Source organism: Tachysurus vachellii, chromosome 19, assembly GCF_030014155.1.
Source record: "Tachysurus vachellii isolate PV-2020 chromosome 19, HZAU_Pvac_v1, whole genome shotgun sequence".
Taxonomy (NCBI): Eukaryota; Metazoa; Chordata; class Actinopteri; order Siluriformes; family Bagridae; genus Tachysurus; species Tachysurus vachellii.
Window position 1 is genome coordinate 13,945,021 of NC_083478.1, and position 119,980 is coordinate 14,065,000.

General features: G+C 37.2%; 4 protein-coding genes across 6 annotated transcripts in view; 1 reads left to right on the plus strand and 3 right to left on the minus strand.

Moving 5' to 3' along the window:
- Positions 1-1,038: 1,038 nt before the first annotated feature.
- On the minus strand, positions 1,039-38,448 carry slc2a4rg (SLC2A4 regulator). 2 transcript variants are annotated; one of them, XM_060893468.1, is made up of 10 exons: positions 37,937-38,448; positions 31,151-31,365; positions 7,410-7,510; positions 5,090-5,334; positions 3,821-3,921; positions 2,369-2,621; positions 2,114-2,221; positions 1,937-2,005; positions 1,505-1,617; positions 1,039-1,399 (listed from the first exon to the last, which is right to left on the minus strand). In XM_060893468.1, exons 1-10 carry the CDS (start codon positions 38,210-38,212, stop codon positions 1,288-1,290), a joined length of 1,593 nt encoding a protein of 530 aa, XP_060749451.1. In that variant the 5' UTR covers positions 38,213-38,448; the 3' UTR covers positions 1,039-1,287. The 2 variants fall into 2 exon arrangements, with proteins under 2 accessions (XP_060749451.1, XP_060749452.1); XM_060893469.1 differs by lacking the exon at positions 1,937-2,005 and having other exon boundaries at positions 37,937-38,447.
- A 507-nt stretch (positions 38,449-38,955) lies between these two features.
- On the minus strand, positions 38,956-73,270 carry LOC132862323 (uncharacterized). Of its 2 annotated transcripts, none has more exons than XM_060894289.1 (7): positions 73,080-73,270; positions 59,828-60,001; positions 53,544-53,589; positions 53,367-53,454; positions 48,962-49,422; positions 46,678-46,797; positions 38,956-41,187 (listed from the first exon to the last, which is right to left on the minus strand). In XM_060894289.1, exons 2-7 carry the CDS (start codon positions 59,938-59,940, stop codon positions 40,777-40,779), a joined length of 1,239 nt encoding a protein of 412 aa, XP_060750272.1. In that variant the 5' UTR covers positions 59,941-60,001; positions 73,080-73,270; the 3' UTR covers positions 38,956-40,776. The 2 variants fall into 2 exon arrangements, with proteins under 2 accessions (XP_060750272.1, XP_060750271.1); XM_060894288.1 differs by having other exon boundaries at positions 53,535-53,589.
- A 4,835-nt stretch (positions 73,271-78,105) lies between these two features.
- On the minus strand, positions 78,106-92,464 carry birc7 (baculoviral IAP repeat containing 7). Its single transcript, XM_060894567.1, has 8 exons — positions 91,949-92,464; positions 87,889-87,988; positions 86,403-86,484; positions 86,270-86,315; positions 85,762-85,974; positions 85,519-85,584; positions 85,264-85,325; positions 78,106-78,183 (listed from the first exon to the last, which is right to left on the minus strand). Exons 1-8 carry the CDS (start codon positions 92,280-92,282, stop codon positions 78,106-78,108), a joined length of 981 nt encoding a protein of 326 aa, XP_060750550.1. The 5' UTR covers positions 92,283-92,464.
- Positions 92,465-100,110: 7,646 nt separating this feature from the next.
- Positions 100,111-119,980, plus strand: part of ddx23 (DEAD (Asp-Glu-Ala-Asp) box polypeptide 23) — a 29,543-nt gene continuing 9,673 nt past the window's right edge. Inside the window, exons 1-12 of the mRNA XM_060894049.1 lie at positions 100,111-100,200; positions 100,895-101,061; positions 104,774-104,881; positions 105,005-105,098; positions 105,184-105,249; positions 105,450-105,588; positions 107,489-107,622; positions 110,312-110,424; positions 112,569-112,712; positions 112,842-113,067; positions 114,106-114,251; positions 115,349-115,526. Coding sequence (XP_060750032.1) covers positions 100,895-101,061; positions 104,774-104,881; positions 105,005-105,098; positions 105,184-105,249; positions 105,450-105,588; positions 107,489-107,622; positions 110,312-110,424; positions 112,569-112,712; positions 112,842-113,067; positions 114,106-114,251; positions 115,349-115,526 — 1,515 coding nt within the window. The 5' untranslated portion in view covers positions 100,111-100,200. The remainder of the gene's footprint in view (positions 100,201-100,894; positions 101,062-104,773; positions 104,882-105,004; positions 105,099-105,183; positions 105,250-105,449; positions 105,589-107,488; positions 107,623-110,311; positions 110,425-112,568; positions 112,713-112,841; positions 113,068-114,105; positions 114,252-115,348; positions 115,527-119,980) is intronic.

Sequence of the window (119,980 nt, forward strand, 5' to 3'; positions counted from 1 at the left end):
AAATTCTGGACATATTCTGGTTGAAATTCTTCACCTTTGGTTAAAGAAATTAATTTGATAGGTTAAAAAAAAAATTCAGAGTTTAGACAAAATGCATAAAGTTTAGCTCTACTTAAACAGCTGACAATAAAATGGACTGGATATACAATCGATATAAAGTTTACAAACTCCATAAAAAGGCAGGTTTTTGTGATGTAAAAAAAAATTAAATCAAGATATTTATCAGCCATTTTCCCACCATAACTTTGAAATTACAACATATAAAAAGTGAAGAAACTAAGAAACTAGGACAAAATAAAAAAGATAAATAAAAACAATAACCTGGTTGCATAAGTGTGCACATCCATTTAAAACTGGGCATGTGGCTGTGTTCAGAATCCTCTAATCGCATTCTGTCTCATGAAATTATAACCCCAAATAAAGATCAGCTGTTTATGTAGTATTTTCTTCATATCATTCATCTGACTGCTGAAGCCATAGTACAGAAAGAGCTTACAATGCATGCATGGTGTCTACTTGTTGATCACTTAGGAGAGGGATAAAAGGAAATAATATAAAAAGATTTCCAAAATGTTAGATGTAATATAAAACACCATAAAGGTCAACAACAACAAATAAAGAAAATAAAGCACCACAGTGACATCACTAAGAACAGGACATCCCGTCAACATTTTGTACAAGAAAACAATTTACCAAAACATTAAAGGAGCTGCAGTAATATTTGATTACTGATTAATCTTTGCATATTATGAATCTCTCATTCATGTATTGGCTACAAAGCAATATTTTAGGGGTGTGCCCACTTATGCAAATATGCTATTGTAACTTTTTAAATGGGTTCTGATTGTTTTTCACAAAATTTTTACAGGCTGCAATTTCACAAAAGCTGTAACATGATTGATTTTGGTTGCATTTTTTACATCACAAAAAATGCCACTTTAACAAAAGTGTGTATATCCATTATGTTTGTGTATACCTTGTATTGTTCAGAATTTTTTTGTGACTGAGAAGAAAAAAAACAATCTTGCTCCAGAGTAGTGCTGCAAAAGCTAATGCATTCTGTATTTTTTGTAACTTTTTTCCCCAATGTTTCACAAGAGCTAAATGTATTCCACTGTTCACTGTCATGTGGAGGACACAAAACAGCTCACTTAATAGAAAAGCCCCTTACCCAACTGTGAGAGTCCTCAGCAAATGGAATCTGTGCACAAGAGGGGGTCAACAATGAATCAGTGTTTCAGACACTGGTGTTAGAAGAGCTGTTATGTTTGTAAGAAAAGGGTAAAATCAGTCAGTAAAGCGTTGACAAGCTTTTTTCCAGCGGCATGCTGTGCACCACAGATCTTTCTTCTCCATTCCATACACTTTGCGACATTTCTTTGCTTCTCCCCTGGGTTTTCTGGGTAATATGAATTAGAGTAAGAATTAATGGCTTCATTAAATACTCACATTTTAAATTTTTCACTAAAAGATGGCTAAATATACACACACTGCCTCATTGTACCTGGTTCCAGTGCTGGGTTTTGGTGTAGATATGGTGGTGGTATGCGTCTTGCTGATGGCATGTGTGACAGGCTGTCTCTTCTCCCCAGTGCTCAAAATGCCAACATGAGCACCCTGCAAGAAGTAAAACTTAAATATGGCCCAAATATGAAGCTCACTATGTATAGCCCAGCAATATTTACAGAAAAATACATTATTCAGTGTTCAGTTTTTCTATACTCATAGAATGTATTCTACAATAAAATCTTATTTGAACCTCTAATTCTGGAGATTCATAAAGAAATAATTATTTACTTTGTATACTAAACCTAACCCTATACAGTAAGAATTCAGGTTGTGCTTTGATTCAGTTTATTCTCAGTTCTCTGTTCAGAGTTTGCATTTGATATGATCTGTTATAGCTTATCATATGCTATTAGAATTGCTCCAATACCTTCATGATTGGGGTTTGGCAACAGTTTTCTTGGCCTATGCTGTATACTGCTTGTGATTTTTTGGACAACTGTCCATAAAAGGGGCAAACAAAAAAATTGGAATTAAACATTCTAGTAATACATTGGAGATTTATAAGCAGTTTTTAAAAGAAAGGAAAAAATACATGCTTTCTTACTGGTTGGCTTTTAAAGATAATGGAAGGTGATTGCCAGGAAACACTGATTGCACTGTGGCTGTGCAAAGGCTCAGAGGACACGGTAGGAATGCTGACAGGAGCAGTGGCCTAGAACACAACATGCCAAAATGTAAGAATGTCTTTTTTGGTGTTGGACATGTACTGTTGTTTATGACTGATTATGACCAACATGTTCACACTCTTAACGTTGAGCTATAACCAGATTTTTCTAAATGTGAAGGAGAGAGGTGCTACCTGGTAGGCATGGTCAGTACGGATATGGCACAGTGTGGAGGGAGCTGACTGGCTGAGCGGACTGTTGACTACAGTGGCAGACTTGGATCGCGCCAGGTCACTGCCAAGTGGAAAGACAGGAGGGGGGCCAATGGTGGTGGGTGAGGTCGGTGTGAGGTTTGACAGGCCTTCGGTTAGACTGTCCATGTTCACCTCAATCTCTGAGTAGTAGAAGTCCTCCTCACCATCACTGTGGTCAGAATCTCCATTCCGCCTACGCTCAGACACAGTGAAAACACAGAGATGATGTGAAAAAAATACAGTATTAGAAGTAGTGGCTTCTGGGACAACATTATTAGCCACATAAATGCTGAAAGACCAAGCTTTGTTTATTTCAAATTTATGACTTAGTAACAGTGAGACTAACATAACTAGCCAACAACCTAAATGTAGCATAGCACTAATTCTGTATTTGTGGTGTCTTGCGCCACCTTGACATGTTACAAAAATAAATGGATGAAAGCATGAACTGTTAGTGGAGGAGACTACTGGAAAGTTGACAAGCTGAAATTTCAAGTTAAGGGGCTGTTTTGGTGTTTTTTACAGGTTGTTGGCCAAGCCATTACAAGCTGCTGCTTGATCAAAGGCATCATAAAAGTTTACCTAAATATCTAAGTTAGAAAAGCTAATCAGCAAACAGTTAATGTAGAAGCAGTAGTTGTATTTTGTAAAGCTAATGCTGCATTCGAGAAATTCCCTGTTGACAACCAGTAAAAAGAAAAAAAAAGAAAAAGAAAATATCCCCTCAACAACAAATTTTAGCTTGTCAACTCTTAGTAGTCTTCTCATTTACGTTCCTTGACCAGTTACAGACTGATATCCATTCTACATATCCACGAACACTTTAGTAGGGTGTAAAGTGTAATGTATTTTTAAATCAGTTAATATACAAGCACTGTACTTGGTTAAATGTATATCACTCACCACACTACCAGGTGTTTTAGATTTATCTGTTAGCTAGATTGTTACTAACAATACATGCAATAATACTAGCCACTCAGACATGTACAGCAAAAGTTTAGTTAAAGTATCCTTCCTGTTGATGCAAGACTCTTGCAAAATTTTTAGCCAAATATTTTATCAGTCAGAAGGGGGCAGTGGACACCACACTGTAAAATGAGCACTTGATAACTGAATAGGAAAACCTGGGTAGCAACTGGGGCTATAAAAACATGCTGCCTAGTCCACAAAGAATGTTTTCTAGCTTCTGCTTTCCTTAATGAATATGTGTAAGCAGATAGCACACTCAGGTTTCATCACAAAGGGACAAGTGACTCTTCTAATTCAAAAAGGACAATTTATTCACTAAGAAACATATCAATCATTTAAGTGGTTTGTATAGGAGAAATAGCATAGGGACCCTCCCCTATTTCAGGTCAATTCTGGTGGGTCAGCTCACTAATGCATACATACCCCAGGTGTATGGTGCGGATGTGCCGCTGGATCCCTGAGGAAGTGCTAAGGACCTTTTCACAATTCTTCCACAAACATTTGAACATCACCTTCATGGAGTTCTAAACCACAAACAAAGAGAAACAGAAAAGTGCCTAAGACTCCATGATCAGACTATGAATGATCATACACAATTTCCTTAATCCACTGAAACTGTTAATTTATCCTAGTGTTCTACGTTTCTTTTTTCTCCTCCCCCATAGGTGTGGATGATCTCAGATGACAAAGGTACAAGTTTCTGTTTCTATGGATGAACAAACTTATATAAATACTATAGTCTACTACTTATCATATTGTGGACCCATTTCAGTATTTTTTTTCTAATCATTACATTGACAAAGAGTTTATATTAACATAATTTATATAGTTTTATTTTTTGAGACAACTAAAACTAAAACTAAAAAAAGGGGATAGAGAGACCAAGCAAGAGAGAGAGAGAGAAAGAGAATTTTGTTTAGTCAGTCATTGTTAATCATTATGAGAGCATTTGATTATCCCTGTATGCAAAACACATTTCCTTTTAGACCACAGCTTTTAAGCTTCTTGACTATTCAAGGTTATACACAATATATTTTAAAAATATGACACAAACATTAATGATTATGATTACAAAAACCATCATCATTCACTTATTTTTTTCCAGCTGACCAGAAAGAGGAAAGACAGAAGTTAATTCCCCTCTTTTCACACAGAAACAAGTCCTGGCTTGCACTAGTCATAGTGTGTTGGTGTATATCTGAGTTATATTTCAAGAGTAAAAAAAAGAACAAAACAAAAACTGGTTTCACTTGGTCGATCAATTAATAATTACTAAACACATTATTAAGCTAAGCATTCAGGGGGAAAAAAATCTTTATCATAGACTATAAAAGAGTTATACTGCAAACTATGATTTCCCCAAACACATTTTTTATATGGATGACTAGAAAAAGGAAGTATATAATAACATCATAATCAAATAACACCATAATCCAACACAGACATGTCTGATGGACATGTCTGTGTTGGACTATGGTGTTATTTGAGTGTTGAGATGAGATAGATTCCCATGAGTAGATGGCTACTCTGACCAGACTCTGGCTAGGAAGTGCCATACACAGCAAACTGCAAAAGCACTGTGTGCCCTGCCACCTTTCTATCATAGCCAGCACACCAGACAAGCTAGCCTTCAATCCCCACGGGAAAAAAATGCACCTGGTTTACACGACTTAATTAGAATAGCTCTCCTACCTTCCGTTTTCGAGGAATTGGGTCCTCAAACAGAAAGTGGGTGCTCTCTGCCTCCTCAATGTTGTCCTCCCCCTGTGAGTAGATCAGGAAGTTCTTGCTGACATCGGTGGATAGGGGTGGGGATGGTGTGGAGGGCACTGACTGGTCGCTGGCATCCCAGCTCCAGTTGCCACTGGTGGAGCTGCTGTAGCTGGCTGACAGACTCTCCTTCCATCCCCTGCAGGATGTTTCAGATACTCCACCTGCTAGTAGGGCCCAGAGAGCTTTGCATTCAGTATCCACTTGTTTCGAGATACATAGATAGCAGAAATTTTAGCAGGTGCTACACTAAAGGCACGATATAAGATGTAGCCAGATAGCCTTTACTTCATTAAGCAATTTAACACAAAACTGAACCACTGATGTCAATACATTGTACATTCATCACCACTGTTACTACTGTCTGACATTCCTCCTGAATTGCATGGGCATCTCATGCTTAACAGTTTAAGTCTACAGACAACAACACAAATTATTTAGTATATTTCCTCATTACAAATTCCACTGCAAGCACATGACATGCTTCTGAGTCGAAAAGGTGCAGCACACGGGCATTAAACCACATTTTAGACCGCTAAAAAACTGACCTCAGTAGAAACCGAAGTGCACAGCATATTACATAAACTACTCTTCAGATGGCTAAGCTACAAATAAGCAGTGAATTTCAGATAGTGTGAAAACTTTTTAATTGAAGTAATTGAATCAATTACTACAGGCTTTTTTCCAATCATGTTTGAGGTACACACAGGCCAAATTTAACAAGGCTGAAAAAAGGCCATGATTTAAGTTTTTAGACAATTATGTAAGTATGCTTTGTCACAGTTAGATTCCCACTTTCCCACTCGTTTATACCCTGTATTCTTCAGTAGTGGCCTAAAGTTTTGAGAATGAAACAAATATTAATTTTCATAGTCTGCTGCTTCAGTTTTATGATAGCAATTTGCCTATTGCAATTAATTGCAAAGTCCCTCTTTGCGATGAAGATGAACTGCCACAAAAGGACCAGCTGACATCATGTCATCCACCACTGCTACTGCTATTTATCTACAGTAACAGTTGAAAGTTTGTGAACCCTTTAGAAAATTTTATATTTCTGCATAAATATGACCCAAAACATCATCAGATTTTCACACAAGTCCTAAATGCAGACAAAGTGAACCCCATCAAACAGATCAGACAAATACATTATACTTGGTAATTTTTTTTATTCAGGAAAATGTTCCAATATTATATATCTTTGAGAGGCAAATGAATGTGAAACTTTATGAGATAATCAGGTCTCCATGAGTGTCCTATTTTGTATAAAGAACAGAGATCAAATCAAAGTCTCATGTTCATGACGCGTGTTTGTGGAAGGGGATCATTGCAAAAATAATGGAGAATCTGAGGACTTCAGAAAGAGAGTTATTGTTTCTCATCAGGCTGGAAAAGGTTACAAAAATGCTCTCTTAAGAGTTTGGACTCAGTCATATAGATTCTGTACAAATGGAGGAAATTTAAGACCATGGGTACATTCCCAGAAGTGGTCAACCAACAAAGATCACTCCAAAAGCAAGCCAAGTAATAGTCTTTTGGATCAGAAAGGAATACAGTTTAACTTCTAAGCAACTAAAGGCATCTTTTACTTTGACTTATGTTAATGTTCATGAGTCTGTCATCAGGTGAACACTGTACAATCTTGGTGTGCAAGCCAGAGTTGCAAGGAGAAAGCCACTAGTCTCCAATAAGAACATTGTGCTCTTGAAGATCATGTGGACAAGCCAGAGAACTATTGGAAAAATAATTTGTGGAGGAATGAGACTTTTTGTTTTATAATGTTTCTCATTTTCCAATAGTTCTCTGGCTTGTCCACATGATCTTCATGAGCACAATGTCTTGCCATTTTCATTTAGAGATCACTGGTATAATTCTGAATTCATTGTGGCAGGACAGCTTGCCATCATTGATGCAACAATGAATTCAGAGTTATACCAGTGATCTCTAAATGAAAATGGCAAGACATCTGTCCATGAACTGAATCTCTCTGAAAACTCTATTTGTGTTATACAATTTAAGCCTGTTTTTTTTTTTTTTTTTTTTTTTTTTAAACCACATAACTTAGGTTCTGCTGATTTTCAATATCGCATGACATAACACCTGAAACTGGGACCCAACAACAAGCATCTCATGGTCATTATTCCAACAATTTTCTGTTGTTGTACTGTTCATGGTATAAAAAAAACAAAAACAAATGCTAGACGCAATCGTCTTGAACTTTCAGTGATTAATTCAGGGGGGTTACCTGAGGCACCAAGGGAAGGGTTGAGCACCAGAGGGCTTGTGGACAGAGTGGTCAAGACAGTAGCTGCCATCACCTCCTTATCAGCATGGCCTGAGGGCTTCCTATGGATATATATACACAAGAGAGAGAGTGTGAGAGAGAGAAAGGGAGAAAGAGAGAGCGAGAGAGAGGGAGAGAGAGGGAAAGAGGGGGGGGTTAATTAAGAGCTTAAGAGGTTCCAATTCTGTGCTCAAACCACTGAAGTGGCAAGCTTTATTAAGCTGTATTAATACATTGATAATATATAACAATATATATATATATCAATAATTGTTTTATATAATATATTTATTTACTTATAAATGGCACCATAACATTCATTCTTGATTTACAATTCTTCTGTCACAATTCACACTGTTATGTGAATAAAAAAAATCTGGTCACAGAGTGGTTTGCAATGGCCTGACATATAGCATCTGAATTTGCCAACATTTTTATTAGTTAAAGAATGTACATGTCTGTTAATAATTACGTATAATGTTGAGGAACATTTATATGTAACATTGGGGAAACAAGTTATAGATTGAGCTAATTACTGTTACAAAATGCTCTTTCCATGACAGGTAAACAATCCTCTTGTCAGAAACATCACCATAATGAAGATTTTTAAAAATCTATTCTTGTGGAATGTTTACCATACAATGTCCTGTGCATGTTACTACTATAGAAATTATAACGTTACCTCTTAGAGCTCTGTATGTGAATTTAGTATTCTTCATACTATAGAAGATTTTCCTGCATCTTGTACTGCATCATAAATCTATGAGGATTTAATATTTGGCCTAGTTCAGTCAAAATTGAGGATGAGCATATTCACATAGAACACATTTACTGAGTGTTAGAATCTAGGCTTTATAGCACATCCTGCATCCTTGTTTTCTGAACACTTACTTGATGTTAGAGATTTTTTTTTTTTTACACCTACCAAAACATGCAGGCCTAAAGGTAGGTATCTGTCGCTTTATGTGATCATTTTTAGCAAAGACTTCCTCCTTCCTTCTACAGGCACACTGTCCCCTCTTATGCGTTACACACAAAAACACAGTCAAACTCTCTCTTACATGACTTTCGCCTAAAACACACTGTAGCACAGACATAAGCGATTGTGTGTAATGGAAAATTCCATCACAATAAGCATGCAGCCAGATTCAGAGTCACTGGTGTATGTTCATACAGCACAGCCAGATTGTAAGCTTTATTTGTCCAGTAAGTGTTTATCCATGTTAGTAAATCAATAGCAGAGTTTGTGTTACTATGTCCTTTGAATGAATACTGTCCGTTTTTACTACAGGTTTTACAGGGCCCTTTCATACGGTCTCTTGCCCCTGTCATCCCAACACACTCCAACACTGTCTCCAACTCATTCCTGTACACTTCAACACAATCCCCAATTCATCCTCCCATATACAATTCTATGGACTTTTTATTTGTTACAGGCTCAAACCAAGAGTAGATATTCATAGCTATTAACTGTTTAAACAGTCAATCTAACAGGACACACAGAGCACTGAGCTATGCCTGTGTTACATAATCAGAAATCCCCCATCTGCTTTTCTCTCTCCACCCCTCCACTGATCTCTGAAGCTTTTCTCTGCTTTGCTGTCTGGGCCTCAGCTCAAATGAAAAATGTAATAAGAGGGAAGGAAACAAAAGTAGCTGCATATATAACCCATGCAAAACAACTTAATGCACAGCTGCAATATTTTTGGACCACTTTTCAGAATGGCCAAATGTCCCTACAAAATAACATTCCAAATGTTATAGCAAATTTCATCCACACAAAAACCTAAATCAAACATACACACACACCCACACACACTTGTAGAGGGCTGTAGCAGAAGTTCCAACTCCACCCAGCACTCAACTGCATGGCTACATAACCAGCACAAACTGGTTTGATCCTGCTGTACAAGCCAAGCCCATATTGTACTTTTTCACTTAAAATGGGTCAAACAGAGAGAGAGAGAGGAGAGAGAGGGTGGGTGGGGAAGAGAGTTGACAGACCAAGGAGTATAAATAAAATATGAAGAAATCACTTCATATTTCAATTTCAATCAAGGAAAACAGAAACAGGACATTGTGAAAATTCTTGGCAGATGGCATGGATGGAGGTGAACCAGATGGATGTCTGGTTGCCCTCAAATGCAACACTATGGAAATTATGGTATAGATATTTTGTATCATTTCTACCACTACAGACGTGGTTTAAACAGATCAGCCATAAAATAAAAAGCAGTAGTGAATTACACTTATTATCTCAGTACAATCAATAGTTTATATTTTCAACAGGATATATTAGGCATCAAGTGAACAGACAGCTCTCATAGTTGATGTGTTGGAAGTGTGAAAAATGGGCAAGGGTAAAGATCAGAGTGACTTTGACAGGGGCTAAATAAAGTTGTCTAGATGACTGGGCAAGGGAATATCCAAAATAAAAAGTCTTGTGGGATTTTCCTAGTATTCAGTGGTTAGTACCTACCACAAGTAGTACAAAGAAGGATAGCCAGTGAAACTGCGACAGGGTAATGGGCACCCAAAGCTCACTGATGTGCATTCGGAGTGAAGGCTTGCCCGTCTGGTCCAATCCAGCAGAATAGTTACTGTAGCACAAATTTCTGTTAAAATGAATACTGGCTATGATGGAAAGTATATCATAGCTTGCTGCATATTGGGTTGTGTAGCCACAGAACAGTGCCCAAGATAACCCCTGCCCACCACTAATTGCATCTAAAATTGGAATGTGAGCATTAGAACTGATTCATGGAGTGGTGAACAAAGATGATCTGATAAATGAAATTTTCAAATCATGTAGAAGTCTGCACCAGGATGGGAATAAGATATTCCCAGTGATGCCCTGGGCAATGTTCTACTGGGAAACCTTTGGTCCTGGCAGATATGTGGATGTTTTGTAGATCTGTTCCACCTAACTAAACATGCCAAGTGCATCTTCCATAAGGATATTGCTCTGTGCTACGCTGCAAAAAATTGTCCCGGGATCGTTTGTGGAACGTAAGAGAAAGTCCAACATTTAATGTGGGATGTGATGTAAAGGATCTGCTGCTAACCTATTGGTGCAGTTTTACAATTACACATATACAATACAATTTTTAATGACTACATATTAGAGATATGCTTGTGCTTTTGGTAATCTATTACAAACCTTATAAGATGCAACAAACCGATAACCAAGCAAAAAAATAAATAACTGTTTCTAAAAATATATGTTTAGACCAAGTTACACTGTTTGTTTCTCAGGCTGGTATATACTCTGGTAAAACTCTTGCATGGACATTTATAAATGAACAACCCCCAAGTTTCATATTTGGCAATGCAATACTGTCAGTATCGTGGGAAATTTAATGTCAAGATACTGGCCAATTTATGCAAAATCTCAACACACACACGTGCATACACACCCACCCGCCACACAATGCTGCTTACACAATGCTCAGTAACATAAGTAGCAGGGGGCTGGCAACACACATACGCTGATAGCAGATTGAGTAAATAGAACAAGCTGTGGCTGATAGCACTGCAGAGTCCACGTGTGTCTGTGTGTGAGCATACAGAACACTCCACATTATTGTACAGAACATTTGAGGAACAAATAGGATTATCCATCATGACGGTTTATGGAGTAGGGATGTGTATTCTGCCTAATAAGAATAATCCAAAAAAATTAACAGTTAACAGATACGGAATTACAGTGCCTTGCAAAAGTATTCATACCCACTGAACTTTTTCACATTTTGACACGTTACAACCACAAAGAAAAAATTATTTTATTGGGATTTTATGAAATAGACTGAAAGAAAGTGGCACATAATTGTGAAGTGGAATGAAAATTATAAATGGTGTACAATTTTTTTTTTTTATAAATATCTGAAAAGTGTGGTGTGCATTTGTATTCAGCCCCCTTTACTCTGATACCCCTAACTAACATCCAGTGAAACCCACTGCCTTCAGAAGTCACCTAATTAGTAAATAGAGTGCACCTGTGTGTAATTTAATCTCAGTATAAATACAGCTGTTCTGTGAAGCCCTCAGAAGTGTGTTAGGGAACATTAATGAACAAACAGCATCATGAAGACCAAAGAACACACCAGACAGGTCAGGGATAAAGTTGTGGAGACGTTTAAATCAGGATTAGGTTATAAATTAATATCCCAAGCCTTGAATATCTCACGGAACACTGTACAATCCATCATCCGGAAATGGAAAGAGTATGGCACAACCGCAAGCCTACCAAGACATGGCCGTCCACCTAAACTGACAGGCCGTGCAAGGAAAGCATTATTCAGAGAAGCAGCCAAGAGCAGCCAAGCGGCCCATGGTAACCCTGGAGGAGCTGCAGAGATCCACAGCTCAGTTTTGAGTCGTGCACTCCACAAATCTGGTCTTTATGGAGGAGTGGCAAAAAGAAAGCCATTGATGAAAGAAAGCCATAAGAAGTCCCGTTTCAGTTTGCGACAAGCCATGTGAGGGAGACAGCAAGCATGTGGAAGAAGGTGCTCTGGTCAGATGAGACCAAAATTGAACTTTTTGGCCAAAATTCAAAACGTTGTGTGATGGAAAACTAACACTGCACATCACCCTGAACACACCATCCCTACTGTGAAACATGGTGGTGGCAGCATCATGTTGTGGGGATCCTTTTCTTCAGCAGGGACAGGGAAGCTGGTCAGAGTTGATGGAAAGATGGATGGAGCCAAATACAGGGCAATCTTAGATGAAAACCTGTTAGAGTCCACAAAAGACTTGAGACTGAGGTGGAGGTTCACCTTCCAGCAAGACAATGACCCTAAACATACAGTTAGAGCTACAATGGAGTGGTTTAGATCAAAGCATATTCATGTGTTAGAATGTCCAAGTCAAAGTCCAGACCTAAATCCAATTGAGAATCTGTGGCAAGACTTGAAAATCGCTGTTCACAGACGCTCGCCATCCAATCTGACTGAGCTTGAGCTATTTTGCAAAGAAGAATGGGCAAAAATTTCACTCTCTAGATGTGCAAAGCTGGTAGAGACATACCGCAGGCTCTGAACAGGGCTACTCCAAAATGATTTCTTTTTTTTAAGCCAATCTGTATCTGGATTTAAAGTCATTGTCCTGCTGCATCACCCAAATTCTGCTGAGCTTCAGCTGCCACACAGACATTATCCTGTAGGATATCTTGGTATTCTTGGGAATTCAGTTCTCTCGCAAATGATGGCAAATGGTCCAGGCCCTGAAATAGCAAGCAGCCAGAGATCATGCAGCTCCCTCCACCATACTAATCTGCTGGAATGACATTTTCATGTTGATATGCACTGCCTGTTTTTTGCCCAAACAACTCAACCTTAGTTTAACCAGTCCACAAAGTATTTTTCAGGTATTTTGGAATGTCAAGGTGGCAAATTTTAGCCATGCAGAAACGAATGCTTTTTTTTTTTTTTTTTTTGTAAAACAGCAGCTTTCTTTCTGCTGTTCTGTCATGGATACCATGCATATATAACGTTTTTAGTACAGTAGGCTCATGAACAGAAATGCTAACCAGTTGCAATGATTTTTTTTTTAAGTTTTTAGCTGTCACTCTACGGTTTGTTTTCTTTTTTTTTTATTGACAGTTGAGTGCTGTGCCCTTTAGGTCATGTTGGAGAGTAGCTACAGTAATAAAACATTTCCATTTGTAGAAAATCTATCTATAAGGTGTAAATGCCTTGTGCAGCTGCTTATCTATCTATCTATATTTTTATATTTTGTTGTATCTTTCTCTCTGCAGATCCATGCTTTTCTCCTAATAATAGAATGCCCTTCCTCCACCTTCCTTTCACTTACCAACCCTCCCCCAACCAAAGCCACAAACGTTATGTAATCCTGCTTGTTCAGGCCAGATACGAATGTGCACAAAAACACACACAGGCACACGCACACACACAAACACGAGTGGGCTGGATATCCTCACTGTTTACAACAGCAGAGCAGTCTCCAGTGTGCAGCATTAGGATTGATAAATGACTGGCCTTTAATAGTACTCAACATGGACATGTACACAAGCGCCCTTTATGTAAGTCATTTTGAGTCCCCAAAGATCACACGGACCAAAACAACAACACCTGTCCACTTATCTGTACAGACACTGCTTAAAGCAGAACTTTTGGTGTATAATCTTTATACACTGTTCTGTATAAATACAGGTGACTTAAAATATTTGATTAAGGCTAAAACATAAAAATAATAAAGCCTTGCGAACACAAAAGCACTCCTAAATTCTGAAATGTGCATCTGCATAAACATACTTCCTCTGGACATCCAAATCAGGAGGTCAGTAGCATGTCAGGGTCTGGATGCTTGAGAAAAGTAAATCATGCGTGGCAACAATGCTACAACAGAGGACACTGTTCACTGTCGGATCATCAAAAAATCTTTGGCCATGAATTTGACATATTTATATTACTCAAATGCACATACAATGTTAAAAAGTAAGGTTTAGTCTTCAAGCATACTACACCACATTCTGGTTATCCAAATACACCAACAAAAGTGTAAAGCTAGTGACATCCAGTTAAACCTCTGTCTCTGCTGAGTGAATTTAGTGTATTGGGGCAATGACTATATTTGAGAGGACAACATGCTGCTACATACTCCTATTGTGCATTTGGTTCCAACTGGGACTTATTTTTGGTTTGTGCCATTAAATGCTTTTTTAAAGTTACTCTAACAAGTTAGTTTATCAATGTGTGCAACATATAACAAGTCCTCTGTACTGCAACTCCTCACGGAGTGTCTGATGGAACAGGTCACCCTTATGCCAGCTTTACTATAGAAATGGCAAAGCTATCCACTGTAACTCTACTCTATAGTTTATAAAAATGTTTAAATTAATTTTGCTGGGCTGTAATCTCAGTGAAAACTTTCAGTCTGTTTGTGAAAGTGAGTGCATGTTCATTAGTAATAGGACAGAACACTTGTACTGGAGCCAGCCACTAGAGCGCCTCAGATACAGTTTGGCTTCACTTTTAACTTTTCAAAATCCCTGGTGGTTATTATGGGCCCTAATTGGTCAGGTCCACCCATATATGCAATCTTATTTAAAGTCTTGGTTCTGTACACAAGGTTAATCTTAACTTAAACAGAGCCACTATAATTATGTAGGAACTAAATAGCTGTCTCATCTGTGTGTGTTCTATATTAAGGCCTGACATTGATACCATATTTAAACCAAGCCTTTGACCAAACGAGGTAGCAGTCTGGGGTGGCCTGTCTCGGACTTATGAAAAAACTTTATAAATCTGGACATACATATAAATCGCTTTGTTGGTGTCTTGATATTAGGCATAAGCAAACAAAACTTTGGCCCACAATACACTGGAACCAGCTCAATACATAATGTGTCTCTGTGTACATAAGAGAAAAAAATTAATGTTTTTCTAAATAATGCATACATTATTGTTTGCATTATTTGTTTTTCTAAATAATGCATACATTCAATGCTTATTCTGACAACATAGGGATGCAAAAAAAAAAAAAAGCATTTTCTCTACTGCCCAGAGATCAAAAGTTCAAATCCTGGTGATGTCACAGCAATTCATGTCAAATAAAGAAACAAATAAAGAAAAACACCCCATATATCTGCTGTGTGTGATGGTGGTTGTGGGCCAAGATGCTATTCATAGTTCCCAGCATGTGTATTGCCCATTCTAAGACAATACAGTGCACATCAATGTGTGTTCAATAATCTTACTTAAAGGAGACACATACACTGCTGCCACTAATTTAAAACAATGTTTAAATAGAGATGTTACAGAGTAACAAAAATTAAAACACTGTAAATCAGAATTGTTCAGTACTGCCATTTAAATTTGTTTAAGCATATCACATGCCATGTCCTCCTCAACCAAACCTCTCCTGGATAACTGTTTCATGTTTCTGTCCTTGGTAAGGTATGCATTTATGGCCTGGGTCTGTGCAAGTTTCCTCTGGGTTCTCCAGTTTTGCAACACCTCCCAAAAACATTCATGTAGGTGGAATGATTAATTCTAATTGCTCCTAACCTATTCTGTGTGACTGTCAAAGCCTAATGCCCAAGCTTGACTGTATTCCTTCCTCATGGCCAATATTCCTGATACAGGTGCTGTATATATCCACGTGACCCTAACCAGGATAAATCTTTTGCCAAAGATGAATAAATTAACAAATCTTTTTTTATTAAAAAAAATAAAAATGTGGATGAATATTCATATTTTAGAAACTGGACAGTGGCACTTTCTACACCATGCAAATTAATCTCAAGTGAGTATGAATACACAATCATAAGCGTCATAAGGAGAAATACAGCAAAAAACAATGGTACTTTAAATTCAGAATATATCTTAGAGAAAGTTTTTTAATATCCTTTCTTTTTTATTTCATATAGATGCTGCTAATACTACTTTTTGCACAGCTTAGTGAACACTTCTTTCTCAACAGAGTAATTGTGGACCATAACTTTCATGACATGAAATGCCACAATACTTGAGAAGACAATTTGGTGTATTCTTTTCAAATTTGAGAAACATCAAATCATCTAATTGCACACAGCACCAAAATTAAACAAGTAAACATCTTACCTATAACCAGCAATACTTATTAGTACTATTAGTACTATAATACTTATTAGTAATATTTGCACAAGTACTAGCTATAGATAATCAACATACAGACATATACGTGTGTTAAAAGTAAAAGGCTAACAACTATATAGTTCACCGTTTGTGAAAGAAAGTATACATTACTTATCTGAGTTAGATGCCTAGCTTGTTGCTAATAAAATATGAACATTGAGACAGATTTTTCCCCCACTTTATCCTGTACCCATTTCAAACCTGACCATTTTTCCTTGGTATGGTTTTAAATGTTTTCAATAATAATTATATTAATAACAAATAATTTTTGAATGAATTAATATATATATATATAAAAAGAGCAAATAAAATGTATATTGCCATTGTGCAAATATGTGTAAAATCCACTAGCACAAAGTCTACCATCTTAGAACATCTTGATTTAGCAGTTTTGTTTCACCGAGACTGGTGTATTGATTCTGAACCACCCCAATACAGATCTAATTTAACTATGTAGATCTAACTATGAGATACTATCTAAAGTTTGAGGCACTCAGACTGAAACAGACATTGGAGACACATTCTCTCTTCTTTTCGTTCAAATGATCTGCCCTGCCACTAACTCTCATGGGGTTTACTATCTGCCCACAATCCCGTTCGATACAATGAAACAGAAACACCTGGCAGGCAGGTGGGGCTTGCAAAATTTTTTAAAAATATATCCATATCATACAAACAATACAAAATATCAAATAGTGTTTAGCAAACACTAAAGAAAAAAATACAGGCTATGTTTACACACACAGCGATAAGCCATTTACAAATGCTTCAGATGACAGAGGATATAAGCGGGGTCTAATAACACACTGCATTTGCCTCAGAATGTTAGTTTGGTGCCCATCGACCTCACAATTATTTCAAGTAAGTTTAAAGGTGTAACATGATCTGATTTCTTACAAAACACACTTCACCACACTCAGATTTAGATATCATTATTTTTAAATTGACTAGATTGTTAAAAGAAATATCCAACTCTTTCAACTGCAACAACAGATTTTCTCTATTCTGATCGAGGTGTATACATATGTATAAACGTTTTTTCCCCATGATTCAGCTGTCAATTTGTACATTTGCAACAATTTCAGTATGGTATGAAAAATTATTATTAGCATAGGGAGACCCAAACCAATATTAATAGTGTTCCTAATAAAGTGCTCCATGAGGCCATCCTTAAAAATATTTTGGTTTGCAGTAACAGTGGGGAAAAAAAAAAAAAAAAAAAAGGGTCAATAGGTAGGTCTATATTTTTTTTTTCAAGTTTCAATGTAAAAAACTGACGTCTTAACGCAAATTTACAACCGGCAAGTTGGTCGGACTTAAAGCAAAAAAATTAAAAAAGTTTAGTTGGTCCTAAATTGACAGGGTCGGTCGGGTTACGGCAAACAAGAATATTTTTAAGAATGGCCTGAGTGTATGTATGTATGTGTGTATATGTATGTATATATATATATATATATATATATATATATATATATATATATATATATATATATATATATATATATATATATATATATATACACATATACATACATACATACATGCATACACACACACACACACATATACATATATACACATATACATACACACACACACACACACACACAGTGATACCTCGAGATACGTGTGCAACAAGTGAAGACAAACTAGCAATTAAGTTCAGTTAAGTTAAGAGAATTTCAGTTGAGTCAGGACCACTTTGTCAAAAGAGAATTTATTACATGATATGCGTACAGTTAGTGTTGGCGGTATGGTTCTGTTCTGGGCAAAAATCCACGCGCCCGGCCGTGCACATGCGTGGACAGAGCTGGGAGAGCAGTATAACAGAACCACTAATCATGCATAGTATTAGATATGCTCGCTTACGAGTTTTTGGAAAGTAATAAATGAATGAATGGATAAATAAATAATTAGAGAGAGAGGGAGAGAGAGAGAAAAATATGTGGAGATTTATGACGTAAACTGGTACAACAAACACAGGTTCCGGCATGGTGGAGTTGGAGTTGGAGGAGGGAGTTTAGATCGCAGCAGCAGCGAAGTGCTAGAGCGGCTCTATGAATGGGAATTTAAATGGTCGGGTAATATGGATGCCGTAACCGGATTGGTGCGCGTTGTGGACAGCTGATTAACAGCTGATGCACGCTTGACGACGTGGCCTGCCTGAATTAACGCGATGCTTGATTTAAGTTCATTAATTTTAGTGAAGTTTAGTTAAGTTCCATTTAAGTATAAAGTAGCATTAAGAGTGTACAGTAGCGAGTAAGTGAATGAACGCGAAAGTGTAATTCCTTCCTAACTCCTCTGCCTGTTTACTCCTCCCTCAACCTCCATGCGCATCTTCCGTAAAGTAAAACCAGTTTTTTTTTTAACATTCTCTTTTATTACTGTATGTTTTTATACAATATTTGTCATTTATAAATACAGGCACTGTACATTTTTCATATTCAAAACACAAACAAAACAACTGGAGTGGAATTTTGCGAGCTGGAACGGATTAATGGGATTTCAATTAATTTAAATGGGGAAAATTGTTTTGAGATACAAGCAATTTGAGATAGGAGCAAAGTCATGGAACGAATTAAACTCATATCTCAAGGTATTACTGTATATCTACTTTAAATTTATGTTATGTTATCAATTGACTTAAATATAAAAAAGTAATAGAGAGACATCTGTGGCACAGAATAATTTGATTTTTCACACCATCCAATGTCACCCATACTGTATGTGGATGGGCTCGCCTTTGAGTCTGGTTTCTCTCAAGGTTTTTTCCCTTACCGTCTAAGGGAGTTTTTCCTTGCCACTGCTGCCTGAGTCACCTCAGACTTGCTCATTGGGGATAAATACATACACATTGTGAACTAAATATATCTAATATTAATCTTGAATTTTGCATTCTATTAATTTTTATATTATTCTTTATATTAAGCTTTTGTTCTATGTTTATGTTCTGTAAAGCTGCTTTGAGACAATGCCAATTGTAAAAAGCGCTATACAAATAAACTTGAATTGAAAATCATCTTCAATTCCACAAGGTTATAAGAGCCCCTCCGACTAGCAATTTCAAAATCTTGGGTTAAAAAAATATTGGGTTAAACTGTCCTTTAATTTTAATATAGTATAACTATTAGTTTTACTGTAGTTTCCAAATACTGAAATGTTCATTCTTTAGTAGAAAGTATTATTTGGAAATTAGCAAAGTCTAACATTTAAAATGTACGTAAAAATGTAATGATTGTGTGTGTGATATAAAACCGACAAATGGTTAATACAAAAGTGCAGCATTTGCAGATATGGTGAACACTAGAAGGTAAAAGTAGAAAAACCACCCAAACCTGTTCCAAATGTGTCTATGGTCTGTTGCCACAGAGCGAGAATGTTTGAGGCTAAATTAGCACAGAGGTAAACAAATGCAGACCAGCAGAAGCCCTGACAAACTGAAACCAGTTTTTGACTGTACATTGTACATTTTACATGTACATTGTACAGTATTGTACATTTCAGTATTTAACAACAACAGCGTACAGCTTCATAGATGTAAAACAACAGTTTACAGAAGACCCTTGTCCTAGAAAAAAAGGGCAATTTTTAGAAGATATGATTTTTACAGTAATTATAGTGCCCCATATAGGCCAACTGATATGTTCGATGTGGCCAGAGAGTGTCCTATTAATTTATTTTAATGTTTGTAAAAAAACAACAACAAAACAACAAAAAAACTGGCTTTGCATTCAAATGATACAGCAGTTTTAGTACATGCAATGCCCTAAAATTCACTGAACTGTAACTACCAAACCCTTTCGTCAGTCAAAATTGTTTTAGTATGTTTCTGACCTAAATGTCCATACTTGCTATATTTCAAATTTTATGTTGATCAGATGAATGGCTAGTTTGAAAAAGAAGATATTAACTGAAGCAGAAGAAGAGGTATAGAGATGAAGAAAAGACATATACTAAAATCCTTCTAACATATTATCAGTATCAGGTGTTCCTTCTAACATATTTTCCAAGGAGCAGCTGATACTGATACAATTCCCTTTCCACAAGAGTACATATGTTTTTCAATCAAGGTGAATAAGAGACCATGTGGGAACAGAAAACTGAATAAAGGAGGATGCTTTTCTCAGTGATTTGAGAAAGTGCTATAGGTATAGTACATTACTGATCTTACAAATACATACATAATATACATCTAGTAAAACAGAAACACACAAAACAACACCCTTTAAATTATACCGTGCAATGCACTTCATACTCATGGACTATAATGCTTGCACAAATCACCTGCATTCATACAAATCTTCAAGTTTCTGAAGGTATACAAGACAACAGATTCTGTACGGGTAATATTAAAATTTGTATTTTGAATTTTTAAAATGTTATTCATATCAGCTTTCTAGATTTGGGCAAGAACTGTTTAGTACCTAAGGTAACATAATGAATTAATCTGATTTCAAAAAATGTTTATGGCTAAAAGCATGTAGATATCCAGCCACAAAAATTGGAGGCACATTAATGTCTAGAATGTCTTTGTATGCTGTAGCATTATAATTTCCTTTCACTTGAAGGAGCCAGGGAGAAACATGACAAAGAAACTATGCACAAAGTGAGGTCCAAAAAGACATGGTTTGCCCAGGCTGAACAAAGCCTGACCTTTGTAAATACTTTTGGGATTTGAAATGATGGCTACTTGCCAGTACTCTGTGCCTTTTGCAACATTGCAAAGTCTAGTGGATATCAAGGGGAGGCCGTTATAGTAGCAACAACATTAAAGACTTAAAGTTTGTGCATACCTGGCCATCACACCCATATAATGTTCAAACACCTCATTCTGGATTTAGTACCACTTTTGTGGTTAGAACCTCCACACTTTTTGTTAAGAATTTCCACTAGAATTTGGAGCATTGCTGTGGGGATTTGCCCATTTAGCTACAGGAACATTAGTGTGGTCAGGAATTGATGTTGGGTGCCTAAGGTACATTCAATGCTAAAACTGATCCCAAACGTGTTTCGTGGTGTTGTGATCAGGCCTCTGTTTTCAGGGCACATGAGTTCAACCCCAACCTGACGCCACCTTGGCAAACCATGTGTTCATAGACCTAACTTGCACAAGTGCATTTTCATAGTAGAACATGTTTGGGCTAGGCCACTTCTTTCCAGTGAAGAGAAACTGTAAGTACTGCTTCAGCATACACAGACATGCTGTACTACTGTTTTACATAAACAATTTTTGGTTGTGATATGATTAGGTGTCCACAAATGTCAACTATTTGAAATTCAGTCCTGGATTTCAAGATAACATCCTAGGGCCTTTTTACACCTGGTCACTTCATGTGTTTTCTCTGATCCGATAGCTATCTGATTTGTTAAAACTGTTCCATTTGCATTAGGCCACATAAATGCGTCGAATAGGATATCAATCCTATCTTTCTACTCCCGCCCAAAATGCAAACATATTTGAAAAGAAGACAAAAAACTTGTTAGAACGGTTACGTTACAAAAAACAGCATTTACTGTTTGCTGCATTTTCGCTGGCGTCAGCAGTGCATTTTAAGTCCCAACGAGACACCTGGGTGAAAGATCACTTGGGAGTGATGTATGTCCGTTTGGGAGGAGTATAGCGCTGACGTATGTCTCTTGAACAACCACATTCATTTAGACAACCTCCTGAAGTGGTTTGAACGATCGGATATATATCCGTCTCGAAAATGTTTCGGAGGGCATTTAGACCATGCTTATGTTAATAGAAAGCATGTGCATTCTATTAATGTGCAAATCATATGTGACTCCAACATGACCCTCCCAAATATTGTGGCACGCTGGCCTGGTTCAACACATGATTCCTTTATCTTGACACATAGCAGTGTAGGGAACAGACTAAATGGAGTACGTGATGGCTGGCTTCTTGGTGAGTTTAACAATATTAAAAAGTAGAAACTGTAACAATTTTGTTTTTAATATAATTATAACCTGCAGGCGACAGTGGCTCGTGCCCGCGCAGTGATTTGCATTGACTATTTGTGGTTAAAAATGGGCGTGTACAGGGCGGGATTTGAGGCTGGTTCACGTACGCACATCTGTGGGTGATCTGTGATTTATAAAGGGAACATTGCTTACAGGTGTGCGTACGCACGGTTTTATAAATCGGAATTTTTTTTGCCGTACGCCATTTTTGGCTTTTGGGCGTACATAACTTTTAGTAGGGATCCTATGCACAGTTTTATAAATGAGACCCCTGGTCTTTTTACGATCGGATAGCTATCCGATCACAGAAAATGCATGAAGTGACCAGGTGTAAAAAGCCCCCTAGACATTGACAAAGAGCAATATGTAAGACATAGTAGTATAAAAGTTCAGCAACAGTATGGATACAGTACTTACTGCAAGTTCAATATTAAGTAAATGCTTTACACATAAAGTGCAGAAATAATTAAAGTGGAAAAGAATTCACTAAACTCAATAATTAGATATTCAAACATATCTAGTAACTAGATTTAGTAACTTGAAATAGTTACTAAATTGGACTTACAAGTGCAATATTAAATAATAGTGTTATGTGAAAGAATAGTTTAATGTGTAAGAATAAGTAATATTGCAAAATTTCTTTAACTAATCATACAAAATTTATTTTTACATTTTAAGATTACCAAGTGTGACAAATCGTAATAAATTGAAATAAATAAATTGATTAAATAAATAAATATTTTGAAGTAAATGAACTGCACCAGTTTACATTTTATTATTTCTGTAACTACAATAATTCAAAACTTCTCGACTACAATAGTTCCTAAAAAAAAAGCACAGCCTAAACAATTCCTGTTTAAATAGTATATTGACAAATCATGATTTAAGAATACAGTTTGTTATAAGTTCTGTGTGTTCATTGTATTTACTAGCTCCATTAGCATCAAAAGAAACTAACAAACAACCTTCAGATACTAATTATCTCAGTAAATTTGACCTAGACTAACCTATTTATTTAAAGCATGAATTTAACGCACTGATCAATGACACACTCAAATTTTCCCAAATTTTCTCAATACACTGTCTGTCCAAAAAAATAGGTAACAGCCTTCCAACTGACATTTATTGAACTTAAAAATATGTTTTAGTTGGTAACATGTTATTCAACCCTAACTGATGCAGTAAATAGCTGTGTAGCATTAAGAAAAGCACTTAACAGTGAGGGTAATTGAAGCAATAAAGACATCAGTGCTTGCTAAGCAGCATAAAGATTGCACTCTGATCTGGGGTTGCTTTAGTTGGTCAGGTCTAGGCTCAGCAATGTTGTGTCAAAAAACGAGGTCAACTGACTACCTGAATGTACTGAATAAGAAATCCATGCCTTAACCCCACCATGAATTTAAGGGACATGGTGCACAAGACTTTAGTTAGCAGTCTGACTCTCCAGTCATCAAAACAAGATCTTGCTAAAGAATTAATGCAACTCTGGATGGAAATTATTGTTACATCATCACAAGCTTATCAAAATGATTCCATGGTGAATGCATGCCGTTATCAAAAAAGTGGTCCTTTGAAACATCAGACTATAAACTTTATGACATTTCATTTCATTGCCATTGTACTGCCAGTTCACATCAAAGGTGCTGGGAGCGAAATCCCTTAAAAAAAAAAAAAAAAAAAAAAAAAAAGGTTTGGACTTCCATTTGGGCTATGGAAAAATGCTTAATCTCAAGGAAACATGCCAAAGAACTAAAGTTCACTAATGTTAAATCTATATTTGTCAAAATGTTCAGTTCAGTCAAGATCATGAGATGTGAGCAAGGATTGATGTTTCCAGGCAGTAACAGTTAATAGAGCAGCGTTCAAAACATCTGTACAAAATATTTCAGATTGCCATGTCAACAGGCTCATTTTATTGGGAATTAGATACTGCTCTTTGGCATTTCTTGATGTTATATTTGCATACTCTGATGTCATACTGCAGAGCACCTACACAACATGTGTAAAAGGCAAAATGTCTAGCAGTCAACACTGGATATATTTCAAATATAGATCAAATATATAGCTCATACAGATGATAAAACAGTTAGCACACAAGCTATCTGCCTATCACTGCCCTCTCTACAGGCCACAGGCAGAGTTCACAGGAGTGCTGCCTCCATCATTAAGAAGCCCACTCTCCCCAACACATTTATTCACACTCCTGCCCTCAGGACAGAGGTATAGGAGTGTGAAATGCTCTTAAATGAGTAACCAGTGGTCACAGACAAGTCTCATTTATTTCATAGAATAGTTGGACTGAATTGTTTCATCTCAGTCTGCACATTTGTTAAAGTTACTGCTACCATTATTCTCCCTGCACATTTGATAATGTGTATTATATATAATACACAACTATGCATATATATATAATATATATATATATATATATATATATATATATATATATATATAAATAATAAAGTTACTTTATTAAACTAATCAGGGAAAAGAAATGTGTACCCTTTTTGCTTTCCATAATCACAGCTCTGCTACACATACATTTCAGTATCTGAGAGTAAGATCAGGAAATTCTGTCTGTCTGTTAGGGGAGACCTCAGTGATTGTCAACTCGGGTTCCTAAGCTCACAGCTAATGTAGTACACTAGCCTGGTTGGTGCTGAATTTGGGTGCCTATGGGACTGTTTCTCTTTTGACATGCATTCCTGTTCAGGCTTTCAAAAAAAAGTCAAAGCTGTTATGAAAGTCAAGTGTTCATGTGACTGGCAATAAATTTGTATAAAAATTTGAATAAAAAGGTCTACCATTGAAACAACTGACATATTATTGCATTGTAGTGCAGACCAGAGTTCTGCAAGAACATGGGAATTTGAGATTAGCTTTAGCTGCAGATTAGGGCTGGGCGATATGGCCGAAAACTGTATCACGATATCAGTGTTTCATATCGGTCGATATCGATAATTATTGAGCTTTTTTATGACCCATTTAAAATAAGGACCAGGAGAAAAATATATTACATTTAAGCATTTATATTTTAAACTTAACCTTCCTCTTATCGTAATCCCTTCAGTTATTAAGGAAAAAATGTCAACAACCAGGAAAACTCAAATAATTATAATGTAAACATAAGTCTAAAGTCACAATGAACACTTAACATTTATCTCTTAACATTTAAGGTGCAAAATGAAAGAAAATGTAAGAAATGCTTAATAAAGTGTAATAAAATAGTACAAAGTGTTAAATATAAACATAGAGAAACCTGAGAATTTAGTGCAAGTTTAGTGCTAGGAAGTTCACTAGCTGTTCACTTTCTGGTGAATAAAGTGTTTTAAAACATGTGCAGCGTTTTGTAAACATAAATAAAACTGAGGTAGACTGAGATGCATCTGTAATATAAAAAACAAACCTGATACAGTACAGTAACATTGTTTGAAATATAAAACCTGCAGAAATATGAAAAAGTAACAAGTTATTCTTACTGTAATCATACTTGATGTTTAACTATTCAAGTATATTTTTATTTTAGTAGACATAATTAGGGCTGCAGCTATCGAATATTTTAGTAATCGAGTATTCTACCAAAAATTTCATCGATTAATCGAGTAATCTGCTAAAATGTATTTTTGCTTAATTAAAGAGCAATATTAAATATACAAGAGAAAATAAGACAGGTCTCTTAAAATGAATAATTAATTGGTTTTATTTTTTAAATGCATAGTATGCAATGCATACAACAATATCTTCTATCAAAAATAAACTTTTTTGTAAATTATTTTCAAATTACTATTTTAAAGTATCAAAACTAAGGCATACATTAAAATAAATAGTAATAATAATGCAAAAATACTGCCTTTAAGTCATGCAACTTAACTTTTAGAACTTAAAGATTATAAATCTACAACTCAGGCATAATAATATATACCTTTACTGTCTAATTTGGAATGCTTTGTGGTAATTAAGAAGCAAAAAACATGGACAGGAACTTGGACCTATATAAAAATCAGAATATAAAAGTCTCTCTCTCAACGTGTGTGTGCTTTAAAAGTCTTTAAAGGAGCATGTGATTGCAACGAAGAAAGGTAAACATAACATGCTCAGAACTGAGGCTTGCCCTGCGCTTTGAAGCAATGTTTCCTGCTGCTGAAAACAGACGCTCTGATGGTGTCCCAAACCATGGACATTTTCTGTCGTTTTCTCCTGTTTGTTTCTTCTCTTTGCTCATTATGTTGGCTTTGTAGAAGCCAACATTCTGAAATCCGTTATAAGCTTAATAATAATAATAATAATAACTAGATTTGTAAAGTTCGTCGAGACAAACTTTGATGTTGGCTTTGACGGTGCAAGTATTCGCAAAGGCCGGTGCTTTTTGGAGGCGAGTGGACATAAGGGTTAGTGTTACTTTTGGAGGCAAGTGGACAGAAAGATTGTGAAAGCTACTGGACTGCTAGGGTGCCAATACTTTTGGAGGCGAGCGGACATGAGCATGTGACATGATCCGAATACCCATGAGGCAGTTCCCCTCATTGTGCTGAGTGTTTTGATATGTCACATGTCCATGTTGTGCAAATTTTTTATTTTCACGTGATGACACGTGACGACACGTGACGTGACCATAACACACGTGAGGCACTTCCCTTCATTGGGCTGAGTGTTTTGATATATGACATGTCCATGTTGTGCTAATTTTTGATTTCGCTTATTTTGGGGGCGGGGCCACACGTGACGTCACGTGACGTGACCAAAATACACGTGGGGCAGTTCCCCTCATTGTGCTGAGTGTTTTGATATGTCACATGTCCATGTTGTGCAAATTTTTGATTTCGCTTATTTGGGGGGGCGGGGCTACACGTGACGTCACGTGACGTTACCAAAATACACGTGGGGCACTTCCCCTCATTGGGCTGAGTGTTTTGATATGTCACATGTCCATGTTGTGCAAATTTTTGATTTCGCTTATTTTGGGGGCGGGGCTATACACGTGACGTCACGTGACGTGACCAAAATACACGTGGGGCAATTCCCCTCATTGGGCTGAGTGTTTTGATATATGACATGTCCATATTGTGCTCATTTTTGATTTCGCTTATTCTGGGGGCGGGGCTACACGTGACGTCACCAGTATACCCGGTGGGGTGCCAATACTTTTGGCAAAAAGTGGCTACTGAGGGTTTGGACATTTCATGTCAATACTGCAGTCATTATGGGATTCTACTTATTATTATACTGCATAGAACACAGGAGAGAAGCCGTGCCTGAGCTCTGCGCACGCTGCGTGTGTGAAAGCTTAGAGGAATTTTAGGAATTCCCCATTCAAGTCTATGGGACGTTCCATCGTCGACTACGGGAAAACCGAAAGTTCCGTCGGAACGCCGAGTCCGGAACTTTGTCCGGAGTAACGTCCTAAAGAACCTGTCCGAGTTTGGTGTAAATCGCTCGAAAACTTGCCGAGTTATAAACCTCCAAAATTTATAATGGAAGTGGATACGAAAAAAGGCCACTTTGAGCTTCCGTACCGGGAATGCCGGAATTCCGATCGCTTAGAAAAGTAGTAGCAACAAACTTCAGACCAGGGTCTACGACATATCCGAATTTGGTGCATGTGGCTCGAAAGCCCTAGGACGAGTTACTCTTGATAAATTTGTAGCTAAGAATAATATTATTATTATTATTATTATTATTATTATTATTATTATTATTATTAATAATAATAATAATAATAATAATAATAATAAGCTTATAAAGGAAATCAGAATGTTGGCTTCTACAAAGCCAACATAATAATAATATTATTATAATAAGTAGAATCCCATAATGACTGCAGTATTGACATGAAATGTCCAAACCCTCAGTAGCCACTTTTTGAAAAAAGTATTGGCACCCCACCGGGTATACTGGTGTCGTCACGTGTAGCCCCGCCCCCAGAATAAGCGAAATCAAAAATGAGCACAATATGGACATGTGACATCAAAACACTCAGCCCAATGAGGGGAAGTGCCTCACGTGTATTTTGGTCACGTCACGTGTCGTCACGTGTATAGCCCCGCCCCCAAAATAAGCGAAATCAAAAATTTGCACAACATGGACATGTGACATATCAAAACACTCAGCACAATGAGGGGAGCTGCCTCACATGTATTCTGGCCACGTCACGTCACGTGTCGTCACGTGAAAATAAAAAATTAGCACAACATGGACATGTGACATATCAAAACACTCAGCACAATGAGGGGAAGTGCCTCACGGGTATTTTGGTCACGTCACGTGACGTCACCTGTAGCCCCGCCCCCAAAATAAGCGAAATAAAAAATTTGCACAACATGGACATGTGACATATCAAAACACTCAGCACAATAAAGGGAACTGCCTCACGTGTATTCTGGCCACGTCACGTGACGTCACGTGAAAATCAAAAATTTGCACAACATGGACATGTGACATATCAAAACACTCAGCACAATGAGGGGAACTGCCTCACGGGTATTCGGATCACGTCACATGCTCATGTCCGCTCCAAAAGTATTGGCACCCTAGCGGTCCAGTAGCTTTCACAATCTTTCTGTCCACTTGCCTCCAAAAGTAACACTAACCCTTATGTCCACTCGCCTCCAAAAAGCACTGGCCTTTGCGAATACTTGCACCGTCAAAGCCAACATCAAAGTTTGTCTCGACGAACTTTACAAATCTAGTTGACATTGTTATCGCGCCCTTCCATTTTGCAGCAAGCACTAACACGCGCCCTCAAATCAAAAGACCGCTTACTCCTCGCGTCTCCTTCCACTTTTACGTAAGCGCGTTGTCACTGTCACACACACACACAAAATAATTGCACAAGAACGTGACTTGAGCTTTAAAATGAATTAAAAGAGGCTTTGAGGCAGAGGAATTTACCTCGAATAATTTTTGTAATCTAGTTACTCGAGGAATCTTTTCAGCCCTAGTTATAATATCCAAAAAACTGCCATACCGGCAAACTGACTTTTCCTCTTTTATTTACAATTTCCTCGCTCGCTGCGGCTCATTTTCTGCTCATCAGTCGCCGGTTACTGAAGAGGAATCCAGCACCAGCACGAGACAACAATATGGCGCAACCAGACATGATACTGTTACATGATTGTCTGTTAGCGTGTCAGAGAACGGGTGCCTTTGTTAATGCAACCAAACTTGCTTCGCAACCTGTTTTCTTCCAACAAAGAATAAAAAATTTTGAATGTTTTATCGAGCACATTTTCTATCGCTATCGATCACGTGTCTATCGCGATACATATTGTTATCGTTTTATCGCCCAGCCCTACTGCAGATTATAGATTACTGCAGACTACAAATTCATTAATATGACAATTTAACGTCTGCAGTCCACTCTATATTGCTCATAATAATAAACTGTCTACAACTGAAGTTAAAGCTAATTGATTATATCAACTGACTTATTTGCAGACTTTCATAAATCTGACCGTCAGAAGAGTATAACAGTATAAAATACAAGTTGATCGTTACACTTTTATTATTGGCATCAAATATCCCTTGCCAGGCCAAATAAGATAATAGAATACTCAATATAAAAATGATAGCTGTCAAAAGTCCAAGCTTTCTATCTAATAGACATCAACACTATTTTGAATTATCGGGTGTGTTTTTGGAATAATGCTTTTCCCCCCAGATATGTATGCAGTATTATTCCAGGAATATAGGAAAATTAATATGTGGAGGAATGATCCATTGTTGCAACAATGAATTCAGAGTTATACCAGAGAATTCTAAAGGGAAAATCACAAGACATCTCTCCATGAACTGAATCTCAAGAGAAAATGGGTCATACACCAAGACATGGATCATAAGCACCCAAGTCTGTCTACCAAAGAAAGATTAAAGAGGAGCAAAGATAGTGTTTTGGAATGGCCAAGTCAAAGTCCTGACCTTAATCCAAAGGAAAATTGTGGAAGGACCCAGTGAAGCAAGCAGTTCATGCAAGGACACCTACCAAAATCCCAGTGTAGAAGCTCTTATGTACTGAGGAATGGAATAAAATTCTTGCGACAGGACTGATCAAAAGCTCCAGAAAACTTTAATTGCAGTTATAAATCAAATGTTCACATACATTTGCAAGTCACAGATATGCAATGTTGGATCATTTTTCTCAATAATTAAATGAAGAAGTATAATATTTTGGCTCATTTGTTTGATTGCGTTCACTTTGTTTACTTTTAGGACTTGTTTAAAGCTCTGATGTTGTTTTGGGTCATATTTATGCAGAAATATAGGAATTTTTAAAGGGTTCACAACTTTCAAATGAATTTTTAAAATTTTGTGATTCTTTTCAAGGCTCATCACACACGGTCAGTTATTTGGTTTGGAAAATTCTTCCTTTTGTCTACTCTTTAGGAGGTGAAATAAATGCTCAATTTGGTTATGGTGATTAACATGGCCCATTAGTTAGCCCATTCTAGAAGCTGCCATTCAAAGTGAAGCAATGGCACTACCTCCACAGTGCTTGACTTATGAGCTCATATGTTTTGCATCATGTAAAGTCCAGAGCTTGGAGAAGCTAAAGATCTGCTCATCATTTCGGTAGAAGGTAATTCAAACTTCTAACTAAAAGTTGTTCCACTTTTGTGGCTCATTTCTGTATTTCTTTGCAATTCCCAATCTGGCCTCATTTCTTATCCTTGATGGGTGGTTTGTAACTTGTGGTAAGGCCACAATATTTCTTCTTCAAACAATGTGATACCTTCACCGCTCTCCTATGTAGGTCACTGGTGAGGTCAGTGACTGTTGCTATACAGCAATCACAAATTTTTGCAAATCAAACGCTGTTGTTCACCTTGACCAACCTGTTTATCTGTTAGTGCGCCAGTGGTTGTTTTCTTTTGTCAGATGTGTGGAATGGAAAAACAATGCTATGAACGAAGTTGTTTAAAACATCCAAATGCCAGGAAAAGAATCATTAATCAAGTTCATCCTAGACCCCCTTTCTTAGGGGATCATAGAAGGACTATTGAAAACTCAGACTTGGAAGTGTCATTAAATTGTACCACTGTGTTAGTTACAAATAGCTGTTGGGAAATACAAATAAAACTGAGCTTTTATAAAACTCACCTGTTGCGAGGGACGGGGATATGAGAGGATGCATAGATCTCCTCCACAGAAACATCTGTAACACGTAGCGGCAACACGCTCCTTAATGAAATTATGGAGTCCACTTGCATGTGGTCCTCTTGCCTCTGTCCATTTATGCTCAAGCGATGAGTACAACAATTCAGGACCTCCCCTGGACCCACCTCCCTTTCACGCTCCCCACTTGTACAGAAGGCCTGAAAATAAAACAAAGCATTAGTCACAATAATCTACAACTGTCATACCTACATCATATCATAGGGCCTTTTTACACCTGGTCACTTCATGTGATTTCTCTGATCCGATAGCTATCTGATTTGTTAAATCTGTTCCATTTACATTAGGCCACATAAATGCGTCTTGGCGAATCGGATATCAATCCGATATTTCTACTCCCGCCCAATATGCAAATATATTTTACCTCATTTCTGGGGTAATTGACATGTAACACGCTTTGGTGTATGCGGTTGCTACAAAAAACAGCATTTACTGTTTGCTGCATTTTCGCTGGCAGCAGCAGTGCATTTTAAGACCAAACGAGACACCTGGGTGAAAGATCGGAGCCAGCACTGATGGGAAACCATATTTGTTTCTGGCGTGATGCATGACTCGTGAGTCACCTGCGAGTGACGTATGTCCGTTTGGGAGGAGTATAGTGCTGACGTATGTGGCTTGAACAACCACATTCATTTACACCTGTCCAGTTTCATCTGAAATGCGTCCCAGACCACCTCCTGAAGTGGTTTGAGCGATCTGATTTATATCCGTCTCGAAACCGTTTTGGAGGGCATTTACACCTGGTCTTTTTACGATCGGATAGATAACTGATCACAGAAAACGCATGAAGTGACCAGGTGTAAAAACCCCCATAGAAATATTTCTCGCATTTTCTCTCCCTCTGTCTCTGTTGATACGATACATGCCACTCCCAAGATCCCAGTTTCTGATTTCCCTGTGTGACCACGTCTTCTTTCCAGACATAACTGATCCATCCTGACACCCTACCCCTGGTTGGAGTCTCGTTGCCTTGTGGTGCACTTTGTTGTGAATAGAGCTGCATAGACAGCCCACGACACATGGGTCTGCTGTGGATAAAACCACTTGGAGTCTGACACACCCTTTTTGGACTAACATTGTGCTGACCAGTTAGTTCCACAGAAGCTCTTGGATGTAAAATTCAACTCAATTACAAACTGTTGTTGAAAGAACATTATTTACATTATTTTACAGTCCAGTGGTGTAAGACAGTTGAATATCAGCTACAGGAATGTGATCCCGGATCACACATTTGCTCACCTACACTGTGAGGAATGTGTGCAAGGGCACAAAACTGAAGTCAGACTTAGCCTCCCATCTATTTCTATCACTAATAATTGTTTTTGTATGGCCAATCAATACAATGACCAGCTATGTATACGCTCAATGTCCACTTTATAAGGAACACGTGTACATATTACATATTCTGGCATTTATCTAATCAGTTACTGTGCCATCATTGTTGGTGCAAAATGGGCTGGATTGAGTATTTTGTTAACTGCCGATCTGGGATTCTTGCTCACAACAGTTCTGGGGTTTACACAGAGTGGTGCACAAGAAACAAAAAAGTGTGCAAAAGGTCTCCAGGCTGTCAACGAACACTCTGTTGATAGGGGAAATCCGTAGAGAATTCAAGATGAATCTGAGATGACAGGAAGTCTGCTGTATCTCAAATAAGCAATCGACAACCATGGTGAGCAGAAAAGCATGTCAGAAAATACAAACACTGAGGAAGCTGGGCTACAGCAGATGATCACCTCAGGTTCCAGACTGTTGAAGACCAGAAAAAGATCAGGTGATTTTTTTAAGATCATCTTGAACTGTCCAGCTTAGGTTAGCCTGTGGCTGAGATAGCTTCAGATTCCTGTACCTGTCTGACAGGAGTGGAACCTGATGTGCTCTTCTGCTGAAGCCCAAGGTCAATGTCTTGTTTCTGTTATGGGTTTCTGTTATGCAACCACCATAGTTGTAAAATGTAATTATTTGAATTATTATATACTTCTGGGTAGTTTCAACCATCCTGGCCAAATTTCTTCTGTCCTTGCATCAATTAGACATTTCCCCCCACAGAACTGTCGCTGACTCAATGTCTTTTGCCTCCCCAGGAGAGTTTCTTAAATTCAAACCAGCCTATCTAGCACCAACAACTATGCCACATTTGCATAATAAGTCACAGACATTTGTCCCCGTTCTGAAAAAGTAGAGATAACTGAACCTGCATCTTCATGATATTTCTATTTCATTCCCTGTCTAGAAGGGTCAGAGATGCTTTGGTGGCACAAAGGAGACGTACACAATAGTAGGACGTTTTTTGTGACGGCTAATCGGTGTTGTGGCAGCAGGGGTATAGTCAAGGGTTGGCTGTGGCTGAAAAGGAGGCAGGTTGAACTGGCAGGAAATGCATGATGATTCTGACCATTGTTTTTTTCCCTGCAAGTTAACATACATGTCTTGTTGTGCTTTCACACACATGCAGAGTATGAACATGACTTGACAGGTCTTTTGTTGACTTTCTGTCAAAGTGCTCTGAAAGTGTGGACTGAATAAACATAAGTCGTTGTTCAGAAAGTATGAGAAAAAAAGAAGAAATGACAGTTATTTAAAACATTTAAAGGGGCACTCTGGCCAAAATGTAAGATTTAATGACGCAGTTGTTGTAAACATGTCTACTCACATCTTACAGCAATGACACAACAGGCTCTGTATCAAGACTTCTCTGTGTGAATACTGGAATACACTCCTGATTACATACAGTATCTTGGAGATGGGCACAAACTTCTACAGTTTGGTGGGAGTGCAAATGGGAGAGGTACTCACTAGTTAACAATTTGTTCTGGAAAGACTAAGAGCTAGCTGGCTGCTGCTAATAAGCAACATTTTTGCTTTCCAAGTCAATTATTGTGATGAAGCAAATGGATTTGTCAAGTGAAGCAAATGCATCATTGGTTCAGGAATTTTGTGAGCTACTGTTTCACAGTGACATTCAACAATACATTTTTGAGACAGGCTACAAGGAAAATAACTTTTTAACAATTTCCCCCATTCTCCCTAATTCATTCTTCCATCCAATCAGGTCTCCCCATCACACTACCATCCAAGAAGGGCTTCCTATGAAGTCATGTGAAGCCAGCTAACCACATGTATTCAACCTGCTTATCATGCAATGCCAGGTAGAGGCAGACACTCTGAGGAAAGTGCTATCCTCCGACCTGACATTAGTGCCTCGTGTCATTGTGATTGGTACACAATACAATAAATTTTTCTTGACTGTATGCCAGCTCACATTTATACCCAATGCTTGTTTTCCAAGCATAAACTGTTACCACAATGCCATGTTCAGAACTACAAAGTGAACAGATTTATATTTTTCAATAAAAAATGATCCCATATTATAAGGAACTTATTCTTCAACGCTAATGATTGCCTAATAACATTTCACTTTACATTCCATACATAATCAACTTGGTGGTATGAATAAATGGTGAAACAAATTGGTAGCGTGAAAGCAGGCGTGACTGAAAGATCATGAAATGAAGATACCCCACCTTCTTCAACACTTTTACCCTCTGGCCTATCACTATTCATTATCTTTCCATAGCTTTCTCTCATTGTTGTTTTATGGTGATTCCCTCAGCTGGGTTGACCTGATTGGCTGTTGTGCTGACTTTGCACCAACTTTGCATGCTTTGTTAAAAGGCTGACTCCACTAGCTATTTTATACATTCTATTTATTATCATTAAGAAAAAACCCATCATGAAACACTTGGAGAGCACCAGATACCAACTCTCCATGTGTTTCACTCACTCACACACACACACACATTGATTTCAATACTACCGTTAATACATTATTTACAAAAATTATGAAGCAAATCTGAAATGATCAGTGAAGAGTTTCAATGAGGATCAGAAGTACACCATTCGGTCTCATTTGCACTGACGACTGCACAGAACCCATTCTGTATACAGTGATACCTCGAGATACGAGTGCTTTGACATACGATTTTTTTGAGATACGAGCTGTGATTCGACCATATTTTTGGCTTGAGATACGAGCAAATTTTCGAGATACGAGCATCCGAGCCACCAAAACAAAGATCCCCAACAACGACGTGTGCTCCGTTTCCCCTGCGTCAGCTTCCTGCATCTCACTCGGTTAAAGCCACCTTTTCACTGCACTGGACAAACGTCGGCCAATAAACAGGAAGTCTGAATGAAACATTTGCCAAAGCTGCGTATGAAGATATTTTTTCTAGACAGAAAAATGTATTGATTTTTTTCAATTTGTACATTTTTTAATCAACATTTAAAATTCATAAAGGGTTCTAAATACAAGTAATATGTGGGTATTACCTTCATAGTCAAATTAATTTATTTGGATTAACAACTGTAAACTGTTACTGTAAATGCAAAAGCAATAGACCTCAAACCAAATGCCTTGGAGCTTTTGCTGACTGAATACCAGTCTCTGCCATCTTTGAATCCATATTTGAGACCTCAAACCAAATGCCTTGGAGCTTTTGCTGACTGAATACCAGTCTCTACCATCTTTGAATCCATATTTCCCCATGTGGGCGATTAATCAGAGATATATTTTTACCTGATATTTATGTGCGTATAGACAATCTTTACTCCTTGTTTAGTCAAAGTTCAGTACTGAATCACTAGATGTGTAATCTCTGTCTACCAGCTTATATTGCCTTTCACTATGATGGGTAAACAGTGGAAATTTTACAGTACAAATGACATGATGACATGAAGAGAACAAAGAGGCTTAAGACAATATACATTGAATAAATAACAAATGGGTGTAGGGAAGCCTGGTTATTACAACAGTAATGGCTTTGAAGAAAATCCTGAAGTCCAACATTATTGCAGCAGCATCATGAATGGGTTCTGAGTTCAATGAAGGGTCCTAAACACATTTCAAATGCACCTATGCATCTAGAGAAAGTTTAAATCTTGTTTATTTCCTTGGAACACAAAACTCATCAATAATCTATGTTCTAGAGTGATGTGAAAATGGAAATAGGATATTGCTATAAAGCCTCCAATCTGGAGAAAGCATGTCATGATCTGACAACTTACAGTAGCGGAGGGCTTTTAAGAACCAGTTGAGCCATCTCAAATCCTAAAATTGCATGGAAACTGCCTTCCATCTTAGCAAAAAAAATAAATGGAGCAGAAACTCCAATGTTCTAAACTGTGGAGTCTACCTTTTTTGTAATCAGACCAGACTGCATTGACATTAAGATGTCACAAGGCTAGTTTGTATAGGCATGGTGGTTTGTGATCTGAAAAATGCACTCCCTATCTCCAGAGCATATTTGGCAAAACCAAGTTGGCAGAAGGAGACCTGTTCCTGGTGCAATGTGTCAATCACCTCACCTACATAGGGATTGACGTCTGCAGATTTTAGTGCTAGTCCAATGCTAGTATCACTAGCTATTGCATACCACAGACCATGCAACATCAGGAGCTCTCAGTGAGCATCATGAATGTGACTGTGCAAGCTAGATATCAATTATATTTCAATCCCAATAAGGTCACTGCCATTGTGAGGCTGGGTGCCAGTTATTTCAGAAGCTGCTACTGAGGTCACAGTTAAGTTTATCTTATGGTCAATATCAAGTTTAAAAAAAAACAACTCCAGGGGTATTTGTTAGTGTGAATGATCAGCAGAAATGACAGCAAGAGAGAAGAAAGAAAGGCAAGTACTGCTAATAAGTGAAAATAAATCAATCAATCTACCTTTACTGACAAGGGATATTAATCTAGCAAGCACTAATAAGTCCCATAGCATTATCCACAAAACATGCTAGAACATGTGCATAAGAAAAAATGCACCCTCAGCAGCAGAAGAGAACGTAAGAGAGCTATGTTTAGCTTTGAAGGAAACTTCAAGACCTATGGCAAAAAGCTGTTACTAACCATGTGGTGTATAAGTGATCCACCATGTTTATTAATCAAAAATAACAAATGGATGGATTGATGGATGACAGAAATAATTTATTGATACAACTTTTTTCCTGAGCAGGGCTGCGGTGGGTTGGGCAACAGTGCACAAGGCAATACAATTCCCCATGAACTGGACTGTTATAAATGTATTTAATGCACACACTGCATGATACCTCATTCCGTGACTTTTCCGGTGAGTCTCGACATGCATGAGCGTATAAACAAGAAAGTATCTAAGCGATTCGCAGCGACCCTGGTGGTTAGTGCGGATAAGACAGGAGCTGCACGCTCGGTATAAGGGGGCGTGACGCCTACAGGGAGCTACTGTAACAAACCAACTAACAAACTTGCCAACACGCGTATTTTTCTATATTTAATAGATTGAAACACGCGGTCAACGCTCTTTATGCCACCCAAATTTGTTATGAAACATTTTCGCCACTCGGATCTACTTATGCACGCAGAATCCAGCGGCATGGAGCTCAGCATGGGGGAGGGGAGACGCTGTCCGGCCCTCTTTTCCTCTTCTTAAACTTTGAACAAGTCGCCATCTTAAAATAAACGCACATCACTTGCAAATGTGCTTTAGTGAGGAAACTAACTGTCAACATCGTATTATTTTTTTCTTTAAACAAACAACGACTTTGCGACGAGACTGTGTAGTTTTAAAGTGGAAATGTTCATCTTTACGTGCGGTTTTCTGTGCACCAAACTGCATTACAGTCGGGCTTCATGTTTCAAGTATCGCAAACGGCGACATCAGAGATTACTCACCTTTTTTTTGCTATTGTGTTTCTCTCGGCCTGAAGCCAACTGGCTTCCATTTGGACAGGGTTCTTTGCTGGGCTCCTGCAGGGAGCAAGTGTCCACTATCTGGGTGTCAAACCCGTTTACGGTCGCGGGCGCTTTCTTTCTCGTTATAACTCCTGCTGTCTTTGCTGAAAAGTGCTCGCTGACTTTAGTGCAGTAGTTTCCCCCGTACACTACGTGCCCGGCGCCGGTCCCTCTCACACCGGCCGGACTCTTATCGAGGAGGCGCTTCGAAGTCATTTTCAAACAGGCCAAAGTGAATCTAAAGAAGCATAAGATGTTGGCAGATTTTACAACCTAGCGAGAAAAGATACATTTATCTTCTACGGTCCTGACTACAAAGCGCAGTTATATCGACGGAAACACTAAATTCCGCTAGCAGACTAAAACAAGCCAAATGCAGCCGGTAAAGGGACAAGTTAAACGGACTGTTTTGCTTTTCTCCCTGCCCGAATACACACCACGCCCACTCTCCACTGCGCGTGCAGCCGTGTAAGATTTCGCATATCCCCGCCTCCCATTGATTCTAATTGGCTTTTGGAGTAGAGAAATATTCTTTTTTGGCACGCGGCCACTGAATAACGGTCGTTGATTGGACGACTTGGAAAATGTCAGACTACTTCTTTTCAGCCATTGACGGGGGCGTGGCTCTCTGATTTTGCCGGCCGGTGCTGACTGCTAAGGGAGAAGAACTAGCGACGATATAAACTCCCTACTGCGTGCAGAAGCTTAGATATCATTTTAAAACACATTTTTTTTGCACTTTAACACATCAGATACACCATGCCATGAAATTAATATTCCTCCACAAGGAATTCATTTAAGCAGTCTAGATCTATTAAGTAGGCACGTGCAAGGCTGTATATTATAAACATGCTTGCATCTATCTGGTGCTCTTAATAGCAATGAAAGTTCTAGCAAGTACTTATATTAGTATATTATATATAATATGTAAATTACATACATACATACAATTACAACAGTTAACAAACAATGCTTTAATATGCAACTTTATTACAAAAATTAAAATTAAAAAAATGTAACAATGTAATCAATTATTAGCTAAAAATATTACAATTTTTTTTTACAATCTTTACAATCTTTTTTTTTTAACATTGAGTTGCACCTATCTAATCCTGAAAATATGCATATGAAGCCGAGCTGAATTGGACATTTGTAACTGAGTGTACAAAATATACCAGCATAACCATGGGGTTGGTGGAGGATGGGCACATAATATTCATACCTTGGTAGCAGTTTGGTTCTGTTAATTTTTTCCTGCTCCATACATGCTTTTTACTAGGCCTAATGTACAGCACTTCAGTAGACAGCTTTGTGACAGAGGAAATCATGGGACATTTCTTCAACTGAGTTTCAAGAATGCACATTATTAATGCGTATGATTGGTTCGGGTTGGCTTTGGTTCTGCAGATTCGTACTGCTTTTCCAAAACAAAAAAAAAATCTGTACTGTATGATTCAGCATATAACACAATGTTGCATGATGCCTCCTCATGGCCTGCTCTTTAGCTGCAATATATGACATGTACTGCAGGATTCAATTCTGAGCACAGATTTTGGGAGCACATTGATTTATAGAAACAATTCTCCTTTAAATGAAATACCAAGTAAAAAATGTAGAATAATAATTTATAAAATGTAGACATACGCAAGCCAGACTGACCAATTAAAGAACACTGTAACACATGGATGGCAGTGGTGCTAGCATTCCTAACGATTATAAGTCTGGAAAATAAACAATGATACAATTTATTTAATAAAAAAATAAATAAACATCTCATTTTTAATCATGATATATAGTATATGTACAATAAAAGATACTGTACTTAATATAACCCAATATATTTAAATTCCCCAGGTTGGAAAAAAAAAAATCTCTATAACTAAACTGACCTTGATCCCTAAGCTAATCATTCAATTACAACATTACTAACAGCATAGAATTTGCCCTTAGACTCTATTGTAAGATTTATTACAAGATTTATTTACTGTAGATTTAATAATTGTTTATGTATAATGTATAAGACACAGAGTGTTATGTATAAGACACAGAGTGTCCCGATTCCTAGACCCAGTACCAGATCGTAACACATACCTCCCATCTGCCACACATACTGTAATGTGAAGTGTGTTTTTTGATTGTTTGTTTTGGGTGGGGCTTCTTTGTCTCTTATCTCTATTTCATATAAAAGCTCAAAAGTTTTACTTCTTTGCTAGGAAATACTTGAGTTTTCAATCTGGGAAATAAAGAAGACTTTGTGGGTGAAAAACCCAACAACTGTTCTAGGTTTTCTGACTGTCAGAAAATAGGTGGAGGACACATGCCATTTCATTTAAAAAAAAACAAAAAAAAAAACACTGAAGTACTGAAGAATTACACCTTTACGGCTACCCAGAGGTACAAAAACACCAACAGAACCATGCAATATAACATAAATACACTTTAAAATAAAACAGCCTTCTAAAGAAGATAAATTTACAGATCTAGTGAGGTCTTGACAGGGTCATATTTTAGACCAATACTTTCATTGAAGATTGTAACACAGAAGAGATGCCAGATTTGATGAAAAGGTCTTTTGGAGCTATAAATGTTGATTCCATTAGTCTGAATAAGTCTGTGGTATGTGTTCATTTATCCGTGTTCATAAACAAAAACATTAGAGACAGGTGTATATTGAGCTCCATGGTTTTACACAATTACTTTGCAATTATGCTAATATCTTAAATTCTGATATAGTCATTTTTTTTACTTCTTTTAAATTCACATGTACCCAATCAAGATCTCTACAGCCCTGTGACGTACATTTTCCTGCCGTCATCAAACGTGAAGACGGTGGTGGTGCTGGTGCTGTTGGTGCCCTCCTTCAAATTCCCAATGCTTTCATAAAGGTTCTCGTATACCATGGTGCACTCTGGTCCCTGCATTGGCTCACCATTCCTCTTCTTTGGCTTTAATGTGCTGCTGCACTGAAACTCTCTTTTTTGTCTGGGATTGATGGTGGCATAGGCTGGGTCAAAATCAAACACTTTAGACCAAGTGTTCTCACCCACTGCCTCATAGTATTGCTCCCCGGAAGGCCAGGATACGTGTTCCTTAGAGCCCTCTCCAGAGCCTATTTGCCCACTGATCTGCTGTGTTGACTCCAGATGCTCCTTCTTCAGGGGTTTAGAGATGGTAGAGTATGTCTCAACGATCTGGGGACAGAGGAACCACAGTCAGGCAGTCAAAGTAGATAATATAAACCATCCTCTGAAGCAAAGCACCTGTGTCCTAAAAGCAGGAGAACAGTTTTTAGACACATTCATAAAATTATGTCTGTAATTAAAAAAACACCTTGAGTTGAAATCTCATTATCAGAAAGATGAATTTTACTAAAGATGTTGATTTGTTAGATAACTAATACACATTCTGCCTTCTACTATGCCTATAAGTTTTCATTTATTTATTTTCATTCAATCTATGCATTTAATACTTTGGTTTGATTATTTACTCATTCCAATCTTGACATGTCTAAACACGTACTGTGTTAGTGTGCATGTGTGTGGTTTGAGCTTGCAGGAAAATGTATGCTAAATAATTTTGCTTGCATACAGCACAATTCTGACTCACTTTGACACCTAGAGGCAGTGCCAATGTAAATAATCTTATCTTCTTTGACTGGCTTGAGTGTTACCTAACTGCTAGATAATCCTGTTAAACTTTTACCATAAGAGCAGACCAGAGAGAACATGCACCTCAAACTGGGTTACTGGCAGAAAGACACTCAATGATAGGCTCCCTTAATTCCCCTGTTCCCTCTAACCACACACGCACGCACGCATGCACACACACACACACACACACACACACACACACACAAGCACACACACACATGCACACACACCCACACACATACACACACACATGCACACATAAATGTACAGATAATAATTTCGTTAAAGATCTTATTCTAGTGCTGCATGCAACTTCTAGTCAAATGACATGTAAATGTGTAATGAGAATGTGTAGTGAGGAATTCAGCTCAGTCAGAGAGTGACCTTTATGGTATTTGTTTTTCAGTGTAAGGACGACAGCTGGAGAATAGAATACTTGCAAACACAATTATGTCAGTAGCTGTAGTGCTATAGCTGTAGTGGGATTTAAAAACATAATGTAAATAAAACTGTAAATAAGACTGCCTAGTCGAAGCATAACCTCTGAACACAGAATTCAGCAAGTCTGTATTTGTTTTTGTTTCAAAACTTACAAAAATATAGCTGTTGAGAAATCCTTAATAGCATGTTTCATTTTCCCAGATAGCTATTTGGCCCCTCTAGGGAAGACCACATTTCAAAGTGACTCAACTCAGCTTTAGTAAAATGTTCTTGGTCTGGTTCAATTTCCCAGATTTCCTGTACCACCTCAGTGTCACTCCCCTATGTGCATATGCAGTTTCCACAGCAAATCATATGCAGCATTGGTCTGTCCCAGTAAGTAGATATGTATTGTGCTGTGCAGAGTCAGCATATAGAAGTTTCAAAACTTACAAAAATGCCGCTGTTGAGAATGCCTTAAGAGCGTTCATTTTCCAACTTTGTCTCTCTCTCAGTTCAGTTCATTTCAGTTTAATTCAATAGTGACCAATTCAATATTGGTGCAATATTGTTAAAGCAAGTAAATAGATAGGGATATGCTTAATTAAAATATGTAATCCTGTTCTTTGAACTCCAGATAACTGCCAGGGGTGGTGTCTGAATACTGTCTTGTGCATGTGCATGTCCAAACTTTTACCATAAAGTCACACAGTGACCATTTGACCTTATAAAATGGCATCATCAATTGTCATTGTTCCCTTTTGGAACCTTCTCTCAGATTTTGAGAGAAGCATAAGATGTTGATGTACAGATGATGTACAGAATGCCTGTCTGTATTGTTGAAGACAATGAAACATAATTTGCAGGACAAGCTTATTGCTAATGTATACACTTTTCCCAGTAATTGCTGGAAGGTTATCGTCAGCCAATCAGTCTAAAATGATACTCCAAACATTCTGTCTGGGCCCATATGAGTTGGTAAAGGGCTCCAATGAAGGGAGAAATCCCATGACTGACTCCTGAGGAGCAGAGTATATATATGGTGCCTAGCTCTGTTATCAACATTGCTACGAGCTTTCAGCATACAGGGCCTTTGTAGTAGGTTTCTAGCACTGCTGAAGTGCTGTGTCATAGTCATCTGTCTGCACACCATATCAGGGGCCAAATCAGGGGCCAGATCAAGGGGTGCAGAGTCAGAGCCTGATCTCAGTGCCACACACCTCGTCTGTGACTTGTATGTCTGACAAAGATTTCAGGGGCCTCAAGTTGACCACTGAGTTTCTAGTGCTGAATGCTTGGTAGCTTTAGCAGAGTCACCGAAGGATGTATGAATGCAAACAATAGGCAGCTAGAGCAGTTGTCAGAGGGATGTTTGGTTCCACGATGGGCAACCATACTTTACAGTGATTTGACTCTTTTGTTTTTGCCAGGCTGAATTTCCCAGATCTCCTGCACCACCTCAGTACAAGCACAACTCTACTGGATGCATGTGCTGCTTCAACAGCAAAACTGAGATTCCACATAAGGTGACAAATCTTCTTTAACCTTTTGCCATCCTGGTGATTTTAGGCACCTGACTGTTGCTATATTGTTGACATAATCTGTAAGTGGATTTTTGAAGATGAACTAATTAATGAACAAGAAGGACCTAAGGGTCAGATAGGCTCAGCCATGCTGCCATAATTATAATAGGTTGATGTGGTTTTTCTTCATGACCCATGCCTACAGAATGTTGGACATTTTCACTGGATGAGCATATGTTCCTGCCTGTGGAAGTGCAAATAGTAGAACAATCTGTACAGGAACAAGTTTAGATAAATATGGAAAATATATGTATAACAATTATTAAAGGTATTATGTGAAGGTAGTATGTTCATAAGAATAGCATATGCATAAGAATATGTGAATATGTGCCTGAACCTGCTGATTCTGTTACAGATGATCCTGTATCTCCTCCTAGATGGACGAAGGTTGAACAGTTTATGATTAGGGTGAAATGAGTCTTTGATGATTTTGTGTGCTCTGTGCAGACATATACTGTGGTGATGAGACTCAGAGGCCTGAAGCTGTGTGCCAATTATGCATTGGACGGTTTCGCCACCCTTTGCAGTGATTTCTTCTCACACACTGTGGAGTTGCCACAGTTTTATAATCAAAACATAGTTATTGGAACTCTATTGTTTTTGTTAGGATATTCTTCTTATTATAAGAAAAAGATGCCACCTGAGTGCAAGTTTTTACAGTTTAAACCATTTAGCTCGGCCGATTTAGGTTTTTTGCTGATTTGTAGAATATAAAAAACCTTATGCACATTTCACTACTGCAAGGCTTTTTCTTCTTCATATATGTGGTGCTAAATGTTCCAAGAAAGTGTGAACCTCAATAATTATGAAAAACATGTTGCTATTTGAAAACAATATGGCAGCCACATGTCAATTAGTTCCAACAAGCTGGAGCTTAATCTAACTGTAAAGATGAAAGATGAAATATATACTGTATACAGGACAAGACTGTGAAGTCATATGCAAATTTTGGGGCATGAATATAAATAGGGGTCAGCAGTGTTTGTTATTATGCATATATGTTCTAATCTGTAAGGGCATTTTTAATGATGAGCTAATTACTAAAAAAGCGTAGCTATCATCAGCCAGCTTGATAAGGGTGTCTGCCATATTCTATAAACGTATGTGATAATCTGTAAGTGGATTTTTGAAGATGACCTAATTAATGAAAAGACTTCAGTGGGCATTTGACGGGGTTAACAAAATGAATGAAAATCGCCATGAAACTTCAACTGTAGGTAACTACCCACTAATATGTGATGCAATTTCAATCTAATCAGCCACTATTAGCCTATTGGCCACTAATATTCTCATGGAGAATAAGCAAAGAAACAAATATATATATGTTATCTTAAATATATTACTGTATGTCAATTTGCTTAATTTGATAATAAGCAAAACATACTTTGTGAACTAGTTCTAGGATTTTTTTTAACCAATCATCAAAGTATTGATGTCAAATGACACAGAAGCATCTACTGTAAAACTCAATAACATTAAAAACATTGCAATTTTGATTTAGAAAAAACATGGCTACGACACATCACTTAATTCTTAGGAAGCCTTACTGGCTTTGTCAAGTAGCTGTAATTCATTCAATATGTATTTAAATCAAACTGGAAATACTTGTTCAGTACAAGGTTCAAAAGACATCCACAAAACTTGTGGCATGATCATAATGTACAGAGGAGGCACATTTCCAGCCCAAGCAGATGTTTCTCAAGAGCAGTAAACCCAATCAAGCTGATATTTGGTAAGTGAATTTTTCATTATACTTAATTATTGAAAAAACATTGTCCAATCAGATTTTAGCAGGCATTTGACAACATTCCTATTAAGCTATTGAAACAAGCTCATGAATCTTGCAACAGCCCGAAAGTTTCAGGAAGGGAAACAGTAGCTAATGCTCTCACTTAAATTGGCCACTAGGTAGCGCTATTTGTATTCGTACACACAAAATCTCTTGGAAGCTGTAATGGTTAATTTGCTTTTTTAGCTTCATTGTTTTGCTTAATCCATACAAAATCAACTTTTGGAACATTTAGCTTCATGCAAATGATCAAATATGTGATCAATGCATAATATGTGAGCTTTTGTAAACTGTATGTCCTTCGATTTTTGGATCTCCTACACAGAGAATGTGAAACTCAATAATTGTCAAAATGGACTGGCATATATAAACAGGCATAACATGACAATCTATTCTTATGAGATGGAGCCTAATTCACTCAAGTTGCTTTAACTCACAATTGTTTGGCACAAAGCTTGAAAGGTGAATGTAGATATGTTAATTAGACCTGTCATCATACACAGGCAAGGGGCCAGGTTAAATTCAACTAACAATTTCTTAGGAAATATACATCCTACTGACCTTATATTTAGTACACTGAATATCTGTATAAAAATATTAGCCACCATCAGCCAATCAGCATAAGCAGGCAGGGTTAACACTGACCTGTTGTCATTAAACTTGAAAGATATGGTTATCTATGGACACACTTGTAAACCATTCAAATAACTCGAAAACAATATTCATATTTTTTTCAAGTATCTATCTAGAACGTTTTAATAGTGATTTCTTCCCTTTATAATCTTATGGCTCAACACATAGAATCTTTTGAACTTTTGAGCCACTCAAATAGCAAAATATATGAGCATTTAAACAATATATATATATATATATATATATATATATATATATATATATATATATATATATATATATATATATATTTGCATTATTTGATTTCATGTATTGTTTGTTGAAGTAAACAGTGCAAGACTGCTATTAAAGCCAGCAACAACATGTGGAACATCAGACACTAAAAATCTACTCTGACCTCTGAGTAATATATTAGAGACAACTGTGTGTGTGTGTGTGTGTGTGAGAGAGAGAGAGAGAGAGAGAGAGAGAGAGAGAGAGAGAGAGAGAGAGTGAATGAGTGGGCATAAGTGGTAAGTGGTCAAGAATGCAAGAAAAGATCAAAATCTTAAGACCCTAGCTTAGTGTTGCGATATGTCAAATGTCAGAAAAGCACTGTGCTTTTACCTCTGTGGTGCTGGAATTGCTGTGGCCATTCTCCAGCAATGGCCCTCTCAAAGAGAGAGTGTTGCTCTCTTCCGGAGGCTTCCATATGTACACCTCTCCATTACCCATGGACACTGCCCCCTAGTGGTCAGACATAGAGTTTAGGCATAACACTCAAAAACACCTGCATAAAACACCTGCCTAAAATTGTCTAGGTCCCCTTTGCTGACAAGGCAAAACCTCTGAACATGTGCTGTGATGTCTGGTATCAAGACTTTAGAAACAGATACTTTAAGTCCTGAGAAGTGGGGCTTTCATGGATCACACTTGTTTGTCCACCATAGACAGATCTGGTAAATAAAATAAAAAAGATGAATAATTGTTGCAGTGTGGCAGGGCACATGATCCAGCTGAAAGAGATTGCTGCCATTAGAGAACACTGTTGACATGACGGGGTTTACTTCATCTGTAACAATGTTCAGATAAGTGTTAAGTGTCAAAGTAACATCCATATGAATGTCCGAAACCAGTATTTCATAATTTGGATCTACTCTGACCCAGTTGTCTAGTTATCACCATTTAGTCCTTGTCAAAGTTGCTCAGATCCGTATAATTGCCCATTTTTCCTGCTTGTAGCACCTCAACTTCGAGAACTGACTGTTTACCTGCTGCAGTATATCCCTCCCCTTGACAAGTGTCATTGCAATGATGTTATTTACATTACCTCTGTCTCCTTTTTACATCCCATATACACATAAAAGCATGAAACATGTTTATCACAAAATACTCAAAAACCCTGTCTGTAAAGTGAATATTTTATAACCGTTTAATATTCAGTAAGTATAGAGGTAAGAACTGCATAGCAACTGAAGAAAATTTATAAGCAGGTTGATAAGTCTTTGGATATTTATTTCTGTTCTACCTTTAACACAAAACAAACAGTGTAACCTATCGAAAGCCGTCTTACATAATTACTTCATTGTTTGCTGCATTTGCACATGCACACAGATCTGCACATACCCATTTACAGGCTCAAATATGAAATGCACTTAGCATTTGGAAGCATCTGTAGTGGTGCACAACTTTGTAGCAGCAGGAACACGTGCAGAAGTGTGAGTGCACACATACACACACGCTGTCTTTTTTGTTTAAGAAAATGTTCTTGTACAGGCTGACTCGAAAACGTAATATGGCAATTCAGAAGATACATTTAACAACTGGAGCTAATATTACGGTTGCATTAAAATATACTGTACATAAATAAGAAAGAATATAAAAATATATTCACATTTACATTTACAGCATTTGGCAGAAGTTTTCCTTTGTTCAGCCTCAGTAATACAGCATCATACTCTAGAGACATTGCATTTTGCTATTTTTTTTAAAGTTATTTCCAGTGCAAGAAGCTTCTAGGTTTAGCAAATTATTTTAACTTCTCTCCAGGGTTTAATGTGATGATGGGAATAGACATTTGTGCCTGACTACAGCCAAACTTGATTTGTCAGTGTGACTTTAGTAAGTTTAACTAATTAAGCTTTTTTTCAAATGTTTATTTGCTTGTAACACAGGAAATTGATGACAAACAAATAATTTTTCATCTAAATAATCCAGCAATTGTGTCTGTGACAAGGATAAATGTACTTTGGAAAGTTAGAAGACATAAATAGTTGCTCATCTGAGTAATATGGTATTAATATGGTACTCTTTACCAGACCTTTACTCCTACCCTCGCTCTCACACTACATGTTTATTCAGTATTCAGCTAACACATCTAGTATTCACTATCCTGTTCATCCAATCCAATTCATCTTGTCCTGTAATCCCACCACCTGACAGTAGATCAAATCCCTTACACAATGCCCCAGACCATCTCCCAAGACCACCTCCCCATCATCACTATTATCATTAACCGACCCATAACTAATTTTTTTATAACTTTTTTTTACAAATTGCACTCAAGGAAAGGAAAATTATAAAGGAAAGTTATAACCATCCTGAAAAAATGGACTCTGGATCTCTCAGACATCAGCAACTACTGACTGGCATCTCTTTCCTTTCTAAAATACTTGAATACACTGTCTTCAAAATATTGTCTCTCTATCTCTGATAGGGAGCATCATCAGTAAGAAGCTCCATGCTGCTAGATCATGCAATCTGTCAGCAGTCCTCACCCTTGATCTTTCAGCAACATCTGACACAGTCAACCACACACGCAGCTTTACTACAAACATTCATTCTTTTTCTTTTGCTCTCCTTCTTTGAAGGGGTTGCAACTTGGTGAGGTACTCTGTATCTGTGTGCTTACCTTGGGGATGTTGGGTATGTGGAAAGACTCCATTGTTTGTCTGTGAACGGTGCTACTGGATGACTCTGATGTATTTTCCTCCTCTGAGCCTTCCAGCCTCCTCCCTCTCTCCAGCCTTTTTACCTTCTTTACAGAGGCATACTCGGCCATCACGTCGGCTTGCCCTGCCTCAATTTTCTCTCTACTCTCCAATCCTTCTTCTCCTGCTCCTTGTAAGTTTTCAGGAATTGTTTGGCTTTGTACTGAATTCAGGGGTGGAGCTGGGGGAGGAGCTCTCAACACACCAACCTTCTCATATAATCCTTCATCTTCTGGGTAGAGACGGTCACAAACCACACTCTCACGGCCAGTGGGAATACAGTTCAGTTGGTAGGCAGAGATTGGAGGGTGGAGGTCAGAGGTTGAGTAATGACTTCGCAGCAACAGTAGGTCCATGCTGGCTGGCCGATCTTTAAGAGCACCTGTCAATACAATATGTTATTCACTAAAAGTAGTACATGGACTTGTCATTGTACTTGATCTATAATGTATAATCATTGCTAATAATACACTTCTTCTTCCTACAGTACTTGCATTTTATACAGTCCTGTGCAGATTACTTCTGGATGCCTTTAGATTTGCACCCATGATTCCTGAAGCATGTTCATCAAAAATGTACATACAGTAAATATGAGGACAAAAATTCTCTTAACCTTTAATCAAAATATGGATCACAGATTACTTGATTAATAATGTGATGTGTTTACAAAGAAGAAGACCATGGCCCTCATTTATAAAACTTTGTGTGAACTCCATAGTGATGTGATGAAGTGTTTTGTATGTACAAAACCAAGGAATGTGGGTGTAAAATAAAAATCAGCTTTATTAAACCTTGTGTATACAAACCAGTAGCACAGAAAAAGGCTCTTAGAAATTTAAATTGGCCCATTAGTCAGTCATCATGGTATGGACATCAAATTAGTATACTAATTACTATTCCTATACTGCTATTTTAAAAATGTTGGTTCAATGCTTATATACGCTCTTAATTTTGCATCAGAGGTTGCACATACATGTGTGTCTTGGAATGTGTGTTTTAATAAGGTTGAGTTTACAATGATTTAATTGACAAAGCTTTACTTTCTGAGAGGGAACACACTGAAGAGCTAACATTAGTCTCTGCTACACACATGTGTAGAACATGTGTGTTTAGAACATTTTTTTCTTTCAGTAAGAAAAAATATGCCTTGTTTGATAATGTAGATTTTATGGATTTTTGCAATTGAAATGAAAAGAAAGAATTCTTTGTTGCCTAAAAAGCACATACAGGGTTCCCACTCTTTTTCAGAGATCATTTTCCAGGACTTTTCCAGGACATTTCAAATTTAGCAAAAAAGACAAGGATCACAGATTCACAGCCTAAAGTAATATTTTCTTCTCTCCATAAGTCTTAAAAACAACGTACACTTTATGGCTATTACTTAACTATACTTTTAAAGTCATTTTGTCATGTGAATGAAATTTCAACATTTATAAAATAAAAAGACTGCACATATTAATACCCTTTCCTTTCTCAGGCCAATGCCGTCATGCATGCTTTAGTTTGCTGTGCATTCCCCTTGCACATGATATTCAGATTAACAAGGTTCCTAGCACCTGAAACCGCCAGCGTCATCCGTCACAGCGAGATTAAACAGCATAACAAAAAACCCGTCAAAACTCAGCATCCCTGAACAGAGCACTTTCTGTTACTAATTGTTTCGACCAGTTGTAAACTGTTCTTTAAATGATCAAGAACATTTAAAAATAGAGATGCTCCGATCAGTATTTTTGGGGCCGATCACCGATCACCAAGATCATGATCTGCCGATTGCCGATCACTGCCGATCACAGAATGGCAGAGGAATGGGAATCTTTTATCTATAATCTAGCAGAGCACCATTTTTAGAAATGAAATTAACTCTAAATTAACTGTATTGAGAAAAAAACTGTAGAAATAGGCTACAGTCAAGATGAACCACCAAGTGTTTATTTTAGAAAATGAGAACTTAAAGCTACTGTAGGCCATCTTTCCCAAATAAGGCAGAGTAACTTAAAATTATTCCAAACAAAGAGGGGTCAGGCAGACCAACACACATCAGATCAGCTTAATAGGATGTCGCCTCTTAATACACTGATTACATTTTATAATTGCAAGCAAAATGTAAAAATTGTTACACCAAAACTGGCTACTGCCACAAAGGACAAAACTATGGCAAGCGTTTTTTTCTGTTATTATTATGAACGTCTGATGTAGTTGAGGAACCAACTACATCAGATCCAAAAAATAAAATAATGAAAGCTACTGTAAGCCAATGCCATCCTTTCTAAATAACAAGGCAGAGAAACAAGGAGGCCAAGCAGGTAGTTACCAACCAGATGAACTTGGGATGGTATGAGGTTACACAGGCCCAGGCTACTTGTAAAATGTAAATAAAATTTTTAATATATTAAAATTAAACAATTGGCCACAAAATGTTTCAGACCAAAACATGTTGGGCCTCGGCCTACTAACACAGAGTACAAAATCCTTCATGTCTCAATCATAAAAGACATCACTCACACTCACATCACTACTAGTTTAAATGCATCACTCACAGTCGGCTGGTTGAGGGATGGGGATGTTGTTGGCTTCGGCTGGTTTAGTTTCTCATACTCGGCATATTCAGTTGTATGGCGTGTTCTAAGATGCCTAATCATGTTAGTGGTATTAAAATGCCGTTGCTTGCTTCCACCTCGAGGGATTTCATCACGACATACATTGCAAACTGCTAACTTTACGTCTTTATCGGACACTTTGAAAAACTTCCAGACGGGAGAACTCATGTTGCCACTGGTAAGCGCCGCTCTGTTGTTGTTTACCTGTGCGCCGTGCATGCACGTGTGAAAAAGTCGCGCGAGTAATTTACGTCACGTGATCGGCTTTTTTGATCAGCGCTTTTGGGGTTCACCGATCTAGCTATTTTTAGTCTATATCGGCCGATCATGATCGGTGGCCAATCAATCGGAGCATCACTATTTAAAAATAATCATTTTCCAGGACAACAAGATTTTTTCCAGGACAATTTATGTTTTCTTTCATTTTCCATGTGTTTTCCAGGACTGGAACATTGGTCATAAATTTTCCAGGATTTCCAGGTTTTCCAGGACGCGTGGGAACCCTGACATACTTTGACTTCAACACTTCAACACTCTAATATTTATGCAGTTGGTTTTTTAACCTTTATCCTTTGAATTTATACAATGCATTTACATTCCATTTTTATGCTCCTACTGTGCATTGTTGATTATGAAATAATTTAGCTTTATAAAATTAGATTATAAAATTTAGATTATAAAATACTTATAAGCTTTAATGGCTTAAAATTACAGTTTAAATATTCATTTATTTACAAAATAAGATTTTGTAAAAATTTGGCCACACATCTGTATAAACTGACTAAAAATTTACAAAGGAAATATACATTTATTTAATATTTGGGCAAACATAACCCTCACTGTTCTCCAAAAATGATTATTTTTAACATTTATTTTTTAAGGTGGCTATTATAGTTTGAGACAGGGAGCCTCATTTACCAATCTATTAGTAAAACTTAGTGTACATGATTGTGTAAGCCAAACTAAGCTAAAATATCCACTGGAATTATAAAAATGTGGCAAATGGAATGAACATGTAAGACAGCTTTCATCCTCTGAAAAAAAATAACATACTGGTCTCTAAATACATACAGTATTACATTGCATGTAATTGAAATAAATAAAAAAATGTAAACATAATCTGTATATTAAAAATCCAATAACCCATCTGAGGTCCAGCAAAAATAATTTTAATCCAAACTATTTAGGTTTACATTTGTTACATCTTCCTATGAACAAATGTACACACACTCATGAGTATGCATATGAAACAAAGAATTGCTCCAACATTACAAGACTTTTACAAAATATTTTCTGTGTAAATGCCTGTACAAATAACTGTTAAATGAAAGCAGCTTTGATGAATGAGGCTTGCTGTTGTATTTAAGATAGTTCCCTGGCATACTCAGGCATGTTTGATACAGAGCTTATCAGGAAGTCACAAGGCATTTGGTTTAAGTCCTGGAATGAACTCAACTAGCTGAGTAAACTGTACAAGTTCAAGAGTTGACAAACACAAGTTATATTTGTTAAACTGTTATTCATTGTTGTTTGTGAATAAAAATAAAATATAGTAAAGCAAATAAATTATAATATATAAAATTAAAAAATGTAAAAAAAAAAACAACAAAAAGTAAACATTCCCAGCAGCGGCCCCCATATTTTTTTTCACATTTTTAGAATTTTATCACATTACACCCCAATCTCAGATGCAGACAGACAGACAAATGCACACATACTTTGCACTCACCTCTTGCACTGCAAGGCATTCGATGCATCTCATGCAGACGTGTGTCTGATTTACTCATGGAGTTCAGCTTGGACTGTCGAAGAACACCCTGAAAAAAAGGCATACTAATTGTGTGCATGTTCATCTGTGTCCTGCTTTAATGTGTGCCTGTTATCACTGTTAACTCACCATGTCCCTCTTTTGACTCCCCATACTGGCATAGCTGTGTTTACTTTTGCTTTTCCTACAACAGAAAATTAGCTAGTTAATGCTAGAGAAATGAGAGTAGGGAGAAACATGAGCCTTAAAGCTAGAGAAACATGCTTCTTTTCTCCTTTTTATCTCTCTTTTTGAAATCTTCTGCCTTTCTCATGTGTTTTTACACCCCTCATTATTTTTCAGGTCCTTCACACTTCCCTCTGTTTGATCCTTCTCTTATTCCATTTTTCTTCATCTTTATGCATCCATGATGCTTTTATGTGAACATTAAAAGACTGTAACACTTTGTTAACTGTACTCACTGTTATGTCACTATCATCATTACTGAGTGATTACAATTTGTGTCTGCTGATTCTGTTAAATTGATAACAAAATCCAATTTACCCTGTTTACTATTGTAGAAAAGATTTTAAAAAATGTACAGTTTCAGTGCACTGGGATTTTTGTTGGTATTGAAAAAAATGATTCCTGAGCCTCTGGGATTCACCGTAACAACCATGTCATATGCCAGCTCAGATATGCCAAAAAGTAATCATTCAGTATTAGCTGGCTGTCTAATAGCCCAGCAGTCTAGGGCATGCAGTGGTGCAACTATTTTCCTTCAAGCAGAACATTTTAGCTAGCCTAACTCTTAGGTGGGATATATGGGTTTCTGTTTATGATAAGTATTTAAATTCCAAACTCTTGCTAAGAAATTTGCTCTTCTAACTCATATTCTAACAGTATCACATTTATAAACCAAATAAAATAATTTTATCTTCATAACAGCTTGTAGCAGTGAGGGTATGGTCGAGCATCAGTGGATGGAGAGGAGGCGGAATAAACCAGCAGGTAATGCATGATGACTTTTACCTGTGTCTTATTAATACCAGTTTACTTATTTGTATTTGTGATTTCAGTCTCCCATAAGCAGGGAGAGAGAGAGAGAGAGAGAGAGAGAGAGAGAGAGAGAGAGAGAGAGAGAGTCTGAACAGGCCCAAGTCCTGTGGTTGTGCTGTTTTTGTTGGGTTTTTAAAATGTCTGCTGACTGTACTATATTGAAGGAAATAGTTGTTTTATTTAGAAATTTAATTTATAACTCAGAAGGATGACAGCTGAATAGGTAAGATCTCAAACACCACAGGAAAAAAACATGAACTAGAACAACTTCCCATATTGCATCAGTTTTCTTAAAGGGGAATGCACTCTTCTCTATCCACTCTATTCCAATTCCCTAGTCGACAGAATATGACAATTATGGTGGAGGATGGCGCTCAATTGTGAGGTACTTCCTAAAGAGAGGTGTTCACCCACAGTCCCATCGGAACTTTCCTGTAGCTTGGCTTTCTCAGTTGTTATGAGCTATACATCCACTGGCATTTCAGGCATTACAATTTCAGGAAAAAAGTCAGAAAGGTCATTAGGTTTTTGACACAATGGTTGCAAAAGAAGCACTCTTCCCCATAGCATCACACTCCACATAACATGTGTGGTGACATAAGGCATTAGTTTAAAATGGCCTCAGCAAGGGTTTATGATCAGTGCAAATCATAAAATGGCAACCCAATAAATACTGATAAAATTTTTGACAGTAAAGATGATCACTAATGCCTCCTTGTCCATATGGGCATAGATTTGTTCACTGGAAGAAAACATATCGGTAGATCACTAACACTAATAATCAGTTTATAACAAATTGCCTGTTTCCAATTGCCATGTAACAGATTGGTCAAAAAGATAATGTAGAGGTTCCAGAATAGTGGCCTTGTTGGCTAGAAAGTAGATGTAAAATTTAAGCAGTCTCCTGTAACCAGATCCCACTTAGTATTTTCCTGAGAGGCTGTGCTTTCCGGATAGCCTCAAATTTTTATAGGTAGGTTTAATACTATTCCTAATTCACCTGGAACCCAGATTTGTAACCTAACTGACTGTTAAAATTCTTGTCTCCCTCTGCAGTCCAGCTCCTCCAAAGCACTCCAATACAGTGCATAGCCATGTGTTATGGTCTTCCATGTTTTTTCTCAGTGGATGTCATCCAAATAAGCTTGGACTCCTTGGACTTCCATAAGCAGGGAAAAGCAATTGATTCCTTTAATGTTTGGCCACATTATAAACACACAGGTTGACACACAGTGGTTTAAATGTTTCCACACCTGTGCCTCATTGTTTTTGTAATTAGTGTCCGTGCATCAATAGTCAGTAAGTTTCTAAAAGAAACTGCTAATGGACCTGCGTAATAAGGCAGTTGAACTTTATAAAGCAGGAAAAGGATATAAAAAGATATCTAAACACTTAAAAATGCAAGTCAGTACTATTCAAACTCTGATAAAGAGGTGGAAATTAAGATGTTTTGTTGATACTAAGTCATAGTCAGGTAGACCAAGAAAGATTTAACCCACTGCTGCCAGAAGGATGCTCTGGAAAAAATTGTTGTTGTTGTTTCAAGGAGCTGCTTACATTTCTGGCATTTAGGAGAGAACCTTATCCAGAGTGGCTTACAATGTATACAACTGAGCAGTTGAGGTTTAATGGCCTTGCTCAGGCACCCTGCAGTGGCAGTTTGGTGGTTAAAAGTACATCATCTCCACTGTGGTTAAAAGTACATCATCTCCACTGTAAAGCATGGTGGTGGATCTCTTATGGGTATTAGGACTGTGTGAGCTCCAGTGGCACAGAGAAGTTAGTAAAAATTGATGGCAAGATGAATGCAGCAAGTTATCAGAAAATACTGGCAGATATTTTGCATTCTAAAGCACAATAGCTGTGCATGGGACACTCTTGGATGTTCCAACATGACAATGCCCTAAGCAAGGTTTACCCTCCAAAGCACAAGACAATGTTGACCCTCTAAAGGCTACAACAGAAAAAAGTGAAGGTTCTGGAGTGGCCTCCTGACCTCGATATTATTGGGCCACTTTGGGGAGATCTCAAACATGCAGTTTGTGCAAGACAACCAAAAAAAATACAGAAACTGGAGGCATTTTGCAAAGAACAATGGGCAGTTATACCACCTGAGAGAATTAAGGACCTCATGCACAATTATTAAAAAGACTGCATGCCATAATTGATGCTAAAGGGAGCAATAATATTATACTACTATAATACAATTAATAATATTAAGAACTAAAGTTATGCAAACTTTTGAATGGGGATTATTTTCTTATTTTTTGTTTGCTTATTGTGCCATTCTGTTATGCCTTACATATTAAATCAAGTTAATATGTAGTCACTTCGCTTGAGTGACTAATATCACTCAAAAAATTCAGACTATGAATATAAAAGTAACAGTTCGTTAGCTAATCCTGTATATAACCATATTATAATAATCAGATCAGCATTTAGAATGTTTCTCTCCCCTTCAAGAGACATCTAATTTTAATACATTCCTTTTCAAAATCACAAACTTGCATACTAGATCTCATAAATACATGTTTCTTCAAACAGATAATACCAGTAGCAATCAACCCTTTTCTAAAAATAATAAATTGTTCCAATAGCACTGGCTATATAGCTAAATGTTTTAAACTTGCAGTTAAGGAATCCCTGACCAAAAAAGTAAGCCAATATCAAATCTCCCCTTTATCTAAAAAATGCTAGAAATATTAGAAACAGTTATGCTTATACCTACTTAGAACTGACATTCTTGAAATCATTCAAGATTTAGGCCTCATTGTAGCACAGAGACAGCATTGGTTAAAGTGGTAAATGACCTACTACTGGCCTCTGATCAGGGTTGTGTCCCATTGATGGTGTTGCTTGACCGTAGTGCCACTTTTGCACCATACCATTGATCAAACTTCTCTATTCATACCAAGATTGTTTGGTGTTTCACAAGGTTCTGTTTTGGACTCTCTGCATAAACAAGCTCCAGTTTCTTCCAGACTAGACGATATGAACGCATTATCCCTATTTTAACTACACTAAATTGCCACACAGATTTTGATTATATATTTTTTATTTATATTCCTCCATGTCTATTTTGATTGAAGGATACAGGCTATTTGTTGGTACCTCAAGTAGGAGTTATAGAACAGCCTTCCAATTAGTGTCTCTGTGTCTCTGAGTCTCTGTGTTTAAATCTGAAAACTGAAAACACATTTGTTTAGGCAAGTTAAAAGCCTTTTCATTGGTAAAGTAGTGAATCTGGAGGGTTCATTGGCATAAAGTGTTTTAGTTATCTAGGATGTTTAGATGTTGTTGTCCCCACTCTGTCATGTTAACTTAGGTTTGTAGACCTTGGGCCCCCTCAGGTCTGTCACAATCTGGCTCTCCCTATTAATTATGCTGTCATAGTCTTTTCAGAACCCCTGCTTGCACTTTGCACATGCACATGGTCCTTAAATATTACATGAGCAGAAGCATACTCAATATTCTTTCTCTCTCTTACAAGCTACACATGCTATTCCTGAGATGCTAGTGAGTTCCTGACTACTTCCTCTCTGGACCTGCCTGATCCATCCTGTTGCCCTAATTGTGGTTGGAGTCTGATCACTCTGATCACTTTATATTCTGAATTTATATATTCCTGTAAAGCTGCTTTGTGACATTGTCGACGACATACAAATGTTTATGATATACAAATACAATTTAATTGACTTGAACCTTCAGACAAGTGACATGGACATGCTAAATGCCCAATGCATGATAATGGGTGTTGGTGTTCATATCCTGTGTTCAGTTCAGCTCTATGCATACATAGATCCTAATTTTCTTTTGTTGCTAAAATACAACAAAATGTGGTCCCAAATCAGCTCTAGTGGAACTTAGAAGCAGAATTGGCAGAACTGGCAAACCAGGCAAAACTTTGAGAAAGGCTTATTTTGTCTCTTGCACCTCATTGCAGCTTATTTTGGATAATTATTGTGTTAGACTGTAAAGGAGCCATCAGTAGTAGATGTCAACCCTTCAAATTCTGATGAGTGCTTGGAGTTGGTGAGTAGTGTCTGATCAGTTTGCAGAAAACTGTGCAATATGCCGGCATATTTATTTTTCAATTTATTTTTAATTTTTTTTTTGTCTATTTGTATTTACATATGTGTATTTTTTATTCTCATCTTATTTTTATTATCTGTGTTTTGTTGTTGTCTCTGTGTTCTGGAAGCATACGACACTAATACAAATTCCTGGTATGTGCTTTCTGATTCTGATGTCCTCCTGTCTGTATACAACCTGTTACCTATGATGTAATTGGGTAAGATGACATGTTTTCATTGACATTGGGAATGTGCAAAAATCTTCTCCAGATTGAAGTGTGTGAAGAAAAGGCTTAGGACCTCTACTAATCAGGAATAAATTGAAGTTTCCTGTTAATGTCAACAGAAAGGGAGATAGAACATTGAAAACATCATTGATAATTCTGCATTGATAAAGGTGTACTGTCTTTTGACACCTGCTGACCTTCTATGATCAGCCTTTTGTTTACTGTTCTTCAGAGTATTGTTTGTCTCTTGTTTGATTAAGGCTTGATGTTCTGTGCAAAGCCATGTAAGCTGATATAAATAGTTTTTCTTCACTACCTTTTCATTGTTTGGTTATATTTTTATGTACTGACCTGAGTCTAATAAATTGAATTTAGGAAAGAAAAAATAGGACCAGTGATTTTAAAATTTGTTTTGGGTGTCTGGGTTGGCTTGGAAGATTGTGAGACTCCCAGGCTGAATTAAAGCTCACCCCTGTTTTTTGGCTACTCTCCCACAGAGGCCATATCTATAAAGAGCTCACATCTAAACAGGTTCTCCTATTTCAGTAAATAAGGTTTCTATTTAATTCAGTGTTGTAAGTGGCACATTGGACACTTCTTTATAAATGGTCCCTCTTACAATGCATTTTGGAAAGATCTTAAACAGTTCTTTGGATATCTAAATCATTCATTTCATTTTATTTCTGTAAAGAGTCAATAAAAAAATGGGGCAGAAAAAAACCCATTCTAATATACATGCATTTTTGGTAGGGACAAATCACTGCATATTACCATTGAAACAATATAATCAATGTTATTTACTACACCTATCATGTTATGGCTAGTTGATGTAAAACAAAAACAAGCCTTACTGTTCCATTGCATTCAGAGGGGAGTTTACTTTTGGCCATATAGTGTACATGTTAAAACTTCACATCATTTTACCATTTAACCATTTCAACTAGTGTATATTCATTTTTTGTTAGACAACCATCTAACCACCATTGCCATCATTGTACTTTAATAGCATATAGTCCTGCTTCGTATAATATGTGGTACCAAAATGAGAAAAATGTAATGTTATTTTGAACTAGACTTCACTTACGTATGACAGCCCACACACACCAGCACAATCAGGATGGTGACAACAAAAGCTGAGGCAGCAGAGATGGCCCCCAGAACCAGCATTTTACCATAAGGGAGGGCCAAAATATCCATGGAGGACCAAGTCTTAGAGGAACATATACAACTTCTACACACTGCACACAGACTTGTGGACCTGTGAAAACAAGAATGAGGCTGAAATAAAGGTAATGTTTCTTAAAATGCACAATTACAATACATACATAGTAGAGTAAATAGCAGTTATGGTAATTTAACAGAACATTTATTGTCATATACTGTACATATGCAGTACAATACAGTAAAATGATTTCTCCATATCCAATCTTGTCAGAAAGCTGTGAGTCAGGGTGCAGTGACATCCCAATACTGCATCCTTGGGGCTGTAACCCTATGTTTAAAAGCTAAAAATGAATTACTATCCAGTGAAAAGTGTGATGAACTTTTTTTTTTCAATTAGAATCAACATGATACTTCAAAGTAGTGTTAATGCTTTTCTCCAAAGTCTGCATATCTACAGTAATGCTCTTCACAAATGCTATTAACCTGTAGTTAACTGTTTAGAATATTTGATGTTTTACCCGAAAGTCCATGATACTACCTAAAGAATTCATATGGAGCATACAATATTTATTTATGGTTACTTGTGCTGTTTGTGTGTGGCCCAAAATAGGACAAATGTATCTAGAGTTTACTTGATGGAAAATAGTGCAAAAAAACAAAACCAATGAGTGAACAAATTTGTTGTTGGAAACACACTGTTGATTGGAGCAATCAAAAGAAAATGTCCAGCTGCAGAGAATGATATACAGTTGGGTCCATAAGTATTCGAACAGTAACTTTTGCAATTTTGCCTCTGTATAACACCACATGAAAAATAAATAAAGTAATCTATATGTTACCGAAGTGTTTATGTCCAGCTTTAATTTGAGGGTATTTTGCAAAAAATATTAAATTAATCATGTAGGAATTACAGCTATTGCTAAGGATTGCAGACACCAGCAAGACTTTTCTAACAGAATGCATCACAAACTTGATTGTGAACAGTACCAAGCACATAAGACAGGCAATCCAAAGTGTGGTGCAATCAGCTGAGTGTACGATCAGCTCTGAGTCCCTTGACCTGTAGACCATTTACAGAAAGCAGTGCTGGACAAAGGCCAAGAAGACTGTGAAGGACTTTAGTTATCCAAACAATGGACTCTTAGCTCTGTTGTAGTCAGGGAAGTGCTTCCACCCAAAATGTCTCTCCATTTTTTACAGGCTCTTAAGAAATTGAAATTGTAATCAGTTTCGTGGCCAGGTGAAGGCTAGTCTCCTTATGCCTTCTTAGCACCACTGTTTAAGTTGTCACTATAATGTCATGTCATTAAGTTCATTAAAGGTATTTATATTTTTTCATCTGGCCTTCTGGTCCATCAGTGTGTACTACACTATTAGAGTTCGTTGTTTAGGCAGGAGAACTTGTTTTAGCTTACATTTAATTTTAAACATGTCTGATTATTATTTTCTAAAACGGTTTTCTGAAATAAGATTTGCTATAAGGATAATTTTCCTCTTAAAGGTAATTAACACATGAGTTGGAACAATCTCAGATTATTATAGTATTATGATTTAGTGCGTTATTACACTGTCCAGTTATATACAGTTATAGACCGTAATGAACAACATATAATGTACTCACATTGTCACGAATACAGATGCTTGGAAAGTTTATGCAGGTTGATTTATTCAGAGCCATTCATAAAAATAGGATCAGTTTACAATATTAGGAACAGAAAAATATCTGCCACATTGGGTTTGGCTATGGATACTACGCTATGGATCCAGCGGTGAGGATTTTATGCCTTCATCAGGGGAATCGGCCCACTGAGGACTTCGTGGAAGAATTCTGTGAACTTTGCTACAAGGTAAAGTTTAATGACTCGACTCTCAAAGACATTTTCCATCTTGTTTTATCGAGGGAAATTTCACTGTTAACCCATTAAGTACCCCACACTGAAATCTAGAACAATCCATAGACTTTGCTTTGAGGTTGAGTGGATCTGATTTCACTGTGGGTGTCGTGCCAGCAATGCCAAAGCCTGCTCACATCATGCCTGTCATGCCAAAGCCTGCTCACTTCATACCTGCCATGTCAAAGCCTACTCACATCATGCCTGCCATGCCAAAGCCTGCTCACATCATACCTGCCATGCCAAAGCCTACTCACATCATGCCTGCCATTCCAAAGCCTGCTCACGTCATGCATGTCATGCCAAAGCCTACTCACATCATGCCTGCCATGCCAAAGCCTGCTCACATCATGCCTGCCATACCAAAGCCTACTCATGTCATACTTGCCGGGTCAGTGCCTGTTCACAACATGGCCACCACTCCTGAGCCTGCCAACAAAATGGCTGCCAGACCCTCAGCCAAGATGGCTGCCTCAGCAGAGCCTTCAGCTGTCATAGACATTGTTTCAAAGTCTCCAGCCTTTAAGGGCGTTATCCCAGAGTCTTCAGCCATCATGGACGCCATATCAGTGTCTCCAGTTGTCTTGAGTGTATACACCCCTTATGTCAGTACGTACCGCTGGTATCCCTGTAGTTGTCGCAAGCCAAGGGGTCTCAGAGGTGGTCTTACTGCAACTACAGTTCATGTTGCTGCTATGGCCATTTGGTGTGTTTAGGCTGCATATTGCCCTTCAGCTCAAGAGGTCAAAATGCCACTTCCACACAAAGATCTGATCCTGAGTTCCCCATCTTTCATGATGCAACCATGGATGTCCTTTCTCAGTTTCCCGTTTGCAATGATGCGACCACGGTGGTCATTCCTGAGTTTCACACCTGTCATGATGCGACCACATGATGTATGCCATACTGTGACCATGGAGGTCATTCATAAACTTTTTGCTTTCTACCTGTTCAGCCAGTGCTCCGTAATCTGGGACCACCACCACACCCTAACCCTAAGCTTCTGCCCCAAGGCCCAGGTCTGCCAATTTTTTTTTGCCAAAGTTTGTTGTCGGTTGTTGTCCTTAATGGCTGTTTCATGTGCTCATGTTTCTCGTCCTGTTTGTCATTGCCCTTCCCTGGATTACTTTGTGTTTTTGTTTAATAAATCATCTACCTGCACTTGGATTCTCTGCCACAACATTACACGATCAAAAAGACTTTAGGCAAAAAGCAGGGTTTAAAAATGCACAGGTTGAATGAGATACAAGCTAGGCAAAAACATGGTTAAAGAGCAGAAGATACATTTAGTCAAAAACTGGAAAACGAAAAGCAGGCTTTTTTCAACTGAACTGTAGGTATACTTCACAAAGAAAGAACTAAAATGATGCTTTTAAACAGTGCTAACAGAATATATCAATTAAACATAGGTGAACATATTCAGAAGGATGTTTACTAGGAATGAGTGTGTACAGGTGGTTGCTGGGAGTGTGAGTGTCTCAGTTAGTCTGCAATGTCTGTAGGTGTGACAATCTTTGAGAAACAATTATTCCATTATTTAATTTGGATTTTATTACATAAGCAGTATTTATAACATATGTTTTTTTAGATATAGAGCATTGTTAGATATGTGCGGGAGGAATTTCTAGAATAACAATATTTTGTAGATTTGAGTAGCTTTTGAAAGATAGCTTCATAATTTACATTTCTTTAGAGCACAGCAGCATAACTGCAAAACTACAGTAGATAACTTGGGTCACACTGTACCCAACATCTGTGACCATTAAGGTATGTGTCACCTTTCATGACAAAATAGAAGCAAGTTTAATCTATTTGAAGACCCTTTACAACCGAGAAACTAATTAACTAACTTAATTTCTTCTCCATGCATTTTGATATCTCAAACCATTATATATATGTGTGTTTGTGTATGATTGTGATGCTGATGAAAGATATACTATAGTTCTTATAGTGCCTTCTTTCATCAGCATCACAATCATACACAAGCACACATATATATAATGGTTTGAGATATCAAAATGCATGGAGAAGAAATTAAGTTAGTTAATTAGTTTCTCCATGCATTTTGATATCTCAAACCATTATATATATGTGTGTTTGTGTATGATTGTGATGCTGATGAAAGATATACTATAGTTCTTATAGTGCCTTCTTTCCTATGAAATTAATTCATTGCCAAATCATGCTAGTGTTTATATGTTTGTATGTGCATATACAGAAGCTGTAGGGATCTCAGTATGTCTGGCAGACATATCCACACAGATAATGGCTCATAAGCTGAAACTGAATCCCAGCAAACTGAACTGCAGGTCATCCCAGGTCATTCATCCCAAAATTGCATTTAGGTTTAAATGGGTTCCAGTAAAAAATAACTGGATTAGTTAGTATTACTACAGTATTATTTCACTGTAAATTACATGGGCATTCTTTACAGTTTGGATTTCTGTTGAAAACACACCAACATTTGCAGATAAAGACAAATAAGGAGCTGTTGCCAAAATAAAGCAGTAGACTACCAGAGAAAGATGATACAGATTGAACTTTTATGGTGTTGTGGGTGTTACATAAAAGTGTTTGAAACTTGTGTTTAGTGGAAGCTGCTCACAGGAGAGTATGCACTGAACATAATCAAGAGTGACCCCATCGGAGCAACACAGTCTGTTGCAACAAGCTCTCACCATAGCAGCAGTGATGAACACAGTGCATACACAGGTTGAGTCCAAACCACACATATTCAAAGGAAACATACAAAATGATACAAAGGTTGTTTCCTTCACTCCATGATGAATCTAAATTCATTGAGGGTTTTATCACATTTTCTTTAGCCAGAGACAGGTATGAAAGATAAAAATCCATATACCTCCCTTAGGATCACAACACAGCTTCATTTTTTAAACTAATTCAATTAAAAATTATTTATTTTCTAGTGCCAAAATAACTTTTTTCTGCTGAGCCTTATATGCACAACACTAAACCATTTTTTTTTATAGTTTTTTTTTTTTTCAAAGTATTTTTAATGATACAGAATCCCATTATGGTTTTGCATTAAGGAGTAAAGTAAAAGATTAAAACATAACAATAACCATAACAATAATCTGACAGTGAAAAATAAAATAAAATTTAATACATTTGTTTTGGAGGTAGTTTGATCACATAAATCGAGAATACGTTTATAGATCTCATAAACAGCACCTTTTGTCATGATTTATAAGTAAGCAACTTTCCTACTGTCAGAGAGGAGGAGATGAGGGAAAGCCAGGAAAACATTTTTGGAGGAAATGCTGAACTTACAAAAATCTGGTAGTTGGTGGGTAGCCCATACAATGACGATAAACTGGCAAAAGTGTTAGAAAATCATTCTGAGTATAAGTCATGAAAACAGTGTATAACTTTGCTATGCCACATTGAAAAAAAAGAATCCAGACATAAAGAGGGGAAAAAGATGATTGGTACATAATGGACCTAAAGGAGAAGCAGTTACAAACATGAAACATTTCCTAAATTGACAAGAGATTAATTTACAATAGAATTTTTAACATACAAAGAAGTTTTAATTGGAAGAGAAGAGTATATAAGAGCAGATATAGAGGATGAGAAAGAATATGACTGGGCTTCAAACTTACTAAACCAAGCCAAATGAGGTGACTCAACCCAGCACCGTATCTTATGAATGTGTGCTCCCCAGTAATAAAACTGAAAATTTTGTAGCTCCAGACCACCACTAAATTTACATCTCTAAAGTAATGATTTACACACCCTGGGAGATCCCCCGACCAAACGAAATAATTAATCACTTTATCTTATGAGTCAAAGAAGTGCTTAGGTAAGAACAATGGGATTGGTAGAAATAAAAAAAGAAATTTAGGCAGAACAGCCTTGATGCCCGATGACGCCTGAGATAGGCACAGGCTCCCCGTGACCCGAGAAGTTCGGATAAGCAGTAGAAAATGAGTGAGTGAGTGAGAATTTAGGCAGAATATTCTAATTTTAATAGTATTAATCTTTCCAATCAGAGACAAAGGCAGACTATTTCATCTCTGAAGATCAGACTTCGTTTAGTTACAGTACAAGTGAAAAAAAAGTTCACAGAAAAAAGACCTGAGAATGTACGTGTCACATTAATACCAAGGTAACTAAATCCAGTGGGACTTGTTTTGAAGGGCATGTCCGGGTGCTTAAATTGCAAAGCAGTTGTTAGGACAACAGTCACTCTTCTGAAAATTTTATTTATCCAGAAAAGGAGCTGAATGTATCAAGAGTGGAACAAGATACTGGGTATACCAGATACAGGATCAGATACATAGAGCAATATATTGTCTGCATACAATGATAGTCGGTGCTTAATGCCATTCCTAATGACACCTTAGAATAAAGAAGAGGTTCGCAATGAAATGGCCAATAGTTCAAAGTCCAAGGCAATTAAAGATGGAGAGGGCAGCCCTGATGTGTCTCATGTTCCAATGGAAAATACTCTGAGCACACATTGTTTGTTTGAATGCTTGCTTAAAGTGAAAGCCTTCAGTGACTCCCAAAGTAAAGATGATGATGTAAATTTGTTCTGATTAAAAAGAAGAAACTCAATAGAATTAGACAGAATCTGCCAACAATAGCGAATTAAATCTCCAAAGGAGGAGAGTAGAGTGTGGACTGCTGAATGGACACCTCTGTGTGGACAGCTAAATATCCAGAAATAGTGGTGCTTGATCTGATATTAAAATACTTGAGAAATCAACAGCAACAACAGAGAAGTTCAAGCTGTTATCTATGAAGCTGATATCTTGAGTATGATTGGTGAACCTGAGAGAAAATGGATAATTTTTTAATTAAAGGATTACAAACTCTCCAAGGGTCAACCAACCCATCTGGTTCTGATTTTTTGAGGTGATTTGAATTGTGTTTTTGACCCAGTGCTAGATAGATCTAGTTCACGACCAATATCATCAAATATCATAAAGTTTTCTGACTTTATGATATTTGATGATATTGGTCGTGAACTAGATCTATCTAGCACTGGGTCAAATACACAATTCAAATCACCTCAAAAAATCAACAAATGAGAATTTAAGAAGTAATCTGCTGGAGAATTCAAAGTCATCAAAGTTAGTCAGCAGCACCTTTGTTTGCACCTTTGTTTGCATTAACATGCCTAGTGTCTGCTGTTTTTATCAGTAATAACATCAGTAGGTAAAAACTATATATATTTATTGATCAAAATAGCAACTCCTCTTGATTTAGAGTTAAAGTTAGAATGAAAGACATGCAATATCCAAGAAGCCTGAAGCCTATAATGATCTTTAAATTTGAGATGAGTTTCTTGCGAAAACATTATGTTGAAGCTAAACTGTTTCAAATGGCTAAAGATGGGCTACTTTAGATGGGCTACTCGTGCCACGTATATTCCATCTAATTAAACGAATAGATGCCTCTACACCAGGAATACTGCAATTTAACTTAACAGGACACATTTAAGTATAAATGAATTTAAGAACAAATGAATACTTCCAGCACAACAACAATCAGGAAGCAGTGATCCTATAAATGAAATACATTGCTATGCTGAGGAGAAAATTGTTCCCCGAAACCAAGACCTAGATTGTTGAAGAAATCATAAACAAAACTTTCCAGCTCTCAGCAAACTAGCCAAAAAATATCTTGGGATCATTGCATTGTCTGTCCCTTCTGAGAGAATTTTTTGAAAAGCAGGGGAGTTGATCAGTCAAAGGAGAAACAGGCTAAAGGGGAAAATGTCAAAATTCTCTTGTTCTTTCACAAAAATGTATACATCAATTATAAATATATCACTTTCATAGTTTACAAAGGCTGGCTGTGTATATGAGTAATATGCACAAATGAAGATTCAAACTCAAATATAAGATTCAACTGGAAGTTCAGCTGATTTTACATTTAAATAATTTAAAGTGTTTCTAGCTTCACAGACATCCCTGTTTTGATTTTCAGTGCATTCCAGTCCATTGACTTTTATTAGGGTTTTATTAATTTATTTTTATTTTATTTTTTCAAAAGCAAGATAGTTGATCAGTCAAAGAAAAAGTTCAAGAGGAAAATGTTAGAATTCACTTGTTTCATCTCAAACACCTACAGTATAAAGGAAAGAAATGTAGAAACATTATTTAACAATTATTGAAAAAGGTTTATAAAGGTGTTTTTTTAATGTAATGGTTAGATGTGTTTACTTAACTAACAGTGGTCAGTATTTTTTAATAAATCTAAAGAAGATGTCATGTCTATTGAAGTTCATATAATATTAATGATGATGGCTATTGAAATACACCAACTCACAAAAACATTACATAGGAGTATCAATATCGATATCAACGATAGCTGTCTTGAAAGTAATTGGTATCGAATTGAAAAGGAAATAATTGGTTTCACCCATCCCTTATATACAAGAAAGTTAAACATACACTAAACATATCTGCAAAACAAATGTGAGGCAAAATGTGCACAAAAAACGCACAAAAAAAAACACAGCATAATTTCATGATTGTGCAAGTATAGCTATCTTATAGCTATCTTTTTTTTAAAACAGTGAGGCTTGTGGATCTAGTAAATATAACAGGGGAATTAGCATATTCTAATATATTTCATGTGAGTCAGCAAGCAGTTTGAACAACCTCTTCACAGACATTTACATTTATAGCATTTGGCAGGCGCCCTTTCCAAAGCGATTTACAAAAGTGCTTTTAAGTCTCTATCATTGAATAAATTAACTCTGGTTCACTAGGTTACAGATACCATGAGCCTAAAACACTGGTCAAAGGTTGTTTTTTAATACACATATTAAAACTTCTATCAGGGGAGGCATTTGTTTATTTGGTGTGAAATATTCGCTCAGTTTACATTATGTGTCTCATAATACTAAGCATTTGTACTCTGTTTTGATTACCTAATTTGATCATAGGCTGCGTTTATTGTTGTCCTGTATTTTCTGCCTTGTTCATCATTTCACCTTTGCCTGTTTTTGGATTACGCATTTGCCTCATATTTTGGACTGCCTGTCATTAAAATTATTATTATTAAAGATTCTCCACCTGCACTTGTATCTGCAAAATCTTACTGTACTGGAGACATGTTTTATGTAAAGCTTAAATACATTATCCAAAATATCCAATTTTTGCAAAAAATAATGAGTGTCAGGGTTATTGGTCCAAACATTAAACAGAAATAGATATTCTGAAAACTGTTTCTGCTATGGAATAACTTTAAAGAACCTCTAAATATATTTTAGATATTACATTATTTATCTACATTAAGACAAAATCAGTGAATCTACCTACAAAGAGCATGTTTGCATGCATTTATGTGGATGTCAGTTATACTGCAAGTGTGGTGCAGAGGCAATTCTTTTGATCTGCCTACATCCACCTCCAGTGTATGTATTTATGGTGAATCACCATCTCTCACTGCAAATGCAACAGTGCAAGTTGTTTCTCTACCCTGACTACAGACATGCAAACCCACACAAGAGTACATTTCATGATTCATATCAAATTTCTTCCATGATAGAAAAGGCCAAACAGATGTTAATTGTTTGAGATTTGCCAGTGTGTCATTTAAGTTGACAAAACACAAAGTCTTCTAGACTGTTTATTACATTATTCTCCCCTGCCTGGCTTACATCATAAATGCATGAGTAAAATATAAATAGGTATGTGCCACTTCTTCTAATACACATACAGTAAGATGCCTGGGTGTGTTATTCCAGCAATCTTCTAGTAAAATCTTATTCAAAAGAACAGTTAACATGTATTACATATTTTGTTTATGTATAATGCTAGCATCATGAGTTTACTGTCATCAGGTCTAATATGTATTCATGTATGTTTATAATTGTGCGTTTTTTTTTCCATATTGTCCAATAATATATGATATATTGTGATGTACAGCATACCACTGCTTCACATGTTTTTATATTAACACACTAATGAGTGTTCAATGTAATTACAAAAAGGAAGCATTCAGTAAATTACAGCGGAAACTATTGCATAAGCATCTTTAAGTCTGACCAAATAATTAAAAAAATGCAACCCCACTTGAATTTGGTCAACAGTTCATCCACCCCTGTCTTAGGTAGCTGGAGTATAACAAGAAGAATATAACAATGATGTAAAATAACTAACAGTATTACATGCCTGGTACAATTTTTCATAAAACTCATAGCCTATTCTTAAAAATAGCTCATCTCTTGTGCATATGAGTTCTGGAGGTGTGTGTGTGTGCATAGGAGTGTGTCTATGTGCAGGAAGATAACTGACTTCCTACCACAAACCTACTTTTCTTCACAAAACTGCATCGTGTTAACATCACTTTTTCCGTAGGTGTCACACACACACACACACACACACACACACACAGGTGAAAGTATATAATATATATATACATACATATATATATATATATATATATATATATATATATATATATATATATATATATATATATATATATATATATACTTTCACCTGCTTGTAATAGTCATATAAAATCTTTTTTTAACATTTTCCCTTTAATCTCTTTTTTATTACGTATTATTATGTATTTTCAGTCAATCATGTGTCGCAATTCAAAGAATCATGCAGATACAAGTCAAAAGTGACTTTGATCAGATGAGTTGGTTTAAGAATTTCTGCTAATCTTCTCGGAATTTCACACACAGCATTCTCTATAGTAAACATACTGTAGACTTTTCAGTAAATTTCCTATTTCAATTCTTTTGATCTGTTTTTTTTTTATCATTAAGTTAATATTAAACTATTAATCTAACCACAGTAAAAGCAACAGGCATAAAGTAAAAACTGCACAATATGTTGTGACTGTACAATAATGTTGGTAATCTGTTACTAGTACCAGTAAATGTTTAATAGTTCAACTAATTCATAAGAGGGATAAGAAAATCACACAAGTAGATTTTTTTTTGGTTAAAACACACACTAAATAGCTGTAACATTATACCACCTGCCTAATATTGTGTAGGTCTCCCTTGTGCTTCCAAAACAGCTCTGAACTGCCACTAGCATATAGTGCATTCTGGTTTCATCTCTTCCCCTGGTAAGCAACAAACCCACACCTGGCTGTCACTGATGTCATGATAAGGCCAGACCACCTACTTCCATCGATCCAGGTTCCAATTATGATGCTGCCCATTGTATTGCATTTCTGTGGTGAACAATGGTCAGTATGGGCACTCTGGCTGTTCTGTGGCTACACAGCCTCTTATGCAGCAAGCTGTGATGCATTGTGTTCTGACACATTTCTATCATAGCCAAAATTAATTATTTCAGCAATCAGCTCTTCTGTGGGATTGAACCAAATGGAATAGCCTCCCCACAGGCATCTTGACACTGTCACTGTCAGCCTTGGTAGGTAATGCATGCTTCCATATCAGAAACATCCAATAAGACCTGCTGTTTTGGAGATGATCTGACACATGGCGTCAATCCATCAAATGTAGCCTTAGTTAAAAAAAAAATTCACTCAGATACCTTATGCTTGCCCATTTTTCCTACCTCCATCAACTTTGAGAACTGACTGTTCACTTGTTGCCTAACATATCCCACCCCTTGACAGGTGATATTGTAGCAAGATAATTAATGCAATTTACAAGTCAGTGGCATCTGTGTTATGGCTAGCATCAATCAAACTGTTTTTGTGTGTTAGGGATGTAGCTCTCAGTCTAATGTGTATATCATAGAGCCTGAGATGCTCCTCTATGTTTTTGACTTTGATGCACTCAAATCTTATCTGACCCTGACCATGCAAACATCAGAGAGAGAGAGAGAGAGAGAGAGAGAGAGAGAGAGAGAGAGAGAGAGAGAGAGAGAGAGAGAGAGAGTAATGTCAAAAAGAGAGAGTAATGCTCAAATGTAACAGCAGAGTATTTCCATCATCTGTTGTGCTGAGAGGGGACGAGAAAGAAGGTTGAGCCAAAAGGCTGAGAGGGTGAGCTTAGAAGGAATGATAAGAGAACTCATCCTTCAGTTCTAATCGAATAAACACTTACATTCATTCTGATGATTAGCACTGTTGCAGGTCATTCAATCACATTTAATCACTGAAAGATTTTAGCAAAAAATCACTGAGAATTGTACTGAATGTACAGCACACATTGATAAACATCACAAGAGAAAACTGTGAAACTTTTTGTCTTTGAAACTAAATGTTGTCTTTCATCTTTTGTATAATTCATTTTCTCTCCCCTTGTTTCACAGGGGGATCTTTGGCGTCTTTTATACTTTTTTGTTTCATATTCATAATCTGAATGATCTCTGAGACCTGCATATTGTACCAGTTTTGTATATAATCTAGCAAAGAATTCTTCTCTACTGCCTTTGACTTATAAATTATTAGAAAGATGATTCAGGCATTGGTAATGGTGTGCATGAATGCTCTCTGGTCTCAGATCACATAATTTTCACATTGTATTTTATAGAAATAAATAAATGTATGTGATCAATGAAATGCATATAGTCAGGTGTGGATAATCAGGTATAATCAAATTTAAAGGCAGCATTACATTTATTATATTTGGTAAAGGCAATCCCACAGTTCTGTTCACTAAATGAGAGTTCCATGAAAGTTTGAGATATGTTAACACAAATAAGGAACCAATTATTGAATGTTAAATTATAAATCAATGCAATAAAAGAATAGGCAATTTTCAAGATATGAAAAATTGTATTAGTATATGTCTACATAATAAAAAGAGATTAAAGGAAAAATGTTAAAAAAAAAAGACTTTATATAACTATTACAAGCAGGTGAAAGTATATATACATATATATATATATATATATATATATATATATATATATATATATATATATGTATATATACTTTCACCTGTGTGTGCGTGTGTGTGCGTGTGTGTGTGTGTGTGTGTGTGTGTGTGTGTGTGTGTGTGTGTGTGTGTGTTACTCTACACAGACCCGAGCTCAGTGTCAAACTTCTATTGATACAAACATATCAAATACAATGACATGGCATTATTGTTCATAAAACAAATTACACTGCAATGGCGCAAACTCTCAAGTTTGAATTGAATAGAAAATTATTTTAGATATAACAACAAATTAATATTGCTTATAAAACCTAAACGGAAAACCCATTCAACCCATCCCAGTTTTAGTTATCCCAACTTTCGAGAATTTAAGACACATGTTTTCTGATAATGATACAACGTCTTAGAATAGGGGCGCGTTTCACATTTAATAAGCTGCATCCCTTTAGAAAAAACAGTTCGATAATAAAGTGTATTCTCACCGCACGCTTCAGAGACGTCAGCAGCACTGAGCTGTTCATGTTAATCACTTCTCCCGAGTCTCCCTTTATGACTCTGCAAAAATATGACAAAAACCATAGCCTGTTTCATATTTCGGACGTCTTTCTGTCATCACTCGCTAAATCCATCACACGTTGAATGTTCGAGCGACACCTCCTATATAGAGGTTGCAGTGAAGCTCCAAAGTGAGCAAAGAGCATCAGGGCATAGACTCTGTAGTGCAACACAATGAGAAGACGCCCAAACAGCGCCACTCAGTGGTTCAAACCTCTGTGCCTGCAAAGCATAGCCCTAGACCAGGGGTCGGCAACACGCGGCTCCGGAGCTGCAAGTGGCTCTTTCATCCCTCTGCTGCGGCTCCCTGTAGATTTGGAAAATAAATATTTAATTTAAATCAATACATTTTATTTTAAAAAGTTAGTTTAAAAAAATGTAATTCTAAATTCTAAGATTATGATGCTCTTGTAACATTAAAATAAACCGTGTTTAATTTGTTTGTCGCTCAAAATATGCGTCATAATTGCCGACTTGCGAAATCCGACACACAGAAGCAGGAATTGCAGTTGAGTAGACTCGATATAATGATACACTTTAATGATCATGGGATTGAAAAAGAGAAGGCATATTTCATACAATTGTTATTATTATTGGGAAAATTTCACATTCATAAAATGAAGTGGTCTGACTCCAAGCCAAATTTTTTTTGCTTTATAAATGATTTCAAACTTTATTGTTCTGTTTTGGGTAATTGTCGAAGCAGAAAGGCAATTCGAGCTTATAATATTGTAAACAGATATGATGTATAGGGTAACACCCTTTTCCTTTTCCTTTTGTTTGTTGTAATTTTGCTCTTGTCCTCTGGCATTGTTATTTCTTTTATTTTAGTTGCTGTGTATTTGTACTTTAAAGAATATATCTCATTGGATTGTTGGTTTATGGCATTAATAAAAAAAAAAAAAAAAACACACGCAAACAGAAGCAGACACATTTTTGGTTTGCTGCAGCCAGCAAGTTAAAATTTTGATGTCATGAATACGAAGAGGACTCAATTAGACATTGAACATTTTATTTGAAAGTAACCTTCAACCCAGCGTCTTTTTTGTTAAGGTTAGTTCAAACTGTTCAAAATATTTTTGTTTGCTTGCAGAAATAAAATTTCGTTTACTCGGTAGCAGTTCATTGATTTCATAAAAGATTTTCTATACTTTCCAAAAAGGTAAAAAATGATATATGAAGATGTCAAAAGGGTTTTGTGGCTCCCTGTGTTTTTTTTCTGTGGGAAACCGGTCCAAATGGCTCTTTGAGTGACCCCTGCAATAGACAGTCTGTTACATTTCAGCTGACCTAATACACAACTAATCGTTAAAACATTCATGAATTGTATCATGAGATGTATTGAGAATCATATGCTCAGAATTAGTTTTCATGATGAGTAGTGGAATTCATCACATAGCTTGCTGGGGTCAGCGTAAAGGATCAAACAGCACACTAATTTGTTTATTAGCTTTACTCTGGTAAGGCCCCTTCAGGTCAAATCTTACTTTAGCCCAATGAACTAATGGACATAGAGACAGGTGTTCAGGTAAAGCACAGTACACTTTTTTTGCAAGGGCTCTTAAGATGCACCTGTTCCAGGCAAAACCCTTTTAGAGAGATAAACATCTTTAATTACCTAAAAAACCCTGAAAGAACTTTTTTAGAGACTTTTTAACTTTTTTTCTCTGCTCTTTAACACAGTAATGGCTTGATGTGTTGAAACATTGTGTGTTTGTCCATCACCAGCTTTGCGTAATATCAGACAACTCTCCCAATAAGGATTTCCTTAGAAAAACACAGAATACATTCATTCATTCATTCATTCATTCATTCATTTTCAACCGCTTATCCGAAGAATACATTTAGACTTTTTTTTTAAACATTATTACAGCTATTGTGATTGTGTGTGTGCGTGTGTGTGCGCGTGTGTGCACATGTTCAATAAACTCATTCATTTATTAACTTTATTCATGCATTCAAATACTCAACACTCCTTACTGTATATATGACAATATGTTGCAGGAAAAACATACTTGATTTATATGGTTTTTAGAAATACTATCCTTATTAAAGTTTTTATACATTTGAAAGTGACATCTAACATGCTATGACGCTAATACTTGCAAGTTTAAATAAAAATCCTGATAAGTATGTAGGAAAGGCCTAAGCTTGCACACTGATAGAAAGCTCTGCACTAAGAAAATAATTGTTTCATATAAAATCTTCTGACATGGGAACATAATTTTTTAATGAAGGCTTAGCATGAAGCAATTTTAGATTAAATACAATTGGAACACTGAGATATTCACTTCCAGAGATAACTAAACGATTATTGACATTAGATAATAAACAGTTATTACAAACAGTATTCATAGGTTTAAATGATAAAACTAAAATGTAAATTTAACCTTTGCCTAATTCCATCCTTGGACACAGGAGAGCAGTAAACTACAAGATAGAGGATTGTGTGCAAGATAGAGGATTCTGTGATTATCCAATCTCGTGTCAAAAGTATTAAGTCTTTGAATATAGTAGTGTAAACTCACAAATAGAGTTTATTCTAAGACAAATTAACTTATCTATTTTGAAGAGAATCTAGAAAAGTAGTGTACATTACACTCAAAAACATTAATAAATAAACTTAATAATAAATAAACTTTTATAATAAACGTAATAAAATAATAATAATAATAATAATAATAATAATAATAATAATAAACTTTTCAAGATGGTTAAACAAAAGTTCACTTGTTGCCTTAAAACTGCAAGTAAAATTAACTTCAGGTAAACCTTTATATCAACAAGTAGTCAAGACAGTGGCTTACTTTAGGTTATACATTAGGTTATTACAATGGGCTATAAAGTTATACCTTATCTTCCTGCCAGGCCCCAGTGGACTAGAAGTTTATTAATTCAGAAATAAAGATTTGACACAAGCTGACCCCAAATACAGATCTATAAGACCCTCAAATAGGTCAGTTTGTCTCTCCAGAATGGAGAGTTTGGGTTATGGACAAGGGGAATAGTGCAGGGACAGTAAGATGTGCTGGAAATAGATGATGAACAACTGGTGGAAAATGAATGACTCTGGATTTGGAGCACATTTAAAGTATTCATTATAATAATCTCAAATCAATTTAATTAAATTGTATTTGTATAGCACTTTAACAATGGAAATTGCAGACAAAAGCACAAATCAATCAAAACTAAAAAGTATTATACGTAGTTCAAAACTACAATTTCTATGTATTTATTCCCAATGAGCAAGTCAGAGGCAACAGCAGCAAGGAAAAACCTTTTGAAACATAATTTAGGAAGAAACTTTGAGTGGAACAAGACCGATCCTTTGAGGGAACTCCCTCATTCCAGTGACACTGTAAAGTATCGACTGGCAATTCCCACTCCTCCCCGCCAGAAGGAGCCATCACCCAAATTTTTAACACTTCCAGGTCGACAATACTTCTACGTGTTTTGTCTTCATGAGCAATGTGCACGCCACAGACTTTGCTAAGTTTTGTCTCATTGAGCGCACTGCGCCGCTGTATTTGATCGCTGCTGTGTTTTGCCATTGTGCACCAGTTTTTGTCCGACAGACCACGCTATTTTCAGCTGCTTTGGATTGTAATATGCTAATAATAATAATGTAACAGACTTAATCTGCAAGTTGGAGTAGATTGCATTTTATACTGAGTGCATTGCATTGTGATCTGTGTGCAATACATTTTCCCCTCGGGGCTCGCCGTAGATGGCGTGTGGGCATGCGCACAGGAGGGCAGTGTGTTCTGGGGGTTATTGGTGCTCCGCCATGAAGAATAAAATAAAGAGTTAATGACCAGGCGATGAGCCTCCGTTCCTTATTTCCTTATATTTCAGTTTAAACTAACCCAATGCTAAACTCTAGTTTACACTGGTGGCAGCTCCTGCCATGAATGGACACATGCTGGATACGTTGGGCACCATTACAATGACATTTCAACTGGGAACAGAGTCATGGCAACATGTATTTTATGTAGTGAAAGAAACCACTCAGACTGTGCTGTTGGGTTGGGACTTTCTGTTGAAGAATCATGCATTACTGGACCTCAACTGATCAAAGTTGCAACTGTGGGGCATTTCAGTTTCTTTCCTTACCAGCAAAGACTTTGTTCCCTTATGCTGCAATGTGTCCCTGGCAACCACAATTTCCTTACCTCCCCTCAGTGAGTCAGAACCTGTTTATTCACCTTATGTGGCTCAAATGTTGTGGCACCTTATGTGGCATCAAATGACTTTGATGGCTATTTTCAACCTAATGTGGCAGGTTCGTCGAATTTGGTGGTGGCTCATACAGTAACCACAGTTAAAAATGGACTAACAAAAGCTCAGATTTTGAATCCTACTGGACAGGACATTTCACAAGGTATGCACCTGGGCGAGTTTTACTCTGTTGATGACGCTAATATTCAGTTGCTTCTGGCTCCGGTTGATGTAGCTGCAACATCAACAATGGGAGTGAAACACCCTGTATCACTGGATAAGTCACCAACTTCAGAGTTTGGAAAAACTTCACTTTCTGAATTGCTGCTAAAATACAATGACATCTTCAGCTCCTCCGAGAAAAAATCGGGAAAATGCAAACTGATCAAACATCACATCAGAACAGGCGAGCAGGCTCCTATCAAGCCAGCGCCCATATCGCGTGTCCCCTGAGAAACGTACTGAAATGAGAGACAAGTGGCGGGTCTGCTGGCAGATGGGGTCATCAAGGAGAGCTGCAGCCCCTCGGAATCAGTGGTTTTAGTTAAAAAGAAATGTGGCACCTGGCGCCAGTGTTTTGCCATTGTGCACCAATTTTTGCCCGATAGACCACGCGGTCAGCTGCTTTGGATTGTAATATGCTAATAATAATGTAACAGACTTAATCTGTAAGTTGGAATAGATTGCATTTTATGATATACTGAGTGCATGTACTGAGTGCATTTGGGGCTCGCCTTAATGGCGTGTGGGCATGCGCACAGGAGGGCAGTGTGTTCTGGGGGTTCTGGGGTGGAGCACCACGTTGGTGCGCCGCTATGAAAAATAAAATAAAGAGTTAATGTCCAGTCGATGAGCTTCCGTTCCTTATTTCCTTATATTTCAGTTTAGACAAACCCGATGTTAAACGCTCGGTTACAATAATTGGATGGATCCCCCAACTGTGCACTATATACTCAAGTATATTGACCATGAGCTTTGTGAATTCATTATAGTTTTACCATATATTCCTTCCTGCTGAAGCCAACAAAGCCGGCTTTTGTGAATTATTGTGACCCAAGCACAAGGTGCACATGCTACTCTTGAGCTCCCAGTGTTCTGGTTTCTCAGTGTGACTGCTTCCTCTCTCAATAGTAGTAGTAGTAGTAGTAGTAGTAGCCTTTATTGTCACTGGTCACAGGTACCAGCGAAATTAGCCATCAACCTGCCCATACATACAATACATACAATACAAGGGGAGGACAGGACAGGAAGACAGGGGATTGAGAAGAGATACAGCATAACATGAGGGAAGGGAGGAGAAAAAAAAAAAAACAACAACCCCCAGACTATCCTCCGGTGGGGAGTACAGTGTGGGAACAAGAAAAAAACACCTCAGCAACATAAGCACATAAACAGTACACCATAAACACACGACTTGCAACAGGGGAGGGGAGTGGGGGGTGGAGGTAATCCAGCACAGGCAAGCAGCCATCAGGTCCTGCGGCCTTTCGGCGCTGGTCACAGACCCGCTTGTCAGACTGGCGGTACAAAGCGGCGAAGGCGTGGGATGGGGGGTGGGGGGTGAGTGCATATCTTTATATATGTATGTGTGTGTGTGTGTGTATGTATGTAAGTGTAGGCCTGGAGAGTCGTTGCTCCCGGCATCAAATCTTGGTGTGCCTCAGTCCGCAAGATTGTCATAGCGATACACAGCAAATTGCCATGGAGACAACCTTGATTAGTCCCAAAGAGAGTCAACAATCAGCAGGTGTCTGTAGAAGTGGGGGAAGGAACGCAAGAGCGTCTCGCTGCAGTGCTCTGCCGGGGGAATTGTTGTTCCAACAGCGGCCTTGGCCGAGGCCAGTGCTGGTTGAGAGGAGCCGAAAGCAGATAAGATTGGGATTGTTTAGTCTTGGGGCGAGTAGACGCATTCCAATTTACACGACTACACTCTTAGTCCATTCTGGTCTCCATATCGATCCGATTTTCTTTCCAAAGCAGTGAGCTTCTCCATGATGTTAACCAAAACAGTATCCAAAGCAGTGAGCTTCATCGTGATGTTACCCATAATGCGGTTATTAGTCCCAGCCTCAGTGCTGACCGCTCTGCCCACTGCATCGATCATGACGGACAGCTTTGGGAGATTTTGAACAGCTGTTACCGTTTTCTGATTCTCTCGATAAACCAGGGCAATGCCTAATCCAATCAGCAGAACTCCTGTTATCATGGTTCCGAATAGGTAGATATCTTCAATGTCCTCCACAGAAAGAGCCGCCAGACACACGACCCGCCACCTCTCCCACGCGTCCATCGTATAGCCAGCTGCAAACTTTCCGGCAGGGCAGTCAGGTTCCCCCGAACCCAAGCTTCTCGTCGAGAAGATGGTGTCAATTGCATTGAGAGACCAGTTTATCAAATCCATGATATTTTAGTTTGGAGAGCAGTGCGGAGAGAGTCTCTCAAAGTATAAGACAGTAGACGAGACGAAAGAAGCAAAGCAGGGAAAGTAGAGGGGAGGAGAGGGAGAGAAAATGCGACCGCCTTCGTTGAGAGCCAGAGAAGAAAAAGCCATTCATTCAAAAAAGCCACAATACCTGTCTAAGCCATTCTAATGACCTACTGTACTTCTGGTTGGATTCTTGTCGCTTGGTGGTGCTCACTGCTGGGGATAACTTCGCATGGACAGCCTGGAAATATATGGGACTACTGTGGATAGTACCATTTAAGACTATGATGCTGGCTTTTAAATGCTGTTGGGGCAGTAGGCTTTGTGCTCAGGTCTCTACCAGTGAACATTTGATGGCTTTGGCAGTAAGGAATTAGTGTTAAACATATAATGAATCTGTAATCTGTTTTTCTGATTTATAATCTAAAGCTCCTGCTTACACAACTCCACATGACTATATATAGTCATATTAAGGACAGTTATTTATAATCACACTATCTGGTGTTACACAAATGGGGATGGGTTCCCTTTTGAGTCTGGTTCTGATTTCTTACTCATGTCATGGGGAGTTTTTCCCTTCAGTTGTGTGAGTTTTCAGTCACAGTTGCCTCAGACTTGCTCATTACGGATAAATATAAAGTTCATTTTAAACTTAAATTTAATTTTTATTCTAAATTTTTATGTCTGCAAGGTTGCTTTTAGACAATGTTCACTGTTAAACGCACTATACAAATACAATTTAATTGAATTGAAAAAAGAAGAGGGCTTAAAACAGAACCCTGAGAAAAATCAAACATCACTTTGGTAAGCACAGGAAGTCAATATTTAAATCTACACTCTCATAAAGATCTGTCAAATTAGACATAAGCCAGACATTACCTTAACTCCAACAGCCTTTTTTATTCTATCAAGGAGAATATTTGATCAGTGGATTCAAAAGCTGCACTAAGGTCAAACAACACAAGCAAAGAGAAACAACCTTGATCAGAGACCAGTAGAAGTATGAGCTATAACTACGGTTTTACAATCTTTTCTAGTAGTTAGGAGATAAAGGGGATGTTGCTATTGGTGCTACAGTAGTATCTTGGTTGAGCAACTTTTTTCGGTGGTTAGGGGGTGTCAAAATTTGAATCACTCTGTGACACTAATTAATTACTCTGAGAGATTATTGATTATACTCTTTGCAGGAACTTCCTTGAATGTACATTTGATACAGTAAAGAGGCAAGATGGATATATTATGGTTAAGACACATTTAAATGAGATGAGATAATGGTCTGAGATAGCTTCAGACTGTGGAAGTGTCTGTGATCATATTTTCTTTATATCATCTGAATCTTAGTATTAGATCATGAGTGTGACCACCACTATTTCGTTCTAATTAACTCCTATTTGTTAACCCCTAGTTACAGAGTAAGGTCCCTCATGTCAATTAGCTAATGACCCACATGTCCTAATCCACTTATTTTTTACCCTTTCCTTTACTTGTACAGGATTATGCATTGAAATATTATATAGATCTATTGATCTGTGGGTATTTAAAGACTACAAAATGATATATTTCAACCAATATTTTCAAATATTAAACATAGTTTTGCATGTTGCTGTGACCAGTTACAAACATAGAGGTAATTACCAAGAGTGGCATAAATGGCCAAAATAATGAACTAGATGAAAACAGTAAAGAAGAGAGGGTAACAGTTGTAAAGCAAATATCATACACATACTTATCATTTGATAACTAAATGAGAGAATCACCTTTTAACTGCTGTTGTCCTCAAAAATGAGACTTGCCCTGAGTGAGCTGTAAGGTGTCCCTAATCATTGGTTAGAGATGGTCATCAGTTGAGTCTCATCCAACCTTATAAACTTTACTGATTAGAACTTAAGACTGCTGTGACTGAATGCTTGTCAGTCACGGTGGACACTTTTCACGATTTCAATTCATATTATCTTTTCAACTTGGTTGTAATACCACCAAAGCTGGCTCCTTGTTACAAATGAGAATAGCTGTCCCCCTGCACATCAAGTACCAGTGTCCTGCCCTGCAATTACAATGCTTGTAACCACTTACTAGAGAAACAGTCTGATGACAATGGCCCAAATGACCCCTGGAACACATCAACACCTTCAGAACAAGTACTGGTGGCCCAACATTGACATACACTTGCACATTTACCAAACAACCAGTCCCAAGAGCCATTTCCACTGGAAAAGTGGTTTCATCACCCACAATATAGTGACCATCGTCCCATCTGTTGGTCGATTTTATTAAAAAATTTGATTCAGCATACCACACCATTATACATTTGTGCTCAAAAGTTTGCATACCTTGGGAGAATTTGCAAGATGTGTACTACTTTTTGAAGAAAACATGAGTGAGAAGGCAAAACAAATGTATTTTATTTCTTATCAAGTCATAAGTCAAGTCAAGACATTTTTATTGTCATTTCAACTATATTTAGCTGTTGCAGTACTAAGTGAAATGAGACAACATTTCTCCAGGACCATAATTCTACAAAGAAAGACAGAGCTAAGGACTTACAGTAAGTAAGTTAGTCCTAGCCACATAAAGTACATCAGGACAAAAAGACAGTGCAGGACAAAAAATACAAGACAATACACAAAAGACAGTACACAAAAGCAGTGGGGACCATTGTAAATACTGTGTGTTCTATATTTCATGTGCAGAAATACTGGAATTGTAATGTATTGTGCAAAACAGAAATCGACTGAAATGTGAAAGACAGCATGTGCAAAGAGCAAAAACAGTGTGCAAAACAACATGTAAACATAGGACTCTATAGGACTCAAGTTAATATGTAAGGCATAACAGAATGGCACAATCATCAATCAAACATAACAAAAAAGAAAATAAGGAAAAATCCCTGTTCAAAAATTATTTTAGTACCTTTAGTTGTTAACATCGGGTTTTGCCCCCTTTAGCATCAGTGATGGCATGCAATCTTTTGTAATAATTGTGCATAAGGTCCTTAATTTTCTCAGGTGGTATAACTGCCCATTCTAATTGGCAAACTGCACATTTAAGATATCCCCAATGTGGCACAAGTACCTCTTTATTCTGCTCCTTGAAACAACAACAAACAATCTCTTTTAAAGTTGCTGTGTTTATTCTTGGCTAAAATGTATTTCATGTTAAGATTTACTTTATGTTTGTTCTTAGCATGATGGAATTTGAGTTTTATATCTCCGGTTTACATAGATGCTTATCTATACTTACCATCTAAAATCTGTGTTCTTGTATATGAAGCTAACCAAAATTATGTGTATCCATAGAGCAGGGATTAGGGATATTTCTGCCTGTATCAGTTAACACCAATAAGCAAATCTGAAAGTCAGTTATGATGATTCTAGGGAAAATATAGGCTAATAGTGAATCCAGTAAGAGCATTCAGCTTCCTAAACATGCAAACCAGTAAGAGTTAAACAATCCCATTAAACCCATGTTTCCTGGTATGATTATGATCCCATCTCATACTCAAGTCTCATTCTCATACCCATCTCATGATGCATATGGCTATATTACTTATTCTTCTTCCTCAGCTTCTTTTCTTAAGCAAGTGAAGTAGTCCTAGGATTTTAGACCTATCTTTACAAATTTGGTGTCAAACTGATGAGTGTAAGCCTCAATACTTAGAAAAAACATGTTGATAACTTATTAATTATGATTACTTATGCCAAATTGCATTAACCTTGAATGGCTTAAATTTGCAAAGCCTACATTTAAGAATCTCTACAGGACAAGATTTTGAGGTTCCCTGCAAAGAATGGGGTGTTGCCATACAAAAAGGCCTTAAACACATTAAGCCCTAATGTAAAACAATATGACGACATGACGTGACATACGGCTAAGTATGGTGACCCATACTCAGAATTTGTTCTCTGCATTTAGCCCATCCAAAGTGCACACACACACAGCAGTGAACACACACACACTGTGAACACACACCCGGAGCAGTGGGCAGCCATTTATGCTGCTGCGCCCGGGGAGCAGTTGGGGAGTTCGGTGCCTTGCTCAAGGGCACCTCAGTCGTGGCCAGCCCGAGACTCGAACCCCCAACCTTAGGGTTAGGAGTCAAACTCTCTAACCATTAGGCCACGATCTGCCCCAAAAAATATTTTGCTATTTGCTACTTTCTTTCCCAAACAAAATATAATCCATGATTGCTAATATGAAAACAACATGGCTGCATTCATACAATAAGCTTTCAGCAGGTATTTCATAAAACTAGCACTGAGGCAACCTCTGAACTTGATAAATACGTTCCTCTATGATCTCTTTTTTGTTCTGTATAACGTGACAAGAACTGGCAACTGGAATTGCTATTTGCGAGCAATGCTTGTAATCCACTGAGCACCACAGCTGCTGTATTTGTGGAAAAAATTTAAATATTTGTCAATTTCAAAATATTCATGGATGTAACTCTATACATGACGTTTTCCCTTTCCTATAGTCTCCCATAACATTTTAGAATACTACAAATTATTACTTATTACAATGTTCGACAGGTATACATATTTCCCAGAGAAATTAAAAAACTATACTGTACCATTAGCCCTAGTTATAGGTTCACCACACCAATTGTGCCGAATTCTTTTACTGATTTTTTCATTCATTCATTCATTTTCTACCGCTTATCTGAACTATTCTCGGGTCACGGGGAGCCTGTGCCTATCTCAGGCATCATCGGGCATCAAGGCAGGATACACCCTGGACGGAGTGCCAACCCATCGCAGGGCACACACACACTCTCCTTGACACACGCGATCACACACTACAGACAATTTTCCAGAGATGCCAATCAACCTACCATGCATGTCTTTGGACCGGGGGAGGAAACCGCAGTACCTGGAGGAAACCCCCAAGGCACGGGGAGAACATGCAAACTCCACACACACAAGGCGGAGGCGGGAATCGAACCCCCAACCCTGGAGGTGTGAGGCGAACATGCTAACCACTATGCCACCGTGCCCCCCTTACTGATTTTTTATTATCATTAATATATTTAGACTAAGCTTTAGAAAGCAACATATTTCTAATAGACATTAAATATGCTATATAAGGTACACATTAATAAATTCATTGATATTTAAAAAAGAAAAGAAAACAGTTTCATTTTGATTCCATTTAATATAATCATTGCAGCATTTTGTTCTCTTCATCTCAGGTTTCCAAACCTGATCCTATAATACAATAATAAATAATAAAAGGGGTTAAGAATAATTTTAAATCCTTTAAAGATAAATATGCTTTTAGAGGAGCTTTTTCACTAATGTCTTTCAGTTGTGCAAGTGTATATAGTGTCTTCAGGACATGAAGGCACGCATGCTACCACGTATCACTGCTCTACAGATGGGGCAGTTTCTCAGGCTGGCTGCACATTCAGAGCACACAACCAGATGACCACAAGGGATAAACACCATGGACACCAGTTTGTCCATACATACTTTGCAGGTTCGTTCCTCTTGTAGCTTTTTCAGCTGTTCCTCAGAACTCACGGTCACCAAAACTACAAAAACACACATTCATCAAATTCTGAATTTTAGCAGCAAGACAGTAAGTGAATAGTAAGACATACAACATGGAAGGTCAGTTCATATGACAGAGTATTTCACTATTTCATATGTCAAAATATGTTTTTAAACTATCCTCATAAATGTAATCATGTCCACATGTAAAAGTAAAACAAGGTGAATTTAGACCTTTCTCCCCAAGTGAGGTCTGCTGTTTTATTCCATTGGTACTGCTGCTCTGCCTCACCTCAGGCTCTAGAAAAATAAATCTTACATTTGAGAAGGACCCAGCATATGATGTAATGTGCATATTTTTACTTTCTTAGCATTATTTATGTAATGCATTAAATTGCACTTGTTTCTGATACAACATTAGATATGAAGGTTCTTTTGTATATTTGTCTTTTGAAATGCAGTGGATGCTTTTAGCACCTGTGTTATTATCACTGCCCTGCCTCCCCTCCTCTTCAGCCTGCAGGATGTCAGCCACCAATTCGGAGACAGAAATGTAATGGTAGCCGGTGAGCAAGAAGTGGGACTGAACCAGGCTCTCAACTAGTGGTTGGTCAAAACCCATCTGCAGCACTGCCTGCACCACCGGTGAGAACATGGTTGCTGCTGGGGCACTCTCACCACTTAGCACATCTTAAAATTAAACACAAACATGAATTTGCAACAGTGCATTATGATCTCTAATTAATGTGATGAAAATAAAACAACAAAAAAATGCTGCGTTTTTATAGGTGGTTATAATCAATAATAAAAAATATACTTATAAAAAGCATTCATATTCGCACACATTGAATACACATATTGATTCAATAGAATGTTATAATCATGTAGTCCTTAACAGTTTTAGGAAAGCAAGATTAGATGAAATTTATTTTATTTTGTAATTGCTTTATTTTTACTGACCTGATTGTGTTCAAAAAACACTTACCATGTCCAGTGGTAATATTTCTTTCAGTTGAAATCTGTGATTCACTCTGTAAACAGAGTTGCCATTAGTCTCCAGAAACACTTAAACTTAAAAGCAGTTCATTATCAAGTGTTAAAGAATGAAAGATACAAACTGCAAGCTCTGACAAGTTGAAGAATGACTGCTGTACATTGCTGATGTACTCTTGTCCTCTTGACTGGATCAAAAACTCACATCTAACATAAAAAAGGAATAAAAGAAAGAAAAAACACCCCTTTAGCCATTCCATTTTATAGCATTATAGCCTATAAAAATGAACTAGGATTATATGTAATGTATGTACTGTCTCCTTAAGTTACTGGAATTGCAAGGTCAGTACATTGTTTTTGTAGTAGACTTTATTTCTTGGCATTCAAATGTAGATGAGATAAACAACATAGAATATAGCACATTTTGTATTAGACCACCCAATTTTGAGGAAAGCTAAAATATTGGAAAAGGTGTGTCCTGTTAGAAATGTTTAAATCAGAAATTTAACAACAAAACAACCACTCATGATTTTCAGTTTCACCTTTTAAGACGGCATATGTTGTTTAAAAAAAAGGATAAGACAATATTAAAATTAAAGAGCTATATATTAAAGAAATTCAGGACATTTCAAAGCTGAGAAAAGAAGGACAATTAATCAGGAACATTGCACAAACTTTGTTATTGCCAATACAACAATTTGTAATGTCCTGAAATAGAAAGGTGCTACTGCACAATAGACACTGAATAGGTCAACCAGTGAAAACAACAGGTCATTGGGACAGCTGTGAAGAAAAACTCAAAAACAACAGTGACAATGATCTCCACAGGGCAGGTATGAAAGTGTAATAATCCAAAGATTGGGGAAGATTTTGAGAGCAGAAATTTAGAGTCTTTACCACAAGGTGCAAAACACTCATCAGCAGTAAGAACCAGAATGCCAGATTAGAATTTTACAAAGACATACAGATTTAAGACGCAAACGTTCTGGAACCAGGAATAGCTCACACCAAAGTGATGGAAATGGTCTTGGAACAATCAGGACCAAAACATATGACCTCATCTGAAATATGGTGGAAGTCAGCTCATGGCTTGGACTTGTATTGCTGCTTCTAAAACAGACTCACTAATCTTTATTGATGAGGTCACAATGGTCGCAGCAGAATGAATTCAGAAGTTTACAGGAACATTTTGTATGCCGATTTACTAAAAAAATCTAAATGCTAAATCTGTTCCTATACTTTTGCTTGCATTAAATGTGGTGGTCTAATACAAAAGTTTCTATGTTTTAAGTTGTTTAATTTTTATTTGTTTAACACAAATTTCTATGTTTTAAGTTGTTTAATTTTTATTTGTTTAACACAAAGGTGTAATAATTGGAAAGGTGATTTGCAGACTAGTGCTAAATATAGTATAATCTTGTCAAATTTCAGTTCTAGGCTGTAACACAAAACCCAAAAGTTGAGTTGGTTTGAATACTTTTGAATAATTATTTCTTCATTTTGGTTCTTGCAGTCATCGTTTTACTAGGAAGAATTATGTATTACAAATGAATGAATTAGTAATATTAGAGTCAATGGCCCATGCAATACAGTTTTTAAAAAATGTGTTACCGTGGGAACCACCTGGCATGCTCCTGCCATGGATCATCTCCAGGCTCCCAGTTCCGCAAACTACCATCGCAGAAGAAACACTTCACATTATCACTATGACCTAAATGAAACGTCGATGACATGGCGTTAGTATTTGCATTTGTATTGTATAGTGATACTATGATCATATATAACATATAGTTATACCATATAGGTTTTATCTAAATTTTAGTCAGATATTTTTTCTTTCAACAGAGAACAAGCATTGAGGCCATTCCATAGCATTAAATGTAATTGTGTATGGTTAAAAAACAAGTCAAGTCATGTCAAGTCAAGAGTCAAGAAGCTTTTATTGTCATTTCAACCATATATAGCTGTTGCAGTACACAGTGAAATGAGACAACGTTTCTCCAGGACCATGTGCTACATAAAACAAAGACAGAGCAAAGGAATTAAGTAAGTTAGTCCTAGCCACATAAAGTGCATCTGTGCAAACTGTTGCAAACAGTGCAATACACAAAAGCAGCGCCGACCAGTGTAAATACTGTATGTTCTCTATTGCATGTCAGAAATACTGGAATGAACACACTTAGTGTTTAATTCACTCATAGTGCAGCAATTCATAGCTTGAACCATGTTAGCATAGAGAGAGAGAAGATAAAACAGCTAACAGCCAGTTACAGCCAAAGGCATCTCTAAACATGGGCAGTCATGCGTAATTCTCTGTCATGTAAACTTAAGCCAGTAATATGCTTGGTTTCTTTAATTCTCTCAACTTTTAGAATACCGGTATATATTTTAAATCTTTGTGACGTCCTGTGCAGACATGTTATTCTGTACTATCTAAAACCATGACCATTATATATATATATATATATATATATATATATATATATATATATATATATATATATATATATATATATATATATATATATATATGAAATCAGTAACATATATATATATGTTAGTGTTACAATATTACACGCTAGAGGGACTATGTCTCTCAGCTGGCCTGGGAACGCCTCGGAATTCCCCCAAAGAGCTGGAGGAAGTGTCTGGGGAGAGGGAAGTCTGGGCGTCCCTGCTTAGACTGCTGCCCCCGCGACCCGGCCCCGGATAAGCGGTAGAAAATGGATGGATGGATGGATGGATGTTACAATATTTATACACTTGAAACTTTCACAATTGGGGTTTAAATAGTCTGTGTAAGTTTTACTCATTTGATATATCTAAAACCATGGCAATTTTACAGTATATATATGTTACTGTTACAATATTTATACACTTGAATAGTTTTTAATAGTCCGTGTAAGTTTTACTCATTTGATATCCTATTTGACAGATGGTCTCACATGTTCCTCAAGCACCTTCTGATACAATGTAGTATTCATAGTGCATATAATGATGCTTAGCTGGACAGGCCCTGCTGCAGCAAAACAACCCCTAACCATAACACATCCTGAGATTCTTTTGCTGAAATGCTGTATTTGGTTTATGACAAAAATGACCTCTGTTTTGGTGTTCAAATAATTCAATTTTAGACTCATCTGTCCAAAGCACATTATTCCAAATGTCTTGGCCTTTGTCTGTTTGTTCTTTGGCAAACTTCCATCTTGCCCTCATGTTTTTCTTACACAGCAAAGGTTTCCTCCTTGCACAACTCCCATGATAATTAAAGTTGTGCATTCTCTTTCTGTTTGTTGATTTATGCACTCTGACATTAACTGTAGCAAGAGCTTGCTGTAGGTCCCGTGATGATATTTTTCGGCCTGCTCCTGGGGTAAATTTGTTTGGATGGCGTAACCTAGCCATGTTTAAGATTAAGAGCAAACCAAACTAAATGTTTCATGTTTAAATAAGGCAAACTACTACAATGCTCTGCTCTGTGATACACCTGTAGGTAATTCTATCCATGTTAAATGAAAAAAATTATGAGGATGTCCTTAATTTTGCCTCCATGTCATGCCAAATTGAGGCAGTAATTAAAGCAAAAGGAGCCGCTACCAAGTATTGAGTACATATACAGTAAATGAACATACTTTCCAGAATTCCAACAATACACTAAAAATGTTTTTTTTAACAATTTTTTAAATGTTTAATACTTTTGAAGTATAAAATTTTTTTTAGATTTTTGTAAAATGTGAGCCAAAATTATCACAATTAAAAGAAATAAAGACTTAAACAACTTCAGTCTGTGTGTACTAAATTTATATAATACAAATCCGATTCCAAAAAAGTTGGGACTCTGTACAAATTGTGAATAAAAAAAAGTAATGCACAAATTTACAAATCTCATAAATTTATATTTTATTCACAATAGAATATAGATAACATATTAAATGTTGAAAGTGAGACATTTTGAAATGTCATGCCAAATATTGGCTCATTTTGGATTTCATGAGAGCTACACATTCCAAAAAAGTTGGGACAGGTAGCAATAAGAGGCCAAAAAAATTAAATGTACATATAAGGAACAGCTGGAGGACCAATTTGCAAATTATTAGGTCAATTGGCAACATGACTGGGTATAAAAAGAGCCTCTCAGCATGGCATTGTGTCTCTCAGAGGTCAAGATGGGCAGAGGATCACCAATTCCCCCAATGCTGCAGCGAAAAATAGTGAAGCAATATCAGAAAGGAGTTAGTACGCAACATATGCTCCCATCCAGACGTTGTCTCTTTCAGGGAAGACCTTGCATTTTCCAACATGACAATGCCAGACCAAATACAGCATGAATTACAACATCATGGCTGCGTAGAAGAAGTATCCAGGTACTGAAATGGCCAGCCTGCAGTCCAGATATTTCACCCATAGAAAACATTTGGCGCATCATAAAGAGGAAGATGCGACAAAGAAGACCTAAGACAGTTGAGCAACTAGAAGCCTGTATTGGACAAGAATGGGACAACATTCCTATTACTAAACTTGAGCAACATCTCCTCAGTCCCCAGATGTTTGCAGACTGTTATAAAAAGAAGCGGTGATGCCACACAGTGATACATTTTCTCAGTTTAAACATTTGATATGTCATCTATGTTGTATTCTGAATAAAATATTGAAATTTGAAACTTCCACATCATTGCATTCTGTTTATATTCACAATTTGTACAGTGTCCCAACTTTTTTGGAATCGGGTTTGTACACGAGTTTCACTATTGGACTTGAATTAATGAAATAATTAACCTTTCCATGACATTCTAATTTATTGAGATGCACCTAAGTGCTTATGACAAAATGTAATTATTTCAGGTTTGTATAAGTTTTCAACACAAAACTTGTGCCTTCTTTAATATTAATAATTGTTTTTAATCATGTATACTAATACTGATAGTATACATGATATCCTACATACATTTTCCCTAAGATTAAAATATGTTCCTTTCTTATGAATCTATAAATTATAATTACACTGTAGACTGTAGAAAGGTAAACAATTAAAGAAAGTTGTTCATTTGTTTGCTCGAAGTGTGATATATGAATCCAGCTATGAAATAAATACAACTGAATAAATATGAGAAACGGTGAGTTTAGCTGCGATGTTGTAAAGGTTGTGTTTTAAATGGACGCTGTGTGTTTTAGCTGTGTAATAGACATGCATGTAGGGTGTATCAGCCTTTCATCACAGTCACACTCAGCAGTGGCAGCACTAACAAACTCTCGTTAATTCTAGTCACTTCGGCGAGAGGAACACAAAAGGGAATTCATGTCCTGTAAAGCCAACCCATGCCATTTCACCCAGTACGACCCTTAAATTCAGGACTGAAAATGGCCCAAATGGCATCAACCTATGTAATGTTTGTGCGGCGTTTAGTTATAGCGACAAATGCAAAACTTTTTCATATGTCTGAAAAAAGACTACGGTCTCATCAAGGATGAATTTGACGTCCTTCATTGTGGCCCTTGGAATCATCTCCATCTTTACCATTAAGGACACTCCGTTATCGCAAGACAAACTGTTAAGAAAGTACAGTGTGGTCATATCCTATAAAAAAAATTAACTGTCGTCGTTTGGCGTTTCATGTTTAGCATTATTCACTTGAAAAGAACACAAGTGTTAAAGTTTAGTAAAAGCCCGCACCTGTGTAAAAGAAGCCAGCGCGCGCCAGTGTATCGGGTCGGATGGAGGATCTCGTGGGCCAGGTGCTGAACGTACTGAGGCGAATATTCTCGTCCTCCATCTCTGGATAAGCAGCTTGCCCTGTTGTCACCGGCTCGCTCGCACCCATGCGCTGCAGCTGGCTCAACAGCTGGCCATCCACCGAATCCGACAATGCCCGGGCGCTCGGACCATCGCTCGTGACCCTCCTCGGAACGAATTCGCATACAAATAAGTGGCGCCGGTTCTCGCCAGGCGGACTGTCTTCGAGTGCCCAGTGCCTCAGTGTCGTGCTAAAGCGAAAGCAGCGCACCATATCTCCTGGTCCCAGGACGTAAACACCAGCTCAGCAGGACGTACAAGCTCAGCAGATCTATCTGAAGTGTTTAGCAGCAAGTTGTCAAAAGTGCTCCTTCTTCCCTCCTCTCTGTTCATTCAGTTTCCATCGCCGTTACACACTTTCGCACGAAGCACATAGCTCGCGTCCCATATAGAAGGAATCCATGGTCTGAAACCCCCCACTGCCCCTGTTATCAGTTAACCTTTTCTAGAAGTCCCGTGTGCAGAGGATCTGAAAAGCACAAATAATGGCACTCACTGGAAACAATTGTAACACAGCTAACTTCACTGTTGTTTTGACATGCAGTGTGGGATGTTCGTGATGCCCAAAATGCTACTGACATTATATAAAGCCTAATAAAAGACATAACATTCATTCATTCATTCATTCATTCATTCATTCATTCATGCATGCATGCATTTTCTACCGCTTATCCAAACTACCTCGGGTAAAAGACATAACACTTTTGGTAAAAATAAATAAATAAATAAATAAATAAATCAGACTTATTTAATTACCTAGATACTTGTCATGATAAGCAACCAGTTTTAGTTTCTACATTTATTTTATTATTCTTTTTATTTTATTTTTATATATCAAATGCAATTGTATTGGTCAAATACACAATTATACACAGAAGGACATGCAGTGAAATGCTTTTTGGGCTGCCAATGCTATCTTTCAAATTTCATACTTAAACATAAACAAAATTTGTGATAGAAGTGTTTTGTTAAAATTCAAAATGCTCGTTTCAAAAGTTGTCATTCTAAGACTCGTAAAATAAGGTCCTTCAGTGATATTCAATGTTTGATTTAAAACAAATCAACACACACACACACACACACACACACTCATATTCAATATACAGCTATGTTTACAGCACCACTCACATAAACACTGTTAATTAATTCAATGCTGTTTCTCACATCACATCACTGTATAACTGCTGCTATCAACTGCTGCTACTGTATGTTTAAATATGTTTACAAGAATCTTCTTATTGTTTATGAATGTACACTGGTCGGCACTATTTTATGTCATGTGTGTTGTATTGTCTGTCTGCACTGTCTTTTGTCTTGCACTATTTACACTAGGTTGCACACTAGGCACTTTATGTGATAACTTATTTTTTAGTCCTTGGCTCTGTGTTGTCTTAGGTAGCTCTATGTTTTTGTATGTTTCTCTGTGTTGTTTTATGTAGCACCATGGTCCTTGAGATAAATTGTTTTATGTCACTCAGTACAGTGTCAGCTATACATGGTTAAATTGATAACAAAAGCTTCTTGACTTGACTTGACTTGGAGATCAAGGTCTTGACTTGAGTGAGATCTGTCAATTCACTCCAATGTTTGGTCATAATTCATCAAATTATGAATTTTTCATAAAAAGTTCTACCTTGTCCATTTACTTCCTGCTTGTAAGCTTCATTATTTGGAACCATCCAAGTTGTTCATTTTCTGTCGACATATGGCCCAGTTTTATTTGAAAATGCTCTGTTTTTGAGTATCTGAATGATCTTAGGTGATCTTAGCTTCAACAAGATCAACACATCCAGTATGAACATCCTTAAATTGACACTAGGCGATTCATGCCTTACTTCCATCCTTTTTACTTATATTCAAAAAAAGTTAGGTTGTTCCCTTTGCCGCATTGCAATGACGTGTTAAAGTCTCAAAAATGATGTGTATATATTAAGTTTTATATCATATATCATATTTTTTATATATCAGTTACACTGTGAATTTACTTAGACTGTTATTATACCCTGTGTGATTTGGTTTAATGAAACAAACATTTGATCTTAGCATGTGATAGATAGATAGATAGATAGATAGATAGATAGATAGATAGATAGATAGATAGATAGATAGATAGATTCTATCTTGTCATAGTTTCTAATATGTTATAATCAAATAAATAATCTCAATAAATTAAAATGTATGGAAAAGTTCATCTATTAAAGTAATTCAAGTCAAATTCTGAAACTCATGTATTATATAAATTCAGTACACACAGACTGAAGTAGTTTAAGTCTTTGGTTCTTTTAATTGTGATGATTTTGGTTCACATTTAACAAAAACCTCAAAAAATTAGAATACCTCATAAGACCAATAAAAATTTTTTTTTTGTGAATTGTTGGCCTTCTGGAAAGTATGTTAATTTACTGTATATGTACTCAATACTGGGGCATGGTGGCTTAGTGGTTAGCACATTAGCCTCACACCTCCAGGGTTGGGGGTTCGATTCCCGCCTCCACCTTGTGTGTGTGGAGTTTGCATGTTCTCCCCGTGCCTCGGGGGTTTCCTCCGGGTACTCCGGTTTCCTCCCCGGTCCGAAGACATACATGGTAGGTTGATTGGCATCTCTGGAAAAATTGTCCGTAGTGTGTGATCGCGTGAGTGAATGAGAGTGTGTGTGTGCCCTGTGATGGGTTGGCACTCCGTCCAGGGTGTATCCTGCCTGATGACGCCTGAGATAGGCACAGGCTCCCCGTGACCCGAGGTAGTTCGGATAAGCGGTAGAAAATGAGTGAGAGTGAGTGAGTGTACTCAGTACTGAGTAGGGGCTCCTTTTGCTTTAATTACTGCCTCAATCTAGAGGAAAATTTAATTTTCCTCTAGACTACCCCATAGATTCTCTATGGGGTTCAGGTCTGGTGAGTTTGCTGGCCAGTCAAGCACACCAACACCATAGTCATTTAACCAACTTTTAGTGCTTTTGGCAGTGTGAGCAGGTTTTCTGCTAAAAAATGAAATCAGCATCTTTAAACAGCTGGTCAGCAGAAGGAAGCATGAAGTGCTCTAAAATTTCTTGGTAAACGGGTGCAGTGACTTTGGTTTTCAAGAAACACAGTGGACCAACACCACCAGATGACATTGCACCCCAAATCATCACAGAATGTGGAAACTTAACAATGGACTTGGGCTATGAGCTTCTCCACCCTTCCTCCAGACTCTAGGACCTTGACTCTAAGACCTTCCAAATGAAATGAAAAACTTGCTCTCATCTGAAAAGAGGATCATTTTTTGGATCACTTTGGATCACTGGGCAACAGTCTAGTTCTTTTTCTCCTTTTTGTCAGACATCTGTGGTTCAGGAATGGCTCCACAAGAGGAATACAACAACCGTAGCCAAAATCCTTGACACATCTGTGTGTGGTGGCTCTTAATGATTTGACCCCAGCCTCCTTTCTTGTGACGTTTACCCAAATTCTTGAATCGATTTTGAATCGAAGTACCAAAGACTTAAACTATTTCAGTCTGTGTGTATTGAATTTATATCTTAAATAGGTTTTGCTATAATAAATAAATGTACTTTTCCACAACAATCTAATTTATTGAGATGCACCTGTATGTAGTCATAATAAAATTTAATGAGAAGAACCAGGGAAGCATGAAGAAAGTTAACCCATTTGTTTTAATAACAAAATAGGGGATATTAAATACACAAATGTCCTAAATGAAAAGGTCCAATTTATTGGTGAGGTGTGCAGATGCAACACAAATAGAAAAAAAGCTAAATGTTAGAGAGGTAGGAAAATGCAAGGTGAAAAACATAGGAAGGGTGGGAGTGTGGATACTAAATGGATGCACTGGAGTGATAAAAAGGGGTGCAAATAAATGTTAACATGAAGGAATTAAAAAGAAATATAAAACAACAAAGGAAGGAGTGACGAGGGGCCGTGAAACAGTGGCAGTTGACTTTGAAGGAGAAAATGTTCCAAAGAGGGTATTCTTGGGTATTCAAATCCAATTAGATGATTTAACTGCCAGAGGTTTCAGCACTCTGCAAAGAATTGTAACAGAAATGTGCTAAATATGGAGGGAAACCATGAATATGGATAGTGTGGAAATGGGGTTCCAGCAAAATGTTGCAGCTGCGGAAGTGCCCAGAATGTAGCATATGAAGGATGTGAAATTATGAGATTAGAAGTCTCATAATTATGAAATGATTAAATTTAAAATACAAAAGTAGAAAGAAGGATGCCATATGCTAAAGCTGTAAGAGTGTAAGAAAGGGAAAATAGTCTAATTGAGTTAGAAAGTATGTGAGAGCGAGAACAACATCAAAGATCCATACATTTAGATACATTTATGCCCCTTTTCCCCCAAAGGCAGTCTGAGTGCTGGTTCAGAGCCAGAACCTAATTTAAAATCAGTTCTTTCTTTTTCGACAACCAAAACACCGGCAACGAAACAAGAAAAATGTTGCTTATGTAGCAGCAAAACATTGCTGTTCTAGACTTAAGAACCGCTTGTGTCAGGGGCTGTCAAGACAAAAGAGAATGTTGTTAGCGGCATATTTAAATCACTTTAAATCAGGATCCGCCGGGTTTGGATGCCAATGTAGGTTCGCAAAGCCATGAGCATTAGCAATAAAACAACATCCGCCATTGTTAGCGCGGATAGGGACAGCCCTCTCTTGGCTCGCTGTCAGTTCGTAGATCTAAATGGTGACTACTCTAAGCAAACAAAGGTAATGTTCGGTGTTCCACAAGGTTCTGTTTTAGGTCAAATGCTTTTCTCTGTATATATGTTATCCCTTGGTGCAATTATTCATAAATATGGTCCAGAATGCAGCAGCTAGTGTCCTAACTAGAACCATAAGTTATGAATATATCACCCCAGGGCTGTCAAGTGTCACGCATTGAGAGTGACAGACACGCATTTTGGTCTTTTGTCACGCTCTCCCGCCACACATTGTATTTCTCACGCAGAAAAACGTACTATTTATCATATATTTAATATGCCGCAGCGTCCAAAATGTATGTCTGCACCGCTGTCTCTATAGAACCGGGCAGGAAACAAGCACGTCTCCCCTGGAGTTCTTAGTCGAGCCTGACACTTATCAGCCAATCAAAAATAGAGGCTACACAATAGCCAATCAGAAAATAGCACTATTGTATATGGGTAAGATTTAACGCAACAACCAATGAAAAAAAAAGCATATCCTGGAATTGTTCAGCATCATCCTCGTTCACCCACAGAGAAAACCACTGGAGCTGCGAGCATCACTTTGAGCACAGAGTAAGTCATGATCTCCTGTTTTAATGTTACAACAAATTCACAACTTGTTTGACACAAACAATGACATTTTGACTGCTGTTAGAGAATGTTTCCCAGATAATCAGCATCAGTTTTTCGTGAATGTCTGTAACTTAGCCAACAGTTTTACAGCCTGTTCACTGACAACACCTGCTCAGAACAAGTAGTCTAGGCCAGTGGTTCTCAAACTGGGGGCCCTGAGATGGTGCCAGAAAATATCTGAGTAATAGTGGCCCCTGGTTCCTTTTTTCAAAGGTGACTGGATTGAACCAATTTGGGAGGCTATCAAAGATTGCAGCCTTCAGGTCCAGGCTAAAAACACATTTGTTTAGTCTAGGTAAAGGTGCAGATCTGGAGGGGTCATGGGCAGAGAGTGTTTGGTGAACTGGGATGTCTGGATTCTGTCCAAAAAAAGTGAGTCCTAAATATTTTAACCTAAGTTGAAATTGACGGTAATGGAATTAACGTTACACTTATTTGGTCTGTTCATCCGGCGAACAGGCCATGTAACCTTTATTAATTCTATGAAGGCGGTATTTTCCCAGCCGAGAAAGACGCACTTCCCTTTTACTTTATACTGTAATATAAATTAAATTAACTTAATAGAGCATGTAGTTCAGACCAGATGTTGCAGGTACCTTATGTTTGTGAGCGATACTCAGAGACAATCACTTGTGGAACAAAAATATGGCGTTTAATGAATGAGACAAACACAACATAAAGCTAACTACACAAACAAACAAAAGAAGTAGAGAAAACAAAGATGAAAATAAAAATACACAAAAGAAATTAAAATTGGTGAAAGGGAGGAAGAGACTGGAAAGAAGAAATTAGAGAAAGGAAGGAAAGGAATGGCAAGCTTAAAATTCAAAATTAATCACACCCTAACTGGGAAATCGTCACCGGAAGACTCAATGCAAGATTCATACTTAAAATATGCATCTAAATTGGTTGGTAAAGTAAACGGTTACTTGCATTGGCTTGCTGCACAAGAGTCCGGATGCAACAGAGAAATCTCTGAAGAGTCAGTTAGGGTGGGGTCAGATGTTCTTCCAAGTTCTCCTGAAGATCAGAGCAGTTGTCATTATTGGAAGTGAAGCTTGCTGGAAGTTCTTTGAAGGAAGATGAAGTCGTCTCCAAGCTGTTCCAAAAGACTGACCAAGGATTGGTGGTGTTTGTGACATTTTAAAGGTCTCGAACTCCACCCATCTTTGGGGAGATGGCCAATACTATGGCCTGAGATTTCAGAGGGAAAAACTCCCTTTTATTTCATGTGTCTGTGGGCATGGTTTGGGCTATAAAACTTTAGAGGAGTTTAAAGTTTTATCCAAGGTGTATTAAGACGGTATGGCGCCTTTCGTGCTCAAATAAAATACACCATTGTTTGAGTAACCGATAACCGAGTAACCGATAATTTTGTGGTCATTTGGATACTAAACATGAAGGGGAATGATGGTATAAAGGCAGCGGTACATTATATACACAGATCAGTAATCAAAGTGTAACTGATGTTACTACGATATTGTGTTCTGATAAAGGAAAAGAAACAAAAATGAAACACAAAACAAAATGCATTTGCATTAGGGAAGTGAAAAACAGATAATTTTGTATACATTCTGACATCAGACCTTAAAAGGTCCTACAGCCTTAGAACAGGTATACATTAACATGCCAGGGTCAGTAATTAAAGTATAGCTGATGTTAATACAGTGTTGTGTTCTCGTTTTATTAGTAAAAGGAATGTCCGATTGTGTTCAATCAGAGAAGCGGCATGGGGTTATCTGGTCTTTGTGTAGGATCCAGCCATTCTGGAGCCAGTTGTGTGTGTGTGACACTGTGGAATGCAGACCCTCAATAAATTGTAAACTGGAAATCTAAATGACCTGTACCAGACGCTACACCTTCTTTGAACCAATGTTGCACCTGTTAGCTGTATGGTCTGGTCTTTTTCAGAAATAATTTGAAGGCTTTGACAGAGGATTTAGTGTTGGGTTTATGGTGAATTTAGAGTTGGTGCTAACCTATTAGGTCCTCAGTTGCACTATTATAAACCATTGGAGAAATTACATTATGTACAATTACATTATTTACTGTTCAGTGTCACCCGAAATGAGGATGGGTTCCCTTCTGAGACTGGTTTCTTCCTCATATCATGTCAGGTAGTTTTTCCTTGCCAGCATTGCCTCTGGCTTGCTCATTAGGGATAGATATATAATATTTTAATTAAGTCAAAGGAATTTTAAACAATTAAGAAGTGTTTAGTTTGCGTAATAGCCCTACGGTAGTTTTTCCAGAAATTGCTCCTTGGAAGATAACATGGCCTAATGTAGACTGGTTTGGGCTCAAGGAGAAAAGAAAAGCAAAGTAAGAAATCATATTTATTTGGAAATGGTATTTAACAACTGAATAGGAGAAAATATAGTGAATTCATACAAATGTATACAGATGGTGCAAAAAATAACAGAGGCGGAAGAAATAGAGATTGAAGCGGCAATTCCAGGGAAAGAAATGGAAATTAATAAAAGAACATCTAATAAATTAGGGATATATTCAGTGGAGATGATGACAATATTAACTGCTTTGAGATGGGTGGAAAAGGTAGGACAGAAAAAGGTTTCTATCTGCGCTCACTATTAGATTGAGCAACTTCATTCAAAAACTCGGCAAGATGTCCTGTTATTCTCAATCCAGCAGATGGCAGTAAAGCAATAATTCTGTCGGTAAATCGCCAATTTAAAAAAAAAAAAAAAATCACAGAAGAAGAAGAAGACAGAAGAGGAGGAGAAGAAGAAGAAGAAGACGCAGGCGAAACGTACAGTTTTCGTGAGGGCTTTATTTTAGAGATTAGGGTAATTTATTATTATTATTATCTTAAGCCAGGTGTACAGAAGCTGTGTATTACTATTACGGAGATTATAATGCTTATAATTGTTATGCTTTTAGTGTATCTGCTCATAAATGCTGTGTGCGTTAGTTAGAACCACCAAAAAGATACTGAACTGCGTTTAATCTTTGGTCAAACTAAAGTCCTTTATATATAAATGCCTGCTTTGTGATGGAGTCTAACGTTAGATTGTATGCGTTGTCTCACGCAGCTGTCTTACTGTAACTAGCATGAAATGTTTATGCTTTCATGTCAATGTGTATTTGCCTTAATTATCAATACATAACACGTTTATTGCAGTTAACGTTGATCCCTTAACACTTTCGTTATGCTCTAAAGACAAAGCTTGTGCAGTAAAAAGTCATATTGGCGTCTTAGTGTGTGTATATATATATGTGTGTGTGTGTGTGTGTGTGTGTGTATATGTGTATATATATATATATATATATATATATATATATATATATATATATATATATATATATATATATATATATATATATAGTGTATATACACTAAGACGCCAATGACTTTTTACTGCACATGCTTTGTTTTTAGAGATAATATATGTTTGTTATTGTGTTATCACCACCGCGAATTGTGCATTTGTCGTGTCGTTAATAAGTGATGTTTATGTCGTGTGCATTATTTATGTATAGATGGCTGGCGACTCTGAAAAAAGAGACCTGGATGTTTCTGGAGGTAAAGAGCGAAAACGAAGCCGCTCACGTTCCCGGGATCGAAAAAGTTCTCCAGGGAAAGAACGCAAGCGCCATCGCTCTCGGGAGCGGAAACGATCACGAAGCCGCTCAAAATCTGCAGAAAGGTTTTCAGTCTTAAGATTTTACACATGCTTTTAAGCTGTTTTAGTCTAACAGTCGTCCTGGATTCAGGAAGTTAGTCTGTTTAAGTAGAACTTTTAAAGAACAGCTCCTCTGAAATTCATGAAAACACAGCAAATATTTTAAGACACATTATCTCTTGGTTTACTTTTGTGTCTGGCCAGAAAAAATTAATGTTCAGTTGTAAGCATATATTGCAGAAAAGACAAGTCTCAGAATCGAGTCCTGTTAGGTGAGTTAAAACTGGGTAACTTATGTTGGAGAAAATCAGGTCTGATTAAAATCAGGTCTGATTAAAGCTAACTGTGATATGAAGACTCAGTAGTGTTAATGTTCAATAAGAATCTAGTATAATAAATATGTGATTTAAGACAGAAATCTTGTCTGTTTCTGTTTTATTCCTAGTGCAGCATGCTAGGATACCAAATATTTCAAAATGTTTCATATTTGGAACAATATTTGTATGATAATAAAGTATGATAAGATTAATATCATATGTCAATAAACATATGATATTAATATGTTAATAAAGATAATTAAAAATAAATAATAAACCAACTGATCACAGGGCAAAAACGCAGACATCTTTTATTGTGTTTAAATAGTTTGTGAGACTGTCCATTGTAAGAGTGCTATATAAATTAAATTAAATGGATTTGTTTGGGGGATTGGGTAGCGTGTTTAAGACACAGCCTAAATTGGATACAAGCATTTTTTTTTTGTTAATGTAATTTAATTCATTAATTAATAAAATGTTAATATCCTGCATGTGATTGTGTGTAGGTTTATGCACGGAAAATGTTAACTAATGAAAACCAAAACGGGGTTATACTAGACTGTCTGCACATATCCCTAGGTCATAAACAAATGTCTTAGCTAAATGAAAGATTTACCATTTATGAGGCAAAGGTTGTTTAAAGAACAATATCATTTATCAGGTGTGGAAACGATTTGTTTCTCAGAGTCTTATGAACATTTATGAATGAAATAATTAAATAATAGTAAACAACAATCTAGGACTTTTGTCAAAGATGATGTTAACAGCCTTAGAGTATTCCTGCACATGCATTACCAACAATCATGATGGATATAATCAAAAACAACATAAATGTCTAAAATGAAACATATACAGTGTTGCTTGAACATTTGTGAAACCCTTAGAAATTTCTATATTTCTGCAAAAATATCGTGCAAAACATCAGATTTTCAAACAAGTCCTGAAAGTAAACAAAGTGAACACAAACAAACAATGAGCCAACAATATTAAAATTAATTTAATTATTGAGACAATTAATCCAGCTTTACATATCTGTGACTTGCAGAAGTATGAAACTTACAGCAATAACTGTAAGTAAAGTGTCCAGTAACTTTTGATCAGTCATGCATAACAGCTTAGAATAATTTTATTGTATTCCTCAGCATTGAGGAGCATCAGTACAGATTTTAGTGGCTGTCCTCACAGGAAATGATGCTTAAGGTCCTCAGTTCAGTTCTCTAGATTCCACAATTTTTTTTTTGATTAAAGTCAGGAAATTGGCTTGGCCATTCTTAAACCTTGTCTTTGTTCCTCTTTAATCATTTGATTTAATGATTGTCTTGGACCCATTTTTTTCTTGAGATTCAGTTCATGGACAGATGACTTGCCTTTTTCATTTAGAGATCACTGGTATAATTCTGAATTCATTGTTGCATCAATGATGGCAAGCTGTCCTGGCAAAGATTCAGAAATACAGTCCCAAAGCATGATACTGTACTCCCACCAACATGTTTCCCAGAAGGTATAAGGTTCTTATGCTGGAATTCAGTATTTTCCTTTTTCCAAAAATAATGTTTCTCATTTTAAAACAAAAAGTCTCCACAAATTATTTTTCCAATACTGTAGTTCTCTGGCTTGTCCACTCGATCTTTAGCAAACTTCAAGAGCACAATGTTCTTATTGGAGACTAGTGGCTTTCTCCTTGCAACTCTGGCTTGCACACCAAGATTGCACAGTGTTCACCTGATGGCAGACTCATGAACATTAACATTAAAGATGCCTTTAGTTGCTTAGAAGTTAAACTGTGTTCCTTTCTGATCCAACAGACTATTACTTGGCTTGCTTTTGGAGTGATCTTTGTTGGTTGACCACTTCTGGGAATGTACCCATGGTCTTAAATTTCCTCCATTTGTACAGAATCTATATGACTGACTCCAAACTCTTAAGAGAGCATTTTTGTAACCTTTGTTTTTTTTTTTTTTTTTTTTTTAAATTATACACACGTACAACAAACAAGGGGAGAATGTGTTAGTTCAAATACTTCATGAAGAAGTACCGTCGTTTGTAGCTAGCCAGTGACTTAGCTGTCTGGACAAGTAGGGGAAGTTCATTCCACCACCTCGGTGCCAGAACAAGAGACTTGTTGTTGTTTACCTTACCCTGAGAGATGGTGGGACCAGTCGAGCAGTGTTGGTAGCACTGAGGGTGCGGGGTGCAGTGCAAGGAGTGATGAGGGCTTTTGAGGTAAGAAGGAGCTGGTCTATTTATGGTTTTGTAGGCAAGCATCAGTGTTTTGAATCTGATACATGCAGCTACCAAAAGCCAGTGGAAGGAGCACAGCAGCAAGGTGGTATGCGAGAACTTAGGATGCAGCTGCATTTTGTGACGTGACATACGGCTAAGTTTGGTGACCCATACTCAGAATTTGTTCTCTGCATTTAACCCGTCCAAAGTGCACACACACAGCAGTGAACACACACCCGGAGCAGTGGGTCTTTTGCAGAGGACAGATTGTGTTCATAGGTAGACCTGCCAACAGTGATTTACAGTAATCTAGTCTTGAGATGACAAGAGACTGAACAAGTACCTGGGCAGCCTGTGTGGACAAAAATGGCCAAATCATTCTAATGTTGTAGAGAAGGAACTGATATGAGCGAGTCACGTTAGTAACATGAGAGGAAAAGAACAGTTGATTGTCCATGGGTACCCCAAGTTTGCGAGCTGTGACTGAAGCAGAGATCTGATTGTTACTTGTGAAATGTAATGCTTTGTTACAAAGTCTGTCCAGTTTGCTGCATTCTGTCCTAATGTTGTTAAATTTACCTTTAATTTAACCAACTAAGTCGATTTGGTGTCTGAGTATTTAAAATGTGAAGCTGAAATGAAGTGTCGTAGACCATGCAGGCTGTTTCAGCATTGTTTATTATAATTAATGCAGGCTGAGCAGCAGGCTGTAATAGGCCTTGAGTTTGACACATGTGGTTTAAGTAATCTGCTAAAAAAATTGTATACACAGAGAACACACATCAGAGTTTTAAGAGTGTACACATTTGCAATACATTAGATGGTGTTATCAGTCACCTGGTTCAGTCTCAGATATGCATGCAGCTGTGGTGTAACTTTTTGATGTGGTTGAATTTATGTAAGCCAAGCATTAGTGGATGTGGTGAGATATGTTTTGTTAGTTTGGGATTTGAAATATCTGTATATTAAATATGTATTACACACACCTGTTGTTTCTGTTGGTAAATAAATAACAGTGGAGTGTCTGTATCATTGGCCTCTTCCTTGATTATGATGCAAACTTTGTTTGAAACTTGGGAAAAAAAATACAGCTGGAGTTGCTCTTTAATTTTGGAAAGTTGTATGGCCTAGTCATTCTTGTTTTGTTTTTTATTGGAGCATTAATTTTAGCCAACTTTTCTATTTTGGTTCTCCAGAGATCGCAGACAGAAAGACAAAGATAGAGACAGAGAGAAGGACAGGGAAAGAAGTCGTAAGGACCGGGAAAGCCACAGAGGGGCCAAAGACAAGAATAAGAAATCGAGGTAAGAGCTGCCTTCTCACCTGTATGCTAGTTTATGCTAGTTTTTTAAAATGCTTAAAAGCAGGATAAATGGAAAATTGGAACTGTTTATCAAAATTAACTTGAATTTGTTCTCTCCCTTCAGGAGCACTTCACCCAAATTCAAAGATACAAAAATGAAGAGAGAAAAAGATGTGAAGATGGAAGAAGAGGATCAGGATGAAAAGAAAAAAGAGAAGGTACCCATTATTGAACAGTTAATTTGTTGAAGACTTATGTACTTTTTTGTTTATTTCTCTACAGTTTATTTTAATCTGTTTTCAGGTTCAGCCATTGTCTCTGGAAGAGTTGCTGGCTAAGAAGAAAGCAGAGGAGGAGGCAGAGGCTAAGGTGCTTATTTAAAAAAAAAAAGTCTAAGCTGTGTTTTGAATAACAATTTTGAACATTTCATGTTCACATTGTTTTAAGAGGTTTTTAAACATTGTTATTTTCTGACCAAAAGTGCCTTTGGGGCAAGGCATTAATTGTGTTCTTTTTATATATTCAATTAATTGCTTCTAAATAAGCAGATAATTGATGTTTTTGTGTAGCCAAAGTTTCTGTCTAAAGCTGAAAGAGAGGCAGAGGCCCTGAAACGCAGGGAGCAGCAGACAGAAGAACGGCGGCGGCAGATTGATGAGGAAAGGAGAAAAAGGAGGGTTTTTCAGGATATTGGAAGGAAGATGTTGGGTAAGAACTAGAGACAATTTGGTGAATTATGTTTGTTTTTTTTTTTTTTGTTTTTTTTAAAAATGCTTTTAAATTTTAGATTTTAAATTATTTACAAATGTTTGGGAAACACTGTTTTTTATTCATTTATTTATTTATTTATTTATTTATTTTTTGCATGCGTATGCCCATCTACATCACCCGTAAAGTGCAAAGTGCATTCCGAGTGCCATTTGTATATACTTATACCCACAGAACTCTCAGCTGTGTCTTTTGTCTTAGTTAAATTATTTATTTTTCTCTTAATTTAGGGATTTGTCTTCCTTTTTTCATATTCTTTAATCAATTCCGATAATATGAAATGACTGGTTTTCACAAAATTTCCTTCATGGTTTTCCAAATCTCATTCTAGTGAACTAGAATGATGTGTTGATAGAGGCTCCAAAGCTCTTCATCTTCCTCTCCGTTTGGCTTTTCCTGTTAGGGGTCGCCACAGCTAATCATCTGTTTCCACCTAACTCTAACCTCAGCAACCTCTACTCTTGCACCAACTAACTTCATGTCCTTTTTTTTTACAATTCTTTTTTACAATATCTCCAATTTGGCCTTCCTCTTGACCTCTTACCTGGCAGCTCCAACTCCAGCATCCTTCTACCAGTATAACCACTTGTCCAAACCATCTCAATCTAGCTGACACTTCTGTCACTCAACACTTCTGACACTTTTCTCCACCCAATCCAACTTGCCTGCACTCGCCTTTTCACCTCTATCCCACACTTCCCTTTGCAATGGATGGTTGAGCCCACGGTTGAGATGGTTGAGCCACTTGGTCTTCTATTCTATCTTTCCTCATCTCTTCTTTCTGAACATCAGGGACATCTTACACATCACCATCTGATGCTGCCTGGCTACACGCTCTCCTACCACCACTTTGCAGTCACTAATCTCTCTCAGCTTGCCTCATCTACATGGATCTGCTGTGTACTCCTACCTCAACTGTATGTAACACTGTTTCTCTCTCTTCTGGAAATAAGTGTTAACTACAGCCATTTACATCTGCTTAGCAAAGTCCACCACCATCTGTTCTTCTAGTTTCTTTTCTTAACACCAAACCTGTCCCTCACCTCCTCATCATCTCTGTTCCCCTCACCAACATGCCTGTTGAAGTCTGCTCCAATCACTACTCTCTCTCATCTGGGAATGCTCCTCATCTAACTCAGTCCAGGATCTCTCCTCTTCTAATCACAGCCTACTTGTGGAGCATAACCACTGATGACATATAACATTCAACAACCCTTCAGTTTCTAACTTTAAACTGATTACCCTGTCTGACAGTCTTTTCGCCTTTAAAACATTTCTCATAAACTCCTCCTTCAGGATTACGTCTACCCCATTTCCCTTCCTATACACACCATAATAAAACAGTTTGTATCCCCCAACAATACTCACTTTGCTCCCCTTCCACCTGGTCTCCTGCAACCACAGTATATCTACTTTTCTTCTATCCATCATGTCCGCCAGCTTTCCTTGTCATTGTATCAACGTTGAGTCCCTATTCTCAGACCTATACTCCTGCCTTTCCTCTTCTCAGAAGGCACTGCCACTTTTATGAATTGCTCTGGATAAGGCACTTTGCTAAATTCTGTAAACACAATAAAGTAACTCCAGTATAATCTGCAAGTTAAACTGTAGCATCTAGTGCATCATGCAAAGTAAATAATTTGACATTGAATAAATCAACATTTATATTAGTTAGGCTTTTAGATTTACCAATTCAGAAGGATATTAATGTTTTAATGAATGTATCGAATTTTCATGAATGTCAAATGTTTTGATTAGGCAAGTATTTTAATTGAAATTCTCAATGGAGTGTCTCTGGTCACCCTTGTGATATGATGTTTTTTTTGTGTGTTTGGTACAGAGGATCCTCAGGATAGGGAGCGTCGTGAGCGTAGGGAGCGGATGGAGAGAGAGAACAATGGAAATGAAGATGATGAGAGTCGACTAAAGATAAGGGAGGAGAAGGACAAGAGCAAAGAACTTCAGGCCATCAAAGTGAGGATATTTTCATATAGTGAAGAAATAAAAGCTGTTACTTTAAAATATGGTGTATAAATACATACACACAAATCAGCATTGTCTGATTGTTAGACAGACAGATAGACAGAGAGAGACATTTGTACACACACACCCCTTTACTGAATACATAATATTACATTTAATCCCTCGATAATTTGTCCCTTTGGCCTATCCTTTTTTCTGGTATAAGATAAATCTAATTTGTCAGTATGAAGAAATGTAGTTGTATGCATAAGGTAGGGTAATTTACATGTTTACATGATTAATAACAGCATTCAATTTGATGTCTAATACATGTAGTTTCAGTTGGAATTGTTTGATTTTTAAAACTTAAATATGAGTGTAATTGATTAGACCAGACAGTTTTCTCCACAAATGGCTGATGTGACTACAGATAATTAAGATAAGTGGAAGATCTGATCCTTTGTTCTGTTTTGTTTTATGTAGCATGTTACTGTGGTCCATGTACTGGGCTAGCTATATATTTTTGAACAAAGCTAATATAAGTGAACAAGCTTTGATGTTGGTTTGTCAGTCTGTTAAACTTGATAGTGTTAAATGATACTATGATGTTTTGTTACCACTGATTTCAAAATTGTTAAAAAAAAAAAAAAAAAAGAAAGAAAGGAAAAATATAATATTATAAAATATAATTCATATAATATGTAAAGGCTAAAATGGTTCAAATGCAGAAACTGGTTTAAAGATTATAACGGTTAAACTTTATAATAGTAAAGATGTGACAGGTAGAGTGTTGTTAGGAGGCTAATAAGGCAACCTTCGGTTAATAGGCTAACCCAGTTGTTTTTTAGGGTTTTACTAAGTTGGTTTCTAGGCTAGGGTCCTGCATGGTCATTGCTATGCTAACCTTTTTGGTTGGTATTCTATCAAAGCTGGTTGATAGGATTATTTATCTCAATTATTTGCTAGGTTGTAGCTAGTCGCTGGTACGGAAAACCAAATGGTTTCTAACGTGTTGCTAAGAAGCTCTAATGGGGTCGAGATTGGTTCCTATGGTGTTTCTAGGTCCAATCTTATCCGGAAAGGGCCGGTGTGGGTGCAGATTTTCATTCCAACCAAGCAGAAGCCACACCTGATTCCAACTGTTTAATCGGTTGTTCTTGGCTTTTAGTAGACTCTGGTGTGACTTCTGCTTGGTTGGAATGAAAATCTGCACCCACACTGGTGCTTTCCGGATAAGATTGGACACCGCTGTTCTAGGTTTTAAAGAAGTGTATGTTTCTGTTCACTTGAGAAACCAGTTGAAAGGCTGATTAAGTTAAATAGATTGTTATTGTTGAATGTTGAATATAAATACTATAAACTGAAGGTCTTCATGGCGATTAAGTATATTTGTGAATACATTTTTATGGGTGGATAAACAGACTAAAAATTGAAGTTAACTTAAATTGCAATAACATGAAATTCTGCAGCTCTGTTCAGAAGTGTTCAGGAGGTGAAGGTGAATTTGGTGTTATCTCTCCCTCATACTGGTCACTGGAAGTTCAACATGCCACCTCATGGCAAAGAACTCTCTGAGGATCTGAAAAAAAGAATTGTTGCTCTACATAAAGATGGCATAGGTTATAAGAAGATTGCCAAGACACAGAACATGCCTCGCCATGGTCGACCAAAGAAGTTGAGTGCACATGGTCAGGGTCATATCCAGAGGTTGTGTTTGGGAATCATGTCCTGTGGTCTGATGAGACCAAGATAAACTTATTTGGTTCAGATGTTGTCAAGCGTGTGTGGCAGCAACCAGGAGGGGATACAAAGAGAAGTGTGTCTTGCCTACAGTCAAGCACGATGGTGCTGGGAGTGTCACGGTCTGGTTCTGCATGAGTGCTGCCGGCACTAGGGAGCTACAGTTCATTGAAGAAACCGTGAATGCCAATATGTACTGAGACATACTGAAGCAGAGCATGATCTCCTCCATTTGGAGACTGGGCCACAGGGCAGTATTCCAACATGATAACGACCCCAAACATACCTCCAGGACGACCACTGCCTTGCTAAAGGAGCTGAGGGTAAAGGTGATGGACTGGCCAAGCATGTCTCCAGACCTAAACTCTTTTGAGCTTCTGTGGTGCATCCTCAAATGGAAGGTAGTGGAGCGCAAGGTCTCTAACATCAACCAGCTCCGTGATGTCATCATGGAGGTGTGGAAGAGGACTCCAGTGGCAACCTGTGATGCTCTGGTGAACTCCATGCTTGAAAGGGTTAAGGCATTGCTGTAAAATAATGGTGGCCACGCATAATTTTGACACTTTGAGCCCAATGTTTTGACATTTTCACTTAGGGTTGTACTCACTTTTGTGGCCAGAGGTTTAGACATTAATGGCTGTGTGTTGAGTTATTTTGAGGGAACAGCAAATATACACTTTTATTGTTGTGCCATATTGTTTACAAATGTTACCATGTTAAGTTTCATATTGTTTTGTGAAATTAGTTCAAAAATCCTAGTTCCAATAGTGTTCTGTCACCTTAATTGCTTGGTCCACAAATAATTATATTAAGTTTGGAGAACAATTATAGCAGTTATAAATTATATAAATTAATACATTAATATGGTTAACTATTGACCTGAAAGGCAAAAATGTATTTTACTTATAATTGATGTGTTCTAGTGATTTTTCTTTTTGTTTCGGTCTTGTCTGTTTCATAGGAGCGTTATCTAGGTGGGATGAAGAAACGTCGTCGCACAAGGCACCTCAATGATAGGAAGTTTGTGTTCGAGTGGGATGCTTCCGAGGACACTTCAGTTGATTATAATCCAATGTGAGTATAGAAAAGATCGCTTGATATAACCAATAAATTGTTCATATGAGCGTTAGCACAAAAATGTAGTATTTGTTAAAATTATTAAAATTTGGAGGATAATGTATTCTATTTGTGCTGTCATCTAGTAAGTATAAATATACTCATAAGAATCACAAAGTAAACCAGCTATGTAAACCTCAAAGTAAACCTAATTTCATTTGCATGATTTACTGCACTTATTAGGAACACTTTACTAATACTAGGTAGTAAAGTAAAATAGTCTCATTTCTTCATGGCCTGGATTTAAAAGGATGTGGAAAACATTTCTAGGAGATTGTAGTGCATATTGACATGATTACATCATGCAGTTCCTGCAGGTTTCAGGTATGCTTTCCTAACGTTTGGTTTGTGACATGCTGGAATTATCATGCTAGAAGTAGCCATTAAATTATGCACATGGTCCGCAACAATACTCAAAAAGGCTGTGGCAAGCAATGGGTCAGTGGGTCAAAAGGAAGTTGAGAATCCTCAAAGCTTCTGCTGTTTTTGCCCATCGAGTTCAAGGTTTGACATTTTGTGCTTTCTGAAATGCTTTTCTCCACATAAAAATTTTACAGGGTTTGTAAGAATATCTTTTTGTCAGCTCAGATTAATCTGATAATTTTCTGTTTGTCTCTCTGATCAACAAGACATTTCCATCTGCAGAACTTATGCTCACTTTTTTTTCTTCTTAATTGCACCATTCTAAAAAAATTCTCAAATTTTGTAATCAACGCGTCAGGCACCAACAATCATGCCACAGTCAAAATCACTGAAAACACATTTTCCCCCTTATTTTTATGTTTGATCTAAGCATTATCTGAACGTGCTGGCCCATATCAGCATGGTTTTTATGCCTAAAACAGCTTCCATTTGACTGATTAAATACTTTCATTAATGAGTAGATGTACCGGTGTTCTTAATCATTGTGAATGTTTTGTGAATGTATACGGAATATGCTGTCTAGTTTAAATAGTTTATTTTTGTTATGAGTCTTTATAAGGAACCCTTATCCTGAGCAACTAGAAGTATTTTAGAGTCTCTGTCAAAAAGTCATTTTATAATACTGCCATTTTTTTTTTTTTTTTACATTTATTTATGCATTTTTTTCCTTTGCAAATTGCAACCTTCACTTCTGATTCTGAAATCCAGCTTGAAGGTTTAGTTCGTTTTTTAATTTAAGTAAAACATTTACGCATATATTTAGATGAAGATTACATCCATTCACTTCTCTCTGTTTAAATTCACAGTTCAGTCAGTTATCTCTATATATAGGTCTTCATAATAAAGATTTAGATATAATTTATAAAACATAAAATGCAAATATAAATTTTGAACTCACCAATGCCCCTTTTCCACCAAAAAGAACCGGGTGCTGGTTCAGAGCTAGCACTGGTGCTGGTTCAAAGTTGGTTCCACTGGCGAACCTCCTAAGAACCGGTTTGTCTTTCCACCGGCTAAAGAGCCATCACAGAGCCGAGTCTGACGTCACTGTATACGTGTCACGTGTCCCAGCAACTTTCGCGCAGCAGCGGCAAACACAAAACACATCAACCATGGCGGATGTTGCTTTACTGTTACTGCTCATGGCTTTGTGAACCTACATTAGCATCCAAAGGCGGCGAATCCAACGTGTACGTGCAGCTCTATGTAATTTGTATAAACGGAGGTTGTAATCGAGAAAGTACATAACGTTATTTTATCATTAACACAGAAAAAAGGTAGCCTTAGCATGTAGCTATCATGTGTGCTTAATGTAAAAGTGTATTAAACATTAGTATACTTAAGCTACATTATCAAATGCACTAACAGTAGCCCCGCCCACAGCCCCTGACACAAGCGGTTCTTAAGTGTAGACCAACAATGTTTTGGTGCTACTTAAGAACCACTGTTCCTGGTTCAGAGCCGGTGCTTTGGCGGTCGAAACAGAAAGAACTGGTTCTAAATTAGGCTCTGGCTCCGAACCAGCACTCGAACTGCCTCGGTGGAAAAGGGGCATTAAAGTACTACTTGAAATTGAAACAGAATTGAGACCAGATGATAAAGTGACATTTGCAAATGTTATTCATTTTTATTTGAAGCACTCATTTGTTTACAATTACAGTACATTTGTTTGTTTTCAGATACAAAGAGAAGCATCAGGTACAGTTATATGGCAGAGGATTTATTGCAGGCATTGACCTCAAACAACAGAAAAGAGATCAGTCTCGTTTCTATGGAGATCTAATGGAAAAGAGACGCACCATGGAGGAAAAAGAGCAAGAAGAGTGAGTCTTTATGTCCCAGACATTCATTCAAATGTCATTCATTAAAATTAATTTGTTCAAATGCAACTCCACCACTGACCCACCCCCACCAACAAACACACACAATTGGCCTGATTTGTGTCTGTGTAGGCTGCGTCTGAAGAAGATGCGCAAGAAGGAGGCCAAGCAGCGCTGGGATGACAGGCACTGGTCTCAGAAGAAGCTGGATGAGATGACAGACAGGGACTGGAGAATCTTTCGGGAGGACTACAGCATTACTACTAAAGGAGGCAAAATCCCTAACCCTATTCGCAACTGGAAGGAATATGATCTGCCCCCTCATGTTCTGGAGGTCATTGACAAATGTGGATACAAGGTAGACTTCTTATATTGTAAAGCAGTGGTTTATATATCTCATGAAGTGATGTTTGCATAGTTTGCAAAGCCTTATGCTTTCGATGGTATTGGGTGTAGAGCTGTTCTGAACATGGTTTTAAAGAATGTTTTTGTTTAGTAAGTCTCTCATAATTCATAGTTAGAACAGGAAGTTTTATTGACATCTCTGCCAGTGATATAAAAGTTCTTATATACAATACAATGTGTTAATGTACTTTTTTCAAGATAGGTTATATAGATTGGTTAAATTATTCAGCGATAACGTAATTACATAATTAATTATACTTCCCACGTAATTCCTTTTTTTTATTACTGTATTCTACTGTATTGGACCAATTACTACACTCTTACAACTGTACCAGCAAAGTGGTGCAATAGTAACATTACATTTTAGAGTGGGGTGATAGTTCCCCCATGCAAAATAGACTCATCAGTTTTATTGACAAAGAGCTAATATGGCTGCATGTTTGTATTCTGACCAATCAGGAACCACACCTGATGATAATCAATTCAGAGTAACGTTAAACTGATTAAAAAGGTGGAACCAGGTATGCCTTCTGATTGATTATAAAGACACCTGTAATCTGCAGAAATTCACCCGTTTAATGATCTATTGTAATTGACTGATAATGCAGAGCTCAATGTTTTTACCCTTTTAATTTTTCTTCTTTTCTTTTCATCTATTATTCTATGACTCACACAAAAAAAACAGTTGTAACATCTTTGTGCTTTGCATTAATTGGATTTGTAAGCAGGAATTAGTGTGCATATGAGGAATACCTTTGAAGAAATTTTCTGTAAAATTGGGTGGTGATTTCTCACAATCTTGTAAACAGAAGCAGCAGATAGAATCTGTGGAAGCTAGTGAGGATAATGTGCCATGCCATAAATGTTTTTCTTTCCTTTTTGTTTCTTCCCTTAATATCTACTTTTATTTAGCTCTGAGGGAATTTTTTTTTACATTTTTTATAATTTTTCAAATGGCAAATTTAACCTAAATATTTTGTCTTTTCATTAGGATCCAACACCTATCCAGAGGCAAGCCATTCCTATAGGCTTACAGAACCGTGACATCATTGGTGTGGCTGAGACTGGTAGCGGCAAAACTGCAGCCTTCCTTATTCCCCTATTGGTCTGGATCACCACACTACCCAAGATTGATAGGTGAGTTAAGGCTAGAACATGTGTAAGGCTATGTGTGTGTTTATATATACACATACACAGTTATGAGGAAAAGGTAGTTGACCCTCCTTCAATTATATTTTTCAGGGCCTAAATACCAATTTTATGGTCCTCAGAAACTTCTATATACAGATAATCTCAGGTGACAGCAATTTCAGTATGTAGTCATTTTTTCCAAAAACAATATGCGGTACTCCCTATAATTCAGCAACTTTAACAACAAAACAACAAAATCTAGAGACTTTAATATATTCAGATCCCACCACAGTCTTTTGAAGGGATTAAGGTCTGGACTTTAACCTAGCCATTTCAGGACCTTGCTGCTTCTTCTTTTTTTTTTTTTGTTTATTTGTTGGTGTATATGTATGTTGCTGAACAGATATCCTCACATTTCTCTCTCAGAAACTTATATAAAGTGTAAAGTGGTATAAAGTGGAGTTCATTGTTGTCAGTGACTTTACGTTTCCCAGGTCCTGTGGCTGCTTACCTCCACCACCATGCTTGACATTTGGTGTGTTTTTTATGATGCTGTGTTTGGTCATCAAATCATGCTTTGCAAAAACCAAACATATCTTGATCTCATCAGTTCAAAGGATATTGTTCCAGAATTTTCATGGTCTGTTCGAGTTTGCAAACCCAAATCGTGTTGATATTCTTTTTTAAAACATGGAGCTTTTCCTACCCACCCTTTCATGAAAGCCATACTTCAGTTTTTGTTGTTGTTTTTTTTAGGTCACCTGAGATTATTTATTTGTTTATAGAAGTTGATGAGGACCATACAATTGTTATTCACTGAGAAATAAAAACTTAGAATTGAAGGTGTACTTCAAATTGTACTTTTTTTCCATGGCCGCATATATAATATTCCTGACGTAACTAAATGTTGGTTATTTGAACATTTAAAAATCGGTTTACTTTTATAATTGTAAATAAAACCAACTAATAACACAAAACAATAACAATTATTAACCATCTTATACCCAAAGTAAAACATCATTCAATAATCCTAGAAACAATACAATGGTATGAAATTGTGGTGCTACATGTTCTCAAAACTGCACATTTGTGCTTGTGTTCAGGCTTGAAGATTCTGATCAGGGACCATATGCAGTGATTTTAGCCCCAACACGTGAGCTGGCACAGCAGATTGAAGAAGAGACTATTAAGTTTGGCAAACCACTGGGCATTCGGACAGTTGCTGTGATTGGTGGAATCTCCAGAGAGGACCAAGGTTTTAAACTTCGGATGGGATGTGAGGTCAGTAAGTCTGCTCTTTGTGTTCCCTTTGTTTTCCTGGAGCCAAACTAGCTTTGTTTGTGGAGTGGGTGCTATCATTTTTATAAAAAAATTTTTTATAATATATATTTTATCAGTTGAGGTGGATAAATCATTTGTTCCCCTGCTGATTTTGTATGTGTGCCCACTGACAAAGAAACGATCAGTCTATAATGTTAATGAAAGGTCTAATTTAATAGTGAGAGACAGAATAACAACAAAAACATAATACGTCAAATACGTATTTGATCCCCTATCATTCAGCAAGATTTCTGGCTCCCAGGTGTCTTTTTATGCAGGTAACAAGCTGAGATTAGAGCACAATCTCAACCGAAGTCTCACCTCATGAGGTTTCAGTTTATATGAGAATGGTGAGAAATTAGCCCAGAACTACGTGGCAGGATCTTGTCAATGATGTCAAGGCCATAGTCCCCAAGAAAACAATTGGTAACACACCTGCAGAAATCCTGCAGTGCCCGCAAGGTACCCTTGCTCAAGAAATGTACATGTACAGGTCTGTCTGAATTTTGCTAATTAACAGCTGAATGATTCAGACAACTTTGTGAAAGTGTGGTGGTCAGATGAGACCAAATACGAGCTCTTTGGCATCAACTCAACTCGCTGTGTTTGGAGGAGGAGAAATGCTGCTTATTACCACAAGAAAACCATCCCCATTGTCAAACATGAAGGTGGAAACATTATGCTTTGGGGGTTTTTCTGCCAAGGGGACCGGACAGTTTTGCTGCATCAAAGGGATGATGGACAGAGCCATGTACCGTCAAATCTTCGGTGAGAACCTCCTTCCCTCAGCCAGGGCTTTGAAAATGGATCGTAGATGGGTATTCTAGCATGTTAGTGACCCAAAACACACTTGAGGCTCAAGAAGAAGCACATAAAGGTCCTGTAGTGGCCTGAAAGCTCATAAGGAACAAAAGTGCATAAGTGCAACTGAGAGCTCATAAGGAACTAAACTCTGAGTTCAGCACAGACCCAAAACTAATTTCTTCCTGTCAAAGTCTTCAAAAGACCAGACCATACAGCTGCCTGACACAACATTGGTTCAAATAAGGCATGACAGTCTCCGCGTGGCTCCCTCCACAACAATCCCATGAGTCACTGGACCATGCAGATCAATTCCTGGCAGGGTGACCACCAGGTGACGAGACTTCAACCAGGGGTAGGACATCAGTAGCTCCATAAGAAAAGCTGATCAGGCTAGGAACTCAAATATAGCTCGACAAAGATAGAGAGAGAGGTATGATTGTAATCAGGTGATGGACAAAGTAAAGTACAGTGGTACCTCGAGATACGAGTTTAATTCGTTCCGTGACATTGCTCGTATCTTAAAGCAATTTTCCCCATTTAAGTTAATTGAAATCCCTTTCCAGCTCGCAGTTGTTTTGTTTGTGTTTTGAATATGAAAAATGTACAGTGCCTGTATTTATAAATGACAATTTAAAAAAAAAATATACAGTAATAAAAGAGAATGTTAAAAAAATAAACTGGTTTTACTTTACGGAAGATGCGCATGGAGGTTGAGGGAGGAGTAAACAGGCGATGGAGTTAGGAGGAATTACGCTTTCACTTCCGTTCACTTACTTGCACTCTTAATCCTACTTTACACTAAAATGGAACTTAACTAAACTTCATTTAGAGCGGGGAGATCAGAAACTAGAAAATAGAATAAACCCCCCGTATAACAGAACCATTAATCATGCATAGAGTTAAAAATGGGAAAGGAAAATAATAAATGGATAAATAATTAAATAATTAGAGGGAGAGAGAGAGAAAAATATGTGGAGATTTATGACACAAATTGGTACAACGAACACAGGTTCCGGCATGGTGGAGTCGGGGTTGGAGGAGGGAGTTTAAATCGCAGCAGCAGCGAAGCGCTAGAGCGGCTCTATGAATGGGAATTTAAATGGTCGGGTAATATTGATGTAGAAACCGGATTCGTGGACAGCTGATTAACAGCTGATGCACGCTTGGCGACGTGGCCTGCCAGAACTAACGCGATACTTGATTTCTCTTAACTGAACTTAACTGCACAATTTCTGTTTTCTTTACATTAATTTTGCTTAATTTTCTTCATCGCTTTTCTCTTCACTTGTTTTTGCTTTTTTTGTCACTCTTTCCTCACTAACATCTGCCGGTCGTTTTAATAAAAACCTGTCCGGTCAGCATATCAGATGCGGTGTAGTCGCACAAGTTAAAATTTTTTAACGGATCCAACGCTCAAAACAGATCAGAAAATTACGGATCCGCAAATGGTCTGCACCTCACACAGCGCCTTTGCGAGTCTCCATAGGAAATGAATGACTTCCGGTTTATTGACCGTCGTTTGTCGTGTGCAGTGAAAAGGCGGCTTTAACCGAGTGAGACGTGGGAAGCTGAGGCGGGGGAAACAGAGCACACGTGGTTGTTGGGGATCTTTGTTTCGGCGGCGCCGGCTCGGATGCTCGTATCTCAAAAATTTGCTCATATCTCAAGCCAAAAATTTGGTCGAATCACAGCTCGTATCTCAAAAAATTCGTATGTCAAAGCACTCGTATCTCGAGGTACTGTATCACTGTATGTGCAAATTGCAGACAGGGACTTCGGCAAGAATAGCTTGAAATGATGACATGATAACTGAAAGGCTAGAGCCAGAAGGTGACACAGACATGAGGGCTTCCTGGGATGTAATGCGTCCCACCCCTCCAGTCTGCGAGGGTGGCAAGCCTACAGCATCTACAGGGTTCCCACGCGCCCTGGAAATCCTGGAAAATTAATGACCAATGTTTCAGTCCTGGAAAACACATGGAAAATTATTATTTTTAAATGTTCTTGATCATTTAAAGAACAGTTTACAACTGGTCAAAACAATTAACGTTAGTAACAGAAAGCGCTCTGTTCAGGGACGCTGAGTTTTGACAGGTTTTTTGTTATGCTGTTTAATCTCGCTGTGACGGATGACGCTGTCTTGTGTTGGCAGTTTCAGGTGCTAGGAATGGTTTAAGTGCTCGAATGTTTTCAGCAACTGGTGACGGGTAAGCAGGTTATGTTAATCTGAATATCATGTGCAAGGGGAATGCACAGCAAACTAAAGCATGCATGACGGCATTAGCCTGAGAAAGGAAAGGGTATTAATATGTGCGGTCTTTTTATTTTATAAATGTTGAAATTTCAATTCACATGACAAATTGTCTTTAAAAGTAATCCATCCACACAGTCCCCAAACCTGTTTTATGGGCGATATAAGAAGTCAAAATTAGATATTCTACTGACGTGATGCACAGCAAATCATACATTTATTTGCATGCTCAAAGAGGAAGTTCACTAGTGCTAGGAAGTTCACTAGCTGTTCACCTTCTGGTGAATAAAGTGTTTTAAAATATATGCAGTGTTTTGTAAACATAAATAAAACTGAGGTAGACTGTGTTGTGGAAGTTCAGAGGTTAGAGAGATTTAAAGAATAAAGTATAACACTGGTAGACACGAGCAAGAGTAAAAAGGTTACACAATTTATTGTGTTCAGCTGCACAGCAGGACCCAACACTGCACATGTAGCATGAGGGATGAAGGGCCACGATCATTGATTACATCAAGGTTTTATAGACAGAACTCAAGAAAACAGAAGATATGTAAAAACAAAACATCAATCATTGGCTCAAAATTACCGCATGCATCTCCTGACCAAGCTAATCTGACCAGACCAAGGTCTTCTAGAGGACGTATTGGATATTGTTTATGGACAAAACCTACTGATGACAATGTCAGTCTCTGGTCATGATGCACACAGGGTACAAGCATAGAAGGAAAAAGCCTTATGAACGTCTTAAGATTAGAAATTTCCACCACAACTGAGATACATTTGTAATACAAAAAACAAACCTGATACAGTACAGTAACATTGTTTGAAATATAAAACTTGCAGAAATATGAAAAAGTAACTCAAGTTATTCTTACTGTAAAACATTCTTAATGTTAAACAATATTCTTACTGAAGTTAAACTATTCATGTATCTTTTCGTAGACTTATAATTGGGCTGTAGCTATTGAATATTTTGGTAATCGAGTATTCTACCAAAAATTTTTGATATTTTATCTGATCTGATCTGATAAAATGTATTTTTGCTTAATTAAAGAGCAATATTAAATATACAAGAGAAAATAAGACGGGTCTCTTAAAATGAATTAACTAATTGTTTTTGTTTTTTGTTTTTTTTTTAGAAAAATTAACTTTTATTTTTTATAAAAGTTATATAGTATGCAATGCATACAACAATATTTTCTATCAAAAATAAACTTTTTTGTAAATTATTTTCAAATTACTATTTTAAAGTATCAAAACTAAGGCATACATACTGTCATTCTGTCACTAAAACAAATTCCTCGCATGTGAAAACATGACTGGCAATAAAGCTGATTCTGATTCTGATACATTAAATTAA

Coding starts and splice junctions, on each gene's coding strand:
- LOC132862323 (XM_060894288.1), bottom strand. CDS start 59,940: ATGGATATTTTGGCCCTCCCTTATGGTAAAATGCTGGTTCTGGGGGCC. Junction 46,798..48,961: donor ACATACCCAACATCCCCAAG/GTAAGCACACAG, acceptor TCTGACCACTAG/GGGGCAGTGTCCATGGGTAA. Junction 41,188..46,677: donor GCAATTCCAGCACCACAGAG/GTAAAAGCACAG, acceptor CTCTGTCCCCAG/ATCGTTGAGACATACTCTAC.
- slc2a4rg (XM_060893468.1), bottom strand. CDS start 38,212: ATGACTTCGAAGCGCCTCCTCGATAAGAGTCCGGCCGGTGTGAGAGGG. Junction 5,335..7,409: donor CCCTTCCCTTGGTGCCTCAG/GTAACCCCCCTG, acceptor GGGCCCTACTAG/CAGGTGGAGTATCTGAAACA. Junction 3,922..5,089: donor CAATTCCTCGAAAACGGAAG/GTAGGAGAGCTA, acceptor TTTGTGGTTTAG/AACTCCATGAAGGTGATGTT.
- birc7 (XM_060894567.1), bottom strand. CDS start 92,282: ATGGTGCGCTGCTTTCGCTTTAGCACGACACTGAGGCACTGGGCACTC. Junction 85,975..86,269: donor AAATATTACCACTGGACATG/GTAAGTGTTTTT, acceptor TTTAATTTTAAG/ATGTGCTAAGTGGTGAGAGT. Junction 78,184..85,263: donor AAGAGGAACGAACCTGCAAA/GTATGTATGGAC, acceptor TATTTTTCATAG/CGGCGCACCAACGTGGTGCT.